Source organism: Natator depressus, chromosome 1 (genome assembly GCF_965152275.1).
Source record: "Natator depressus isolate rNatDep1 chromosome 1, rNatDep2.hap1, whole genome shotgun sequence".
NCBI lineage: Eukaryota > Metazoa > Chordata > Testudines > Cheloniidae > Natator > Natator depressus.
The window spans coordinates 215,451,970-215,594,483 of record NC_134234.1 but is presented as its reverse complement, the minus strand read 5'-3'; the positions used below and the strand labels follow the sequence as shown (position 1 = coordinate 215,594,483).

The following is a 142,514-nucleotide window of genomic DNA, read 5'->3' as shown; positions in this document are numbered from 1 at the left end:
CCCCAGGACCTGATTCAGGGATGTAATGGCCTCTACAGGGACCAGCAAGCTCTGCATTGATTCCAGAATCGACCGGGCTCCCCTCCAGCCAGCTCCCAGCTGTAGTTCCAGGGCTACAACACACAGGCCCCAGAAACCAGCCTAGGAACCTCTCCCCCTGCTGCGCAACCAGTGGCTATTGACTCTACTTCCTCCTCTACCCCCAGGTTCAGGCAATGGAGTCTCTGGAGCTGTCACTGTTAATCACTCTGCTCTCTTCATGGACACATGTTGACACCCAGGGAGTAACTTCAGATTTCCTGTCTGGACTCCCCACTGGCTCTGTTTCCCAGCCTGAGTCGGGGAGTTCTCAGGCTCTTTCACTCCCGAGGAATCTCTGACACTCTTCACTCATGAAAACACCAAGATTCCTTCAGACTAAGCGAAAAACTGGGCAGAGGGAGAGGGAAAGAGCTGTGGTTTAAGTGTTTGCAGAACGCTGGGAGGGTCTCTCTCATTTCAGTGGTGCTTTTCTGCTGTTAGAGTGAATCCATTGTCTTATTGTGATTTTGCTAATTTATAATAAACCAGTTTTAAATAATCTGGGAGTGTTTCTTATACAGTTCCTGAGCTATAATTAGGTCCAACCCTCATAACCTCTCCTCATCACAAACAATTAAAATCCCCTTTCCCTCCCAAAACCCACGAATGGGCCAATATCAGTTGTGTGGGTTTACCAGAAGTGCTGGTGTCACAATGCTAGCCCCTCTCCCAGCCCCTCCCTATGGCAGGGTTCAGCCATAACTGGGGCAGGGGAGCATCTTTCACAGTGACTCTTCTTTAATTCCCAAAGATTTGCTGATCATAATAATCCTGCCAAGGGCGGTGGGAGCAAACTTGCTTCACTGAGGCCCTGAACCACAAACTTCACAGGAGCAGCATCAGTTGGGCTGGTGGCAGAGGTTGTGAACCAAAGAGACTGCCCATGGAGGGGCTTTCTCTAATCAAGTCCTGCAGCTAGCATGGTGCTCATGCCCCTGCAGGCAGGGTTTGGCCAGGGCATGTCTGTAAAAAGAAAGGGCCTGTTGGACCTGAACTTCACACCAGTCAGTGATCTCATTATCTGCTAACGTGATCAGGCTTCCCCTCTCCCAGGAACAGAAATTCTGCCTAGTCACATGCAAGGGAAGCTGCCCTGGTACAGAAAGATATTTCTGATCATTACCTGTGTCTTAAAAGAAACTAAACTTTGTTATTTACATTCAATGGCTATTGCCGTGGGAAAAAAATCAGCATTGATGAGGATTATACTAATCACATCACTTCCTCTACTAATGCGTATCCCTGGTTTTCTCATGGATTCTAATGGGAGCTGTGTTCCCTAATCCCCAACCTTTATCCTCACAACAGTGGGATGGCAAGCTCTGACCCAGGAGAGACTGTACAGCCATAGTGAATCTATTTTAATTGCCTGCCCTACCTGTGTCCCAAAACTTGAAACATCCTCATTGATGTAATACACAGGCCTTTAAAACAAACATTTCAATATTTACAATATTCTGCCTCGTCAAAGCCAAAGGCAGCGATCTCACAAAATAATCCCCACCGGGACCACTAAGGAAATAACCCAACAAGGAACGCCTTTGCGTGTAATAGCCACCCCAGATGCAGCTGGCCAAGCCTGAGGAATTCCTGAGGGGACTGGAGAGAGCAGTTTTGAACACATTAGATCAGGGTGCATAGTGCCACAGATATCTCGCTCAGTGATATGAAAAGATCACAGCCCTGAGAGATGTAGTTAAGCTAATCTAAACCCCAGGCCAGGTCTACAGTACAGACTTGTATTGGTATCACTACAAATAAACACCCCTGAGGGAAGAAGGTCTACTCACCTAACCCCCAGTGTGGACAGTGCTATGTCAAACAGGAGAGTTTCTCCTGCCGACACAGCTGCTGCCTCTCAGGGAGTTGGATTAATGATGCCGATGGGAGAAGCTTTGCGGTCGACCTAGTAGTGTCTTCACTAAAGCGCTACAGCCATGCAGCTGCTCCTCTGTAGCACTGTACATGAAGACAAGCCCCCAGGGCCGACAGTGCTAGGTGAATGGAAGAATTCCACCATTGACCTAGCTACTGCCTCGCGGAGTGGTGGATTTTCTATAACAATGGAAGAACGCTTCCATCACGGCAGTGTCTACGCTACAGCGGTGCAACTGTGCTGCTCTAGTGTTTCTAGTGTAGACATAGCCTCAGGCATTGACAGAGGGATATCTGGGCCAAATGAGAGTGAGTGCCCAGTGTTGTGACCCGGTGTGTGGAGTCGCAGGGCCATTCATGCTTGGAGCAGGGAGACAGGCCCAGCCCCATGGGATAGAAGTTGCTGCTGTGGGGTGAGTGTGCGTGACTTGCTATCTGCCCCTGGCCTCTCTTCTGCACCAGGCTGTGAGAAGAGTGCGATTGCCTGGGTCCCTGCAGCTATTCTAGAATCTTGTTGGGACTCACTATTTGGGAAGCGCTGGCCTTGAGCCAGGCAGCAAAGTGCATTCTCAGAGGCAGAAACTTTGGTGCTGAGGGAACTTTTACCCTGAAAATGTATGTGCTGAATGAGTTCAGACACCTACAGTGGTTGGCAGATGTTTGCTGCATTATAGTGGAGCTAAAGCTGGGTCTTAGGTGGCTAAATACCTTTGTGAATCTAGCCCAGATGCCCCATCACAAGCCCATGTCACTGGTCTTCCCAGCAGTGTCCCATGGATGGGGCCATCCTGCTTTCAGTGATTTCCCTTATTCCTGTTACACCTCCAGGAATGGAGCCTTGTAAACGGCACTAGAAAGCTTCTGGGCCAGATTGTGTCAATCTGATGTAAGTGCATTGGTTTCAAAGGTGCGGCTCCAGATTTATAGCACAAGAACACAGACCCGAACTTAGCCTGTGTCTCTCTATCGGCAGCCTCAGGCAGGTGGCTCAGCATCAGGCCAGCCAGCAGGTTTCCCTCATTCCCAGGGGAGCTAGAAATTCAAGCTGTGAACTATGTAAACTTCCACTGTCCAAAGGCTGCTGGGCCTCCAGAGATGCTGCAGCAGGACAGTCCAGCTCAGAGTGATCCTGTTAAACAGGGTTTACTTCCATCGACACTAGGTTACCCTCAATTGGATTCATTATAATTTGAGCAGCATTTGTGAACTGTGGCCACTGCGGTCAGCAGGGGCTTTTCTTGCAGCCACAGGCTCCTGGCCAGTGATTGGTGGAGGAGGGGAGGGAAGCAGCGACTCTCCCCAGGGGCCACCAGCAGGGTTTGGGTCCTGCCCCCCTCTGGAGCCAGAAATGCTGGAGGAGCAGGCAGTCGGTGTGAGTTCCCCACCTTCCTGGGGCTGGTGGAGCACGGGCTCCTGGCTTCAGGCCTGGGGTGGCAGGTTGTGGGCAGCAGGCTCCAGCCATGGGGCAGCAGGCTTTGGTCCCTAGTCAAAAAGCTTCAATCCGGACTGGCTGGGCCCCACTGCCTCCCCCAGCCCATTGCCCTTGGCCCTACTGCCTCCTCCAGCCCCTCCCGCCCAACCATCACCCTGGCCCCTGCTGTCTCGCTACCCACCTCCCCATCCAGAGCTTAATTTGTCCTACAACTTGCCAGAGCTTTGTAAATTTGCTGTGAAAAGTGATATTTGTATGTTTGTTAATATCACTTTTCATAGCAGCAGACTTGCTAGCAAGCTGGGAGGCAGTGAAAAGTGATATTAACAAACATACAAACATCATTTTTCATAGCAGCAGACTTACTAGCTAGCAAGTCTACAAAAAGCAACCAAAAAAGCAAAAGCAAGAACAACAAAAGACAAGAATATGCAAAACCCCTTATTTTTGTGTCTATTCTGTTTGGGTCCAGTAAAGAATAGAGACAACTGTACATTATTTGTATTATTGAGTTTTCAACCCCCCCACCCCAAAAAAGCTGTACATAAATAAATTACAATGATTTGGACGTGTATCTGTGCATATTGATTTGTTTTTCCGAAAGTTAATTAAGTATTTTAGGAAGAATTGTCACAGCAGTCACCCACAAGAGTCGGTGGCTGCACTCTGAGGCCACCAAAAGAATTGTTGTGAGCACCCCTGAATTAGAGTCCCATGTTAGAGGGCTTCATGTTTTGTGTCCCTATGGGATCAGATTGTAAACTCTCTGGGGCTGGGACTGTCTCATTTTCTGTTTGGTCAGATCCCAGCACTACAGAGCCTAAGCCCGTAGGCATCTACTGTAATATAAATGGTTCATAGTAAAGCAATGATTTAAGCAGCTAATTCCTTTCAGGTTTACACACAGCATCTGGCAGTCTGGTTCTGGCAGTGTAACACTGAGCTGGGGGAAGAAGGTATTTTTCTCACTCCCGGGCAGCAGAAATCATGCTGTGGGCTGAAGCTGGGGCGCGCGCGCGGGGGGGGGGGATCTATGTCGAAGGAGGACTATATTAGAGTTCCCCTAGGTACAGTGCAGCGCTTGGTTCCCGTTGCATGGGAGGAGATACTGACTGGACACAGGGAGGGGGAGAATGGCCAGTATGAAGGGTAGCACCAGAGTAGAGCGGCTTCTCCAGATTCCTCTGCAGCACATAGCTACCCTGTGCCCTGTCCGAACTGATATTCTACGATCCTTTCCACTTGTTGAACTTCTGCACCTAACTCCCTGTCTCCCACTGCACCTTCCTTCCTCGGCCAGTCTGTGGGTATTTCCCGTGCTTCTGGGGGCAGGGCAGGACGAGCATGGGCCCCGCTAATGCCTGAGGCAGGTTGTGTGTGAGTTCCCCCCCAGACAGAGAAAGAAGCAGAGACCGGAGGTGTTTGGCAAAGCACGTTCCCCGCTGTCTCTCTGTGTCTGACCCACAGGAATGGGCCGCGCTGTCTGCGCCGCGTCAGGACCATGGAGAGAGGCTCAGGGGGATGTGTCTTCTATGTGGGATGCAAAGACCGCCCCTGGCTCCTAGCTCGCTGTTAGGGAAATACAGGGCAGAAGCTGGGAACCCACACGGGGACTAATTGGAGTGTATCATGGTGACGGCTTCCTTCTCTCACTAAGATCCACGCCCTTCTTTTTTGCTCTAACCACAATATCCCACTGCATCCAAATGACCAGAGCCAGGTATCCCACCAGGCCCCAGCCTCCGCGAACCTGACACGGAATTTGGAATGTGAAGCAGGCACGAGGGAAGCAGGTGAGCGTGGAGCATATGTCTGCAGGATCAGGGAGGGCTTGTGTTTGTGAGTCTAGCACACGTCTGGGGTGGGGGACACATTTATAGAGCAGACAGTCCTCTACCTCTGCCTATACCGCCATAAGGACTTGGCTGCAACGTGGTTCTAGCTGAAGCCAAATTTCACGCAGGCTGTGGCTGGTCTGGCTCTGATCCCAGTGCAGAAAGGACCTTAATCCCACCTTCCTTCTCACCCGTGGGGGCTTCAACTGCTATCCTTGAAAGTTTATCTCTGGGGGAGAAAGTCAAAGCCCCTCTCCCCCAGCCCAGAACAGGGAGACCCACCAGGAGGCAAGAAGGCGGCAGCACTTAGATCATGGAAAAGGCATTGGGAATGGGCAGGAAGAGATATTAGAGAGACCCTTCAATGGTTCAGAACTTCTGCTCCAAGCCCCAGTGATGCTGCCTCTGTGAAGTTTTTGATTCAGGGCCTTAGAAAAGGAGCCTAGCTCAGATGGCCCTCAGATGGCGTTATTATGATCAGTAAATGTCTGGAGATTATACACCTGAGTCACTATGACAGACTCTCAAAAATACACCCTCTCCCCCCATTCTCACAGAACCCAACCTTAGCCAGTGGCTAGGAGATTGGATAGGTTCATGACACTGCAGTCTTCGGAAACCCACACAAATGATATTGTCCTTTCTGGGGGTAGCAGGAGTGTGAATTTTAATTTTTCATGGTGATTAGCAGTTCTGGAAGTTGGATCTGTTTACAGCTCAGGAATAGAACCAGAACCACTCCCTGATTATTTAAAACTGTTTTACTGGAAAATAACAAAACCAAATTAACATAATGGGTTCATTGTCACACCAGGAAAATATCACTGAAGAAATGCACACATGCACAGCATTGTACAAACTCTGAAACCACATCTCTGTCCCTCTCCCTCTGTCCAGATCTCATCTTCCAGTCTGAAAAAGTCTTGGTGGTCTCACTAGTGAAGAGTGTCAGATATTCCTCGGGAGTGGAGGAGCCTGAGAACTCCATGACTCAGACTGGGAAACAGCCAGTGGGGAGTCCAGACAAAGGGGCTGAAGTTATTCCCTATGTGTCACCAGGGCTGGCTATCCCCATGGTTGGGCCCCCACTGCGAATTCCCTTGGGAATCCATACAGAATGAAGAGAGCAGAGAGTCACCGGCATTGATCAACTGTGACAGCTCCAGAGACTCCATGGACTGAATCTGAGAGAAGTGGAGGAAGCTGGAGTTGATGGTCACAGGGTGCACAGCAGTGGGAGAGGTTCCTATGCTGGTCTGTGGGGCCCATGTGTTGTAGGCTTGGAAATCTGTAGGCGTGGAAGGGGACTGGAGGGGAGGCAGGTTAATTCTGGAGTCAAAGGCAGAGCTTTCTGGTCCCTGCAGAGCCCATTGCATCCCTGGATCAGGTCCTGGGGATCCAGGAAGTGCTGGCCAATGAAACAGGGAGAATGGATCATTGCAGGAGTGTGCACAGCACTGGGTCTGTAGGGAAGAGAAAGCAGAACATTTAATCACAACCCAGAGAGCCCAGAGCCCTGCACTGATCCCCAGGGCTCAGCTCTCTTCACTGCTAGCAGCACTAATAGCCATGTCTTGGATATTTCTGTAGGCTCTCCTGTCCCAGAGGATCCCAAGGGGACTTACAGGTGGTGAATCTACTTGCACCTGGGATGCTTTGAGGGGAGAAATCTGACTCTTCAACGGGTTCCAATGGCCCATAAACCAGCCCCCAACAAACCTGACGGGGCAGGAAGGGAACAGCCCAGAGGGAGATCAGTGTAATGCTAAGAACTCAGCAGGTTCCCAGCACTTCACAGGCCAGGCCCCAACTCCTGGTGCTCAGTGTAGCTGCACTGTACTCACTGGAGTTGCCCGGCTTTACACACGCTGGGGATCTGGCCCTGTGTCACTGAAGTGCTGGCCAGATACCAGTGAATAACCCTTGTGGAAAAGGCCCAGAGTGCCTGTGTGTCTGTTGGCAGGTGTGAGTGGGTGTCTGCTCCTTGGGGTGTCTCGCTGTCTGAGTGTCTCTGTGGATGAGTGGATGTGTGGGTGGGGGACACTCAACGTGTGTCTGAGGGGGTGATTGGGAGTGTGTTTGTGTCTGTGTGTAGCTCTCAAGCGCTCACCTGCAGGGTACAGAGGCTGCTCCCAGGTGTCCCATCTCCAGTGTAAAGTCTCCGGTGCTTCCCTCTTCTATTCTGGAACCAAATCCGGATCTGGAATTGGAGAGAAGAAGGTCTGAAGGAGCTGCTGGCAGAGAAGGAACCTCAGGGACCCCTCGATTTCTGTTCCTTTTATCCTCCCTCCTGCCCTCCTCCTGAGAGGCTTTGAAATAACCTGTTCCCCTCCCCAGGCCTTGAGAAGAAGGGAGGAGTCCTGTGTCCAGCAGCAGATCTCTGTGGCCCTGAATGAAGAGTGGGAGGCAGGGACAGAGGGAAGGATCCTTCACTGCCTTCCGGTTGGATGAAAGATTCTCACACGCCCCTCCCCCCCCCCCCGAACAGACCCTTTCCCCTGCTCCTTCCAGGTCACAGAAACTGTCCTCCCAGCCCCAGTACCTCCAGACCCACTGTCAGCACCTTTCTGAGTGACAGAGACCTCAGCACCACTCTGCTCCCCCAACCCTCTGCTATGGCTCCCTATGGTGCCCTGGCTGTAGAAACCACAGAACGCAAATTGTCCCTTAAGCAGAGAGAGGAGAAACCAGAGACCCAGAGTGAGGGGCTGGACGTACCTGTTGGTAGGTGAGTCCCGTCATCCCCGACAGCATTTCGGCCTCAGGCAGGTTGGGATATTTCTCTCGATGGAAGAAGGACTCCAGGATGTGCAGCTGATTCCTGCTGTACAAGTTCCTCTTCCTCTTCTTCCTCTCTTGCCCTCCCCACTGACTGTGGGGGGGATCCCTGCTGGGGGCAGCAGCTACCACATGGGGCCCAGCAGCAATGGACGGGACCCGGGGCAAAGCCATGCATCCCTCTCTGGAGTCGATCCCTGCTGTAAATCCAAAGGGAGAAGAGAGCAGAAGGGTCAGAGGAAGGTGCAAACCCCAGGGAGGCAGAGGCACTGCCTCGGGGGCTTGAAGAGGCTGAGAGAGCTCGGGGTGAAGGGGGATGGAGCTGAGCTCTCATTCCAGGCTGGGGGTCAGGAATCGTTCCCTCCCAGTGGGCATCTATGCGACGGAGGAACAGAGTCCCTGGGGGAAGTGGTGGCAGCCCCATTGTCCAGTCAGCTGGAGGGAGGACAGGGCAAAGCCCTGCAGAACAGACTGAGCCTCAGCCCCGCAGAGCGATGCTGCCAGAACTGCCCTGAGCCAGGCCCGGTGCATTGGCCCCCAGCTCCCCTCCTGACAACCAGCCCCTGGAGAGCTCACCTGAACCAGGCCGGCCTGGTCCCGCTCTCGCCACCAGCTCACCCGTGGAGCCAGCAGGCCCCGCGCAGAGGGGCTGGCCGCCCCCGCCCCCGCTGTTGCCGTCGAGATGTGCTGGGTGGAGCGCGAGTGGGATGAGTTCCCACAGCTCTGGGGTCATGGCTGCAAAGGCTTCCTGCAGCTCCGGGGCAGAGTCCATGTTCCCTCTCGGGCTCCCCGCTGCTCTCTGCTTCCCCGCTTCGCAGGCCTCTTATACCCGGCGCTCAGGCCATTGTGCTCTTCACCGGGGAGGGGCCAAGGGGCCCCATCAAAGCTCCAGTTCAAAGGGCTTCTCCAAGGGGCCCTGGCCCCTGGCTGGGAGGCTGAGTCACCCCAGCCCAGCGGGGAGCCATCCCAGGGAAGAGGCGGGGCAGCCGCTCGCCAAGCCCCGGCCCGGGTCCCTCCCGGGGGCTGGGAGTTCAGGGGGTTGGAGGCCGCAAAGGGGGGTCCCCGGCTCCAGTTCCCACCCCCCACTTCTCAGCCCTTCATTCTTCATCGTTTCAGGGCTGAGAAGAGCCGTGGGCAGGGAGCCCCGGGGGCCCAGGGCCACCGCGCGCGGCTGCGGCGCCAGGGGGCTCCAATCGCAGGCTCCGGCCGCGCTGGTGACCCGAGCACACGCGGCGGGTCCGGCCTCCCCCGGGCGCGCACGGAGCCGGCGGGCGGGCGTCGGGCTACGTCGCCCGCTCTTGGGATGCGCCCGAGCCTGCCGGCGCCCCTCAGCACCGCGGCCGGGGCTGCGCGCGGGAGGGTCCCTGGGCCAGGCCACGGGGAGGTCCCCAGAGCGCAGCTCGGCCCGCGTCGCCCGGGCACCGCGGCTCCGGGTCGGGACCTGGTGGGTCTCGCCAGGCGGCGGAGCCTCTGCCCCCCCGCGCTGCGCACCGGGCCCCCCGGCCTGGCAGGGCCCCCGCCCCGGTGTCCCTGCGGGCCAGGCTCTCCCCGCACCCCTAGGCAACCACCCCCATCCCTTCATCTCACCGCCAGAGGCCACTGTCCCGTACTCAGGTCTGGGTCTGTTACCTACACCCCCGAGAATGCTGGCTGGCTGGGGGCACGCGGAGAGCAGTGCATTCAAATACCGATTACCACGGATTTTGAACATGTGTCCAGAGGCGGCTGTCCTGCCATGCTGGGGATGGTCAGAGCTCAGGGAATGCAGCTCCCATTTGATTCCAGGAGAACACCAGGGCTACCGTGCAGGAAGGGAACTTAATGCAATCCTCATTTCAGCAATGGATACACCTTCGCAATATCCATTACATTTGACATTACGTAGGAAATAAATGCATTAAACGACGTCTTTATTTTTCTGTACAGTTCAGTGTTATGAACCCAAGATCCCTTCTCTAGCAATGCAGCTTCCCTTTCATTCCACTGGCCGTTATTCCTGGACAGAAGGACAATCACATTAGCAGCTAAATGAATCACCCGTTCAATGTCCGTTACAGGTTTTGTTGAACTGGGCCTGGGCATGAACTGATCATTGATCCAATCACACACAGGCCTGAGCACATTCCAGTGGAAGCTATTTTTACACCTAAAGACCCCCCACCTTACTAGGAAGGTATTTAGGTTGTCGAATGAAGTACTGGAAATTTACTAAATGGAGGACTTGTGGTTGACTGTGCAACCTTAATTTAGTTCCTTTGGGCATATACATTATGATACAGTCTTTGTTTGATCCCACCATTTTTTCCACACTGGGACCCACAAGTAAATTTATTAAACATAGACCAGGCTTTCTGTTTGTTAAGATCACACAGTTCAACATTACTTACTAGATACCTCAGTGCACTGGGTGGACGGTGCTCAGGCAATTAGTCAACAGTGCAATATTTCTTGTGAGCCACATAATCCAATGTGTGCCCGCAAATCTTATTCAGCCTAATATCGGAATATCCGAGCCTTACGGATATTAAGGGTAGGTCTACCCTATGAAATTACTCCGATTTTACAGAAGTCAATTTTTGGGAACAGATTGTATAAAGTCGAGTGCATGCGTCCACACTAAGCACATTAACTCGGTGGTGTGCGTCCACAGTACCGTGGCAAGCATCGACATTCCAAGCGGTGAACTGTGAGTAGCTATCCCACAGTTCCCGCTGCCCATGGGAATTCTGGGCTGAGCTCCCAATGCCTGATGGGGCCAAAAATTAGTCACAGGTGGTTATGGGTAAATGTCATCAGTCAACCCTCCCTCCGTGAAAGCAACGGCAGACAATCATTTCACACCCTTTTCCCTGGATTGCCTGAGCAGACGCCATAGCACGGTAAACATGGAGCCCGTTCAGCTCACCACAGCAGTTATGACTATTGTAAACACCTCACGCATTATCATGCAGTTTATGCAGAACCAGAACCTGAAAAACCAGGCGAGGAGGTGACAGCAGCATGGTGACAAGAGTGATGTGGACATGGGCACAGATTTCTCTAAAATAATTTGGAGAATTGTCCCCAGCAATTTGGAGATCATGGTGTTAATGGGGCAGGCTCATACCGTGGCATGCCGATTCTGGGCCCGGGAAACAAGCACAGACTGGTGGGACCACATAGTGTTGCAGGTTTGGGATGATTCCCAGTGGCTCTGAAACTTTTGCATGTGTAAGGGCAACTTCATGGAACTTTGTGACTTGCTTTCTTCTGCCCTGAAGCGCAAGAATACCAAGATGAGAACAGCCCTTACAGTTGAGAACCGAGTGGCAATAGCCCTGTGGAACCTTGCAATGCCAGACAGCTACTGGTCAGTCGGTAATCAATTTGGAGTGGGCAAATCTACTGTGGCAGTTGCTGTGATGCAAGTAGCCAATGCAATCATTGAGCTGCTGCTATCAAAGGTAGTGACTCAGGGAAATGTGCAGGTCATAGTGGATGGCTTTGCTGCAATGAGATTCCCTAACTGTGGTGAGGCTATAGAAGGAATGCATATTCCTATCCTGGGACCAGACCAACAGGGCAACTGATATATAAACCGCAAGGGGCACTTGTCAATGGTGCTGCAAGCACTGGTGGATCACAAGGGACGTTTCACCAACATCAACGTGGGATGGCCGGGAAAGGTTCATGACGCTCGTGTCTTCAGGAACTCTGGTCTGTTTAAATGGCTGCAGGAAGGGATTTACTTCCCAGACCAGAAAATAACTGTTGGGGATGTTGAAATGCCAATAGTTATCCTTAGGGACCCAGCCTACCCCTTAATGCCCTGGCTCATGAAGCCATACACAGGCACCCTGGACAGTAGTAAGGAGCTGTTCAATTATCGGCTGAGCAACTGCAGAATGGTGGAAGAGTGTGCATTTGGACATTTAAAAGCATGCTGGTGCAGTTTACTGACTTGCTCAGACCTCAGCGAAACCAATATTCCCATTGTTATTACTGCTTGCTGTGTGCTCCACAATCTCTGTGAGAGTAAGGGGGAGACGTTTATGGCGGGGTGGGAGGTTGAGGCAAATCGCCTGGTGGCTGAATATGCAAAGCCAGACACCAGGGCGATTAGAAGAGCACAGCAGGAAGCGCTGCGCATCAGAGAAGCTTTGAACACCAGTTTCATGACTGGCCAGGGTACTGTGTGACACTTCTGTTTGTTTCTCCTTGATGAAAACCCACCCACTTGGTTGACTCTAATTCCCTGTAAGCCACCCGCTCTCCCCCCTTCTATCACAGCTTGCTTGCAAGGAAATAAATTCACTATCATTTAAAAAACATGTATTCTTTATTAATTGATAATAAAAATAGGGAGATAACTCACAATGTAGCCCAGGTGGGGTGTGGGAGGAGGGTAGGAGGGAAGGAAAAGGCCACTTCAAAACTTGTTGAATGCCAGCCTTCTGTTGCTTGGGCTGTCCACTGGGGTGGAGTGGTTGGGTCCCCGAAACTCCCCCCCCCACGTTCTTGGGCGTCTGGGTGAGGAGGCTATGGCACTTGGGGAGGAGGGAGAGTGGTTAAACAGGGGCTGCAGCAGCGGTCTGTGATCCTGCTGCTGTTCCTGAACCTCCATCAGACGCCGGAGCATGTCCATTTGATCCGGCAGTAGCGCCAGCGTTGCCTCATGCCTCCTCTGCCAACACCTCTCATCTCGATCGTCCCTCCTGTCCTCACGTTCATTGGCCACTTTCCTGTACTGTGCTACTGTGTCCCTCCACACATTCTGCTGAGCTCTGTCCGTGTCGGATGACTGCATTAGCTCAGAGAACATTTCATAACGTGTTCATTTTTTTTGCTGCCTTATCTGAGATAGCCTTTGGGATGGAGGAGGGAGGCTTGAAACATTTGCAGCTGCTGGAGGAAAAAAAGGGTGTGAAGTATTTAAAAAGATACATTTTACAGAACAATGGCTATACTCTTTCACGGTGAACAACACTATTCACATTACATAGCACGTGTGATTTTGGTACAAGGTCGCATTTTGCATCTTATATTGAGCGCCTGCGGCTTTGGTGTTAGAGATCACACACGCAGGGCCGGGCAACAGAATTCGGCTTGCAGGTGGCCATGGTAAGCCATAGTCTTTCAGCTTCTGCAACCTTCATAACAGCAGCATCCTCCTTTCCCATATCAAGCAAAGCACGCTGACTTGGCCATTTAGTGCTGCGGTTTTCGTGTTAACGTGCAGCAGTAGAAACCAAACTAACTCCCCCGCATCCAATTCTCTGGGATGATTGTTTTACCCCTTCCCCCACTCCATGGCTGGTATCAGGGAAGATCCCTGCTAGCCAAACGCGAACAGCTTAGTGCCAATGGCCCCCCCGCCACCGCTTGGCTGACTGTGGGGAGGATTTCTTTTCAGACACAGGCAAACAGCCCAGTAGGAACGGCCACCTCTGAATGTCCCCTTAATTAAATTCCTGTATTTCAACCAGGTTACTATGAATGATATAAGGATAACACAGAGAGATAAAGAATGGATGTTGCTTGAATGCCAGCAAACACCGGGACCATGCGCTGCCAGGCTTTCTCATGTAATGATACCAGATTACTTGCTACTAGTATGGCGTGGTAAAGCATCCTACCATGGAGAACGGGATAAGGCTGCTCTCCCCAGAAACCTTCTGCAAAGGCTTTTAGAGTACCTCCAGGACAGCTTCATGGAGATGTCCCTGGAGGATTTCCGCTCCATCCCCAGACACGTTAACAGACTTTTCCAGCAGCTGTACTGGCCACGAATGCATCCCAAGTCCTCAGGGCAAATTAATCATTAAAAAATGTTTGCTTTTAAAACATGTATTATATTTAAAAAGGTACACTCACCAGAAGTCCCTTCTCTGGCTTGGTTGGGTTGGGAGGGTATTTCAGTCAGGGTGATAAAAAGATCCTGGCTGTCGGGGAGAATGGTGTGCTGTGTGCTCTCCCCAAGCTCGTCCTCCTCCTCCTCATCTTCCCCTCCGCAAAATCCTCAGGCATGGTGGAGGGTACCCCATCCTTGGAGTCCATGGACAGGGGTGGGGTAGTGGTGATGGCCCCCCCAGAATTGCATGCAGCTCAGTGTAGAAGCGGTATGCCTGGGGCTCTGTCCCAGAGCGGCCGTTTGAGTCTTTGGTTTTCTGGTATGCTTGTCTGAGCTCCTTAAGTTTCACGTGGCACTGTGTCACGTCCCTGCTGTAGCTTCTGATCCTCATGGCCTCAGAGATTTTTTGAAATGTTTTGGCATTTTGTCTTTTGGAACGTAGTTCTGAAAACATGGATTCGTCTCCTCATACAGCAATCAGATCCAGTACCTCCCATTCAGTCCATGCTGGAGCTCTTTTTCAATTCTGGGACTGCATGGTTACCTGTGCTGATGAGCTCTGCATGGTCACCTGTGCTGATAAGCTCACCTGGCCAAACAGGAAAGGAGATTCAAAAGTTCCCGGGGCTTTTCCTGTACACCTGGCCAGTGCATCTGAGTTCAGAGTGCTGTCCAGAGCGGTCACAATGGTGCACTGTGGGATAGCTCCCTGTCATAAATATAAAGGGAAGGGTAAACCCCTTTAAAATCCCTCCTGGCCAGAGGAAAAATCCTCTCACCTGTAAAGGGTTAAGAAGCTAAAGGTAACCTCACTGGCACCTGACCAAAATGACCAATGAGGAGACAAGATACTTTCAAAAGCTGGGGGAGGGAGAAACACAAAGGGTCTGTGTCTGTCTGTGTGATGCTTTTGCCGGGGACAGAACAGGAACGGAGTCTTAGAATTTAGTAAGTAATCTAGCTAGGTATGTGTTAGATTATGATTTCTTTAAATGGCTGAGAAATAGCTGTGCTGAATAGAATGAATATTTCTGTCTGTGTGTCTTTTTTGTAACTTAAGGTTTTGCCTAGAGGGATTCTCTATGTTCTGAATCTAATTACCCTGTAAGGTATTCTGATTTTACCATCCTGATTTTACAGAGGTGATTCTTTTTTTTACTTCTATTAAAAGTCTTCTTGTAAGGAAACTGAATGCTTTTTCATTGTTCTAAGATCCAAGGGTTTGGGTCTGTGGTCACCTATGCAAATTAGTGAGGATTTTTACCAAACCTTCCCCAGGAACTGGGGTGCAAGGGTTAGGAGGATTTTGGGAGGAAAGACGTTTCCAAACTATGTTTTTTCAGGAACCCAGATAAAGTTTGGTGGTGGCAGTGGAAGTCCAAGGGCAAAGGGTAAAATAGTTTGTACCTTGGGGAAGTTTTAATGTAAGCTGGTAAAAGTAAGCTTAGGAGGTTTTCATGCAGGTCCCCACATCTGTACCCTAGAGTTCAGAGTGGGGAAGGAACTTTGACACTCCCGGAGGCCAATACTGTCAAATTGTGTCCACACTAACCCTAATTCGAAATGGCGATGTTGATTTCAGGGCTAATCCCCTCATCGGGGAGGAGTACAGAAATCGATTTTAAGAGCCCTTTATGTCGACAAAAATGGCTTTATTGTGTGGACCGGTGCAGGGTTAATTTGAGTTAAGGCTGCTAAATTCAACATAAACTCGTAGTGTAGACCAGGCCTGAGAGATTTACCCTCACAACTCCCCTATGAGCAACAGTGTATCATTATTCCATTTTATAGATGGGAACAGAGGCAAAGGGAGGCCAGAATTTGTAAATGTCTCTCCTAATATTAAGAGCCTAACCCGAAACACCTACAGCCTGTTTTTTCGGAATACTTGGCATCTGATATCACTTTTTACACCAAAGCAGTGTACAGACACGAACTAATTAATCCTGGAGAGATGCGGGGCCAATATTACCATCCCTATTTTATAGGTGAGGAGACTGAAGCAGAAAGTGACTTGCGCCAGGCCACACAGTGAATCAGTAATGGCACCAGGTTTAGAACTCATTCCTCTGGGCTACCTGCCCTGCCACAGGCCCTGGGCATCCACAACTTGCTCTGAGTTCAGGTCAGCGCCTCTGAAAATCAGGCATCTGCACAGGCTCCATGGACACCTGTGGAATGAAGCAACTGCACAATGGACCAAGGGAAAGGGAGCTGAGGATGTCTTTGGGAATGGATGGGAATGCCGTATGAGAAGGACGCACTGTGATTAAGGCACAAATCTGAATCCTGGTTCAGCGACTGTCACTCTATGAAACCTTGGGTCACGTCATTGCTTCACTTCGCCATCTGTAAAACCAGGGTCATGGCACCTTCCTCTGCAAAGCACTGTGCGATCTGCAGGTGAAATAAGCAATAGAGAGTTTGCACAAAACCTAAGAGAAAAATTCTATCTTGGACCTGGAAGCTCCTGACTAATTTTCAGCCCCATTGACCTTTATTTGTCTGTTTTGTTGGGTAGTGATACTAGGGTGCATATTGAGAACTGGGTTGCACCTTAACTATGGAACTACTGTCCCCCCTTCAGTTTAAGGATTCAATTCAGTGAGGTGCTGAGCCCCCTAAACTTGCATTGTAGTTAACTTCGGGGGTGGGTTTCATGATTCATGGACACCCCCACAACACCTCAATAGCATTTTTTATCTGATCTCCCACACTCACTCTTTTCCCCCAACCCACCCACAGCTCCCCACATATCTAGCTATCTATTAACAGTTTGCCCAGTCAGACCTAAAAACTATTCAACTGAAAATCTGGCCCCATTAAGGTGTCTCAAGTTGGGTACACAAATTATGAGGTTCATAATATCACTAGTAAGTTTCTAACCTTAGGCCATATTGTTTGTAGTGTTGAGGTCACACAGTTAAAAGGAGTTCAGACACCACAATGATACGGGATAAAACCATGGACAGAGAGGCAGAAAATCAATGTAGGCAATGGAAAACTTCTGGCTCCTTCAGCAATAGCTCAGTGATATAAATTAAAATGTGTTTCCTGTTCTTTATGTTGTTTGGTACATTTCTCTTTATTATGTGGTTAAATATAAATCAAAACAGCCCAGCATTTATTTACTTAGATAAGAAAAATTGGGAGAAAAAGGAAAACCTCTTCTGTGCATAAATCTGAATAGTCATAACCAGCTTTGGTGCCACCCTCTTTTTGACTGAAGACATTTATTTTAGTCATTAAGGCTGGGATTTTCTAAACCACTGAAGAGACTTGGCAGAGCAAGTCCTATTGACTGTCTATGAGCCTCTTTTTCCTAAGTAACTTGAACCTTTCAAAAATCTCATCCTGAAGCTATCAGATATGACTCTGCTCCTGATTCTGGTCTAATAAATGAACAAAGTGTAAATGAATCCCCATTGAAGTTTCTCTGGAGTTTGTACAGATCTCTTTTAGAGCACCATCTGTGGAGTAAGGCTGAGCCTTTACAGCTGTCTCATTTTTCAGAAGAGAAATGCACTCTGTTGACTCTGCACTATGTATTCACCTATAGCCGGGGCTGCTACTCTGGGGCTGTACCTGGGAGCCTGATAATTTTGCCCCGAAACTGACATAGCAAAATCTTCAAACAATTTTTAAAAAGTCAAAAAACAAACAAACCAACAAATTCCTGTTTGAGGATCAGCAGATGGAGAATATCAAAAGGAGCAAATTGCACAGAGTGTTTAGTGTCTCTGCAACATTGGATTCTCTCTGATTCTGCCAAATTTAAACTTCCATTAAAAATGAAATGTAGATTTTTTCACTTTAGAAACAGCTGTGTATTGCAGGGTTTATTCAGCCTTGCAGAAACTGTCTCTGGCTGAAAATAGGAGCAGGAAAGGTGATAACTTGTCTCACATTCACCTTAATGCCGTGTTAACTCTGCCTCCTAATTAATTTCAGTAAGATGAGAAATCCAGTCCTAACCCCCTCCACCAGCACAGTTATATCAAGAAAAGGGTGAGTTCAAAACTGACTGTTCAGATATAAGCAGTGTAGTTGCAGCTGTGTTGGTCCTAGGATATTAGTGAGACAAGGTGCATGAGACCTAAAGAGCTCTGTGTGGATCAAAAGCTTGTCTCTCTCATCAACAGAAGTTGGTCCAATAAAAGCTATTACCTCACCCACCTTGTCTCTATATATTCACACAAGGTTTTCTGGCATTTTTTAACTTTCAAGCACCTGTACACTGCATATTTTTTCTTCATTTCAGTACAGCTCCTACTAAATGCAAACTTTTTGGGGAGGTGAAGTGAAGAAGTCCAAGGTATAACACTCCATCCTTCCAAAATGCAGGTGAAAATGAAAGGGAAATCGAGACTGTTTTTACCATACGAGTGAACCAAAAAGACTATTGCAATAACTGGAAAAAAAGTACAGAGACACTTTAGCAGGGTCAAGAACAATTACCAGGAACTTATAGTGGAGGGGAAGGTATGTTATCAGTGGTGAATGGACAGTTTTGTGGGGGTGGTGTCTTTCTTATCAATGTGTATCTTTAGATCTTGGACAAATCACTTAATCCCTCCATTTACCCTCCACACAACTGGAATAACTTTTATTTCACTATATTCTTTGTCTATTTAGTTTGTAAGCTCTCTGGGGAACAGACTGCCTCTTATTTTGGGTATGTACATTTCCCAGCCCAATGGGGCCCTGATCTCCATCGGTGCTACTGCAATACAACTAGTAATGATAATGGAAATCTCTTGTCTCCTTATTTCAAAGGACTGTCTCATGCTTATTTGCTGGTAACACAGCCCCATGCTGATTGTATATGAGCTATTGGAGGCAATTGTGGTGGGTCTGCTAATACCAACGCCAGACTGCCCCTTCTTTTCCTCTGCAGAAAGACCACTGAGCTGCACAACCTGAAAATGAGCCTCAACAGGTGGATAAGCCACCAAATTCCATCTGTGGGAGGCCAGTAGATGGACCAGCATATGAAACAAGGATACCGGAGCATGTTTGAGGAGATGAACTGTCATAATTCCTCTTTAGGTAGATATAAATGAATTAAAACTTGAGAATGAAATAAATTTTGGTGTTAAAGTTCATATTGTTAGTTTCAATGTTTTGGACTCATGTAGCTTAAAAATTACCGATTGCCAAAAGAAAAAATATCATACATAGTGGGAATGTTTGGAGTTACATGGTTATTTTGTTAATTAAAAAAAAGCAGCATTATCTCTCATAACTAACTCCTTGTGTGCTGAGGTTATCATGGTATGGGGAAGCCTTTAGCATAGCTTCGAGAAATATGACACTGCCTTTTGTCCTATGTCTCCAAATATTCCCTACAACTGAAATTGGGGGTTAACATGGAGAATGGGGAAGGCATTTTGCTAGTCCAGGAACATTTAAGATGTGCCAGGAAAGATCTACAACTAAGGAACAGCTGCTTTGTCAAACACCAGGATACCTGTGAAACTGCTCAGCCAGTTCAGTACCACACTGGCATTGCGGAGATGACAACATATTTCGGTTTGCCGTGTCACAGAGGAGTGACAGCAGGACCTTTTTGTACATCATCATCACATTGCATAGCTGTCAGGAACAGTATGAGCTATGTTCTGTCTCAGCATCATAGCGCTGGCATCCCAGAGTGTAATCCTGCCATGTTTTGACACAGCCCTGTTGCACTACCATGACAGTGACCCAACACCCCATTGTGCTATTACAGCAACACTGTGCTGACATCACACAGACATGCAATCACCTTGACATCAATGCAGTAGCTGGTTACACCACTCTAGTGCTGACATTAAGTAGAGGACTAGCACCATGATCTGTGCGGAGTCATTGCACTGACATCTGACAGAGGTGTGACCCACTTGTCACAATTCAGGGCAATGGCACCTGTGTTTCCCTCTATGGCCAGTAAGAGCACCTGCTCCGGCACCTCAACCATCACCTCTCTTGGGTGGGGACCCGTATCTCTCTCCTTCCTGACCACAGCTTTTCCAGGCTGCACAGCTCCCAGCCTACACTGTGACCTTCTCAGAAAATTCAGGGCTGCCTAATCTGGTCTGCTTTACTTTTATCCCCAGAGATGGTAAACAGTGTAATTACCACAGTTAAGCTACCACACAGCTATTTCTAAGCAAGCACATGTATTCCTAAGGTAAAAGCATCACAGAGAAAACATTTTAAAACAACAGAAGAACCTAAACACATACTAAGAACCTTACCAGAGATCACCCTCAACTCCAACAAGGGCTGTGGCCAGTGAACAGTCCTCCAAACCCCACCCAGGCTTTTCCTGGTGGCCACAAGTTCATAACAGCTTTTGCTCAGAAACAGCATTTCCATAAGTAAATTAGTTACTCCTTTAAAGTTTGTCTTTGAACTGATCTCATGTAACAGGTGCAAAGCAGACAAAAGGTCCCCTCTCAGGGCAAAGCTTTGAAGGCTGAGTCCTTAAGTGCTAGTTGCAATCCCCTCCTCCCCAGTACTCCCTAGGCATTCCTCTTCACACATAATTTCCCAAAAGATCAGTTGCATCTGCTACATTGTTCAGCATCATCTTTTGAAGCCCACAGTACTTCCCAGAGAATGCATTAATTCTGTCTTCCTCCTAAAGAAGTTCCAGCCAATCTCACAATAATACATGACTATTTGCCTTTTATTATACATTGAACTCCTAACATGCGGAAACTTTATTCAGTAAGGTTTAATTTAATTCAATAAGGTTTGTCTAGGACAGGGATTCTCAACCTTTTTCTTTCTGAGTCCCCCCCGCCAACATGCTATAAAAATTCCAGGGTCCAGCAGGGGTGGGGGACAGCTCAGGGCTCCAGGCTTCAGCCACCAGTGAGCGGGAGGTTTGGGACTTTAGCCCTGCAGGATGCTGGAGTTCAGGGCTCTGGGCTTCTGCCACCAGGTGGGGTGGGGTGGGGGTCTCAGGCACAGGTGTAGTTTGACTTCTATTGTGGGGGGCAGGGCCCAGTGGGGTTCAGGCCAGTTCTGCATGGCAGAGCCCCAGGAGGGAGTGCCACCTCCAGCCCCGACTCACCTCAGCAGGCCACCCAGCCTCTCTGAGTTGGGGGGAGTGCAACCAAAATTATAACTCAGTTCAAAAAGTTTGAAAATCACTCAGGGTGCAGGCAGGGGGGTAGCTAGGGGCTGTGTGCAGGCAGGGGGTAGCTCAGCATGCAGGCAAGAGGTAGCTAGGGGTTGTGTGTGGGCAGGAGTTAGCTCAGGGTGCAGGCAGGAAGTAGCTAGTAGCTGTGTGTGGGCAGGAGGTAGCTCAGGTGCAGGGACAGGGATAGCTTGGGGTTGTGTGCCAAGGGAGGCTCCCCCCTGTGGTATTTGCTCCCTGAGGGCTTTGTTGGGCTCAGAACCGGGTCCTCCCACCCACACAACTCTTACTGGCTGTGTGAGCAGTGAAAGGGGTACTCCTGGGGGAATTCTGTACCACTTGCATGTGCACATAATTAATGAGCAGTGTATATTTTAAATTTTTTATGCAGAAAAAAGCTGCTGAAAATTTGCTGCAGTTCCACCTTTTGCCCACCAGATGGTGCTGTGGCAATAGAACACAGCAACAGCTCTCCGCAGAAAATAATATCTGCAGTTCCACCTTTGGCCCACTAGAGGGCGCTGTGATGAGCGAACACAGCAGCCTCTCCCAGCCATCTAGGAAAGAGGAAAAGCCTGCAGAGCCTTCTTCACAGCGCCTATTGGGCCAGGTCAGGAGACAGGGGCTATGGGGAGACAGCCAGCCTGGGGCTACTGGGGGGGGGGTCAGACAGAGGCTCATAAGGGATAGTGGGGGAGGACAGACTGGGGAAGGGGCTGAATGGGAGTGGAGTTGCAGAGCCACAAGGGGGAGGGAGGCTCAGGGCCACATGGTTATGGCGGAGTGGCTTAGTGGGGGCACAGAGACACACGGGGATAGGGAGTGGGTGCAGGGCCACATAGGGACAGGGGATGGCTGAGTGGAGTCACAGAGACACATGGGGATGGGGTGGATGCAGGGCCACATGGGAGAGGGTGTCTGAGTGTGTGACAGATTTAAGTTACCAATTTGCCTGGGGCTTTAGGTGATCAGGCTGAGGTCACAGGATCTTTAGGGGAGGAGATGAAGGAGCACACCAAGTGACTAAGTTTTAAAGCTTTATTAATAAAATAACAGTGGTGAGTGCTGGATTCTCTCCACGTCACGCAAAGGAAGGAAGAAAGTGTTAGTGCCCGATCCCTCAGCCGCTTTCATACTCACATACTCACAACCCAAGGCTGGCCAAGTCCAGGTGTAACGTAAGAAGAATAGGGGGAAGGATGGATGAGAATTTTGTCCTGTGCACAGGCCGTCCAGGGTTCGCTGTTGATCTCCGACTTGCTTTGGCTATTGGGAGGATTTTTAAGTCCTGGGTTCTTCTGGGGGCATTTCGTTCAGGGACCTTTGTTTCCCATGCTCTTTGTACCAGTTTAAACCAGCTTTTCGCGGCTTCCTCAGCTTTCCCAAAACACACTGGCTTCAGGGACACAAGATTGTTGTTTTCCCCACTTGCTGACCTTCGCCGTTTTACTAGGTTTTGCGGCCTCTGCAGTTCTGTTCAGCTTAATTCTCCTTTCTCATGGCTAGTTGGGGTTGGAATCCAAGCTTTCATCTCTCTTGGCATCAGAGAGTCTGCTTGTGTGCATTGGCCTTGGGTGGCTGGAGCCAGCTTCTTATCTTTGGACCTAGATGGATCGTCGAGTTAACCCTTTTCTTTCTCCCTTCCTCCCTCTGTGGCCTCTTGCAACCTGCAAAGGAATCTTTCACTCCACACTCACACCTTCAACCCCTCCCAAAATCCTTTCCCATGCATACGCATATATAGGCGTTAGCGACATACGATGCTGGTGCTTACCCAGGGAACCCCATGGGGGCAATTTTACTGTGACTGTGTCAAGTGGAGGTGGAGGGACACATATAGACAGGAGGTGTAAGGACCACATGGCAATGGGGGAATGGGGGTGAAGGAACATGTGGACGCAGGGGGCAAGGACACATGGGATTCAGGGACACATGGGAGCAGGAGCAGGTGTGCCTGACTGAATGGGAGAGGCTAGGGGTCAGCCAAGGTCTGCATCGGGGAAGCTCCCTAACAGTCTCTCTCTGTGGCCCCGAAAAGCCTGTTCCATACTTTTCCCACCCATACCCAACAACCCTCCAAGTTCACACCCAGGCTCCTTCTCAGCAATTACTTCCCTCTCCCTCAGCTCCTACGTTATTCCTGACTCCCCCAAACCTTTGCACTGCTTCTGCAGGGTGAGGGAAATGTGGTTCTGTATTGTAGTTTAAATGAATTATTACTCCGAGTTCTGTATTAAAATGCCTAGTAAGGAATCTATTTGTCAAAAAACATTTCCTGAATCTTTTTTGTTGTCTGTATTGTTACAGACATACTTGCTGACAGATATTTTGAAATAAATGACCAAAAATAATTGAAACAGGTGTGATTATATTGTGTTATTTTGACAAACAAAATATGCAGGAATTTGCAGAATTTTAAAATATTGTGCACAAAATTTTTAATTTTTTGTTGCAGAATTCCCCCAGGAGTAAAGGGGGCTGGGAGCTGAGGAGCAGCTGCAGCCACAGCCCAGGGCACCACAAGCAGCAGCAGGAGATGGGGGAGCACTGCAGCCACCCACTCCACGGTACCAGCTAGAGCAGCAGCAGCCCTGCATTACCTGGCTCCAGCTTCCTGCCTCTGACCTGGCCAGCTGATTGGGTGGGAACAAAGGAGGGGTGTGTGGAGCTTCCTCTGGGACCAGCCTGCTCTAGTTAAGGCACTGCAGTTTGGGGGAGCAATGCCCCCACTGCACCTCTCCAACTCCGCCCATGGGCTAGGGACTTCTGCCCTGTGGGGCTCGGGGCTTGCGGACCCCCTGAAACTGGCTTGTGGCCCCTCCACAGGCCTGTGGACCCCCGGTTGAGAACCACTGCTCTAAGATATTGCTGGAAATTGCCACAACTGTCAGATCTCCCCCTTAAAGAAGTGGATTTTACTAGGGTGCTGGACAGGGTTATTTCCTGAGTAGCAGCTTTCCCATTATCTTTTATAATTTCATATTTCAGCCATGTGTATAATAAACTTTCTGCAAGCCAGCCAGCCTACACTCGTTAAAAATCCACCCAGAGTTGTTTGTCAACCATCCTGTGTAATTTCTCTCCTTGGAACCCCTGTGGCTGAGCTTTCCCATGCCCCTGTTTATCCTTGTTATCCCAGAACATTTGGGTGTAAACTTACAACCTGGTTCTCCCACTCCCACCTCCCATTCAGTTTCTAGGGAGTGTGTGTGGTGTCCCTTTGTTTCCCAACAGGTCAGCTGCCCCAACAATGGGTGGAGGTTCCCCAACCCCCTGGGAATATTACAAGCAGCCATTCTGTGGACCGAAGGGTGAAATATATCAGGGTTGCCACCCCGTGAATCAGCTCTCAACCCTGCACTGCACTTAACACCAGAGTTGGGCAAACCTCCCCCATAGCCACATTCCTTTCTCTGCCCCATCTCCTCCAAAATACTTATGTTTAATCCCAAAAGGTTTGACCAGAATATTGCAGGACATTGCCATAACTGTCACTCCACTGTCTCTCCGTTCCATGCCCTCCCACAGAGTGATTCTGGGCTGTGGTTGGAAACTCCCCTCAACTCAGTCCTTTCCATGGGTTGAGGTACCTAACTCTACCCCACCACTCCCCCACTCCAGGCCTGAGCTCCAGTTGCCTTCTGGTCCTGGTACAGCCTCTGGAGGGTAGAGAGAGCCTGGCTGGGAGGTGTCAGGGCTTCATGTTGTGCTGGCATCAGCAGGAGGAGCCAGCTGGCCTAGGATCCAAGACCAGCCTGCAGATTCCACCACTTTCTAGGAGCCAGTGAGCCTAAGAATGGTTGGCACAGATAGCAGGGTAGGGGGGAGGAATTTAGTCAGGGGGAAGGAAGGAGCCAGGGCCCACTGGGGAGAGAGTGCCACTGGAAGTAGACAGCTGGGGGACTTTGGGAAGGATTGGGGGTGGGGGGGACTTGGAGTGCTTAGGTAATTTTTGATTCAGCCTTTTAACTTTCCCCACAAATCCTTTGAGGTTATTTCATCATAAGTTACAGATTTGTGGGGGAAGGAGGAAAGTAGGCACCTGAGCAGCATGTGACCAGAGGAGGTCCCAGGGCATGTGTCCCTGCCTTGGGGAGCAGAAATCCTGATTCTAATGGCTCGGACCTGATCCTTGGGGATGCACCTGCTCTCTCCAGCTCGTGTCTGCTACAGAGTCAGATTCCATGTTCTGCCACTAGTGGGGGCTGTGCTCAAACTTCAGGAGAGAAAACACAGAGCTCGGATATCCCCCATTGACCCTTCCACTCCCAAAGGACAAGCGACATGGCCAGTGTGACCCCTGATTTCTGCTGTTTAATCCACCCAGTTCCCAGCTTCCCACCGTGTCTTATCTCCACTCCCTCCTATGGACACTACCCAATTCTCACTCCCCCCACCACTTGCAGCCTTCTGCAAAAAGTGCTCTAACTACAGCTCCATCAACACAATAAAAAGTTAAAGTCAGAAGTGGCTAGTACCTGAGATGCTGAGACCACAAAAATGGTAGCAACTCGTCCTTTGCTTTTTTCTGATTTGTTGGGGACACAAAGAAAGGGCTGGGCCAGCCCAAATGGATGAAATGAGAACAGACTCCAGAACTGTCCCTCCCTCCCATCCCAAAAACTGACACGCCTTTACCCGCCCCCTTGGGAACTCATGCTGCATTGACCCACCTAAGAATATGAACCCTGATTTTCTCACAAAACATGTGACATTTCAAGAGGGCCTAGGCTACCCTTTCTTCATCACCTGGCACCCCTGACCTCCACCCACTAATGGGCCAACTTGGAGTTCGTTTGGACTCTCAACAGCTTAATAGATCTATAAAATATCAACAAACTCCCTTGAAGCCTTTGAATAAAAGACCCCTATGCTCACCAGTGCTCATTGCTTCCCTGTGCTGGATTCAAGGTCAAGGAATTGGGTACAAAACTACAGTCATGTTTAAAAGCCAGTCCATACTGTAAAATGCCCTCTAGGCAAAGCCACGGCTGATAGCAAAGACCTGACTATTTGCTAAGGGGCCGTTTTCACACTGTGCTCTGGGGGCAGGATGTGCATAGCCCCCCTGCCCATGAATATTCATAATACAGGCTTGTAAACCACCATTATAGCTGCGATCCCCCATCTCCCACTCCAAGGTATCCAGCCCCAATGTAGCCCACCTCTCCAATAAAGGAGAACTGATCAATTCCCACCCCCTCCTTCCAAGCATATCATGCCACAAGTCCCTCTTCCAGCTGGAGAATGTACTCGGTGCTCACTCCCCACACAGCTAAGACATAAGCCAGCGTGACCCCTTCTCTGCAGCAGAAACTATCCAGTTTCCATGCCCACTGCACACGCTCCATGGAGCTGGAACACAGAAAGCTGAGAAGCTGCCTAGGCCCATATGCTGCTAGCCTGTGTACTACAATGATGCCTGCCGAAGTAATCACTGACTGGTGTGGGAAAGTGTCCTAACATGAAGGAAAAAATAAGGCTGCCACACCTAGGAACCTCCGGGAGAGGACTGCACAGTGCCTCCGTGAAAGTGTCATCCAGATCTCTCAGGATTCAAGGGACATCCCTGTGTACATGAACAAACTGCTCCGCCTCCCCCCCCGCCCCCGCTTTGCCTAACTCTTCAGGGGAATGAAAAGCAGATAATGTTCCCTCTCTTTGTTGTACCACTCCCTCTTCTTGTATGAGCAAATTAATGCAAAGTTTAAAGCTGCCCTGTTAAGATAGGGGTACCATCGCTATAATGGGGAATACATTTACACGCTTATCTGAAGATCCTTCCGCTGCATCGGGCTCACCCATGCTCAACTGCCGGGACTGACTAGACCACGGGGGAGTCTCAAACAGGTCCTGGCTTGTCGCATAGATGGACCCTCATCGCATGTTCCACATCTTCCCCCTTTTTGTCTTCCCTCTCATCCTTGTCTTCGCTGTTCAGGCTGGGTGCCTGTGGGCTTAGGCACCTCAGAAGAATCCATGGTGGTGATGGGGTCTCTGCCGATGATGGCATGCAGCTCTTTGTTAAAGCAGCAGGTTTGTGGCATTGACTGATGGCCTCCCTAGCCTTCTGATATGCCTGCCACAGTTCTTCTGCTTTCATGTGGCACTGCTGCTGGTCCCTGCCAGACCCCTTCTCCGGCATCCCCCGAGCTATCTGCTTGTAGATGTTGATGTTTCTATGGCTGGTCCATAGCTGTGCTTTCACAGTCTCTTCTCCCCACAGGCCCAGCAGATCCAATATCTCCTGTCTTCTCCAAGCTATGTCTGAAGCATGTAGCCATCATGGTCAGCTGGGTGACTGCACTCAACAATGGAGAACTGCTAGGTATGCCAACCAAGCTGGGCAATCAGGAAAAGACTTTTCAAAAATTTGTGGGGCATTAAAAGGAAGGGGGGCCTTGCAGTCTATATGACCCCTAGGCAGTGGAGTTCATAATTGTGACCACAGTGGGGCATTGTGAGATAGCTGCTGGAGGACTGTTAGGGTCAATATAGGTAATAGAGAAATAAAAGGAGGACTTGTGGCACCTTAGAGACTAACAAATTTATTTGAGCATAAGCTTTTGTGAGCTACAGCTCAAATAAATTTGTTTGTCTCTAAGGTGCCACAAGTACTCCTTTTCTTTTTGCGGATACACATTAACAAGGCTGCTACTCTGAAACCTGTCATAGGTAATACAGTATCAACATACACTTGTGCTGTGTTGACCTCAGTATATTACTTCTGACGGCATTCTGTGCCAAAATATTAAAAATTCTGCATACAATATTTTAAAATTCTGCAAATTTTATTTGTCAAATAAATGAGGAGGCTCCAGCGTGGCACTGGGGAGCACAGGCTACTTGTTGCACATACATGGGAGATCACTGTGTAGCTCCTCCCCCGGGACACAGACTCAGCAGTGAGGCTTCATCCAACCCTGACACAGCACTTGGGCCTGCCCCAGAAACACCACAGAGCCCTGCCCCTCTGTGCCAGGTGCACCAGGTATGGGCAGCCAGGCTCAGCAAGGCAGGATCCAAGTGTGGAGGGGCTTAATGTGGGGAGATCTAGGTGTGGGTTGAGAGGGTTCTGTGTGGGGCAGTGTGGGAGCAGGTGGCTCAGTGGGGGATCCAGGTGTGGAGGGGATCTGGATGCACAGGGTCAAGATTGTTGGAGGATTCTGGGTGCAGTAGTAATGGGACTCTGCAGGAGGGTCCAAGTGAAGGTGGTTGGGGCTCAGCGGGGAGGGGGGTCTAGGTGTGTGGCAGATAGAGCTCAGAATGGGGGTTTGAGTGTGGGGGGCTCAGTGGGGGGTCCAGATGCTGGGGGAGTGGAGTGGAGATCCAGGTGCAGCTGGTTGGGGCTTGGTAGGGTGGGGATCTGGGTGTGGGTGGCTCCTTGGGGTGGTGCAGGGGGAGTGGGGCTCATTGGGGGGGTTCTGGGTACAGGGGGTGAGGCTTGGCAGGAGAGTCTGGGGCATGAGGGGATCTGGATGCACAGGAGTTGGGTGGATGGGGGAGCAGCTCCCTGTGCAGCGATCCCTCACCCTGCAGATGAGGAGCGATGGGTGCAGGAAGCGTGGGGGAGTTTGCAGAGCTTCCTACAGCTGGGGGAGAAATCTGGGGGTGGGTCTGACATGGCCCTGGATGCCGTGCAGGGGAAGAGAAAGTCTGATCCTCCCCAGCTCTGCTGGGACTAGCAGCTGCGCCCAGCACAGGGTAGGAGCCACCAGCCAGGTCTTCCCCAGTCCCACCTCCTGCCACACAGTGATTTACCTCTCTGACAGCTGCCCTGGGCACTCAAAACATACTGCTGGGGAGGGTCGCATGACTGCTCTTGTGGCTTCCCTTTGCTTCCCAATCAGAAAGTCATAAATCCTGCACATGGGCAATGGCACAGAATTCCCCCAGGAGTACTATATAGACCCTGTCTCACTGCAGGGAGGTGATGTTACTGCATTGACCTCACTACATCCACCATGCTTCAATGCTGTTTGGGATGGTGGTGTTACTATGTCGGCATAACAGGGCACTTACATGAGCAGGAGGCAAATTTAATTGTAAACACGTGCACATGTAACCCATGCCCGCTTGGTGGGTGCTCTGTCCCCCTCTAGAGGCACCTAGACCACTTAGAGATTAATCAGAGTGTTGCAGCCTTGGTTAAGATCCACGTGACTTTTAGCTCATGCAGTAGAGGCTCTTGCATTTAGCTCCAGAGGTCTCAGGTTTGATCCTGACCACCACCAACTGGGGTCTGTCGACGTCACAGACAGCGAGGTTGATGCAAGGCAGCTTGTGTCGAACTAACTTTGTAGTGTAGACCAGGCCTATAGTATAAGATTCCAGGATTGTCACTCTGTGTATATGTCATTCTGAACCCCAGACGGTCTGTTGAATCAGCTTGAAGTGAGAGAAACAGCTACAAGCATGGCTGAGAGCTCTTTTTGTTCAGAATATTGCCAGGTTCAACCATTACTGGGATTCATGATCTGTTACTGCCCCATGTTTAAATTCTCACTCTTCCACAGAAGCCCCTGAACAACATTTCTCCCGTCCCAGTGCTTACACTCTCCTGTTACTTCTTCCCTCTTTTTGCTCCTTACAGGGGGAGGATCAGCTCTGAGGAATCCCAGAGCTTCATCAACACCTGGCCCGTTTTCACTGTGCATGAACCACTGAGGCAGCCAAAGCCCCCGGGAGTGCCAGATGGGGAATGAGCAATGGAAAGAGAGGAGGAATCGGCATCAGTACAGCCAGTTACAGCTGCACATTCTGGTTTTCTCCTTTAACAGCCAGATGCACCCAGACTACGGTGTGATCACTGTGCAGGCCCAGGTCCTGGCCCCCCCTGAGAAGCAGGTAAAACCAGCCTCTCATGATAGGGAGTCTCTCTCCCCTCTCTGTTTTCCCTAGTCAGGGCAAACACTGAGGCTGTAGCAGTTCCTTTTAGGAAGGTCTTGGAGAGGGAAACGGGGACAGGGGAGTTTCCAGTTCAGGGGAGGGTGTCTCTTGAGCTAGAAAGGTCGCTTTCTGGCTAAGCTGGAGGGATGTCTGGGGTGGGAAGAATCTCCCATTACCTTTCTTATTTTTTAATAACTTTCACAGCTTACTTTCTGGTGTTTACATCTCTCCCAAAACTCAGCATAAAATATGACACTGTCCCTATTGGGAAGGGATGAAGTGAGAGTAATTGGGAGAGGGAAGCAGAAATAGAGGCAGAGCCTTCTTAAGTTCCCTCCTCCATCAGCATCTCCTTCCTCCCTTTCCTTCTGCCCTTCAAGGTGAGAATGTCATTCCACAATGAGCGGAAGCAGCATAGGAAATGCTGTCATGGAGACGGAGCCCCTGGGAGCGGCTTCTATATCAGGATGGTGATTCTGCAGGCTCTAGCCCCTGAGACTCGCCAGCCCTGGCTCCCATGTGGAGACCCGAAGGGAAAGACTCCCTCCTCAAGTACACACTGTGATAAACTCAGGATAGATGGCTGCAAGGGGATTGGGGGCTAGAAAACAGTCCCAGAAGGTTAAAAGGCCCTCCTCCCCATCAACTGAGGAGGGGTCACTACAGGTCAATCAGGTTCACCTGAGAAGAGGGTTACCAGAGATCAATTAGGATCAGCTGATTCCAACTACAGGCTCCCTGAGACCTTTTTAAACCCTCCCCTGTTGGGAGAAGAGGGAGAGAGAGAAGGAGTCAAGCTGCCAGTAGGCAAGGAGCAGCAAGACAACAAGTCTCACCAGGAGAGGAGGCTTCATTCCCTCCCATAAGGGAGAAAAACAAGCCCGAAAGACCAGCGGAGAGAAGGACAGACTGCCCCTGTGCAGCCCAGAGGGACTGTTTTACCCCAAGCCTGTCCGTCTCACCAAGGCTAAAAGCTGCTGAGTCTGGTGAGACCAAGAAGGTGCCTTGCCACATGTGGTGTCAGGGATGCGATCGTCTGAGTGAGACTTCATGGCGAACCATCTCAGGGCATCTCCCCAACAAGAAGGAAAAAAAAAATGGAGGATGTAGTGAAGGCGTTGGTACAGGCCACCGCGGCCCAACAAGAGGCTACCAGGGTTCAGATGGCTGCCCAGCAGGAGTCAGTGCGAATAAAGCAGGAGACAAATCAATTACTGATGAGCCAGGTGGCCCAGGATTGAGCCACTCTGCATGAGGTTGGGAACCAGCTAAAGGCCCTGACCACTCTGATGCATGGCTCACATAGGACCCGGCCCCTGCGGGCCAGCAGCTACTTACAGAAGATGACGATGGAGGATGACAGAGGCGTATCTCCTCGCATTCAAGAGAACGGCCCTGCGGGAAGCCTGGCCCCAAGACCAGTGGGCCAGTATCCTAGCTCTTTTTCTGTGTGGGGAGCCCAGAAGGCGTATTTTGACATGACAACAGAAGCAGCTACAGATTACCCCCAGCTGAAGGCGGAGATCCTGGCAAGGTCTGGCTTGATGACAGCTAAAAGGGCCCAGCGATTCCATGAGTGGAAATACAGGTACAGCAAAGTGCCCAGGTCCCAGATGTTTGACCTGATCCACCTAGCTCGGAAGTGGCTGTGCCCCCGAGACCCATGGCCTGGAGAAAATTGTGGAAATCATAGTTTTGGACAGGTACATGAGAGGGCTACCACCAGACATACGAGGATGGGTCAGTCAGAATGATCCCTCCTCCTATGATGAGCTGGTTGCCCTTGTAGAGAGACACCTAGCAGCCCAAGAACTTTCTCGGACCACCGGGGAAGGAAGGCACCAGAATAGGAGGCAAGTCTCTGCGCTGAGGGCCCAAGTTGCCTTAGCCCCAGGCAGAACTATGGAGGGGAGGAAGGAGGCTGAAGAGCAGCTGGAGATCGTGGAGGGACTTGGGGACTGGGGGAGAAAGACTGGGGGAGAAGACCCAAAAGCCCGAAAAGTAGGGGGCTGCCCTGAGCATGGTACAGATGTTATGCATGTGGGGAAATAGGGCATATAGCTGTCCAATGCCCAAACCTAGAAAAGCCCATGCAATGTGACCTGGGAGATCTAGGACCACCACAGGACCTAATAAATCTAGTAGGGGTTGCGATGGTCCCTCACAGGCATACTAGACCAGTTAAAATGAATGGCATAGAGACCACCGCATTAGTGGACTCTGGAAGTGTGGTCACGCTGGTCTCGGGGAAAGCTGGTCGGGCAAGACCAACTATCCCGGACCAAACGCACAGGAATATCCTGTGTACATGGGGATGTCAATTACTACCCAACCATCAAGGTAAAAATAGAAGTCCTGGGAAACCCCGCTAAGGTGATGGTGGGGGTGGTCCCAAATCTTCCATATCCAGTCCTCATAGGATGAGACTTCCCAGGGTTTGGCAGCCTACTCCCCGGAGAGGAGTCAGAAGAAGGAAATAATCCTGAGAGCAATGGGATGGCCCCGATAGTTAGCAACCCCTCAGTCTTCCATTAATTTGCCCAGGATTTGTTCTTTCCCCTTGGGAAGCCCAGGAAGACTCGGTGAGAAAGGAGGGCAGATGAGAGGAGGGGAAAGAGAATCTTGGCCCAGAACCAGAAGCCTACACTTCCAGGGGAAAGTGTTGGCGCAGCTGACAAGGGGACTATGCAGGGGGTCGACAAACCAACAGCTGGACCCAGTTGTTCGGGGACCCCCCCCGAGAGTTTGGGCAAATTGGACCTTCACTGGAAAATTTTGGGCAGGATCAGGCTAATGATCCAATATATAACAATATTCGCGAAGTAGTAGTTGAGGTGAATGTGGTCCCTGTGGAAGGCAGAGCCAAGGGCCCAGGGCCATATTATATGATAAATAGGGATCTGCTACACAGAGTAGTCCAGGTCCAAGATGAAGTCGTGGAACAGCTCTTAGTACCACAGAAGCATCAGAAGGGCGTGATGGATCTAGCCCACAGCCATCTGTTGGGGGCATCTAGGGGTAGATAAAACCCTTGATCGAATTCTACAGAGGTTTTTTTGGCCGGGAATTTATGTGACGGTCCAATGATATTGTGCCTCCTGTCCTGAATAACAATTACATGGCCCCCGACCACACATAAGGGCCCCTTTGGTACCTCTGCCGACTATTGAAGTCCCATTTGAGCAAATAGCTATGGACCTAGTAGGCCCACTGGAGACCACAGCCCGGGGCCATCAGCACATATTGGTTGTGCTAGATTATGCCACTAGATACCCTGAGGCCGTACCCCTACAAAACACCATGTCCAAGACCATAACTAAGGAATTAATCCACATTTTTTCTAGATTAAGGATACCCAAAGAAATCCTGATGGATCAAGGAACCCCCTCTTTGTCTAAATTAATGAAGAATTTGTGTGTAATGCTCCACATATGGACCATAAGAACATCAGTCTATCATCTGCAGACCAATTGCCTCACTGAAGGCTTTAACAGAACATTACAGAACATGATACAGAAGGTAGTGAGCCGGGATGGGAAGAACTGGGATGCCCTGCTGCCATACCTAATGTTTGTTATAAGGGGAGGTTCCTCAGACTTCAACTGGGTTTCCCCCATTCGAGCTGTTATATGGTCACCACCCCCGTGGCAGACTGGACATTGCCAAAGAGGGTTGGGAACAACAGCTGAACCCAGGGAGAAATATCATCGAGCATGTGTTGCAGATGAAAGACAGGATAGCTCAAGTCGCCCCCATAGTGTGGGAACACATAAAGAGGGCGCAAGGGGCCCAACAGACATATTACAATCGCCGAGCGATGATCCAAAAATTCCAGGTGGGAGATCGGGTAATGGTGCTTGTACCCACAGAGGAGAGCAAGCTCCTAGCCAGGTGGCAGGGGCCATACAAAATAATAGAAGCCATTGGAGAGGTCGACTATAAGGTCCAACAGCCTGGCTGCTGGAAGCTGGAACAGAGCTATCATATAAACCTGTTGAAACCTTGGCAAGACAGAAGCTCATGTGTTCACTCTAGGGTCACCCCCCCCCCCGAAAGCAACCGGTACAGCCAAATGGGAATATCCCCGGAATTGACCCCGTCCAACGAACTGAAATGATCAACATGATCAAACGCAACCAGGACGTATTCTTGGAAAAGCCAGGCAGGACTACCGAGGTTCACCATCACATCCTCACAGAGCCTGGAGTGAATGTGAATGTCAAGCCATACCGGATCCCAGAGGCGAAAAGAGAAGAGATCAAGACAGAAGTCAGGAAAATGCTGAAGTTAGGAGTCATTGAAGAGTCTCATAGCCAATGGTCCAGTCCAGTTGTCCTAGTACCTAAGCCTGATGGCAGTATGAGGTTCCGCAACGACTTCCGGAAACTGAATGAAGTATCCCAATTTGATGTGTACCCTATACCCCAGATAGATGAGATAATTGACTTGATTGGGAAAAGCACGATTTTTGTCCAGTCTTGACCTGACCAAAGGTTATTGGCAAATCCCCCCCAATAAAGAGAAGTCGGCCTTTTCAACACCAGAGGGACTGTATCAGTACACTGTTCTCCCTTTTGGTTTACATGGGGCTCCCGCAACTTCCCAAGGACCCATGGACAAGCTGTTGTGTCCACATGGCAAGTATGCGGCTGCCTATCTCGATGATGTCATTATACATAGCCCAGACTGGGAGATGCACTTGGAAAAGTGGAAGCAGTCCTGGACACCCTGAGGAAGGTGGGGCTAACTGCAAATCCCTCCAAATATGCGATTGGGCTAGCAGAAGCCAAATACCTCAGGTATATCGTGGGGAGGGGCGTGGTGAAGCCCCAATTGAACAAGTTAGAGGCAATACAGAATTGGCCCTGACCAGTCCAGAAGAAACAGGTCAGAGAATTCCTGGGACTAATTGGATGCTATAGGCAGTTCATCCCCCCCACTTTGCCACCAGCGCATGACCGTTAACAGACCTAACAAAAGCCCAGAGTAAGATGGACCAGCGCGGCCGAGGAGGCTTTTGCAGATCTGCGGACCGCACTCTGCACCGACCCAGTGCTGGTAGCCCCAGATTTTGAGAAGTTTATCTTACAAACCGATGCCTCCGAGGTTGGGTTCGAAGCGGTCCTTTTGCAAATGGTCAGAGAAGAACACCACCCAGTACTGTTCCTCAGTAGGAAATGCCTGCCCAGAGAACGTAAATATTCTGTAGTAGAGAAGGAATGCCTGGTGGTAAAGTGGGCCGTAGAAAGCCTATGCTGCTACCTACTCGGATGGAGATTTACCCTCATCACAGATCACACCCCTCTGAAGTGGATGCACCAAAACAAAGAAAGAAAAGCAAGAGCACCAAGGTGGTTACTGTCGCTAAAGAATGGCAACATTGATGGCCTGTCAAGGGCGCACTGTTTGCCGACCCAAGTAGTCCAACCCCGTAATGTTGAGCGGGGGTGGGTAGGGTGGTGGGGATATGTGATAAACTCAGGATAGATGGCTGCAAGGGGGGCGGGGGGCAGAAAACAGTCCCAGAAGGTTAAAAGGCCCTCCTCCCTATCAACTGAGGAGGGGTGACTACAGGTCAATCAGGCTCACCTGAGAAGAGTGTTACCAGAGATCAATTAGGATCAGCTGATTCCAATTAGGCACTCCCTGAGACCTTTTTAAACCCTCCCCTGTTGGGAGAAGAGGGAGAGAGAGAAGGAGTCAAGCTGCCAGTAGGCAAGGAGCAGCAAGACAACAAGTCTCACCAGGAGGGGAGGCTGCATTCCCTCCCATAAGAGAGAGAAACAGGCCCAAAAGACCTGCTGAGAGGACAGACAGACTGCCCCTGTGCAGCCCAGAAGGACTGTTTTACCCCAAGCCCGTCTCACCAAGGCTAAAAGCTGCTGAGTCTGGTGAGACCAAGAAGGTGCCTTGCCACAATACATATAACTTGTTAGCTGCTGTCTGTATAAATGCATGTGGAGAGAGAGCATCAATCTGGCTGAGATGGGAAAGAGAGACATCACTGAGATTTCATAGGGAGATGGGCTTCAATGGAAGTTAGGAGGAGCAAACAGAATCCCCACACAGATGTTTGTAGGGTCTCTGTCCACCAGTATAGAGACCAAGATTTGTGTGGTACCCAAACTAACATGTCTAGAGGCTGTACTGATGCCAGCCCCTTTGCAGTTTCCGAAGATGGAGCCTGGCTGCTGAACTACATAAGTGCATGAGGCCACATGCCCTAGAAGCTTGAGGATATGACCAGCATCATCTGGAATCTTAGCTGTGGCAGGAAGGCTTTAGCTTCCGTGGAGTCCAAGAGAGCTCCTAGAAACTCTCTCCTTTGTACAGATGACAGGATTGACCTCTCTGTGTTGAAGAGCAACTCAAATGTGTCCAAGGTGGACTGGATGACTGACACGCTAGACAACACCTGAGGCACAGACCTTCTCACCAACCAGTCACCATGGAAAGGAAACACTTGAACTCCTGACTTCCTCAGGAATGCTGCCATCACTGCTACATGCTTTGTGAACGCATGTGGGGCTGCAGGCAGTCCCCAAGCAAAGGGTAGGGTCACAGGGTAAGAGGCTTCATGCTGCTGTGTGTCTAATGTCCTGGATTGCCTTAATCCAGAAGGGGAGCTTGGAGAGTGCCTAGGGGAGGGGGGCTGAATTCCTACCAACCCAGGAGGAGAGGGCCTTCCTCCAGCTGTAGTTTAGTATAGATTACCCTTTTATCTAAAAGTTGAGAGATCTTCCTGCTCTCTCCAGTCATTACCAGCAGGCTCTCCACTCTGGGAGAATTCTGAAGGCTAGTGAAGTTTAATTACCAAGTAGAAATTCAAGTTTCCCATTCCTTCAACCATTCTACAGATATTTTTCACATTTTCTGGGCTTCCATCTCTTAGGAGAATATCAGCAACCTCTATCTTTATATTAATTTCCTTTGATTAACTATACCCCCCACCCAGGGGAAGAGCAGATTCATAGAAGCCAGTGGGCAGTGGTTGTGAAGGTGTACTGAAGCAGAACAGTGTGGCATGGACTCTGCCACTCAATTATATCAAGAGCACAGTGATCACGGTACTGTTAGATTAGAGGGGAAGGGTGATCTTGTGGTTAAGGCACAGGACTGAGAGTCAGAAGATCTTGGATCAGTTTCTGGCTCTGCCACAGACTTTCTCTGTGACCGTGGACAAGTCACTTAGACACTTCAACGAGAGTTAGGTACCTACATAGCTTTGAGGATCTCAGTCTGAATCTCTCCGTGTCTCAGGTTCTCATCTGTAAAATGGGGAAAATAAAACTTCTTCCTCCAATTATTGCCGGCCTTGTCTACATGAACTGTAAACACTTTGTAGCAGAGGCTGTTTTTTCTAACTACGTGTACATCAGCTAACACAATGGGGCCCCATTCTCAATTGTGGCTTCTAAATGTGATATAAGTAATAACAAACAAAAACACCAGATTTAACACCTAAAAGGGCGATCCTCCTACGGGAACACTCTTAAAACTTTTTTTTTTTTTGCTATTTAGTCAGATAAACAAACCATAAATGTACATCATACAACTCTAATCTGACATACCATGAAATTATGTCAGAATACATTTATTAAGCCATATCAGTATTATCCATTTGCATGTGGGAGTCAGGAAAGAAAAGGCTTCCTGAAAAGGGCATAACTTTTTCTCAGTGTAATGGCAGAGACACCATTTTTAAAAATCCAGTCTATGGTATATAATGACCTGGGAATAAACAGCCATAAAAATAAGCACGAATCTCATTATATAAAAACAGATAGCTGGCTGAATTTAGCCAGGCACAATTTCCATTGGAGAAATACACACTGGAGTAGTAGCTGCATATGAGAGGAATGAATGTGATGCACGCACTTGTCTTCATGTTCAGCACTACAGCAGTGCAGCTCTGCCGCTACAGCGCCTTAGTGAAGATGCTCCTATGCCGATGGGAGAACTTCTCCCGTTGGCAGAGTTAATCCATCTCCCTGAGAGGCGATAACTATGTCAGGTGGAGAAGCCCTCCCATTGACATAGCACTGTCTACCTGGGGGATTAGGTAGGCATAACCAGGTTGCTCGTGGGTGTGGATTTTTCAAGCCCACAAGCGACAAAGTCATACTGATATAAGTCTGTAGGGCAGACCTGGCCTTAGCTGGCCTCTCTTGTACTACCAAGACCTGATCCAAAGCCCACTGGAATCAGTGAGAGTCTCTCTATTGATTTCAATGGGTTTTGGATCAGCCCCCTGGAGAGCATCTTGCCAGGCTAAAGAGGTCATTTTAGTCAAAATGCTGCCTAACTAAATTTTTCCTCTTCCCAAACCCAATTCATACCCTGCCCAATAACTTACATTTCACAAATTTCTTCTCCAATTTCCTCTCTTGACTTCTTCACTCTTCTCAGAATTCATGTGCAAAAGGCTTAAAGGATACCACCTTCACAAAACTGATATCACAACTGGTATTTGTTCATACCTAACTTTCCACTGATGAGGGCAATAAAATGGGGGCAGGCAAGAACCATGACATGATGTTTGCAGCGTTTCACCCCTTTTCAAAAACATAACCCAAGTTGAAAATTATTATACACCCCAGCAAAGTTAAAGCGATTCCACAAATTCAGGCTTCTGGAAACATCAAGAAATATTACTTAAAAACAAAAACAAAAAAATCTAGTCAGCAGGGTTTGCTGTCACTGGAACATCTGTGACCAACTCGATCTGCCTTTTCAAGATCCATATTAAACCTTTTAGGGCCCAGTCCAAGGCCTGTTGAGCTCAATGGAAGTCTTGCTGTTGACTTCAATGTGATGTTGGACTGTGCCCACAGCACGCTTCTACTTTGAAAAGTCTCTATGCAAAAATGGCATCTTCTTGCCCCACACATCTACTCCCTGCTGGTGTTCAGAGACAGCTGCTGACTTGAATAACTCAGATAAGTTTTTACTGCTCTTTATTTGTCTTAGCACTGCAGGGCAGCGAACTGAATCTGTGGGAGTTAGCTGGATTCTCTTCTGGTTTGTGCATCAACAGAATTGTAAATGAAGTCCCAGTTGCAAAACTAAATTCTGTCCTCAGATACCCCTTTGAACAAAATGAGCAGATTGCACAAGCATAACTGAACGCAGAATTTGGACCACAGAATTTTTATTGCCAATGACAATGATGATGTACAAACCAGAAAGAACCCCAGATTCACTCTCATATACCACACTGACTTTGCAGGGCTAACAGTTAGAATAACCATCTTTTAACTTGTAAACGGAGCAAATTTGATCTCAGATCACTGAAAGACAATGAACACGGAACCTCACAATACCATTTTTTACAGAGTCACTTTTCAGAGCAGAATCAGATTTGAAATAAAAACCTCAACTGACATTTTCACTTATGCCCCTCCCAACCCTGGGGGAATGCCAAACGCACCTCAGCAACACCTCTCAACACAGTATGCAGAGACTCTCGGGAGGCCAACCCCTGCCACACAGAACAACTGCAAGGAAGTTGGAGTAGGGAAATGGAATGGGCTTGTGGGTGGGATGGGGACAGGATGGGTAGCCTCCTGACACTCTTCCAGGACAGCCTGGTAAGGGAATGGCCACTGGTGAAGCCCCTTCACATTATTCAGGAGCTCCTCCATCGGACCGGGGAGATGTCGATGGCTTTGGGAGTGGATGGGCTGAGTGTATTTCTCAGATTCTCTATAACCATAACTTCCTCTCCTCCAGCGCACATCACTATACACACACAGGTAGAGGGAAGCTGACGGAGAGGAGCGTTCCAGCCTCCTATGGTTTCAATCTCTGATGAAGCCTCTGAAGTTTCACCAGAGACGATTTTTGGATGACGCTCTTGTCACTGTTAGGTCTCTCCCTCGGGTGGGCTTTCAGGTGCTCCACCAGGTCCAACTGCTCGCTGAAGACCTTGTCGCAGTCGGTACATTTGTAGGCCCCCTCCTCCTTGTGGTTTCTCTGGTGCACAGAGCGCTGTGAGATGTGCATTAGGCTCGTCTCGCTGTGGGGCCAAGGGGAGGGCCTCTCCCCTGGGTGGGTTCTCAGGTGCTTGGCCAAGTTCGACTGCTCACTGAAGCTCTTGCCACAGTGCGGACAGATGTATGGCCTCTCGCCGGTGTGGGTTCTGCAGTGGGTGTTGAGATTGGAGAGCTGGCTGAAGTGTTTCCCGCAGTGGGGACAGGGATAGGGTCTCTCACCCGTGTGGGTCCGGTGGTGCTTCCTCAAACTCGACTGGTCGCCAAAGCTCTTCCCACAGTCGGTGCAGACATAGGGCCTCTCTCCCGAATGGGTCCTCAGGTGGGTGGTGACGTTGGAGAGCTGGCTGAAGCGCTTCTCACAGCCAGGGCATTTGTAAGGTCTCTCCCCTGTGTGGGTCCGCTGGTGCGTAGTGAGGTGGGATCTATGGATGAAGCTCTTCTCGCAGCGGGGGCAGGGGTAGGGTCTCTCCCCCGTGTGGGTTCTCTGGTGCTTGGCGAAAGTCGATTGGTCGCTGAAGCTCTTCTGGCAGTCAGGACACACATAGGGCCTCTCCCCAGTGTGGGTCCTCAAGTGGGTGGTGAGATTAGACTGGTCACCAAAGCTCTTCTCACACTGGGGGCAGATGAAAGGCCTCTCCCCTGTGTGGGTCCTCAGGTGGGTGGTGAGACTGCTCAGGTTACTGAAGCGCCTCTCACACTCAGGGCAGCTGTAGGGCCTTTCCCCTGTGTGGGTTCTCTGGTGTCTAGTGAGGTTTGAGAGGTGGCTGAAGTGTTTCCCGCACTCAGGGCAGGAGAAGGGCCTTTCCCCCGTGTGGGTTCTCCGGTGTACAGTGAGATGGGAAAGCCGACTGAAGCTCCTCTCACACTCAGCACAGGGGAAGGGTTTCTCGGCTCCATGGACTCTTGCGTGTGCCGAGAGCTCCTGCTTTTGCCTGAAGCTTTTCCCACAGGCACTACATTTATACATTTTCTTTCCTGTGTGAATGCTGCTCTTGTGGCTATTCAGGTCTCTCTGCCCCTCAAAGCTTTCCTCACACACAGAATATGTGCACGGTCCCTCACTTGTCTCCGACCTCTCTGGCACATGGGGCTTGCACAGTTCCCTGAAAGTCCTTTCATGTTTCCTTGCGGTACCTCCCTCATCCCTGGCTGTGTTTCTCCTCTGCTTTTGTGACTTGTGCTGCCCTTTGCAGGTAGTTTCCTGGTCAGGTCTCTGGGAAACTCTCTCTTTTGATTTCCCCAATAACATTCCCAGCAGCTTCAGGTTCTCACGACCTTCTTTGTGATGCTTCTCAGTTCTGCTCAGGATCCCACCACCTGCAGGGAGGAGAAGAAAATCTAGATGTGACCTCCTGTGCTGCTAGTAGAAGGAAACCACTAACCATTCCCAGCAGTACAGTGTGACTGAGGCAGTCCTTCATCTCTCCCAGGATGTTAGCTCAGAAAGCACTTACTCTAGCTGGCACATTATGCAAGTGGCTCCATGTTCCAGGGCTGCTGGTGGTGCTAGAATGGGTGAAACTGCAAAGGGAGAATGAAATATTTCACCATAAACATTGCTGAGAGAAGAAAAAGGAAAATGCTCAATTTTTCGAGTGTCCACTAACTTTGGGTGTCCAACTTGAGACTCCTGGGGCCTGATTTTCCAGAAGCCAATTGGAGCTGTGGGGACTCAGCACTTCTGAGCATCAAGCCTCATCTGCTTGGGTTTTCAATCCCCATTGCAGTGTTTGGGAATAGCAGAGTTTTGTTCGGAAAGAAAAACTAAAATTAACTCTCAGGATCTACATAGAGAAAGCGCAGAACCTCATTCTCTACATGCTCCTGGGGAAGTCTAGAGCCATCAGAAAAGGCTTTGCTTTCCAGACTGGGATCCCAGTCATCTCAAGTGGAACTTCACTGAAAAAGGAGAGCTCAGTCTCATTTCAACTCCAAAATCTTCACTGATTGTCTAAAAATCTCTGATTGTCTCTTAGTCTCACAGCTTGGTGTCATATGGGATCTTGGAAGTACTACTGGTGAAGGGGAACTTGTGGGTATTGAGGTAAAGGTTTCATATCAGCAATAATTGAACACGGTCTTTAACACAGCACTTTTTAAAGTGTGACTACACCTACGGAGAAGAATTCAATGCGTACACGGCGAGTAAGAAGCACCATGAACGTTAGCACTCACTGATTAGTGTTTATGCTGAACGGGGAAGAGTGTCTCAGGATCACGCAATAAGAAGGCAGCCTGGTTTCTTAGCAATGGGAAAGAAACAGTGTTGAAGGCCTAAACATTATAATGCATCATATAACTATTTAAATTGCATTGACTGAATTAGCAAAGCTATTGGAACCTACTACTACATAGTTCATGTCATACTTTTCCAGTTATGCTGCCATCCCTGATGGAAGTCTTTTGTACAAAGGGAATATGTTGCATGACAATGCATGATGTGATACTGGTGGGAGTAGCTACATGATCTTAGATTCCACTTCTGCATCAGTGGGAACTGATTGCAAGGGAAAGCTGTCTGTCTTCAAATTATCTGTGCCTGGCTGCTTCTTCTGGCAACATTCTTTTGGGGAGTTTCCCTCCATGCAGCATGCTCTTAGGGAAGAGCTGTGTTGCCTTATATCCTACATGGATAACTCTACCTAGGGAGAGACAACCATGGGACCCTCTCAGTGTGATGTTATTTGAATAGTTCAGTATTTCAACACAAAAACTGGATAAAAGGAGGAAATGCCTGCCCTAAAACAAATGTTAGAGGCTCGGAAAGATGAATATTAAGGCTCCATTCTGCAAATGAAATAATCACAAAAGCAGAAAGTTTGAGCCAAATCCTCTGCTGGCATAATGCTAACAAAATCAATGGAGTTGCACCTATGACTCACTAGGGGTAAGGAAGACTGTGATTTCAGAGAGAGAGGCAGAAGCTTGTCAGGCATTGGCCAAGACACAGTGAATCCTATAAAGGAAATCCAGTTCTGCAGCTTAGAAAGGGTCTCCATCTTGTCACTTCATTTGAGGAAGCTTGGATTATTACTGCTCGCCTGGGGAGGGGCTTTCAGGAATAGCTCCATCCACTGAGTCCTGAAGATCCACAACCCACAGCTCTGACTCTCTTGGTTCTACTGAAGATATCAGTTTTGGTTTGGGACTTTTATAGCCTGTTTGTGGGAAATGAGATTGGGAGACATTATGTTCCGTTGTTGGTCCCTGAGAGCGTGTTACAAAAGTATGTAAATGGTTTTATACCAGTACCCTTTGCTGGAGCAGACGCGTACTCTTAATAAATCCAAATGTGCTAATGGAGGCCCTGAGGCCAGGGAAAGGAAGATGGTCCAGTAGAAGGGCACAAGCCTAGGACTTGGGAGACCTGGGTTCCTGTGTAACCTGGTGCAAGGCACTTAGCCTCTCTGTGCCTTGGTTCCCCTGCTGTACAATGGGGATAATAGCCCTGCCCTGCCTCATGGAATGTCATGAGACTACATACAGTAAAGATTGTGAGGAGCTCAGATACTACATTATTGGAGGGGCATATAAATACTAAAGAGAGACAGAAAATCCAGATAGTTCAGAGATTATGCAGCTCGGAATAAAAGAAATAAAACTTACATTTACCCAGTGAAGACAACCTGGTATAGTCTTCTCTCTCAGGCATTGATACAACTCCTTCTGCCATTCCTCTAAAATATCCCTCTCCTCACAGAAGAAACAGACAAGACATCACCAGACTTCAGCAGGATCTGAAATCACAAGCATTATAAACTCAGCATCTTTTGCTTCAGTCCCATCCTGACACCTGAAGCCCAAAGTCTGAGCTGGAGAATTGGTCTCTGTGGGAGTAATTCACAGTGATAACCCAAGGACCGCACAGCAGGTATATTGTAGGGGATTTATCTATCCCCTGGATATTTCATCTGTGATGTGGGTAAATTCAGAGTCCTGTGGGACTATGCCCTTCTGTTCCCATGTAGATTTCAGGCAGTGAAATCAGAAGGGCCCTAGATATGCCAGATGAATGAGGAAATAGGCTCTTTTCCCCCCCTTTCACTTTCTGATTCTCCATTTCTCCACTAGCTTCTATCTTCTTCTGGGTGCAATTCATGGTGGTGGTTTTTTATCCGTAGAGATCTACACTGTTTGGAACCTACCTACCTTAGTGGCTGTCTTTCTCTGTCCATGTCCCACTACTACTGCTCAGATCATCTAGAGTACTTTTGCTCTCACTTTGCTTTTGTTACACTTCCATTCCTGGAGACAGGAAACAGCATGTTTTAGGATGAAGATTCACAGCTACAGAAATGCTCCTCTTCAGTGTCAGACCACAGCTTGACTGTACTGACCTTCAGAACACAGTACAAGACACTTCTTCTTGGCCAAATGTTTCCTCGACTATGGGCCATTAGCAGGTGGGTGATTGGATGTTTTTCTAAAAGATGTGCTCAAACAGGAATTATTTCAGGGAAGTTCTATGGCCTGTGTTATACAGGAGGTCAAACTAGATGATGACAATGGTCCCAGCTGGCCTTAATATCTATGAATCATTAATAGTTGGCTGGGTCCATACAAGGAAAAGGGCTGTTTATGCTGCATACTGTGGACAGACTGATGCACAGACCAATTTTCAACAGTATAACCATGCATACATTTACCAACTATGCATACCAACAGAGTATTTGCCTGTTGAAATACTGTTTTGCATGCACAGTTGTTAGCTGAATGAGGCTCTCCATTTTATACATGGTTGTGGGCTTCTCTCGTTTTGAAAATCAGGCCCTTAAATGTCAGAATGCATTTAATCTATGCTCTTAAAAATCCTCCAGCTACCGTTAGGGACACTTTCTGCTGTAGCTCACGAAAGCTTATGCTCAAATAAATTGGTTAGTCTCTAAGGTGCCACTAGTACGCCTTTTCTTTTTGCGAAAACAGACTAACACGGCTGCTACTCTGAAACCTTTCCCACCCTTGTCTCCCATGATTCAGGTCTTTCCCTGGCTTGGGAAGCCGCTGGGCACTAGCATTTCCTGTCAGTTCAGCATGAGGAATTCTGCTCAGGACCAGGTCAGGTCTGTCCCGACTCTGCAGATGAAAGAGCAGAGATGTGGAGGAGAGGAAAAAAATGCAGAGAACAGGGCAGATGGAGACCCCAGAAAGAGCAGGAGACGCTGTAAGAGAAGGCCTGGATCCTGGCGGGGCCACACACCAGCTCTGCCACTGGAGAGTCACTCACTGGGACACGGCCCCTGCCGATGAGCGACCACACGGTGTGTCGGGGCCCAGCCCCGCTGCCCCCCTCTGCCCGCTGGGTGACATTTACCCTCCACCCTTCCCAGAGCGCAGACCCCCTCCCCCCCGAGCTGACGGGGCTGCACCGCCCGCCCCACGCCGCTGCCCTGGGTCAGGCTCGCGCACACCTGCGCTGGGCGAGGGGCCCCCTGAGCCGGCGGCCTCGCCTCGCTGCTGCCCCGGCGCTCTCCGGGGTGGGGACGCTCCTGGCCTCAACCGCACACGCGGGGCGGCCCCTGCCCCGGTGGCTTAACGGGGCCCCCGCAGGGCTGCAGCCGCCCTGAGCGGGCTAGTCCCCTGTCCCTTGCCTGTGCCAGCCCCGCTTCAGGCTGCGGCTCCGGTGTGTCCCGCGGGCGGTGCCCGCTGCCTCCAGCCCCGCCGGCTGCCCCAGGCGCTCCCCGCTCCGGCGGCCGGGCGCGCAGCCAGCGAGCTCGGCGGGGCACGGGCGGCCCAGCCGCTGCGGACGCCAGGTTTCCGCGGGACCCACCGCCCGGGCACAGGAAGCCGAGGAAGCACCTCTCCCGGCCAGGCCTCTGGAGCAGCGCCGGGGTGTTAACCCTCCACGCGCCAGGCGCTTCCCGGTGTCGTTCCGCTCTCGCCTCCCTGCCCCCGCCTAAAGGGGCCGCTCTCTGCGCCCTAGCTGGCGCCACGCCGTGAATCCCCACCCTGGCTTTGTCACACTGGAGGATAAAGGGGTTAGCAGAGGGGCTCTGGAAACAGCCTTGAACTCTCTAGAAACGGGTGCCCAGAGCCCAGGTGACGTTGATGGTGATTGTTCGCTTGAGAGACCCCCCAAGGGGGCATGGCACACCTGAAAAGTCTAAAGAGCTGTTTACCTGGGTGCTAGCTTTTTGCTACTTTTATGTCTAAATCTTAGGCTTCTTCATGGCCTGCTATAGGCAGGAATACTCATCTGTGGTCTGTTCCGCTGAGTAATATTGGTATTATTCATTTATAGTATGGCACAGCCCAAAGGCCTCAGTCAGGATTAGAGCTGCAGTTGTGCTGGGGGATGAAGACGGTTCCTATTGCAGGGAGTTTCCAGTCCAAAAGATCCTCAGCAGTGACAAAGAACATGAAGAGTAATGTGTATTTATTTAGTTCGTTCCATTCTAGAGCTGTGATGTTTGTCAGGGTGATTTTAGTGCCAGGGCTTGTCTACACTTAAAACATGACAGTGACACCACTGTAGCTGTGCTGCTGTACTGCTTCAGTGTAGACACTACCTGTGCCAGCATGAGAGGTTCTCCAGTGGGCATAAGTAATTTATCTCCCCAAAAGACAGTAGCTAGGTTGATGGAAGAATTTTTTCATTGACCTAGTGCTGTCTATACAGGGACTTAGTTTAGCGTAAGTACCCGCTTCAGCAATGGAGTTATGCCAACCTCATTTTCTAGTGTAGACCAGGCCACACACTTGGAAGCGCTGTTGTATCTGCAGAATGTAATCTTTTTCAATTAAACCAAAATGTTTATGCTTCTAGCCCTTGCAGAGAAAATCTTCAAAATGTGAATTGTTGCTGTGGTGCCTTTGGGCTGGTCTACAATGAAAACTTACATTGGCATAAGAACATGAGAACAGCCATACTGGGTCAGACCAAAGGTCCATCTAGCCCACTATCCTGTCTGCCTAAAGGGAATGAATAGAATAGGTAATCATCAAGTAATAAGTGATAATGTGATAAGTAAAAAATCCACACCCCTGAGATGTAGCTATGCCAACCTAGTCATTGGGGTAGAAAGCGGTAGGTCGATGGAAGAATTTTTCGGTTGATACCACCTCAGGTAGGTGGATTAACAACAGTGATGGGAGAACCCCTCCCGTGGATGTAGATAGTGTCTACACGGAAGTGCTACAGTGAAGCAGCTGCAGTGCTGCAGCTGTGTGATTGTAGCATTTTAAGTGTAGACATCAGGTTGCAGAGAGACGAGCTAAACAATAGCTCTGAGAGACTGATGAACTGCTCTATTCATGCAAAGAGGAAATGAACTAGGGAGCTTAATGATAATTTAAATGTTAACATTACATTTGTTCTTGCTGATTATTTGAGCAGAAACATCCAGCTAACTTGCTTCTCCAAGTGTGGCTGGCTATTGCAGAAGTAAGAGATGGAATAGACCTACTGTATTCAGACTGTGGTGTGCATTTGCAGCTCACAGTTTGCTCCCTGCTTCCAGAGTTCCTTGGAGGGGAGTCAACAAAAACTTAGGACAGGAAGAGAGTAGAAAACCAGTGTAGTGTGTGTGCTAGACAGGCTAAGCAGATCTATTTCTAAGCCATTGCAGAGTCAGGACGGAGAAGGAACAAGTCTGTTAGGACCACCTGAGCAAGCTTTAAAAGCAAGGCTTGCAGCCAGGACCAGCTCTAGGCACCAGCAAAGCAAGCATGTGCTTAGGGCAGCACATTTCCAGGGGCGGCATTCCGGCCATCCTTTTTTTCCCCCTGGTCCCGCTCAGTCAACCAGTGAGCCCCTGCGTGGGGCGGGGTGGCGGGCTCAGCGCAGGGGTCCTGGCCCGGGGGCGGTCTCTGCCCTGGCCCCCTGCTGCCGGGGGAGTGGCGTGATGTGGTTCCTCCCCCCTTGCCCGCCCCTGCTGCACGTGTCACAAGCAGTGGAGGAGCTGGAGCCGAGCAGAGAGGAGCCCGGGATCAGGGTAGGACCCAGGGCCAGTAAGGGAGCTGCTCCCCTGGGCAGCTCGGCGCTGGGCGGGCACCCCTGGTCCGCCCCCCCCCCCCCCGTGGCTGACCTGACCCCCAGCTGCTCTGTCGGTTACTGTCCCTTCTGCGGGGGTGGGGCCGGGTCTGAGATCGGGCTGGGGGCCCATGGGCGGGATGTACAGCCCTGAGCACCTCACTCCAAACACTGCTATAGCATTACGCATTCTTTTAACATTACCAGTATCAGTGGCTTCTGGTGAGCACAGTTTCTCAAAACTGAAATTACTAAAAAATTATTTGAGGTCCACCATGTCTCAAAATTGTTTGTCAGGACTTGCATTAATTTCAGTTGAAAGTACCATTGCAAAAAAATTAGATTTCACTGAATTATCAAAAGACTATGCAAGTATAAAAACCAAAAAAATTCAGTTCATATAAATTCTTTTAATTTAGGAGAAACTGGGCTCACCGGAAGACACTAACATTTTTCATTACAGTGTATAGTTGAACCCAAATGGTTTGTAATTGTAATTTTGTTAAAATTAAATGAATATACTAGTAGGAAATTGTTTTATTTCACTAACTATAAATTCTCTGTTTTCATTTTTTAAAAATTTTAAACAGTCAAACCCCCCCCCCCAAACAAAACAAAAAACATTGCAAAGTGCAAACATGTGTAAAAGCCCCCCCAGAAAGGGGGGCGGCCAAAAATTCTTTTGCTTGGGGCAGCAAAGAACCTAGAGCCGGCCCTGCCTGCAGCTTACTGTACTTGGTTCTGAAATGACTGGGAAGCCAGTGGAGGTATTTGGGCATGGTTCTGGTGGAAAGGCTCTATTTGTAAAGATTGAGTTTACTTCCTCACGAGCTCAGCGGGGCTGTTTGGAGAGATCACATAATAAAACCGTTATCGTCTAGGCAGCTCCAGTGTAATAAAGGAAACGGGAAGGGAAGGAATTCCCTAAGAAGCCCTGTGGGTGATGCATACCAAGAGTGCAGAGATCTGAGAATGTTTTGGAGAAAACGGGTAAGATGAGAGAAGATCATTATCTAAAGTCCGGGGAGTTGGAGGTTAAAACCACAGAGCTTCTTAACCCACCCTGCCCTAGAGAGGATCAGCACAGTCAGAGAGGGAGGAGTACTTAATAAAGATGGGACTTTCCTGTTCCCAGCCAAATATCCCTCCCAGCGCGGTGTGTCCGAAGGGACAGGATCTGCATCTCCAGTGTAAACAACACCCCTCCACTGACATGCAAAGAGCATGAATCCCCCGGGAGCAGCTGGGAGCGGTAAGTCGGGGCAGGGGCGTCTGTATTGGGGCAGGATCACAGCAGAGAAATAGCTTCCGGGGAGGAGGCAAGAAAACAGCGCAGAAACCAGGAATTGCTGCCCGTGGGAGCGCAAGGGAGTTGAAGCATGAACTGTGTGGCTGGAAAGAGATCAGATAGCAAGCATCAGGGGACAAAACCAGCATCTGGGGGTCGGTGCAGCTGCAGCCCAGCAAGGTCCCCGCTGCACCAGCCCCTTCAGGGGCAGCACATAAAAGGATCTGCCTAGTTTAGTTTAAAAAGGGGCATGGAATAAAGTCACTCAAGAGCCAACAGGGAGGTTCATTGGGATTTCCCTCAGGGAATATTTTATTATTGCTACTTTGTCCCAAGAGCATAGCCAATATTTGGGGCTTTGAAGGGTTGTTTCTCTTAGGAGGAGAAATAGATTATATGAATCAGCTATAGCCTCTGATACACTCCTGTTTAGTTACAAAGAATGTACACAAAGTCCTGGTTCCCTGCACATAGTAGGAACAAACAATAGCAGCCAATGTCCTTGCTCGGTTTTCAAGCCTGCTTTTCCAGCGAGTCCTGTGCCCCAGAGAGCTCTGTTTCTCTGCTCCTTCTCAGAGGCACTCTCACAATGGGTATTGGCTTTGGCACACACATAGCTTGTCAAAAGCAGTCCTCTAAGAACATAAGAATGGCCCTACTGGGTCAGACCAAGGGTCCGTCTAGCCTAGTATCTTGTCTTCTGACAGTGGCCAGTGCCAGGTGCCCCAGAGGGAATGAACAGAACAGGTAATCGTCAAGTGATCCATCCCCTGTCACCCATTCCCAGCTTCTGGCAAACAGAGGCTAGGGACACCATTCCTACCTACCCTGGCTATTAGCCATTGATGGATCTATCCTCCATGAATTTATTTAGTTCTTTTTGAACCCTGTTATGGTCTTGGCCTTCACAGCATCCTCTGGCAAGGAGTTCCAAAGGTTGACTGTGCATTGTGTGATTAAATACTTCCTTTTATTTATTTCAAACCTGCTGCCTATTAATTTCATTTGGTGACCCCTAGTTCTTGTGTTATGAGAAGTTGTAAACAACACTTCCTTATCTACTTTCTCTACACCAATCATGATTTTATAGACCTTAATCAAATCTCCCCTTAGCCATCTCTTTTCCAAGCTGAAAAGTCCCAGTCTGATTAATCTCTCCTCATATGGAAGCTGTTCTATACCCCTAATCATTTTTGTCGCCCTTTTCTGAACCTTTTCCAGCTCCAATATATCTTTTTTTAGATGGGGCTTCCACATCTGCACACACTATTCAAGATGTGGGCGTACCATGGATTTATATAGAGGCAACATGATATGGAGGCACTGGGTCGTGGTGGCTCTGACCAGCATCACCAACCTGTCCGTTAAAGTCCTGTCAGCGGTGCTGCTGAGCTAAGGCAGGATAGTTCCTACCTGTTCTAACACCGTGCTGCACCCCAGAAGTGGCCAACAGCAGGTCCGGCTCCTAGGCGGGGGGGGGGAGGGGGGGCACGGGGCTGTGTGTGCTGCCCCTACCCCGAGCACTGGCTCTGCACTCCCATTGGCCATGAACCAGCCAATGGGAGCTGAGGGGATCGGTGCCTGCGGGCGACAGCCACACGGAGCTGCTTGCGTGCCTCCGCCTAGGAGCTGGACTTGCTGCTGGCTGCTTCTAGGGCGCAGAGCGGTCCGCAGTGCCAGGACAGGCAGGAAACCTGCCTTAGCACCCCGCTGTGCCACTGACCGGGAGCTGCCTGAGGTAAGCCCGCACCCCAACCCGTGCCCCAATCCCCTGCCCCAGCCCTGAGCCCCCCCCAAACCCAGAGCCCCCTCCTGAACCCCAAACCCCTCATCCCTGGCCCCACCCCAGAGTCTGCACCCAGATCCCTGACCCCCTCCCACACCCCAACCCCCTGCCCCAGCCCAGAGCTCCCTTCCACGCCCTGAACCTCTCATTCCCAGACCCACCCCGCAGCCCTCACCCCCGCACCCCAACCCTCTGCCCCAGCCCTGAGCCCCTCCCACACCCCAAACCCCTCATCCCCAGCTCCGTTGGGTCATGGGTATTAACAATTTTCTTCAGCTGGGTTGCCAGAAAAAAAGTTTGAAAACCACCGCTCTAGATCCTGCATTTGCAATCAGCCCAAGGGAAATCCCTCCGACTACACAGTTTAACCCTGTTCAAGCTTTGCCATGCAACAGATTACCTTGGGAAATAACTGGAGGCAATAGAAGCTATCTCACTCCATGAAAGGGCTTATTTGCTTCTTTCCTTTAGCCCTGAAGAAGGGTAATTACCCACCTATTGATTTTAATCAGGTCTGTGATTGATCCGTGGATCAAAGACAGCTGGATGGTAGCCATTAACACCTCCCAGTATAACACTTAAATCTAGCACTCCCCACTGGATCCCCCACATGTTCAATTCATTATCCAGGGAAGCATATTATTATATTTTTAAGGTCAGGCTTGACAAAGCCCTGGCTGGGATGATTTAGTTGGAGATTGGTCCTGCTTTGAGCAGGGGGTTGGACTAGATGACCTCCTGAGGTCCCTTCCAACCCTGATATTCTATGATTCTGTGATTTAGTGACTGTGACCAGTATGTTTCTCTTGTTCTCTTTGGGCCAGTTCCTGGGTCCGTCTGCACAGTGGGCAATGGAGGAGTGTGTGAGCAAAAGTGGTTTAAAGTTCACCTTTGCACTCCCTGGATCCTGCTTCTGCCTCTGTGCAGGGCCCTCTCCTCCAGCAAAGAAAAGGGCCTGGGTTTAAAATCCTCACATTTTATTTGTAACCTGTATTCAAGCATTTAGTAATTCAGTTGCCCACCTGTTTTATTTCCCTGGATGCAGGGTTGCCGGTCCCCCAGACTGCTGCAATCTCTTAGATGGAACAAGGGAAAGAGCCATGTGTCCCCGATCTGCATGCCTCCATAGACAGGGAGCTCCCAAGGGGTGCCTATCCGGGTGAGGAATAAGTCAAAGCAACCCAGGAACCGTCAGTGGGTGAAATAAAAATGCTGGCATTTCAGCGAAGCTGTTGTGAGTTCGCCCGTTTCTGTCTTGTCGCATCCTATAGACCTGGTCAGGAATCTTCCATCAACATGGTTTTTCAACAAAAAATGCAGTTTGCACAAAATCAACATTTTCCAAGGGAAATTTTGATTTTGCAAATATCAATTTTTTACCAGACAAATCAAAATAAGATACTTCGTTTTGTGCTGGGTCAATCCAAATATAAACATTTGAGTTTGTTTACCAGGGTGCTAGCTTTTTGCTACTTTTATGTCTAAATCTTAAGCTTCTTCGTGGCCAGTTGTAGGCAGGAATACTCATCTGTGATCTGTTCTGCTGATTAATATTGTTATTATTCATTTATAGTATGGCACAGCCCAAAGGCCTCAATCAGGATTAGAGCTGCAGTTGTGCTGGGGGATGAAGACGGTCCCTGTTGCAGGGAGTTTCCAGTCCAAAGGATCCTCATCTGTGACAAAGAGCATGAACAATAATGTGCATTTATTTAGTCCATTCCATCCTAGAGCTGTGATGTTTGTCAGGGTGATTTTAGTGATAGGGCTTGTCTACACTTAAAAACATGACAGTGGCACCACTATAGTTGTGCTGCTGTAGTGCTTCAGTGTAGACATTACCTGTGCCAGTATGAGAGGTTCTCCTGTGGGCATAGGTCGTGCATCTCTCCCTGAGAAACAGTGAATCAAACTGTTGTGTTGCGGGCCACTTTAACATTAATCTGTGTTCTCCTGAGCTGCTGCAGTGCTTTATGGAAGTTGTAGTTCAGGTGTCTCATGCCACCATTCTCTTCTGTGGACCAGGCTCCCTGGCTGGACTGCATCTCCCATGATGCACCACAGTCTCCCCTCTGGTAGAACCACTGGAGTGCATCATGACTGCACGTCAATTTTCATGATGCATTGCAGTCATGAAACGTGTAGGCCAGCCAGGAATCCTGTCCCATAGAGGAGAATGGGTTATGCTACATGGGGGTGAACTACAACGCATCTGAAGTGCCACAGCAGCTCAAGCAGACACAGTTCAATGTGGAAGCGAGCTGAAAGGAAACATTTCCATTTGGTTCAACAAACCAAACCAAAACATGTTGATTCAGAACTGTCAAAATGTTTCAGTGAAAAATATAAAAAAGAAATGTTTAGACATTTTGGAACTGAAATTTTTTGGAACTTTTTGTTCTGCAAAAAATTTCAATATTTCTGCTTTTTCTTCCAGTTTGGGACAAATATCAAAAGATCTTGATTTCCTGCGGGGTGGAATTTTTGTTTTTCTATCAGACCTAATCTCAGTATTGTAGTCAGCAGTTAAAGCAGAGGCTCTCAACCAGGGGCATGCATACCCCTGGGGGTACGCAGAGGTCTTTTAGGGTGTACATCAACTCATCTGGATATTAACAGGCTACATAAAAAGCACTAGCAAACTCAATACAAACTAAAATTTCATACAGACAATGACTTGTTTATACTGCTCTATACACTATACACTGAAAAGTAAGTACAATATTTACATTCCAATTTATTTTATAATTATGTGGTAAAAATGAGAAGGTAAGCAATTTTTCAGTAATTGTGTGCTGTGACACTTTTGTATTTTTAGGTCTGATTTTGTAAGCAAGCAGTTTTTAAGTGAGGTGAAACATAGGGATACAGAAAACAAATCAGACTCCTGAAAGTCTGGAAAGGTTGAGAGCCACTGTGTTAGAGCAACTGGAAAGCAGATGCCAATTATGGTTTAACATCAGTCCTGACAGTCTGCCAGCATTCCCTCGCCTAACCAGTGTACTGTAGCAGAAACTTTCCTGTTTGCAAGTGTTGTATTGAGTTCTGAAGGTGATAAGGGCCATAGTTATTACTTTCTTCTATGGCAGTGAGTTCCATAGTGTGGGGCCAGCTTCTGGGAATGTTCTGGGGAAAGGTGTGACAGAGTGGGATATGTCTGTACCCAGTTGTGAGCTCCATTTTGTGTTTCAACGTCCATCTTGGATTGTAACCTCCATTGTGACCTTCACTTAATAGTAGAACCTCCAATTTGAATTAGAACATCCATTTTGTATTAGGGTTTGACACCTAGTTCAATGACAGTGGCTTTGTCTACACTTAAAACTTATGCTAGCAAAGCTGTCAGTCAGCGGTGTGAAAATACCACACACCCTAGCTGACATTGCTAGGCTGACAAAACTGCCAGTATAAACAAAGCTGTGTTATCAGAAGAGGGCTTCTGTCACTATAGCTAACATCGTTCAGGGAGATGGTGTTCCTACACTGGCAGAAAATCTCCTTCTGTCACCATATGCTGCATCTACACTAGGGGCTGGCATAGGCTGTGTAATGTAGACATAATCTATGGCTGAGAAGCCACCATAGAGCAATCATGGGCCATCGACTTTAGTTGTCTCTCAACTACTGGCCCACTGCGAGGGGATAGTGGACTCTCCACAGCAGCCTGACTCGGGGCAAGAGGCTGGAATTTCCCAGTTGGAGCACATGGGCAAAAAGAGTCAGAGGCTGTATTTAAGAGGGGAGGGCTTCTCTGAGCAAGCGGACCAACCACCGCCACATATCAGAAGCCTCTTGGCTAGAGAGTGAGGACAAGGCAGGAGGGTCTGCCTAGCCTGAAACACTGACCAGACCCTGGACTTGTGGGGTGAGATCAGAGTAAGAGAGTGAGGTGGAAGCATTTCAGGACTGTTTGTTATTTTGCGAAGATCTATAACTCTCCAGTGCTCTCTTAAGAGTAAAAGTGGCTGTGGTTAACAAGTGCCTTGGCTAAACCTGTAAGGGGGTTAACGGAGCAGCTCAGTGCCCACACCCAGATAAGGCTCTGAGGGCACATGTCAGGCTTGGTCGACACCTAAAAATTAGGTTGACAAAGCAACATCACTCAGGGCTGTGAAACATGTTGTGTCCTGTGCAACATAGCTAGGTCAACTTAACCCCACTGTAGAAGCAGCTAGACAGAAGACTTATTCGTCATCCTAGCCACTGCCTTTTGGAGAGGTGGATTACCTACACTGACAGGAAAAGTCTTACAGTCAATGTAGGAAGCAACTACACTATGGCAGTACAGTGGCAAAGCTGCAGTGCTATAGCTGTACCATTCCAGTGCTGACACACTCGAAGCAGCTAAGGGCTTGGCCTGGTTTGGGGTTTAAGACAGCTGCCTGCAGAGCCCCATATCCCTTGGAAGGATGGCAGACACGGCAGCTGGGACTGGTGATTAGTCACTACCCAGACCCGGGGGTTTAGAAGCATGTGGGATCCAGCGGTTGGGTCCGTTCATAACAGACTGGTGTCAGTCCAGAGAGAGGGATTGGTCCAGGTTGTGATAAAAAGCTCAGGTGATTTTTTTTTCTCCTGTTTTATGATCTTATCAAAGGGTCTAATTCAGCACCCATTGATGTGATTGGAAAGACTGCTTTTGATTTTGATGGGCTTAGGATCAGGCTGTAAAGTTTTCAGATTTGTGACAAACTCTTTGCGATTCCCTTGGCTGAGGCACCCTTTCCCTCAGACACAGGGATGAATCATGTCTCGATTCTCTGTTTATTCCAGCAGGTGATGGGATCATGAGTGAAAACGAGGAGGAGAATCCACAGCAGGAGGGTCTTCAGATAGAGGAACCAAGTGTAGCATCATCAGAAAAATCCAAAGGGAAAGATTCCCAGAGCCCTGACTGGGAAGATGACTATGAGGATGAGTGGGGGACAGAAAATCAGGAGAGAAACCTTCCAGGAAAGAAATGGGGTGAATCTCCTCCCCGAGAGAGAGATTTCAGGAAATTCAAAGACATTATTGCCCAGCAGAGGCCTCACACTGGAGAGAAACCTCATAAATGTCCCGACTGTGGGAAGAGCTTTAGTCGGAGATCAAACCTCATTCAGCACCAGAGGACCCACACAGGCCAGAGACCTTACAAGTGCCCCGAATGTGGGAAAACCTTCAGCCTGCGCTCGACACTTACAAGACATCAGCGAACTCATCTGCAGGAGAAGCCCTATAAATGCACTGAGTGCGGGAAGAGCTTCCGCCAGAGCTCAGACCTGATCACCCACCAGCGAGTGCACACAGGAGAGACACCTTACCGGTGTGCTGTGTGCGGGAAGAGCTTTGGGCGGAGCTCCAACCTGAGCCAACACCAGACCACGCACATGGGGGACAGACCCTATCAATGTGTTGACTGCCTGAAGAGCTTCCGGAGCAGTTCCGCCCTGGTGCAGCACCGGAGGAGCCACACGGGGGAGAAACCCTATCAGTGCTCTGAATGCAGGAGCTGCTTCCTGCAGAGCTCGGACCTGATCAAACACCAGAGGATCCACACTGGGGAGAGGCCCTACCAGTGCCCCGCCTGTGGGAAATGCTTCAGCCAGAGCTCCTCACTCACTGAGCACCAGAGGACACACACTGGGGAGCGACCTTACCATTGCACCGAGTGCGGGAAACGTTTTTGCCAGAGCTCCACACTCATCCAGCACCAGAGGATCCATACGGGGGAGAAGCCCTACAGATGCACCGAGTGCGGGAAAAACTTCTGCCGGAGCTCCAACCTGAATCAGCATCTGACAATCCACATGATAAAGAAACCTCATCGGTGCACTGACTGTGGGAGGGGCTTCAGTCAGCTCACTAACCTTACTATACACCAGAGAATCCACTCTGGACAGACACCCTAGGACGGTGGTTCTCAAACTTTTGTATTGGTGACCCCTTTCAGCAAGTGTCTGAGTGCGACCCCCCCCCCCTTATAAATTAAAAACATGTTTTAAGTATTTAACGCTATTATAAATGCTGGAGGTGAAGCGGGGTTTGGGGGTGGAGGCTGACAGCTCACGACCCCCCATGTAATAATCTTGCGACCCCCTGAGTGGTTATGACCCCCAGTTTGAGAATTCCTGCCCTAGGAGCTATGGGGACAGCTTCATGGACCTACCAGCACCAGAAAATACACTCCACACAGAAAGCATTGCTGGCTGTCTCCCTCCTGGATAGTGGCCTACTCCAGGAGGTTCAATTCAGGGAGGGATTAGGGATATCTTCCTCCACCTTTAAGAGCTTTATCAGCTGGACAATCTTGCAGAGAAGGATCTGATCTGTTCTGTTGCTTTTGCTCCATGCACTGCAGAGTGAAACCAATCAGGATCATGCCAGTTTCATTCTGCTGCTGGGGTACACTTTGTTATACAGTTGGGTTCTGCAGAGAGGGCTAGGTGGAAGAAAATGACAGGGAGGGTCAGAGACACACAGAAGCAAGTGGGAAGGTAATGTTGCTCAGGGCTGTTTCCAGAGACTAACTTTATCCTTGACGCAGCTCTCATGTAATATATACTATACCTTCTAGGGCAGATGTTGATAGATACATGCAGGCAGGGTATATTGGCTCCACATGTGCAGAACTACTACAAAGCAGTGTCTTACTGTAGCTTTCTCACATGCTATGGAGTGGACATTGACACACCAAGACGGCCACAGCCTGGGTTGGGAGAACACAGTATCTAGTGCCTGGATCCCTTGGGGAGAAGACTATGCCCTGGTCTACACTAGGAGTTGAGGTCGAATTTAGCAGCGTTAAATCGATTTAACCCTGCACCCGTCCACACGGTGAAGCCCTTTTTTTCGACTTAAAGGGCTCTTAAAATCGATTTCCTTACTCCACCCCCGACAAGGGGATTAGTGCTGAAATCGGCCTTGCTGGGTCGAATTTGGGGTATTGTGGATGCAGTTAGATGGTATTGACCTCCGGGAGCTATCCCAGAGTGCTCCATTGTGACCGCTCTGGACAGCACTCTCAACTCAGATGCACTGGCCAGGTAGACAAGAAAAGGCCTGCGAACTTTTGAATTTCAATTTCCTGTTTGGCCAGCGTGGCAAGCTGCAGGTGAGTGCAGAGCTCATCAGCAGAGGTGACCATGCAGAGTTCATCAGCAGAGGTGACCATGATGGAGTCCCAGAATCGCAAAAGAGCTCCAGCATGGACCGAACGGGAGGTATGGGATCTGATTGCTGTATGGGGAGAGGAATCCGTGCTATCAGAACTCCGTTCCAGTTTTCGAAATGCCAAAACATTTGTCAAAATCTCCCAGGGCATGAAGGACAGAGGCCTTAACAGGGACCCGAAGCAATGCCGTGTGAAACTTAAGGAGCTGAGGCAAGCCTACCAGAAAACCAGAGAGGCAAATGGCCGCTCCGGGTCAGAGCCCAAAACATGCCGCTTCTATGATGAGCTGCATGCCATTTTAGGGGGTTCAGCCACCAATACCCCAACCGTGTTGTTTGACTCCTTCAATGGAGATGGAGGCAACACGGAATCAGGTTTTGGGGACGAGGAAGATAGCTCACAGCAAGCAAGCGGAGAGACCAGTTTTCCCGACAGCCAGGAACTGTTTCTCACCCTGGACCTGGAGCCAGTACCCCCCGAAGTACCCAAGGCTGCCTCCCGGACCCGCCAGGCGGAGAAGGGACCTCTGGTGAGTGTACCTTTTAAAATACTATACATGGTTTAAAAGCAAGCATGTTTAATGATTAATTTGCCCTGGCATTCGCGGCTCTCCTGGATGTACTCCCAAAGCCTTTGCAAAAGGTTTCTGGGGAGGGCAGCCTTATTCCGTCCACCATGGTAGGACACTTTACCACACCAGGCCAGTAGCATGTACTTGGAAATCATTGTAGAACAAAGCATTGCAGTGTATGTTTGCTGGCATTCAAACAACATCCGTTCTTTATCTCTCTGTGTTATCCTCAGGAGAGTGATATCATTCATGGTCACCTGGTTGAAATAGGGTGCTTTTCTTAAGGGGACATTCAGAGGTGCCCGTTCCTGCTCGGCTGTTTGCCTGTGGCTGAACAGAAATGTTCCCTGCTGTTACCCACGGGGAGGGGTGATGGGCTAGCCACGTGGTGGGGGGAGGCAAAATGCGACCTTGGAACGAAAGCACATGTGCTATGTATTTAATGTTAACAGCAAGGTTTACCATGAAAGAGTGTATCCATTGTTCTATAAAATGTGTCTTTTTAAATATCACTGTTCCTTTGTTTCTCTCCACCAGCTGCATGTGTTTCAAGGATCGCAGGATCTTCTCCTTCCCAGAGGCTAGTGAAGATTAGTAGGCGAAAAAAACGCACTCGTGATGAAATGTTCTCTGACCTCATGCTGTCCTCCCACACTGACAGAGCACAGACGAATGCATGGAGGAAGACAATGTCAGAGAGCAGGAAAGCACAAAATGACCGGGAGGAGAGGTGGCGGGCTGAGGAGAGTAAGTGGCAGATTGAAGAGAGGGCTGAAGCTGAAAATTGGCGGCAGCATGATGAGAGGAGGCAGGATTCAATGCTGAGGCTGCTGGAGGATCAAACTAATACGCTCCAGTGTATGGTTGAGCTGCAGGAAAGGCAGCAGGAGCACAGACCGCCGCTACAGCCCCTGTGTAACCAACAGCCTTCCTCCCCAATTTCCATAGCCTCCTCACCCAGACGTCCAAGAACGCGGTGGGGGGGGCCTCCAGCCACCTAGTCACTCCACCCCAGAGGATTGCCCAAGCAACAGAAGGCTGGCATTCAATAAGTTTTAAACTTTTAAAGTGCAGTGTGGCCTTGTTCTTCCCTCCTCCACCACCTCTCCCGGTGCTTCCCTCATCCACCACCCCTCCCGGGCTACCTTGGCAGTTATCCCCCTATTTGTGTGATGAATTAATAAAGAATGCATGAATGTGAAGCAACAATGACTTTATTGCCTCTGCAAGCGGTGATCAAAGGGAGGAGGGGAGGGTGGTTAGCGTACAGGGAAGTAGAGTGAACCAAGGGGCGGGGGGTTTCATCAAGGAGAAACAAACAGAACTTTCACACGGTAGCCTGGCCAGTCATGAAACTGGTTTTCAAAGCTTCTCTGATGCGCCCTGCGCCCTCCTGTGCTCTTCTAACTGGTGTCTGGCTGCGCGTAACCAGAGGCCAGGCAATTTGCCTCAACCTCCCACCCCGCCATAAATGTCTCCCCCTTACTCTCACAGATATTGTGGAGCACACAGCAAGCAGTAATAACAATGGGAATGTTGGTTTTGCTGAGGTCTAAGCGAGTCAGTAAACTGTGCCAGCACGCTTTTAAACGTCCAAATGCACATTCTACCACCATTCTGCACTTGCTCAGCCTGTAGTTGAACAGCTCCTGACTACTGTCCAGGCTGCCTGTGTATGGCTTCATGAGCCATGGCATTAAGGAGTAGGCTGGGTCCCCAAGGATAACTATAGGCATTTCAACATCCCCAGTGGTTATTTTCTGGTCTGGGAATAAAGTCCCTTCCTACAGCTTTTGAAACAGACCAGAGTTCCTGAAGATGCGAGCGTCATGTACCTTTCCTGGCCATCCCACGTTGATGTTGGTGAAACGTCCCTTGTGATCCACCAGTGCTTGCAGCACTATTAAAAAGTACCCTTTGCAGTTTATGTACTCGCCGGCTTTGTGCTCCGGTGCCAAGATAGGGATATGGGTTCCATCTATGGCCCCACCACAGTTAGGGAATCCCATTGCAGCAAAGCCATCCACTATGACCTGCACATTTCCCAGCGTCACTACCCTTGATATCAGCAGATCTTTGATTGCGTGGGCTACTTGCATCACAGCAGCCCCCACAGTAGATTTGCCCACTCCAAATTGATTCCCAACTGACCGGTAGCTGTCTGGCGTTGTAAGCTTCCACAGGGCTATCGCCACTCGCTTCTCAACTGTGAGGGCTGCTCTCATCTCGGTATTCATGCACTTCAGGGCAGGGGAAAGCAAGTCACAAAGTTCCATGAAAGTGCCCTTACGCATGTGAAAGTTTCGCAGCCACTGGGAATTGTCCCAGACCTGCAACACTATGCGGTCCCACCAGTCTGTGCTTGTTTCCCGGGCCCAGAATCTGCGTTCCATGGCATGAACCTGCCCCATTAGCACCATGATGCCCACATTGCCAGGGCCCATGCTTTCAGAGAAATCTGTGTCCATGTCCTCATCACTCTCGTCACCGCGCTGATGTCACGTACTCGCCGGTTTCGCTTTGCCAGGTTCTGGTTCTGCATATACTGCTGGATAATGCGTGTGGTGTTTAATGTGCTCCTGATTGCCAAAGTGATCTGAGTGGGCTCCATGCTTGCCGTGGTATGGCGTCTGCACAGAAAAAAGGCATGTAACGATTGTCTGCCGTTGCTCTGATGGAGGGAGGGGCGACTGACGACATGGCTTACAGGGTTGGCTTACAGGGAATTAAAATCAACAAAGGGGGTGACTTTACATCAAGGAGAAAGAAAAACAACTGTCACACAGAATGGCCCCCTCAAGGATTGAACTCAAAACCCTGGGCTTAGCAGGCCAATGCTCAACCCACTAAGCTATCCCTCCCTCTTGTATTTCAGGCAGGACTTCATGGAGGGAGGGAGGAGCAAATGTATACAAAACAAATCTGGTCTATTTCTTGTTTTGATCCACTCCATCTATCTTTTACATCTTTGGCTGGCAGCAGACGGTGCAGTAGGGCTGCAAGCCATCCACATCTCCTGGCTGCCCGGCAGAAGATGGTGCAATAGGGCTGCTAGCCATCCACATCTCCTGCCTGCTCACCATAAGATGGTACAATAGGACTGCCGGCAGGATTACAGAGAATGACCTGGTCGAGTCACTCCTAATTTAGTCCCTGCACCCATATCTGCCCAGGTGCTCCTGACCAACCTTACCGTGGCGGCCAGGAGCACCTCGGACATGATGAGGATGGTTTTCAGGCCTATTGTACCGTCTGCTGCCACAAGGCAATGGGTTGCTGCTGCTGTGTAGCAATGCAGTACCACGTCTGCCAGCACCCAGGAGACATACGGTGACAGTGAGCTGAGCGGGCTCCATGCTTGCCGTGGTATGGCGTCTGCACAGATAACTCAGGAAAAAAGGCGCGAAACGATTGTCTGCCGTTGCTTTCACAGAGGGAGGGAGGGAGGGAGGGCCTGATGACATGTACCCAGAACCACCCGCGACAAAGTTTTTTGCCCCATCAGGCATTGGGATCTCAACCCAGAATTCCAATGGGCAGCGGAGACTGCGGGAACTGTGGGATAGCTACCCACAGTGCAACACTCTGGAAGTCGACGCTAGCCTCGGTACTGTGGAAGCACTCTGCCGAGTTAATGCACTTAATGCACTTAGAGCATTTTGTGTGGGGGGACAAACAATCGACTATAAAAAAACGATTTCTAAAAACCGACTTCTATAAATTCTACCTAATTTTGTAGTGTAGACATACCCTGAAACACTGCAGTGTTCACATGAAGTACAGGCCACTAGTGAGGTAATGGGATTGTGTTAAGTCCATAAACTGGGGCTGTTGTCAGGTATCTAATTCTATACAAGACATGCCTTCCAAGAAGAGGCCAGAAAGTCCTCAGGTACTCAGCAGAATATGAGGGGCTGTTGTGGCCACTGCATGCGATCCAAACTCTAAATACACGGTCTTCCCCCTCCCACACCCAGTCTTCCTGATAGTAACAAATATGCATTCAGCAATGCTAATGAGCAGCAGTGGTGGATTAAGATATATTGGGGCCCTGGGCACAAAGAATGTTTGGGCTCCCCACACACACCCCTGCCATGGGGCCACGCCCCCTGCTCCTCCCCTTCATCCTGCCCCCCCCCCCCCAAGGCCCCACTCCCTGGCCTGGCCAGAAGCCGAGCCATGGTAAGAGCTCCCCAGGGAGAATCCACAGCAGGAGGGTCACTGTGGGCAGCCCTGGACCCTCCACCTACCCTGGGTGGTACACCCTGGGGGACAGGGACATGGGCTGGGGGCTGCTCTCGGGCCCCCTGGCCTCCTGCCCAAGGCAAGTGCAGGGTCCGGGGCTCCCCACAGCTGCATGGGCTCCCTGGGCAGCTCTTACCACAGTCTAGGACAGTGGTCCCCAAACTGTGGAACATGCCCCAGTGCCTCCGCTCAGGCCCCACCCCAGCCCTGCCCCCAGATCCAGCTGTGGCTCTGTTCCCAGCTGCACCCCCACTCACAGCCCCCGACTGCAGGCCCCAGCCCCTCTCCTGGCCCTGGCTGTGGGGGGGGAGGGCATGGAGCAGGTAAGGGGGGCCTAACTGTAAAAATTTGGAGACCCCAGGCCTACAGTGACTATACGTCCCCTTTTGGCCCCAGACACCCTGACATTTTTGGCAAAATGGGGCATTTCTCCCATTTGCTTTTGTCAACTGATCACCAGCTGGCAAGAGCAAATGGTACAAATGCCCAGTTTTGCCACACAGGAGCTTGTGGGTGTGTGAGAGGTGGGGCTCGAGGCGGTGAGTGATGGGGTTTGGGAGGGGTCTGAGCAGTGGGGCTCGGGCCAACCCTGCATGGGGGAGGAAGGGAGGAGGGCCGGCTCTGCGTCGGGGGAAAGGGGCTTGGGTGAGCTCCATGCTGTGTGGGGGAAGGAGAAAGGGAGAAGAGGCTCATAGCAGCTCCACGCTGCACGGGGGGAGGCCCTTGGGGGCTTTGGTCCAGTGCCATGCGGTGGCCCTCAGTCCAGCGCTGCATGGGGCAGTGAGCGGGGGCCTCAGTCAAGTGCCACGCTGCACCAGGTGGGGGGAGTCCTTGGTCTGGCCTGGGGGGCTCCCAGGGCTCCTGGGGGGCTCCCAGGCCAGCTCAGCGTGGGGCTTCGGCTTGCAGCGCTCAGCCAGCTGTGCCTGGGGGTGGGGGGAATTGCTCACCACCCTTCCCAGGCTTCCCGCTGGGCTGGACATGGGGCCTCAGGGGGAAGAGGAGGAGCGGGGAGGGGGAGAGAGGAGGAGCAGAGGGTGGGGCTAGAGTTCCAGCTGCTGCAAATTGACCGGGGCCCCTGGCCATGGGTAGAGTGATACACCCCCAGCCCTGCCCCTGTCTGCGTTTCCTGTCTGGGGGCATGCGCGTCACTTGAACACACAAGCGTGACCAGGGACAGCTGCCCGCCCCAGTGGGTAGGGATGGGGGCGGTACAGTCGTGCTGGAGGAGCTGTCGGTGCGGGACGCTGGTTCCTGGGAACAGCGGCCACACGTTCTGCTCCTTTCGCTGCTGCGGTTCCTGGAAGAGCCCTGCAGTTCCACGGATACCGATTTATATCCATGGATATCCGCATCCATGGATATAGATTTTTGTCCGTGCAGGGCTCTACTGACAGGCACTCTCCAAAGCACCCTGTACAGGCTCAAGTTGAGAAAACAAAGTAGCAACAATGGCAGAGCTAGACCATGTGCCACTGAAAAACTTTGTAGTAAAAGACATTGTGCAGCAATACCCAGGGAATCCCGGTGTAATGATCTGCTACTAATGCCCTTCACATGGACAAAAAAGGATTATATGGCCTGATTCTCCACTGCTGTGTACCTTGTGTCATCATGTTTAGAGTGGGTGTAAAATGTTACCATTCTGACTTGGCTGGGTTTTACACTCAGCACAGGGTTAAGTGGTTACACAAGGTACAAAATCAGGTCCATAGTTTCCCTGGTAGACTGGGGGACATGGTACATTATTATTTAGAAAGCTATAAAAAGGGGAGGCAGAGGCAGTCTTGACACTATTGGACGCTATTAGAAATGGAGCCAGTGGTGACACTGAGCAGAGATGCTGTAGACCACAACCCAGAGTGTGTGCAGCCTGGGTGTGTCTGCACAAAGATGTGTGCTTAGTAAATCCTAACCGTGTAGCCACATTTGGTGCAGCTGTAATTCATGGTAAACTGACAATAGGAGGGGGCTATAGAGTTTGTCACATTTCTAAATGCTTGTTTGTTACTGTTTAAGATAAATAGAATCTTAATATTATTAATTGAAGTCTGGAGATCCTGCACTGGCATCAGCATTCCCTCAGAGCTTGCTGATCCTGAGAACATTGAAAAGTATAAAGCAACTCATTTATATGGTTCCATGTTGTTGGTTTTGTACGTAATTGCTTGTACCTAGTACAATCTGCACATGTTTGCACCTCTGTACTTAACTATGAAGGTAGATTCCTCTTTTCAAAACTACACTTGATTGTTTATGTTACATACTGTTCTTTACAACATTTAAAGTTATGCAATAAAGTAAAATCATTGTTTCCCATGGGTTACATTATTCTTTTTATTGCAAAACTGCAATAGGTGTTTAGCAATGGGAAGTTTCTCCAGGGCCTCTAATCTGTTTCTATATTACACACAAAAAAAATACATTAAAAGAACATTATTAAGATTGCAACGTAAAGCACTCAAAACGTAAGAAATGCCAGAATTAAGGTTGCCCGTGCAATTTTAATTCAGCCCCCTTGTGTGTATGAATTATGAGACCATTTTAAATTATACTCTCATATACAATTTTTTTCCACAGGACTTCTGCCTCATTCAGTGCACAGGATGGACGGTACTCACTTTTCCCAGTCTACTCCTTCCGCCTTCCCCCTCACTGTGCTAGATCCAACTCTTATCCCCTCTGCTTTTGAATTAGACAGCTTCCTCCTCTTTGCTGGCTGAGTGTCAACAGGAGGGTCGTTGAGAGCACAAGAAAGACAGGCTCCCAGCTCTTAGTTCTGGTGCCTGGCCCCTTCCCAACTGGGAGCAGCCATTACAAAGAAAATCCATTTATGTCCTGTAGCCCTGGGCTGGAAGGCACACGCTCAGTTGCTCTCTGGCAGTGGTTCCCAAACTGGAGTTCATGAACCCCTGGGGGTTTGTGACATGTTACAGGGGATTCTCAGGAAAAAATTCCCTAACGGCAGACCTGTCCCTAGGGACCCCGGGCAGCCTGGAGCCAGCAGCCCGGAGCCCCTGGACTTCCAAGAGCTAAGCAGATCAAAGCAAGCATATCTATCACACTGAGGAGATTTAAACTTCAAGACTCCTTATAAGAAATGGAAAGGGAGGTGGGGATTGGTCCTGCTTTGAGCAGGGGGCTGGACTAGATGACCTCCCGAGGTCCCTTCCAACCCTGATATTCTATGATTCTATGATATTTTTTGCTGTTTTTAAAATTAAATAGGCAGCTAGTTTTGTTTTTAAAATTATTATGAAGAACAAGTTTAAGCTTTGTTGTAACGTGTGTTGTTTGCCTGGACTGCTCAAGACCTGAATGCTTGTGTAGGAGGAACTTTTTGAGTTGGCTTCTTAAATACCTTCATGCTGGTTCAAATCTGATGAAATATAGGAGCCTTGTCTTATAACAGGCTTATTCAAAGTGATACAAGCTACAAAAGTGAGAGCTTGGAAGAGTGTTGCCATTTTCCTAATGTAATAAAAATACTGTAATGATAAATAATAATTAATAATAAATAGTGTGTAATAAGCATGTCATAAAAACAAATTTTATATTTCCAAGATCACTGCTTTTATAATTTGTACTCAGGTAAAGGAGAAAATCCCTGGAAATAGTCATTTTTAGGAGGGGGTTCACGAGCCTTGACATTTTAGTGAAAGGGGTTCACAGGTTGTTAAAATTTGGGAACCACTGCTCTATGGGGATGGCACATGTGCAGTCCCATCATGCAGGAGCTGTGAGGGGATGGCGCATGCTCAGAAAGGATGGAATCTCTGGAGATTTTAGCTGTTAAACTCTAGGATATTTCTACTGACCATATGTGAACTGCAATTTTTCAAAGGCTTTTAACTTGGTCAAATTTGGACAGATTTTCATGAGGACAACAGGCACATCTAGGGTTGCCAGCTTTCTAACTGCAGAAAACCAAACACCCTTCCCTGAGACCCCACCCCTTCCCTGAAGCCCTGCTCCTTGCTCACTCCATCCCTCCCCCCTTTGTCACTCACTTTCCCACACCCTCACTCACTTGCTCATTTTCACCATGCTGGGTCAGGGGGTTGGGGTGCAGGAGGGGGTAAGAGCTCCAGCTGGGGGTGTGGGCTCTGAGGTGGGGCCGGGGATGAGGGGCTTGGGCTGCAGGAGAGGGCTCCAGGCAGGAGGGTGGGGCCAGGCTGAGAACCAGAGCAGCCTGGCTGTTGGTTCCCCAGTAGAAGTTATAGGAGACCAGCTGAAGTATTGTAATGTAATCTACTGGAATTCTGACGAGGACTGGAATTGTGTGCCCTCCCATTAGCTCCAGTAGGGGGCAGAGGTCACACACTCCTTGTTCTGATCCTTTCCCTACTTCCCATCCCACATATACATTACACAGACTGAATTCATCCTTGAAGCTAAGTGGGGGATGGTAAATAGTTTCTTTTCTAGGAGGTACTCACAGTACAGTTGTATTACATGGATTCTTGTGTACATAGTGCCACTGGTCTTCCACAGCCTGATCCATGAGACTGATATAGTAGTCGTTCAGTGTACCCAGTGAGATGTTTCTTACTCACTGTGAAATGAAATCCTGGATAACTGCCTCCCCCCAATCTCAATCAGATTTATTCACAGAAGAGACTTGAGAAGGCAAGAGTCTGAGTAGAGTGTGTATGTGAGGTGGGGGTCCTTGTGGGGGAGAGATGGGTCAAGAAAGCCCAAGACTGAAGGAATGTGAAGAATTAATTCCCCCTCTCACTGAAGAGAGCAGATATGTGGGGCATGTGGATTCCCTCTGGGACTGGGCACTGAATTCCCGGGGATGCCTTCGATGCTGCAGCCTACCTGTTCCATCTTGGTATTGATCACTACCAGACGGGAGCCCATCCCTGTGCAGTTCTTCTTGCTGTTACCCCAGGTCTTAGTATCATTAGGGAAGTAGTAGTAGCTGGACTGAAAGCATTTCCAGCCTATCAGACAACGTGTCCAGACTCACCCTGTGGTGGTGGGAGGGGAAACCAGGGAGAACATGACTGTCTAATGAGTCTAGACAATCTTTAGTCTCTTTAATTTTGAAATAGCACCCAGCTCCTTACTGATGTTTTCCACAGGAATCATTTTGCCCACCATGAAAATACAACTGCCCCCAGGGTGAGATACAGCACCATGTACTGAACCACCTACAACTCTTCCTGCCCCACTTGGGTGTACTGGGATATCTCCCACCCAGTTATGACAAGGCCTGACCTGGTTAGCTTGTCAGACCAGACTTGGTCACCTTCCACCCAAGAACATTCCCTCCCAAAGTGATGTCTACCCCAATTGGGATTAGTGTCTGCATTGGAACCCAGGCCCCAGAGCAATGGGAGTCATGGAGGTGGCACATGTACTATGTGGTTGAGGTCTATTTTTCAGTAGGTCTGACCTATCCCATCTGGTCTCTTCCTTGAGATACTGGTGCAGGTTCTCAGGCTCTTCAGGGAGCTGAGCATAGCTTTGCTACATCTTATTGTCCCAGTTCCAGGTAGCTGGAGAAACCAAGAGCGTATGAGCGGAGTCAAAGGAATGCAATCTGGGGAGAGAAAGATGTCTGAACTGTTGTATTGAAGCAGTCTATTTCAGTCTAGTTCCATATCCCACTTCCCTAACACATCAGATCAGACCTTTGGTCTCTCTAGTCCAGTATCCGGCCCATCATAGGCGCCAACTCCGTGGGTGCTCTGGGGCTGGAGCACCTATGGAAAAAAAATAGTGGGTGCTCAGCACCCACTGGCAGCCCCGTGGATCAGCTCCATCTCCCCCTCCCCCCAGCGCCGCCCAGCTGCCAGTGGGCCCTGCTGATCAGCTTCTCCCCCTCCCTCCCAGCACCTCCTGCCCGCCGTGATCAGCTGTTCAGTGACATACAGGAGGCATGGGGTGGGGGGAAGAAGAGGAGGAGCAGGGGCAGGAAGAGGCAGTGGAGGGGGCAGAATGGGGTGGGAAGAGGTAGGGTGGGGGCGGAACGGCAGTCAAGCACCCCCTTGGGAACTCAGGAGGTTGGTGCCTCTGCAGCCCATGCAGTAATGTGCTGTGGAGTGCAATGGGCTCATCATTCACAATGATCCCTGAAGTCAGGGGCTCCACATGATGTGACTGTACATGCAGGGGAGTTTTGGTTCATGGCATAGAGGGTGGCAAGATAGAGTGGTAACATATGGCCAATCTGGTGAGGATCATACCTGAAGTGCGCATGCACTCAGCGAGCCTGCTGTCAATGGCACTGGCCAAGCTGGTCAACGGCCCCATCAGGATGCCTCAGTCTGTGGGGAGCTACAAAACATGGAATAAAATATGTTTGTTTATAAAACTCACCAGGATGCTAGTACAGACCCCAATATAAGATTTTTGTCATTTTCAGGGGCACCTGTTGCCAGGGCCACTGTAGACCAAATGGATTCCTAAGCTAGGAGCATCTTCAGCACCCCCTCTCCATTTGTTAAACTTGTGAATACCTTATTTTTTATTGCATTTGTAGCCCATTTCATGACTTTGATGCATGATTTGCATGCATGATTTATCCCTGTCATATAAGATGATACATTTGCATGCTAGGATCCGTAAATCTATATTTATCCATGTCATATGTAAGCAAATAAAACAAATAATTTCCTCTAAGCTTATAGAAACTTTTTAATTTTAAGAGTAACTGAAATGTACTAACATCAAGAAATTGAACTGTGCACCAACATTGGGTGGATCAGTGTTAAATAGTGTTACAGTAGGTGACAGCCTTAGAATGTTAACTGCAGTCCTTTAGCTTTTCGCTTCCTATACGGAGCTCCTGAAGGCTTCTTTGGGGGACATTTCTTATTTTCTACAGGGGAAAACAGACAGTATGAGGGAGAGCAAAAGTCTGTGTTCCATAGTCTTAGAAAGCATCAAACATTGCGTGTTAAGAATGGCAAAAGAAGTACTAGTATTTATTTTATATTGCTGCATAGATAGGGGTTTGATAGATATCTCTGGTGTCTCATTAAATATGTCTTTTATTAGTCACCACTTACACTCTTCAAGTCTTAAAACACTAGTACATGTTCATAATTACACAGTAAAATAAGATGCACAATATTGCAGCTGAGCTCTCACTTCGTTCTTAGATCAAGAATTTTCTCTCTCAGAGGGGACCTATTAACAGTCTTCATATATGTTAAGGGCTGTTATAAAGAGGACAGAGATCAATTGTTTTCCATGTCCACTGAGGGCAGGACAAGAAGTAATGGGCTTAATCTGCAACAAGGGAGATTTAGGTTAGATATTAGGAAAACTTTCTAAGTATAAGGGTAGTTGTGCTATGGAATAGGCTTCCAATGGAGATTGTGGAATCCCCATTACTGAAGGTTTTCAAAAACAGGTTGGACAAACACTCAGTCATCCCCCTTCCCCCTGTAACTCTGCACTCCCTCCCTCTTGGCCTACCTGGTCTAGATTTATTTGGTCCTGATTCAGACCAGGGGGCTGGATTTACTCACTTCCCAAGTTCCCTTCCAGTTCTATACTTTTATGACTCTGTGATCACTGCTCTTTACTGCACTAGCAACATTTAGCTTTAGCTTTAACGGGGGCAAGTGTTATCACTAGCTCTCTCTTTCCTTCACACAGACACACCTTGTATCAATCTATGTCACTATGTGGAGAAATATGGTCTCCAATCCAGGCAATACTCACACGGAAGTCTTGTTATATTGAGTCAGATCTACCCAGCACCACTGGTCTTCCTCCTTCTGATCGGTCAGACTAATATAGTAATAATTCCTTTTAAATACTGCATTAGTTCTCTGGGTATAGTTGAAAATGAAGTCCTGTATTTAAACAACAACAAAATCTCAACCAAATATAGTGACTGACCAGACTGTAGGAGGCAGGAGTCTTTTGTAGGGTGTAACAGTAAGGATGAGTGGGTTGGGTGGAGGGTGTTGGGAAGGGAGATGATTTATAGAAGTCCAGTATTTAATTGACTTGGATGCTGAATTCACCTCCTACCCCTAGGATCAAGAGTGGATGGGCCCTCCAGATCCGGACACTGAATTACCAGTGAAATCTGACCCATGGCGAGTTATCTACTCAGCTTCTGTATAGATCACAACCAGATGGGAGCCCATCTCTGTGCAGTTCTTCTCACTGTCAGCCTAGGTAATTTTATCACTAGAGAAGTAGTAGCAGATGGTTTGAAAGGGCTTCCAGCCCATGGGCAGCATACCCAGCCTCACTCTCTGAGGGACAGAGTAAAGTTGGGAGGAAATGAAAGCAGGGAAAACTCATTTATATAATGTTTCTCCTGGGGGAATTCTGCATAAAAAAAATAAAAAATCTGCACAAAAAGTTAAAAATTCTGCACACAATATTTTAAAATTTTGAAAAATTCCGCATATTTTATTTGTCAAAATAATACAATATAATCACACTAGTTTCAATTATTTTGGTAATTTATTTCAAAATACCTGTCAGCAAGTATATCTGTAACAATACAGACAACAAAAAAGATTCAGGAAATGTTTTTTTGACAAATAGATTCCTTACTAGGCATATTAATACAGAACTCTGAGTAAAAATTAATCTAAACTACAATACAGAACCATATTTCCCACATCCCTCTGAAGCAGTGCAAAGGTTTGGGGGAGCCAGTGTATTGGAGGAGCTGAGGAAGAAGGAAATAATTGCTGGGAAGGAGCCTGGGTATGAACGGAAGGGTTGTTGGGTATGGGTGGGAAAAGTATGGAATAGGTTTTTTGGGGGGGCAGGGAGTGATTATTAGGGATCATCCCCCATGCAGACCCTGGCTGACCCCTAGCCTCTCTGATTCAGTCAGGCACATCTGCTTCTGTCCCCATGTGTGCCTACACCCCCATGTGTCCTTGCACCCCTTGTCCACATGTGTCTCTCCACTCCCACTCAGACACCCACTCCCCCATCCCCACGTGGCCCTGCACCCCCTTCTCGTGTCCCCATGTGTCTCTGTGCTCCCATTCAGCCATCCCCCTTCCCCCTATAGCTCTGCACCCCCTTCCCCTCTGCCCATGTGGCCCTGCGCCTCCACTCCCATTCAGCCCTTGCCCCAGTCTGTCCTCTCCCACTAGCCCTTATGAGCCCCCAGAAGGGAAAGTAAGCTGGTAAGGTCCGGTATGGAGTACCAGTAAAAAAAGATGCAGTAGTGTACCGGCAAGTAAGTGGAGTATTCAGTACTGGCTCACTTTCACCTCTTTTGGCTGCAGAACAAAAAGTTCAAACTCAAAGCTAATAAAAGCTTGGAAAGGGAAAACTCACTGTCACATTTGTTTGTTGTTTCTCTCCCTCTCCTCCTCCAGCCAGGCTGCCGATGTGGCTAGGCTCCCCGTTCCCCCAACCCTCCCACTCAGCAGGGGCTGCAGGGGCTCCCCTCTAGCTTGTAGCAGGGAGCAGAGGGACTGGCTCAGGGAGAAGCTTCCCCAGGTAGCCTGCTCCCTCCATAAAAACAGTTTAAATTTAGCTGTTCATTCCGCAGTCTGAACCGCGGGATTCGGGGCTATTTCTGGCATCCTTGTTAATTTCACTCAGGGTTCTTGCTGGGAGCAGGGGAGTGGGGGTTGTGTGAGACCAAGGCAGGGGCAGAATACAGTAGCCATTTGGCTGCACAGCTTAAATCCAGAGCTAATAAAAGCCAGTGGAAGGGGAAAACTCACTGTCACATTGGTTTCTCTCCTCCCTCCTCCTCCAGCCAGGCTGCCAACAGGGCTAGGCTCAGTGCTTCCCCGAACCCCTGCACTCAGCAGGGGCTCCCCTCTAGCTTGGAGCAGGAAGCAGAGGGACTGGCTGAGGGAGAAGCCTTCCCAGCTAGCCTGCTGCCTGCATAAGAACAGTTTAAATTTGCTGCTCCCTCCCTGGTTCAGACTGGGATTCGGGGCTATTTCTGGCATCCTTGTTAATTTCATTCACAGTTGTTGGGGGATGGGGGTGTGTGGAAGGTGAGACCAAGGCAGGGGCAGAATACAATAGGCATTTTACTGCACAGCCCCAGAGCTAAGAAAAGCCAGTGGAAGGGGAAAACTCACTGTCACATTGGTTTCTCTCCTCTCTCCTCCTCCAGCCAGGCTGCCCGACACGGCTAGCCTCCCCGTTCCCCCGACCTCCCCCACACCTCAGCAGGGGCTGCAGTGGCTCTCCTCTAGCTTGTAGCAGGGAGCAGGGGGACTGGCTGAGGGAGAAGCCTCCCCAGGATGTCTGCTGTCTGCATAAGAACAGTTTAAATTTAGCTGTTCACTCAGTGGTCTGAAAACTGGATATTCAGGGAAATTATTGTGCCTCCTTTGAAAGAAATAGTAGTTTTCATTCCACCCTCTTTATATATTGAATTAAACACCTGAAATGTCCTTAGGACATAGGGGCTCAGATCTTTTTTTTGTTTTGTGGGTGTCGGTGTCCTGCACAGTGCGGAGGCTGAAATTGACAAAACTTTCTCTAAGTATCTAAATGTGCTTCTGCTGGTATAGCTATTTTTGTACAGGAAGGGGAAGGGGAATAAGTGATACTGGTATAAGGCACCTTAATAACAGTATCATTGCAATAATTTCCCTGAATATCCAGTTTTCCCCTCCAGACCCTTTGTGGTTTTGTCTATGGGGCTATTTGCTTTCCCTGTGAATTTAGTTGTTTTACCAAAATTGCTTTGCCCAAAATAAACCCCGATCATCAGAACACATCTTCCCACCATGTTCTCCATGTTTGTTTTTTTTAAACAGTAACAATTCAAAGAGGATCTGCAAGCAGTTTGGACATTACAACCATGATCCTCTGCTGTGGAGGGAATGGGATAGATTTGAACTTGGAAATGGTTCCTGATTTTGATTGTATTTTTTGCGTATTATATTATTGAAGATCGCCTCATCCAGGGGGCAGAAAAGAACTGCCCAGGCTTTGGTACCCCCTGCCCCCAACAACCGTGAGTGAAATTAACAAGGAAGCCAGAAATAGCCCCCAATTCCATGGTTCAGAGGAAGAGTGAACAGCTAAACTGTTCTTATGCAGACAGCAGGCATCCTGGGGAGGCATCTCCCTCAGCCAGTCCCCCTGCTCCCTGCTCCAAGCTAGAGGGGAGCCGCGGCAGCCCCTCCTGAATGCGGGGGTTCGGGGAAACACTGAGCCTAGCCCTGTTGGCAGCCTGGCTGGAGGAGGAGGGAGGAGAGAAACCAATGTGACAGTGAGTTTTCCCCTTCCACTGGCTTTTATTAGCTCTGGATTTAAGCTGTGCAGTCAAATGGCTATTGTATTCTGCCCCTGCCTTGGTCTCACACAACGCCCCCTCCCCTGCTCCCAGCAAGAACCCTGAGTGAAATTAACAAGGATGCCAGAAATAGCCCCGAATCCCGCGGTTCAGACCGTGGAGTGAACAGCTAAATTTAAACTGTTCTTATGCAGGCAGCAGGATACCTGGGGAGGCTTCTCCCTGAGCCAGTCCCTCTGCTTCCTGCTACAAGCTAGAGGGGAGGCCCTGCATCCCCTGCTGAGTGCGGGGTCGGGGGAATGCGGAGCCTAGCCACATCGGCAGCCTGGCTGGAGGAGGAGGAGGAGGGAGGACAAGGAGAAAAATGTGACAATGAGTTTTCAGGCTTATTCCAATGGTAAAGTTTTATTACAGACAGTACTGGTAGTAGTAATAGTAGCTTTATTTTCTATATCTAAGTCATGCCATGGGAGGGATCCATGAAGTATGTAGGAGAGGTGGGTTGCTTGTGTTTGGACTGTAGGGGTAAGAAATGTAACTTACTTCCACTGATGGCCCCACCCCCTCCCGGGGGTGGGAGAGTGGGACCCGTACCAGTAAGAACTATATTTTACTTTCACCCCTTGAGCCCCTGTCTGACCCCCCACCAGCCGCATGCTGTCTGTCTCCCCACAGCCCCTGTCTCCTGACCTGGCCCAACAGGTGGTGTGAAGAAGGCAGGCTCTTTCTCTTCCCTGTCATAGCTGGGGCTGGCCATGAGCAGCTGCTGTGTTCTATTGCACAGTGCCCTCTGGTGGGCAAAAAGCAGAACTTTGGAAGTTATTTTCTGCTGGGAGCTACTGCTCTGTTCTAGTGCCACAGTGCCCTCTGGTGGGCAAAAGGCAGAACTGCAGCAACTTTTCAGCAGAAGCTATTTTCTGCAAAAAATTAAAAGTATGCACGGCCTATGAAATTTGCGTGCATGCAGTGGGACAGAATTCCCCCAGGAGTAACCTGTCTAGCCTCTTTCATCTTCAATGCTCCCAACATCTTTGCAGGTTTCAGAGTGGTAGCCATGTTAGTCTGTATCAGCAAAAAGAATGAAGAGTACTTGTGGCACCTTAGAGACTAACAAATGTATTTGAGCATAAGGTTTCGTGGGCTAAAACCCACTTCATCGGATGTATGCAGTGGAAAATACAGTAGGAAGATATATATATATACACAAAGAACATGAAAAAATGGGTATTGTCATACCCACTATAATGAGAGCGATCAGTTAAGGTGAGCTATTATCAGCAGGAAAAAAAAACAAAAACCTTTTGTAGTGATAATCAGGATGTCTCATTTCCAACAGTTGACAAGAAGGTGTGAGTAACAGTAGGGGAAAAATAAGCAAGGGGAAATTGTTTTACTTAGTGTAATGACCCATTCTCTCCCAGTCTTTATTCAAGCCTAATTTAATGCTGTCCAGTTTGCAAATTAATTCCAATTCTTCCGCTGAATTATAAATTTGTTAGTCTCTAAGGTGCCACAAGTATTCCTCGTTCTTTTAAAAATCTTTACAGACTCTGTATGCAGAAACTGTGTCCCTTCTTCTTCTTTTTCCTTTATGCCACTTTTCCTGGTGAGGGTCATGGTGGCAGCATGGAGAGTAGGGAGGACTAGACCTCCCTTTCCTCCGCAACAGGTTCCAGCTCCTCCTTGGGGATTACCAAGTGTTCTCAGGCCAGCTGGGAGATATAATCCCTCCAGCATGTCCTGGGTCGGCCTCAGGGCCTCCGCCCAGTAGAGTTCCAAAGGAATAACAGAATTAGAGCTGGTGAAAAACATTCAGTTTTTCAAAATGTGGATGACATTTTTTTGTAAAAATGTTTCAATTTTTTTTTACTGGTTTTAACCATCTCATAAGTGATTGATGCTGATTAAAAATTCAAAAGTTCATTAAAATTTTTGTGTGAAGATGTTTCTACATTTTTTGACCAGATGTAAACAAAGCTGAAGCACTAACCAGAGGGAGAGAGGGAGATTGGATCCACCAGATCAGAACAGACTCTTATTCCAGCATATTCCCTGGTGTCTGAGTCTCTGGCTGTAGATAACAGATTTCTTGGTGTGTTTGGGGTGGTTACTGGATCTATGAAGGTAGGTGTAGTGATCTGTGGGTTTCTTGTATATTGCTGTCTGTAGGGTTCCATTGCTGAAGCTGATCATGGTGTCACCAATTCACCAATAGCTGATATATGGACTTTGAAGTTTCTATATGTATCTGATTGCTTTACCATTTAACAACTCTCTTCTTGTTCTTTTGTTTTCTTTGTAATAAACCTATAGTTTTAGACACTAAAACTGGCTGGAAGCATGGTATTTTGGGTAAGATCTAATCTAATATTGACCTGGCAATGTGGCTGGCCCTTTAGGGTTCAGAAGAACATTTTGTATAGTGAGCAGAGTTTTTTAAATAACTTCTCACTGTACTTCTCACTGGACCTAGGTGATGACTGGGAGCCAGAGAACTGGAATGCAGTAAGAGGGCTGTGTGATTTCTTTATTTAGCTTGTTGATAACCAGTGTGATGGAATACAAGTAAAGTTTGTGACTGGTTGGTGAGTTTAACTGTTTACCATCAGTTTTGGGAGTATCTTTTCTCCCTTTTGCAGCCTGCCCTGACCTTGGCATTTTCAGTGAGGGCTACCCCAGGCACCACGGGTCACACCAGGGAAGGTAGTTTCCAGCCAGATTAGTTGCTGTTGGTTTTATTTCAAGCCTTCTTAACAAAAACAGGATCACAGCCTCAATCCTCCACGTCTATACAGGTTACTGTGATATCCCCCAGGGTAGAATCTGGACAGTTGAACAGCTGTGTCCTCTCAACCCTCCAACCTGGGGTGCCTTTCATGCTGCTTTGCTATGAGAACAACCACTCCTGGCCTGTTCACACACAGCCTTTGGTGTGCAAAATCACTCCCAGCTGAATTATATGAGTACTCTAGAAAGCCCCTCCTGAATTACACTGACAAGTGACCAGCAAATTCCCGGTCTCCAGACTTATTCCCAAAAATGTGCATCTTGTACTGCCCAGTTCTTTCCTTCTGTGCAGTACAAGCTCATAGAAAATCCGTCATTTCATTAATAGAAAATGATATGCACAAATCTTTGTTATCTCAAATGGAGGTTTCCAAACACTTCAATTCAAATACACAGTGGTTTAGATAAAACAATAAAACAAGTTTATTACCTAAAAAAAGAAAGATAGATTTAAGTGATTACAAATAATGAGGTATAAAAGTCAGAATTGGTTACAAAGAAATAAAAGGTAAAACACAAACTACTACCTAACTTAACAAGCTAAAATGAATGAAAAGCAAAGGTTTTTCTTACCAAATGCTTTTACTGGCTGAACTCCTTCAGTCAGGACCTCTGCCCCAGTTCACTGATGCTTCCTTTGTCTTTCAAATGCTGTTGATGCTGTGAGTAAAGATGAGGGGGGAGAGGTGATTTGGGTCCTCTATTCCCCCTTCATAAAGCATTTCTCTTCTTTGAGAATCATCTCCAGCTGGGGTTCAGGTGACAGCAAGTCTGTTTTAGATGTGGACCCCCAGTTGGACCCCAAAATGTAAATTTCTCACTCGCATCCTTCTTCCTGCCAAAGAATGTCTGCTCAACCCAGTAATTATCCACTTGATTATGTTGACACCTGGCTGAGGTGGTGGCTAACCCCTTGTCCCTGAGGAACTGGTTTGGGTTGCTTTTCTAAACTTGGAGCGTGTCTCAGCAATTTCATACAGTAAAATCTTATAATTTTACATACAATGTTTCTACACACATTTTACCAGGACAATAATGTTCAATAGATTATGAAGTTTACATGCTACCTCTAAAGGCATACCTGGTACAAAATTTATCACAGTCTTGTAAAAGTGGTGAACATAAGGGACAGCACTAGGTGAAACACATACAAAGAGAACTTTATACAGAGCATCTGACATTCTGCCTCAAAACCCAACAACAATGAGATCTAGACCTGTGGTCTCCTCAGAGGAAGTAGTGGAAGTGCCATTGCTCCTGCCATTCAGTACTAGGATTAGACAAAGATGTGGAGAATGCACGACCAGCAACAATCCAGCACTAGCTCCTGGGCAGTGGGAAAGAACTGGGCTTATAGATCCTTTCCATTTCTAGGAGATTTGGTCTAGGATCAGTCTCTTGATTGAAAACCTGTCCTTTCTCTGGGGCAGTGATTCCAAGAGTTGTTCTGCCCTCGTGCAGGGAAAGCCCCTGGTGGGCCGGGCCGGTTTGTTTACCTGCCGCGTCCGCAGGTTCGGCCGATCGCGGCTCCCAGTGGCCGTGGTTCACTGCTCCAGGCCAATGGGAGCTGCTGGAAGTGGCGGCCAGTACGTCCCTCGGCCCGTGCCGCTTCCAGCAGCTCCCATTGGTCGGGAGCAGCGAACCGCGGCCACTGGGAGCCGCGATCGGCCGAACCTGCGGACGCGGCAGGTAAACAAACCGGCCCGGCCCACCAGGGGCTTTCCCTGCACAAGCGGCAGAACAAGTTAGGGAACCACTGTTCTGGGGTATAAATTGTTCTGCTCCATCACAAAAGAAGTTAAATCTGGAAGAGGGATAATGAACTGGTTGGCCTTCTAAACAGTCCCAGCTGGAAGCACAGACACATGTTTCCAGTGAGGTTGGAACAACAAAGAGCTCTGAGATTTGGACCTTTACTCCTGCATCTTTTTCCTGAAAGCTGAATCTCTTGTTAAACCCAGCAGTCACCAGAGCAACATGGACATGATGAAACACTCTCCCATTCACAGCACACACATTCTTGGGGGCTGATGTGTTGGGCCCAAGGGAAGTTATTACATTTACCAACATTGGCTGAATTAATACAGTGAATAGCAACTCTCCCTTCAACACTTTAAGGCAAATCCTCTGGCTCTCCCGTTCTCAACCCACCTTCTCCACTGGACTCGTTGGGTGATGTCACAGGGAGTTTTATGACATCATAAACAGAGCTTGGCTGAAGTCTGGTGTTTTTCTACTTTAGTCATTTTCAGAAGTTTATATATTTTTTTCAAAATATTTTTTTTGTGGTGAGTTCATGCCACTGAGCACGGTAACTTCCACCCCCACCTTCCTGCATATTATACAGCCCCAGACTCACAGTGATACAAACCCTCCAATCTGATCTCTCTGTGAGCTGCCCATGGTGAGGGATGGGCTCGCTCTCTGATTTCACATCCATGAGGGGTTTTTTCATCAAATATTTGTTGCCACAGTTTCACAAATTCGATGAGATGGTATGATACAAGGGAAGTTATTCCAATTCATGTTCTCCTTTTGGGATGTATCTACAGCAACACATTTCTCCACACTGAGATTGTTTGGTTCCCCAGGTATCCAGAACCTGTAAGACGGAGAAGTTGATGTGTCAGACGTCAGACATATCATTATGAGTGACCCAGGGGAAAGAGTTGTAACTGGTGAGGATGGAAGAGTGGTGGAAATGATAACCTATGAATCCTCCAGAGAGATTCCCCTTCCTCCCTAAAATGGATTTGTAGCTTCTCATCATGATGCCCTAAGAAACTTTCCCTTTGCTGGACCAGAAACATTTAGCTCCAGTAGGTGACAGAGATCTCTCTCTGAGACACACACATAACCACTATACTGTATGTGAATCTGTTGGACAGTCTTTATCCCAAAAGGTACTCACACTGCTGTCTTGTTATATGGAGTCAGATCCAGCCAGTGCCACTGGCCTTTCTTCTGTTGAGCCAGACCAATATAGTAATTCTCCACTTTGATTCCAATAACTGTTCTTTTTACATAATTGGAAATGAAATCCTGGATAAAAAAATCAATTTAAATTTCACTAGATTCAGTTACTGAGCAGACAGTAGCAGCCAGGCAGGAATCTCTGGGGACTGTGAGTCTGGTGCTGGAGGTGTTGATGGCTAAGGAAGCCCATGACTGAGTGACCATGGAGCCAGAACTACTCACTCAAACTCAAGAGCCGGTGTGTGTGTGTGTGTGAAGGTCTCCTCTAGGGCTGGGCACTGAATTCCCAATAGAGTCCGACCCCCAGCAAAGATACCTGCTCAGTTCCCGTGTTGATTACGACCAGGTGGGAGCCCATCCCTGTGCAGTTCCTCTCACTGTCATCCCAGTTCATGATGTCTTTAGAGAAGTAGTAGCAGCTGGCCTGAAAGGGCTCCCAGCCCAAGGGGCAGCACGTCCAGACTCGCCCTGTGAGGGAAGAGAAATCCAAGGAGAAGGAATCATAATAATTAGAGATGGAAAATCCCTACTAGCGACATCTTTGCCATTGTCTATGGACAATGTTGAATTGTTCCCTCCAGTTTATTCTGAAGGAGTTGATGTATTGTTAGAAGACATTAGCTAACATGGTCAGTAAGCCCAATGTGGACAAGGCAAGGTAGACTAACATGTTAGCTGACATGTTCTAACCACATACCTTTAAATGCTCAACTGGACAAAGCCAAAAATGACTCAGTTAATACAGTTTCCACCCCTTCGCTTGGGAAGACATCCATAGTCTAATGGATATGGGAATGTTAGTGTTAGAGAATATTTCCTCAACCTGAATTGCTCTTCTTTTTCTCCCATTATACCTCCTTTCTCTGACCATTCTCAATTAACCCCTCCCCATCCTACTTGTTCACACCTTGTCTGTGCTTGAAGAACATTGCTATTTCTCTCCTTAGCCTTCACTTAGCCCCTCTGTACAGACTTCATTTTCTCCTCAGGGGTGAATCCCTGCAGCCCATTGTCACTGTTTTCTGTCAGTCCAGACCTGGGTGTGAATCAGGCCACTAGCCCAGAACGCTGACACAGGGGTGATTTCCTTTCTCTTTCGGTGTCACTGACCTTTCCCTTCATCTCTCCCCACGACACAATGCCACTCTGCAGAACCCTGAGGCAGGGCCTTGTGCATTTCACAGCTTGGATTTCCCATGAGGAAAGTGACTGGTAAAGGAGAGAAAAAAAGAGAATGGATACAATATTTCCCTCCTCTTGCTCCCACATACAACCTGATTTCTTCTCCATCTCCTGGCCAAGAACTGTCACAGTATGGTTGCTCCTACATGGGTTTGCTTTATTTTCATACATACCCAAACAATCTCCCATAGGAGGAGAATAGGGTAGCTCAGCTTCCTTCATCTGGGAGAGTGGGCGGGGGGGGGGCATTCCTTCAGCGGGAGAGCCGGGGGCTAGAATGCAACATTCTTTAAACTTAAAAGCCAAACCACCCCATTGATATAAACAAAACAACACCAAAAGGAACCAGCTGCAGGAGTAAAAAGAGAATGCAGGCAGAGGTCCAGCAACAGAGTGGGGGCTACTCAGTTTATTGCACCCAATGCTGCATGTATGATTACCTGCCCTGTGGGCAGATGGCGTATGTGAGCATTCGGTGCAAGGAGCTCTTGGCCCTCAGAGACTGTGTACAGGCTTTGGAGACCAGAGTGGCTGAACTGGAGGAGCTGAGGGAGACAGAGAGGTACATAGATAAGACTTTCCAGGACACAATAGAATGGTTCCCCCTGCAGTCTGACAACTTCTGTGCTGTTGAGGAGGATGAAGGTCCCAGGGAAGGAGAGCATCTAATTGGAGAAGAGGGAAACAATCCCATAGTTGGGACCCTCCTTCCAGTTGATGTTGTGGTATCCTCTCCCACTGAGGATACCTCTCCGGGGGAGGGAACTCCAGCTATTAGAAAGAGGCAGGTATTAGTAATAGGCAATTCAATCATTAGAAGCATAGATAGTTGGGTTTTCCATGACCGGGAGAACTGCATGGTGACTTTCTTGCCTGGTGTGAAGGTTGCGGATCTCTCGAGACATCTAGATAGACTTATATGTAGTGCTGGGGAGGAGCCAGTGGTTGTGGTATATGTAGGTACCAATGACATAGGGAAGAATAGGAGAGAGGTCCTGGAAGCCAAATTTTGGCTGCTAGGTAAGAGATTGAAGTCCAGGACCTCCATGGTAGCATTCTCTGAGATGCTCCCAGTTCCACACGCAGGGCCAGTTAGACAGGAAGAACTGCAGAATCTCAATGCATGGATGAGATGATGGTATAGGGAGGAGGGGTTTAGATTTATTAGGAACTGGGGAAACTTTTGGGAAAGGGGGAGCCTATACAGGAAGGATGGGCTCCACTAAAACAAAATGGAACCAGATTCCTGGCACTTAACATTAAAAAGGTCGTTGAGCAGTTTTTAAACTAAGAGCTGGGGGAAAGCCGACTGGTGTGGAGGAGCATGTGGTTCAGACATCCCTTGGGAAGGATCTATTAATAGAGAATCTCTATGTCCTAGTGAGGACGAGAGGATGGAAAATGATAAAATACAGGCAGGGTCTGATCAGAAACAGTCAAATGAAAAAAAGTCCCATTCAGTTACATCATGTAATGGCAGACAGCTAAAAGGAGACAAGTTTTTAAAGTGCTTGTATACCAATGCTAGAAGTCTAAATAATAAAATGGGTGAACTAGAGTGCCTCATATTAAATGAGCATATTGTTATAATAGGCATCACAGAAACTTGGTGGAATGAGGATAATCAATGGGATACAGTAATACCAGGGTACAAAATATATCGGAAGGACAGAATAGGTCGTGCTGGTGGGGGATTGGCATATGTGAAAGAAAGCGTAGAATCAAATGAAGTAAAAATTGTAAATGAATCAAACTGTACCACAGAATCTCTATGGATAGAAATTCCCTGCTCTAATAATAAGAATATAGCAGTAGGGATATATCACCACCTGACCAGGATGGTGATAGTGACCGTGAAATGCTCAGGGAGATTAGAGCGGCTATTAAAATAAAAATCTCAATAATAATAATAGTAATAATAATAATAGGGGATTTCAATTATCACCATGTTGACTGGGTACATGTCACCTCAGGATGGGATGCAGAGATAAAGTTTCTTGACACCTTAAATGGCTGCTTCTTGGAGCAGCTGGTCCTGGAATCCACCAGAAAAGAGGCAATTCTTGATTTAGTCCTACGTGGAGCATAGGATCTGGTCCAAGAGGTGAATATAGCTGGACCGCTAGGTAATAGTGACCATAATATAATTAAATTTAATATCCCTGTGACAGGAAAAACACCACAGCGGCCCAACACTGTAGCATTTAATTTCAGAAAGGGGAACTACACAAAAATGAGGAGGTTAGTTAAACAGAAATTAAAGGGTGCAGTGCCAAAAGTGAAATCTCTGCAAGCTGCCTGGAAACTTTTTAAAGACACCATAATAGAGGCTCAATTTAAATGTATACCCCAAATTAAAATCATAGTAAGAGAACAAAAAAAGAGCCACTGTGGCTAAACAACAAAGTAAAAGAAGCAGTGAGAGGCAAAAAGGCATCCTTTAAAAAGTGGAAGCTAAATCCTCGTGAGGAAAATAGAAAGGAGCATAAACACTGGAAAATGAAGTGTAAAAATACAATTAGGAAAGTCAGAAAAGAATTTGAGGAACAGTTAGCCAAAGACTCAAAAAATAATAGCAAATTTTTTTAAAAGTACATCAGAAGCAGGAAGCCTGTTAAACAACCATTGGGGCCACTGGACGATCGAGCACTCAAGGAGCACTCAAGGACGATAAGGCCATTGCAGAGAAACTAAATGAATTCTTTGCATCAGTCTTTATGACTGAGGATGTGAGGGAGATTTCCAAACCTGAGCCATTCTTTTTAGATGACAGATCTGAGAAACTGTCCCAGATTGAGGTATCATTAGAGGAGGTTTTGGAACAAATTGATAAATTAAACAGCAATAAGTCACCAGGACCAGATGATATTCACCCAAGAAGTTCTGAAGAACCTCAAATGTGAAATTGCAGAACTACTAACTGTAGCCTGTAACCTATCATTTAAATCAGCTTCCGTACCAGATGACTGGAGGATAGTTAATGTGATGCCAATTTTTAAAAAGAGCTCCAGAGGTGATCCCGGCAATTACAGGCCTGTAAAGCTGATTTCAGTATCAGGCAAACTGGTTGAAACTATAATGAAGAACAATATTGTCAGACATATAGATGAACATAATTTGTTGAGGAAGAGTCAACATGGTTTTAGTAAAGGGAAATCATGCCTCACCAATCTATTAGAATTCTCTGAGGGGGTAAACAAGCTTGTGGACCAAGGGAATCCAGTGGATATAGTGTACTTAGATTTTCAGAAAGCCTTTGACAAGGTCCCTCACCAAAGGCTCTTAAACAATGTAAGCTGACATGGGATAAGAGGGAAGGTGCTCTCATGGATTGGTAACTGGTTAAAAGATAGGAAACAAAGAGTAGGTATAAATGGTCAGTTTTCAGAATGGAAAGAGGTAAATAGTGGTGTCCCCCAGGGGTCTGTTCTGGGACCAGTCCTATTTAACATATTCATAAATGCTCTGGAAAAAAGGGGTAAACAGTGAGGTGGCAAAATTTGCAGATGACACAAAATTACTAAAGTTAGTTAAGACCCAGGCAGACTGCAAAGAGCTACAAAAGGATCTCTCATTCTCATTACTGGGTGACTGGGCAACAAAATGGCAGATGAAATTTAATGTTGATAAATGCAAAGTAATGCACATTGGAAAGCATAATTCCAACTATACATATAAAACAATGGGGTCTAAATTACCTGTTTACCTAAATTACCTGTTACCACTCAAGAAAAAGATCTTGGAGTCATGGATAGTTCTCTGAAAACATGCACTCAATGTGCAGTGGCAGTCAAAAAAGTGAACAGAATGCTGGGAATAATTAAGAAAGTGATGGATAATAGGACAGAAAATATCATGTTGCCTCTATATAAATCCATGGTATGCCCACATCTTGAACACTGTGTGCAGATGTGGTTGCCCCATCTAAAAAAAGATATATTGGAATTGGAAAAGGTTCAGAAAAGGGCAACAAAAATGGTTAGAGGTATGGAACAGCTTCCGTACGAGGAGAGATTAATAAGACTGGGACTTTTCATCTTGGAAAAGAGACAGCTAAGGAGAGATATGATTGAGGTCTATAAAATCATGATTGGTGTAGAGAAAGTAGATAAGGAAGTGTTGTTTACTCCTTCTCATAACACAAGAACTAGGGGGTCACCAAATGAAGTTAATAGGCAGCAGGTTTAAAACAAATAAAAGAAAGTATTTCTTCACATGACGCACAGTCAACCTGTGTCAGAGGATGTTGTGAAGGCCAAGACCATAACAGGGTTCAAAAAGAACTAAATACATTCATGGAGTACAGGTCCATCAATGGCTATTAGCCAGGGTGGGTAGGAATGGTGTCCCTAACCTCTCTTTGCCAGAAGCTGGGAATGAGCGACAGGAGATGGATCACTTGATGATCACCTGATCTGTTCATTTCCTCTGGGGCACCTGGCACTGACCGCTGTCGGAAGACAGGATACTGGGCTAGATGGACCTTTAGTCTGACCCAGTAGGGCGATTCTTATGCTCTTATGTTCTCTGCTGGCAGTGGTAAACAGTTCTACTGACTGACTGGTGCAAGACAATCTTGGTCAACAAGGCAAACAAGAGCAGTGTCTGACCCACATGGGGCGCGTCGATGTGGGTGTGGCCAGGAAACAGCTCATTAACATCGTCATGCCTTGCTGAGCAGTAGCAGGTGTTGGGGCCTTCAGTGTTGTTGAATCTGGGTATTTTCTTAGCCTATTTACAGGTGTACACTACTTCCAGGAAATCACCTCTTCCAGAGCTCCCAGGCCAAACACCAACATCATGTCCCAGGAAGCAGCTCTGCCCCAGGAATTGAGTCTAGGTGCACAGATTAAGGAAGAGAGAAAACTCTTGCTATTTGCCATGGTGCCCCCAAAAGAACCTGCATCCCAGAACTAACCTTGGTACAGATCCCATCAGTCCCACAAGCGCGGGAAGGCAGAGCATACTGGAGGTGAACCACTGGCTATGAGACCGGTGTGAAGCTGAAACTTTGGGTGTTGTGAAACGTTGGACACATTCCAAGGAGAGAAGGGGCTGTACGAACAGGATGGGCTGCATCTCACAGGCGGTGGAGGGGCTAATCTTCTGGGTTGGAGACTAGCTGGGGTAGCCAGGAGGATGTAAAACTAACAACACATGGGGGAGGTTTCTGAGGGGGTGAACACAGTACAAATGTTTAAACGTCTAACTTAAAGTCAAGGTGTTGGGAACTTCTTCAACGGAGGAGGCAAAAAATGTGAAGAGAAGTGTTTTTTTCAATTGCATATGTACCAGTGCCAGGAGCCTGGGTTATGTACAAGAGGATCTGGAAAATCTCACTGATGAGAAGAAATTTGATATAATTGGCACTACTGAAACCTGATGGGAGGCTTCACATGACTGGAATGTTAAAACTACTAGTTATCACCTGTTTAGAAGGATCAAGTGGGTAAGAAAGATGGCGGGTGGCTGTGACACTCACAGCGTCCCAATGCCAGAGGGCAAGGGGCTCACTGGTAACAGGTAATAAGTTTCAGCTGGCCTGAGCAGTTCAGTGTACCCCAGTTCACTGATGTCATAATCTGTGTCTAATAGGTGTCACATAATATGTCATTGGAAAACTAATAATTCACTGATCATTAATTGTCTTGGGTGATGTAAGTATATGGTATGTATTAAACGTTATGAATAGATAGGCTGGAATTATATCTAAAATGTATATAAACCAGGCATGTAAGAGGGATTTAGTAAACAGGTCTGCCCTAGACAAAGGAATGTGTTTGCTTCTCTGACCAGCCTGGTCATCAGGCAGAGACAATGAAGGTCTATTTTCATATTAGGTAAACAAAGCTATCAAGCTAACAAGCAGGGAAGAGAAACTTTATCTGAGCTATAAAGACAAGGGGCCTGAACCTCAAATGATAAGCAATGTATCAGCTGATTGGGTATAATATTACTGTATTATGAAAGTCTATTGATTGAGATATTTTATGAAAGCCTATGACACACTAGTGATTAATATCAATGTGCAATGTCTGTATTAGCAGAACATAAGGGATTATGAATACTCTTTGATTTCATGCTTTAAAGTGTGTGTCCAAACAAAGGAAGAAACAGGTCTCTCCCAGACAAGATGGAATGTCACAGTTATCTACCTGTCCCCAATGAAAATAAGCAAAGTGTGACCCAAAATAATGGAATACCCACTTACACAGAAAATTAGCGGGGGAATGGGAAGTCCACAAGAAGAGAAGAACAGCAAAAGGTCTTCCTGCCTCTTGAAACAAGGTTGTTGAACTTTGGAAGATATAAACCAGGACAGAAATTATCTTTGGCATTGATCACTGGACAGATACAAGGGCCTGGGGCTCGTGAAAGCCAAGAAAGGTGGATCCTTCAACCAAGGCGGGGTGGGTTTGAAGTCTCTGGGAACTGAATATAGGTGAGATAACTGCTTAGGTAAAGATTGTACCTTGCTATATTAAGTTTTAGATTTTTAGATATGTGTTTTCATTTTTATTCATTTGGGATCTTTTCTAACTTTATTCCTTTTGCTTAGCATCACTTAACCTATGTCTTATTGTGAATACATTTGTTTTGTTTTTATTATAAACCAACTCAGTGCTGTGTTTGAGGGGAAGGTGTATTTATCCCAGTTAAGTTAATAAGCTGTAATGTACCTTTGTCTCTTTCAATGATCAGACAAACCTTATTATTTTCCTGAGTTATCCAAGAGAGAGCTGGACACTTCAGGGCACACAGGATCAGGAAAAATTTGGGATGGGGGCGTGTTAGAGTCACCCTGCAAGTAGTAACCAAGGCTGGTAGAAGTTGGAGGGGGGCTATGGGGCTGTAGAAAGGCTGCTGGAGTCAGAGCTGCTGAACCAGGGATGGCTGAACACAGACACTCAGGGTGATCTGCATACTTGCAGGCTGGCTGTGAGTATCCTAGGTTGTGAGCTACAGCTGCAAAGCATTGAAAGGCACCCAGGGTTGCAGGACAAGTGCTGACACAACCCACCACTGGTTTGGACTGAACCCTAGAATCTGACAGTGGTACTGTACATTAAAGATACCATTACCTGCTTTTGAGTTATTAATAACTCAAAACCACAAGATCGTCAATGTATATGGATCAATGTGATAACTAACAAAACCCAGGAGGAGGTACGGAGTCAGTTACAGACCAGCAAATCAAACTAGGGAACAGGATGAATTGCTTCTTCCTGTAAATTTGTGGAAAGAAAAATTGTGTTGTTATGGGGGGAATTCAATTTGGAAGCCAGTAGTAAACCTCATTAGAGTTTCTAAAAATGATAGATGATCATTTTCTAACAAAAAAGGTATTGCACCAAACACATTTTGGACCGCACCATGAACAGCTAAAGATGAATTATCACTGAACTGGAAATTGGTGGTTGTCTAGGGACCAGTGATCATGCCCCAGTTACATTCCTTGTGGGCAAACCTAAGACAGTCCCAACCAGTTATGCGTGTATGTGTGTGTGTGTACACACACACTTTCTGCTTCAAAAGACCTAATTTCCCAAACCTGAGGAAGATTCTGAGTGAAATTGTTTGGGAGGAAAAACAAAGACAGAAAATTGTGAATGCAAATTGGGAGTTCTTTAAGGAGAATTTATTAGATGGCCAAAAACCCATGATTCAGAAATTGTGACAGAGAACTACTTTGCTTAAAAGCCCATTCCAGTTAAGAGGTCAAGTGAAAGCAGGAATTAGAATAAAATATGTATATAAAACCAATGGAGAAAGGGGAAGTAGATAGAAATCAGTATAAATTAGAAGTTATGGCATATAGAAAAATGTTAAGGGAAGTTAAAGACATCAGGGAAAAATCCATGGCTGACAAGGCTTAGGACAATAAGAAATGTTTTTTAAGTATATCAGGAACAAAAGAATTCCTAAGAACGGTATAGGCCCATTACTATGTGTAGATGGTAAAATTGTTAATAATTCTCCAGAAAAGGCAGAAATATTCAATAAATATTTTGGTTCTGCATTGGAAAGAAGCAGGATGATGCATTCGTATCACATGAATATTATGTACTTTCCAGATCATTAGTAACTAAGGAGAATGTTAAACAACAGCTACTAGGGATTAACATTTTTAAATTAGTAGGCCCAGACAACATGCACCAAAACGTCCTAAAAGAGGTGGCTGAGGAGTTCTCTGGCCCACTGGTGTTAATTTTTAGTAAATCTTGGAATTCCAAGGAAATTCCAGAAGACTGGAAGAGTGCTGTTGTGCAATTCAATTCAATGCAAAAAGGGCAAGTGATATCATCTGGGTAACTGTGGGCCAGTTAGCCTGACATAGATCCCAGAAAAAATATTAGAAATATTGATATGGGCATCACCCAATAAAGAATTAAGGAAAATAATAGAATTAATGCCAATGAACGTGGCTTTGTGGAAAGTAGGTCTTGTCAAACACATCTGATTTTATTTTTGATTAGATAAGTTTGGCAGATAAAAGAAACTGTGTAGATATATTTAGAGTTTTGCAAAGCTTTTTAGCACCACATGACATATTAATGAAACAACTAGCACTGTACTACATCAATAAAGCACATGTTAAATGAATTAAGAACTGGCAGACCTCAAAAAGAAGTTGTCAGTGGGGAATTACCATTGAGGGGGGTGTTTCTAGTGGGGTTCAACAGGGAACAGGACTAGACCTGAAGCTAGTCAACATTTTCATCAATGATCTGGAAGTAAATATGAAAGAACTGGTGATAAAATTTGCAGGTGACACAAGGATTGGCTGACTGGTAAACAATGATAGGGCCACACAACAACCGAACACACAGAGAGACCAGATTGAAGGCAGAAAGGTACAACTCATCACACTGCACCGCAGATTGGCTCTTTTGCAGAGCGCCACAAAGGACCTAGATCACATGGCTTCCCCAGCCTGCAAATGGGTCCAGGCAGGGCCATCCCAAGGGGGGTGCGGGGCCTGGGACAAATCAGCCTGTATTGGCCCCCCTTAACATTTTTTCTACAGGTTAAATCTGGTGTGGGGAGGGAATACCAGTGCTGGGGGGCGAGGGACAATCGGGAGTCAAAGGATAGCACTTGTGCTAGGGGTAAGGGGGCCCCCTGTGCTGAGGGGTCCCGGAAAAGGGAGAGGTCTGGGGCAGAAGGGCAATGGATGGGGTCAGCCTGGCGCTGGCGTGTTCCAGCGGAGCTAGGATGCTGGCGGCTGGTGCGGCGGTGGGCAAGCAAGAAAAAGAAATAAAACGCATGCTTCCTGCCGGTGAGTGCAGGCCCAACCCCCACTGCTGGCGCCAGGCCCCCTGCTAACCCTCCTGGGCTGGCCCGGCCCCCCGAACCCCTAATCCCATCCCCCGGGCTGGCCTAGTGCCCCCCGCACAACACATGCACAATGAAGATCGGAGCCCCCCAAAGCACGGGGCTCAGAGCTGCTGCCCCGATTCGCCATACCCAGGGGACGGCTCTGGGTCCAGGAAATCCCATATAACTTAAAATGATGGCTTGTAATTTTAACACAGTTTCCAATATGCCACATATACAGAATTGGCAAGACCAATTCAGGGATATTGCATCCAGTTCTTTTGTCCCACATTTTATAAAGGATGTTGATCAATTGAAGAGGTTGCAGAGGGCAGCCATAAAAATTATTCAAAAGTGCAAAAATAGCTTTACAGAGACACTTTAGGAGCTCAATCTGTTTAGCTTATCAAAAAGAAGATCAAGAGGTGACTTGATTATACTGTCTAAGTATCGTCGCAGAAAGAAAATACCAGGTACTAAAGGGCTCTTTAACTTAGTGGAGAAATGCAGAACAAGAACCAGTGACTGTAAATTAAAGCTGAGCAAATTTAAGTTGGAAATAAGGCACCGTTTTTAAGAGAGGGTGATTAACCATTGGCACAAACAACCAAGGAAAGAGGTGGATTCTCCATCTCGTGATGTCATCAAATCAAGACTGGATGCTTTCCTGGGAGATAGGATTTAGTCAAACTCAAGTCATTCGTCTCAATACCAGGATGACTGAGTGAAATTCAATGGCCTGTGATATTCAGAAAGTCAGACTAGTTGATCCGTTCTGGCCTTAAACTCTATGAAAATCATTTCTTCAAAAGCTGAACAATGATTACATGACAAAAAAAGAACTTGTAAAACTGTGAATAACAGCACCATCTGGTGACTCCTGCCATAACAATCCTGCAATATTAATCCCAGGATGCACCTCTTTGGATAAAGAGAACATATAAATTTGCTCTGACTTTTATAGAGGAGTATATCAACCAGGCTATCCTTAAATCCCCAACACTCAGGGAACTGGAAGGAGCATGTAGCGCAGAGGTGGCAAACTACAGCCCACGAGCCACATCCGGCCTGCAGGACCCTCCTGCCCGGCCCCTGAGCTCCTGGCCCTGGAGGCTACCCCCTGGCCCCTCCCCCGCTGTCCCCCATCCTCTGCAGCCTTAGCGCACCGCGCCGCTGTCGCAATGCTCTGGGCGGCCGGGCAATGCAGTTGCAGAGCTGCGGCCTGACCTGGTGTTTTGGGCAGCACAGCTGTAGCGTTGCCAGCCACTGGTGCTCCAGGCAGAGCGGTAAGGGGGCAGGGAGCAGGGGGGTTTGGATAGAGGGCAGGGGAGTTCGGGGTGGTGGTCAGGGGGGCGGGGGTGTGGATAGAGCTTGGGACGGTCAGAGGGTGAGGAACAGGGGGGTTGGATGGGGCAGAGGTCCCGGGGGCAGTCAGGAAGGAGACGGGGGTTGGATGGGGCAGCAATGGGCAGTCAGGGGTGGGGAGGACCGGGGGCAGTCAGGGGATAGGGAGCAGGTGGTGGTGGATGGGGCAGGAGTCCCATGGGTGTCGGATAGGAGGCGGGGGCCGGGCCACGCCTCGCTGTTTGGGGAGACACAGCCTCCCCTAACCAGCCCTCCATACAATTTTGGAAACCCAATGTGGCCCAGGCCAAAAAGTTTGCCCGCCCCCGATGTAGAGGGTGGAGCAGCTTTATAAATACCTTGAGTGATCTCATGAAGCAGCAGCAGCAGCTGAGTGGTTAGAGTAGAAATTTCTCATGCTTAGCTATAATGTGATGTTAGGTTGGAATTAGCTGAGCTGCGCTGGTGTTAGGTAAGCAGAAAAAATATACAACCCATTTTTGAAAAAAAGTTGAGGCTTTTGTACTCAGGTAACTTGAAATTGGGCTAGCTGAACTCTACACAGATGTATGATGATATCCTCTGATGTGTTGAGCACTGTCTATTCCGATTGAACTAGGAACTGAAGGGGTCCAGTACCTTGCAGGGGGTAAATAATGACGTCCTCAGTGACAACAGATGTCCTGGATATGTTTCAAGAAATTTGGTTCATGAGTAAAAAAAGTTATAAGAGATCAGAAATTACAGCTGGGAACTAATGCCCTGGATGCAAAAGGCTCTGTATACCAGTTCTCCTGAACCAGCTTGGTCCCCTGAAGCGGAGCCAAATTGGAACCAGTGTCCTAGAGCTGAAAAGCTCTGTATCCCATCCCCCAATTCTCATGGCTGAGCTGATCCCCAAAAGTTGGGGCTCAATTAAAACTCATGGCCTAGAGAAGAAAGTCTCAGAACCCCATTCACTGATCCCTTAAACCATCCACTCTCCATGACAGGGAGCTGAATTAGAACTCATATGGCTCTGTTTATTGTTCTCTCATCCTGCTGAGCCATCTCAATCTCCATCAGGGCTAGTTAATATCCCTGATCCTCTGGACATATACCCCTACACCATCTCACCTACAGCCCATTGCAAATCCACTCCCTCATTCCCCTTTGCCAGCTCAGGAAGGATTGGTCCCTACAGTGTATTCTTCCGGGCTTTTTCCAGGCCCAAATGTTTGGACTCCCACCCAAATCTCCCCTTGAGATTTTTCTTCAGTGTAATAGACCCCTCACTGTTAGGGAGTATTTCCTGACTGTCTAGCAGGGTGTTTCCCTCTTTGCTCAGTTTTATCCACCTTATTCACAGAAAGCTGGGTACTTTTCTTTTGCCTTCTGGTTTCAGAGCATTTAGGAAACGCTCTGGTCACATTCAAACTTTTCTCCACAACCATGAGTGCTAGAGACTTCCTTTTTGTTTTTAATGAGAGCTGGGATTGTCTCCAAGAGGTGGTACTTTAAGTAAAAAAAAAAATCAAATGTTGTGAGGCTCACGATAAAGTCGTGAGAGTTGGTTATTGAGTGGGGGGAAGCTTTGGATTGACTAGGTTGTCTCTTAGTTCTTGTCTAATGAGGCACCAACCACTGCTTTAAAGTGCAGGACAGCCAACCCCAAGTGCTCAAACATCATGAATCAGAATGCTTCCCCCCCAGATGATGACATTTTATAACATAATAAATTATGGGATCTTATGATTTGCCTTGTGGGCTTTGCTCCTTTCAGGGTCATGTTTTTGAGTTTTTTTCTGAAACCAGGAGGGCTAAAAACTTATTTTTTAAATGAGTGCTATGCTATGATCCTGCATAATCACATGACTCCAGGATCTGGGGCTTTAAGAAAAACAGCAAATATTGTGAGATTTGTGATAAATAATGAGAGTTGGCAACACTGAGTAATCCCCGGGCTCAACAGACCTGGCAACACTAACAACAACTTGTTTCCCTCCCGTCAATTTCTTCTGGAAGGAAGCTCCAGCTCTTTACTGACTGTATCTACAGTAGATGCTTCCCCAATCACAGAAAATCAGCTGCCTCTGGGGTGAAATGTGGCAGCTGTTTAATGACACAAAGAGTAGGTCAGGACAGCAGAGAACAAGTGAAAACCCAAATGGACCTGCCGGGGGGATTCCAGGAGGCAGTGTATAGCTGCCTGAGGTGGGATTTGACATGGACACCAGATTAAAGGCTGCTATTGATGTGCAATACGTTGCCCGCTCTTTAATTTCCACAAGGGAGCAGCATTTTTTACATATTACACAAAAGGTGTCACTTTCAGCAGCCCCTGGCACTTGAGGGTCAGACAGGGAGGGAGGTGTATCCTCCTGAGTGACCCACACCATACCCTGCAGACCATGACCTACAGCACCCCTGTGCCCAGCTCCCGGTAGTGTATGAGAGCCTGGCCTGGCTGCACTGGCTCCTCAGTCCATGCTGCTGTGTCTGAGACAGCAGGAGGGAAAGGCCCAATAACAGCGACAGAAAAATAATGAAACCTCCCCCCCCCCACACACAGCTGCCTTTCCTCTGGAGCCTGGGGGGGCCTTCAGTCTCCTGCCAAGACTGTAAAGGTTCCCACCGCCAGCAGGGGTGAGCGAAGGCAGCGGGAGATCCAGTGACCGCACACAAATGATAATGGGCTTCATCACACTTGCGACAGAAACCACCGAGAAACACAGGCGTGCTGCGAGGAGTGGTGCTGGTTACTCAGGAGGGGAAACTTTTCTCTCTGTGTCAATAGGCAGAGTGTGGGATGGGGCAATGGATTAACTGTAGAGGAACAGACTATTGTTCCATCTAGCCCTGCATCAGGCTTCTTGCAGAGATTGGTGTTAGATGCCTCAAATAAAAATAATATATCTCCATATCTAGCTACCTGTCCCACTTTGAGGTTGGAGGAAAGGGGGGACGGTTCTTTCTGGCCCCTACTGAGATCATTTATCCCCTAATGCCTGAGGGTTTTTTACCTTTCTCTTTATTATGCTGCCCTTTTTATATCCAGCAATGGCACCAGACTTGGCTGATTCCCTGCAGCAGGCAGTTCCACAGCTTGAGTTTGCAAGCCTTTCATTTTACTGATTCTAAATTTACCAGCCACTATCTTACTCGAGATCCTTTTTGTTTTTGTAAGATGGGAAAAAGGAAAGAAGCAGGGAGGACAGACCCCAAAGAGAGCAATAAAATCCCTTCTTGTTTATACATTTACTTTTTCTTTCCAATGCAGCCAAATAAACAGAATTCAAAACCCACCCATGCAGCCGGAGATGACACAGGCCTTCAGGACAAGAACACAAACAAGAATGACCCAGGGGCTCAGCCAGCGGCAGAGTTTCCTCTCTTCTGTGGGGCCTGAAATACATAAGGTAAGAGCAGGAATCACACACCCTTCCCAAAGATAAAATTGCAGGAGAGCCCCTGTTTTCCTGATTCCGACACAGTGTCCTGAGACAGATGTGAGGAATTTTCCGAGAATTACACCTGGACCCAGAAGCCTGCAATTAAAAGTGGCTCAGTTACAGGAGCTGGGATTAGTGCAGGGTCCCCCAACTCTTCTCTTTCTCTTTTTTCTCTCTACCCACAAGACTTGTCTCTCCTCTTCTTTCCCCTTTATTCCTTCTCTCGTCCATTGCTTGGTCCCCCACACCTCCTTTTCTCCCCATAACATCTCCCCATATATATCTCTCCTTCTATCTCCCCAGCCACTCCTCCTTTCTCTCATTGCATTCTCTTCCTCCACCTCTGCCCACCTCTCCCTGTTTATCCCATCTTTCTACCTCCATCTTCTCTACTTCCCTTTTGTTTATCCTCTGTACTCCCTTCTCTCTCCTCCCCCCATCCACCTTTCCTTACTGTTTAGGGATCTGTCTACACTTTGAGCTAGGGGTGTGATTCCCAGCTTTAGGATACATACCTGTGTTAGCTTTGATCAAACTAGTGTGCTAGAAGTAGACTGTAGCCATGGTGGCATGTGCAGCAGGAGGGCCTGATGACATACCTAGCATATCTAATGAACACTCACTTATGGCAGCTACCCCCACTTGCTGCTTGCACTGCTCCAGGTAATCTATTTTTAGGACACTAGCTCAAACAAAGCTAGTGTGGGTATGTCTCCTTGAGCTAGGACTCACACCCCTAGCTCAAAGTGTAGATATTCCCTCCTATGTGTATGTCTACATCGCAAATGGAGATGTGATTGCAGCGTGCAGAAGGCATACCTGTGCTAGCTTTAATCTAGCTGGGGCAGGTAACAGTGGTAGTGAGGACTGGGTGGTGTAGGCTTCAGCACAGGCTAGCCATCCCAGTACAAGCCCACTGGGGACCCTGGGTGGGTACTTGCACTGCTAGCCTCTGCTGGGGTCCATGCCGCTGAATCTCTGCTGCAATTGTCCACACAGGCATGTCTACATGCGCTACAATCACCCCTTCATTTGCGGTGTGTATGTAACATATGTCTCTCTCTTCCTGGACTGTTACTCACAGGTCAGTGCTCTAAGTTGCCCAAAGGAATGAAAGTCCAGCTCAGCCTGTTATATAGAATTGTTTATAAAAGTCAGTCAAAGTTGGAGACAAATACAAATGGTAAAAATTGGGTTGTTTACAGTGAAAAAATCATGACCAGTCTTCAAAGCATCTAGTAAGGTCGGAGGTTGGCATTGTAATGAGCAGTAAGAGTGTAGAAATGGGAGGAAATGTTTATGGTTGAAATCATCCAAATGTGTTTCAACTGGTTCATTTAATGGGATGAGGTTGACACCCCTTCTTGGACATTGTTTCTGTGCGATCATTGAAATGGACAGAAGGTGATTGCTTTTCTCTCATAATTTCATTATCCCTTCCCCAATTCCTTTGGGCCATTCTCCAGCCCTGTTACTTCCTGGTTCCATTCTCTTTGTCCCTCTATCTCGTCCTTTCCAGCCATTGTTCCCCCAGTTCTGTATGGTCTTTCCCCAGAACTTCTCTCCTCTATCACTCCCTCTCCATTGCCTTCCCAAATCCTTATTTCAATCCATCCCGCCTTACAAAGTCAGATGAAATCCCCATTCTCACCTGCAGTTCCTGGGCTGGATTTCCCTGTTGGGCTCATGGCCTCTCCCAGAACCTCACTGTCCCCACCGGTGACTCCAGGGAATACACGCAGCCACCAGCATAGGGGACCGTTCTACTGAAGAACAAATTGTATTCTGAGCTGGTCAAACACAAATGAGGAGCCTTAATGATGTCTGATGAGATGGCAAGGCTGAGAGCCAGAGCCTGGAGATAAATACCCCACAGAAGGTAGTGGAGGGAAGGGGAAGTTTTCAACCGGTCTTGTGATGGCTCATTTCAAACCAGAAGTAGATAATTATGAGACATAAAAGCAACTCCACCCTAGTCCCCCTCCCCCCCCAAATATATACATAAAAAAGTGAAGAAAATGAGGATGGAAAAGAGGAACTATCCCCCATTCCTGAAATAGTTTATTTTGAAAATATTCATGCAGTTTTGCAACATGTAACATTAACCTTTTATCTGCTAGGTTTGCCCTGTGTCTGTGGGGTGGGAAGGGGAATCTTTAGCCTGTCGGATCTCACACGCTACGGATTAAGCCAGTTTAAAGCCAACACAGGCCTAATGTTTGCTATAAGGGAGGTTCCCCAGATTTAAGCTGATTAAGCCAGTTTGATACTGCCTGCTTTTCTAGGGTTTGTCCCCTATCCAGTACTCAGACAAAACCAGATGTGGCTTTGTCGGGAATCAGACACACAAGGTCGTGCCGGCAGGGATGAGGCAGCGTGCTTTTAAAAATGGAGCTCCCCTGTGAGGTGAGACCTCGCTTTCACCGTGAAGGGGAAGGCGTATGCTGTTCCTGGAAGTACTGGCATGTGTTCTGTGAATGTGTGACAGGCCACCCTACTCTGCCATGGTACATTTTTTGTTTTTCATTATCAGCTTTCTTTAATCCTTTTACATCATGTTCATTTTTAACATCTTTTTCTACAAAATTAGGCAGTCTAGTTTTTAGTTTTCTCTTAAACAGAATGTCTGCGGGAGACAATTAGGGTGACCAGATAGCAAGGGTGAAAAATCAGGACGAGGGTGGGGTTGGGGGGGATAATAGGCACCTATATAAGGAAAAGCCCCAAATATTGGGACTGTCCCTATAAAATTGGGACATCTGGTCACCCTGGAGACAATCCATGTTTCAAGGGTGCTGCCCTATAGTTAAGCAAGCCTAAGTCAGGATTTGAATTAGATTCGTTTGTTTTTTTTAGTAGCTTCTCTATAATTTTTACACCATTCTCCACTAGACCATTTGGCTGTGGGTATCTAGGACTTGCTGAAATATGCCAGAACCCGTAATTTCTCACAAATTTTTTTGAATTCATATCCTGCAAATTGTGGACCATTGTCTGACATTACCATTGAAGGAATATCATACCTAACAAATATTGATTTATGCGTGTTATTACATGCTTTGCTATGGTGTTGTCCAGTAAAGTAATCTCTGGAAAGCGTGAGTAATAGTTTAAAATCACAACATAATCTTTACCTGCATATCTGAATAAATCAATACCAACTTTATACCAAGCCTCTAAAGCTTCCTGAGGTACCAGCATAGGTTCTTTCACAGGCTTAGGCTGTAACTTTTGATGTTTCACATTTCATAACTGCTTTTTTCACCCATTTGAGGCCAACACAGCTCTGGCCCTTCTTTTGTATTTTTTATTTCCTAAATATCCTTCATGAATTCTAATAAGCTTGTCAGGCTGTAATATTTTGGGAACAGTTATTCAGTTGCTTCTAAACAAAATACCATCAATCACTGAAAGTTCTTCTTTGAAGTGAAAATATGGACTAGGTATATGGTGTCCAGGCCAACCTACTGTTATAGCTTTTATCACTCTTGGCAAGGTCTCATCATGTACTTTGGCTGCTGCAAACACAGTCCACATTTTGTCAGAGATAGGGTAGTTTTTCTTTATAGCAGGGGTGGCCAACCTGTGGCTCTGGAGCTGCATGCGGCTCTTCAGAAGTTAATATGTGGTGCCTTGCATAGGCACCGACTCCGGGGCTGGAGTTACAGGCGCCAACTTCCCAATGTGCTGTGAGGGTGGGGTGCTCACTGCTCAACCCTGACTCTGCCACAGGCCCTGCCCCTACTTCACCCCTTCCCCCAAAACCCCCACTCCTTCCTGCCCCCTTCCATGAGCCTGCCATGCCCTCGCTCCTCCCCCTCCCTCCAGAGCCTCCTGCTTGCTGCAGGAGGCATGGGGAAAGAGGGGGAGGTGCTGATCAGCAGGGCTGCTGGCAGGCAGTGGGGAGCTGATGGAGGGTGCTGACGTATTACTGTGGCTCTTTGGCAATGTACACAGGTAAATTCTGGCTCCTTCTCGGGGCAGGTTGGCCACCTTTGGTTTATAAGGTTCACATGCATATATCAGATTCAGAGTCATTTCCTGCTACAGTATTGTCAAAAGCTCTAGACCAGTGGTTCCCAAACTTTAACAGCCCGCGAACCTCTTTCACTAAATTGTGCAATCTCGTGAATCCCCTCCTAAAAATGAATATTTCCAGGGATTTAAGTTTAAATTTCCTCCGCACTCTGCGGGGCTCCTGCTGCTGGACCCTGTTGACCGCCCCGGTCTACTGAGCTCCACTGAGCTCGGGCTGCAGGTCCCGCTGACCGCCAGGGCTTGGGCTGCCAGCCCTGCGCGGAGCGCTGGGGTTCGGGCTGCCGGCTCCCCCACTGACGGGGGCAGGGCTCGGGCTGCCAGCCTCAACTGCCCGGCCCCGCTCTCCCTGGGGCTCGGGCTGTCTGCCCTGCCACCGGGTCCTACCTGCTGCCTCCAAAGCCCGGGGGCCTCTGTCCGCCAGGAGTGAAATTTTTCTGGCGAACCCCCTATAATGTTCTGCGAACCCCCAGGGGTTTGCGAACCCCAGTTTGGGAACCACTGCTCTAGACAGAGTATCCACTAAATCCCATCCTGCTTTATATTCTATTTGCAATTCAGATAACTGTAGCTGAGAAAAGCAGTCTCTATACTCTGGGAGGAGTGTCAGCCAGTCCCTTCATCGAAGGGGAGTTGTCAAAATCCTGCGGATGCATCCAATGTGGAGAAACATTTAGCGCCAGCCATTTCTCCAAATATGTGTTCCCTAGTGGGCATGGGAAAAAGTGCTCTTTTAACATACTTGTTAATTTTTTTCGGGTTCGTTTTTCTTTTCTACAATTACTAATGAACGAACCCATTCTGTGTCTCCTTTACTGTCTTGATTACCTCTAGTGCCATTAATCTGTTTAGCTCCTCTTTTGAGTTTTTTTCTCAGAGCTAGAAGAACATTCCTAGGGGAATGTATGATGGAACAACTAGGCTCTGTCAATTCAGTTTGTTATTCTGCTGGCAGTTTTCCAATGCCCTTAAAGACATCCTAAAACTGCTCCCCAATACCTGAGTCCCCTTGCCCCTCTAATGAGTATATTTTCTCTGAACGAACCCTAGTGTTGGGTGTGTTTTCAAGGCCAGTATGGGTACATTTTTTCCTGGCACAATTACAAAATTTATTATTTTTCAATCTTATTTTTAACGTTCCCTCTAATTCACATGTGCCCACAAGTAGAAATGAGCTCTCCACTGTAAGGCCTTCACTTTACCTGTCTATTAGCAATGTACCCAGTCTTTTTTTAGACCCTTAAAATATATTCCGTTACCACATTTGCTTGAGCACCAGCGTCTCGTTTAAAAGTCAAAAAAGTTCCGTTCATTGCCAAGGTAACTGCCCGATCATTTGGTGCAGCTGCTTCATTCAAAGCTCTTCTTCTGTGCTGCTAGCACTGTTCTCCTCATGTTACATAGCGTGTGTACTTTGATTCTTTTGGTGCATCTGCTACTGCTAATTGCACACTCTTTCAAAATTATTGAATTTCGTGCACTTGTTGCAATGTTGTCCAAATGCAGGACATTGCTGAAATTTCCTTCCACACCTTGTGTAATTCTTTATGTTGTCCTCAACAAATTCCTTTTTTGCAAACTCACTTTTTTTTTTTTACAGGCTTTGTTGAACATTTCTGCTTTCCCTTTGCCCTGAGGGTTTGTGATTCTGTCCATCAAAGCAGTATCTTGTTTTCCCTCCAAAAGTGTCAATCTGTTCTGGGTAACCTCTGCTGTTTAGCATCTTCTAAATGCCTAATCCAGGTTCAAATCTGGGTCTTCCAGTGTCTTTTTCTAATCTTTGGTTCTCGAATTCCCGTCGTTAGTTGATCTTGGATTAGTGAATCTGTGAGCTGATCATAATTAAATGTTTGGCTCAACAGCTTGAGATCCACCATGAATTCTTCAAACAACAATCCTTCTCTCTGAGCTCTCATTAAATTTATATCGTTCAAAAATTTCATTTGTCTTGGGTGTGCAGTACTCTTCAAACTTCATGCATCTTATAGCATGCTTGTGCTGCCTGACTTAACTGTACATAATTAGAAATATCTAGTGTTTTGACCCCACGATAATTTTTTTAAAAAAATAGCTCCCTTCTGTTTATCTTCTTTTTCAATAAAGCCACTCACTTGTATGTACAGGCTGAATCTGTGCTGAAATCCCTTCCACTTATCTGCTGTATTGCCAGAGAACTTCAGCTCCAGCGGAACTCTCAGCTGCTCCATTTTCCTTACCCCTTTTGTCCTGCAGTCTCTTCTCCAGTCACTCTCTGACCACTCCTGTTACCGTGTAGTGTTTGTGGGCGCCGTGTAGGAGACTCAGGACTGTAGGAAGATCAGAATATATCATTTATTATAGATTCAGCTCAGCAACTCAGAGTCTGGTGTTACAGTTTAGAAGGTGGCCTCAGAAGTGCTCACAGCTCCCCCTAATGTATCTGTACAGCTAAACTGGGCACAGCCCTAAAGGGGGCAAACCTTCACAGGGATATGTCCAAGGTAAATGCAGGATCTCACAGGAAATGACATTAATGATTGAGTGCAGGGAAGGCCTCCGCTGAGTCAACCCCTGAATATCCCAGGAGGGTACTAGGGGAGCTGTACTGCTGGATGCAGCCCTGTTCTACTGCTCCCCCTACATTTCCCCTTGTTGTTTTTCTCCTCTCATCCCTCTGTAAATAAATATCTCCCTGTATTATATCCATTGTACTTTTCCTGTGGGTGGGTGTGTTCACTCTGGGGGCTTGGAACAGGTGCCCCTGGGGTGGAAGGAATTTTTCCTGCTGCATTCCTGTGCGCGCCATCTCTTGGCCAGAGCTGCCTGCAGAGCAGACTCCATCTTGGCCACGAGGGCGCTAAAGTTACAGATACAATACAGCTGAGTCCTGTCTCTTTCCTACAGTGAGGGCACCACAGGTATCAGGGAAGTGTCAGAGGAAGGAGGGGAATGGGTCACACACTGAGTGGGACAGAGAGGGGAGCACTCACTGAGGGACTAGCTGCTCCAGGTCCCAGTAAGAAGCACTGGAGGAACATAGGAGCATGGAGACTAAGGGAGGGGACTAGCAGTAGCCATACTCCTTGCTGGAGAGAGGTTAATGTGCTGGAGTGCTAACACCAGATGAAGGTCCCTTGAGGGGTGTGATGTTATCTGATTAAAATATGACCATGTAGATCCACTGTGATATAATTGCAACAAAACTTATACAAAGTATGTCAAGTAATGTGTCTATGGAAAAGTTATTGTTTGCTGAATATGATTATCCTATTTGTATGCATGTATCATGTTTGTATCTGAAGTTATGAATATTGACTATGTGTCTGTATTTCAAATGTGTTTGCTCATGTGGTAACACCTACCAGGTATTTAGCCAGCACATTGTAAAGGGACTATTCAAGTTGAATGGTCCATCAAGAAACACTTAACTCACAATGGGCCATGGAAGACGCCTATCTACACGTAATGGGCTTCCTGAGGACATTCTAACTAGAGTACGGGTAATGGCCTCTGCTTTGACTCAGCGGAGCATGCCAGGACATGTGATGAGACCACGTGACACTAAACTCCATCTTGTTACCTGTATTTTTCCACAAGCTGTGCAGAGGAACAATGGGTTTCCCTTCACATGGCAGAAGCTATAAAAGGCCCTGAAAGCATTTCCATTTTTTCCTGCTCAAACCTCTAGACTATGAACTTATACTTTTGGGAACATTCTAACCAAAGGACTGAGGCCCTTCCAATGATTTGGAAACAACCAGAGACTTAACAAGACAGAAGTTTATTCCATCACTGCTATGAGCCTGATCCAAGAACCTTGGAATTACTGTATGTATTTGGTTCCTTTAACCACTTTTAACTCTCACCTTTCTTTCTTTCTTTCTTTCTTTCTTTCTTTCTTTCTTTCTTTCTTTCTTTCTTTCTTTCTTTCTTTCTTTCTTTCTTTCTTTCTTTTTGTAAATAAACCTTTAGATTTTAGATACTAAAAGATTGGCAACAGCATGATTTTTGGTTAGATCTGAGTTATATATTGACCTGGCTGTGTGGCTGGTCCTTTGGGATCAGAAGAACCGTTTGGTTGATGAAAATTGGTTTTAAATAACCACTCATCATTAAGTTTAGTGTTGGTGGTGGTGATACAAGGACTGGAATACCTAAGCAGACTGCTTTTCTGACTTCTTGTTAGCTAGCGTGGTAAAACAGAAGTTTTCTTTTGTTGCTCGTTTGGTATATTTTATGGGAGAATAACCACCAGTTTTGGGGTGTGTCTGCTCTATTTCTCAGCAGTTTGTCCTGAATTTGGTATTCTCAGTTGTGACCCACTGAGGCACGGTGACAACGGGCTGTCATTATTACAGTGGTTTAGATCTAGAGAGACCCAATCTGTTTTCATTGTCCACTCTGAAATCTTGAGTACCCCCACCAGCAGCAGCAGGCAGGGCAATGTACAGTCAGTAGCAAGGCTCCTGGTAGCGCACTCTGCTGGGAAAGAGTATATGTTTTTCCTTAAATACACAGTGAGTGAACAGATAACTATTAGGGCTGGTCAAACAAATAGTTTTGACAGAAAATTTGGGTTTTTGACAAAACAAAAATTCTCTCATGGCACTGTTCTCATTTTCTGAAGAAAAAAACCCATTTTCCTAGTTGTAGCATAGTGCCAAATACAGTAGAACCTCAGAGTTACAAACATCAGAATTACAAACTGACCTATCAACCACACACCTCATTTGGAACCAGAAGTATGCAATCAGTAGTAAAGTAGTAAAGTTTCAAAGCTGTATTAAATCAATGTTCAGTTGTAAATTTTTGAAAGAACAGCCATAACGTTTTGTTCAGAGTTACGAACATTTCAGAGTTATGAACAACCTCCATTCCCGATGTGTTTGTAACTCTGAGGTTCCACTGTAGCTTGGAGTGTATAGTTGTGTCTGTGTATGAACTTTGTAGGGGAGACCAAGCGGCCTTCTCCTCTGGGAGACTTTTAAATCCCTGACTCCACTCCCTTCCGGTTTATTCCAATGGGAAAATAGTGATTGTTCAGGCAGGGATTTATTTTTCTGTCTATCACTGTGGCCGTATCTGAGTGGCTGGCTTGGCAGTTGCCAAAGAGAAAGTGAAACTCCTTCATCAAAGGCAGGGAAATCACTCCAATCTTCCCTTCATTCTGGTGCTGACATTTGAATGTGCAGTTTCTGAGAGCTCCCTCCAGAACATAGAATCATAGAATTCATAGAATCATAGAATATCAGGGTTGGAAGGGACCCCAGAAGGTCATCTAGTCCAACCCCCTGCTCGAAGCAGGACCAATTCCCAGTTAAATCATCCCAGCCAGGGCTTTGTCAAGCCTGACCTTAAAAACCTCTAAGGAAGGAGATTCTACCACCTCCCTAGGTAACGCATTCCAGTGTTTCACCACCCTCTTAGTGAAAAAGTTTTTCCTAATATCCAATCTAAACCTCCCCCATTGCAACTTGAGACCATTACTCCTCGTTCTGTCATCTGCTACCATTGAGAACAGTCTAGAGCCATCCTCTTTGGAACCCCCTTTCAGGTAGTTGAAAGCAGCTATCAAATCCCGCCTCATTCTTCTCTTCTGCAGACTAAACAATCCCAGCTCCCTCAGCCTCTCCTCATAAGTCATGTGCTCTAGACCCCTAATCATTTTTGTTGCCCTTCGCTGGACTCTCTCCAATTTATCCACATCCTTCTTGTAGTGTGGGGCCCAAAACTGGACACAGTACTCCAGATGAGGCCTCACCAGTGTCGAATAGAGGGGAACGATCACATCCCTCGATCTGCTCGCTATGCCCCTACTTATACATCCCAAAATGCCATTGGCCTTCTTGGCAACAAGGGCACACTGTTGACTCATATCCAGCTTCTCGTCCACTGTCACCCCTAGGTCCTTTTCCGCAGAACTGCTGCCTAGCCATTCGGTCCCTAGTCTGTAGCGGTGCATTGGATTCTTCCATCCTAAGTGCAGGACCCTGCACTTATCCTTATTGAACCTCATCAGATTTCTTTTGGCCCAATCCTCCAATTTGTCTAGGTCCTTCTGTATCCTATCCCTCCCCTCCAGCGTATCTACCACTCCTCCCAGTTTAGTATCATCTGCAAATTTGCTGAGAGTGCAATCCACACCATCCTCCAGATCATTTATGAAGATATTGAACAAAACCGGCCCCAGGACCGACCCCTGGGGCACTCCACTTGACACCGGCTGCCAACTAGACATGGAGCCATTGATCACTACCCGTTGAGCCCGACAATCTAGCCAGCTTTCTACCCACCTTATAGTGCATTCATCTAGCCCATACTTCCTTAACTTGCTGACAAGAATACTGTGGGAGACCGTGTCAAAAGCTTTGCTAAAGTCAAGAAACAATACATCCACTGCTTTCCCTTCATCCACAGAACCAGTAATCTCATCATAAAAGGCGATTAGATTAGTCAGGCATGACCTTCCCTTGGTGAATCCATGCTGACTGTTCCTGATCACTTTCCTCTCATGTAAGTGCTTCAGGATTGATTCTTTGAGGACCTGCTCCATGATTTTTCCAGGGACTGAGGTGAGGCTGACTGGCCTGTAGTTCCCAGGATCCTCCTTCTTCCCTTTTTTAAAGATTGGCACTACATTAGCCTTTTTCCAGTCATCCGGGACTTCCCCCGTTCGCCACGAGTTTTCAAAGATAATGGCCAAGGGCTCTGCAATCACAGCCGCCAATTCCTTCAGCACTCTCGGATGTAACTCGTCCGGCCCCATGGACTTGTGCACGTCCAGCTTTTCTAAATAGTCCCTAACCACCTCTATCTCCACAGAGGGCTGGCCATCTCTTCCCCATTCTGTGATGCCCAGCGCAGCAGTCTGGGAGCTGACCTTGTTAGTGAAAACAGAGGCAAAAAAAGCATTGAGTACATTAGCTTTTTCCACATCCTCTGTCACTAGGTTGCCTCCCTCATTCAGTAAGGGGCCCACACTTTCCTTGGCTTTCTTCTTGTTGCCAACATACCTGAAGAAACCCTTCTTGTTACTCTTGACATCTCTTGCTAGCTGCAGCTCCAGGTGCGATTTGGCCCTCCTTATATCTTTCCTACATGCCCGAGCAATATTTTTATACTCTTCCCTGGTCATATGTCCAACCTTCCACTTCTTGTAAGCTTCTTTTTTATGTTTAAGATCCTCTAGGATTTCACCATTAAGCCAAGCTGGTCGCTTGCCATGTTTACTATTCTTTCGACTCATCGGGATGGTTTGTCCCTGTAACCTCAACAGGGATTCCTTGAAATACAGCCAGCTCTCCTGGACTCCCTTCCCCTTCATGATAGTCCCCCAGGGGATCCTACCCATCCGTTCCCTGAGGGAGTCGAAGTCTGCTTTCCTGAAGTCCAGGGTCTGTATCCTGCTGCTTACCTTTCTTCCCTGCGTCAGGATCCTGAACTCAACCAACTCATGGTCACTGCCTCCCAGATTCCCATCCACTTTTGCTTCCCCCACTAATTCTACCCGGTTTGTGAGCAGCAGGTCAAGAAAAGCGCCCCCCCTAGTTGGCTCCCCTAGCACTTGCGCCAGAAAATTGTCCCCTACGCTTTCCAAAAACTTCCTGGATTGTCTATGCACCGCTGTATTGCTCTCCCAGCAGATATCAGGAAAATTAAAGTCACCCATGAGAATCAGGGCATGCGATCTAGTAGCTTCCGTGAGTTGCCGGAAGAAAGCCTCATCCACCTCATCCCCCTGGTCCGGTGGTCTATAGCAGACTCCCACCACTACATCACTCTTGTTGCACACACTTCTAAACTTAATCCAGAGACACTCAGGTTTTTCCACAGTTTCGTACCGGAGCTCTGAGCAGTCATACTGCTCCCTTACATACAGTGCTACTCCCCCACCTTTTCTGCCCTGCCTGTCCTTCCTGAACAGTTTATAACCATCCATGACTGTACTCCAGTCATGTGAGTTATCCCACCAAGTCTCTGTTATTCCAATCACGTCATAGTTCCTTGACATCACCAGGACCTCCAGTTCTCCCTGCTTGTTTCCAAGGCTTTGTGCATTTGTATATAAGCACTTGAGATAACCTGTTGATCGCCCCTCATTCCCAGTATGAGGCAGGAGCCCTCCCCTCACAGACATTCCTGCCTGTGCTTCCTCCCGGTATCCCGCTTTCCCACTTACCTCAGGGCTTTGGTCTCCTTCCCCCGGTGAACCTAGTTTAAAGCCCTCCTCACTAGGTTAGCCAGCCTGCTGGCAAAGATGCTCTTCCCTCTCTTCGTAAGATGGAGCCCGTCTCTGCCCAGCACTCCTCCTTCATGGAACACCATCCCATGGTCAAAGAATCCAAAGCCTTCTCTCCGACACCACCTGCGTAGCCATTCGTTGACTTCCACGATTCGACGGTCCCTACCCAGGCCTTTTCCTTCCACGGGGAGGATGGACGAGAAGACCACTTGCGCCTCCAACTCCTTTATCCTTCTTCCCAGAGCCACGTAGTCCACAGTGATCATCCTATTTAGGAGTTTCCAAGCTTCTTGAGGATGTTGGAGGTTTTCTTTGAGTGCACCGTGGCTATCTGGACAGACATCTTAAACTCACCCCTATTAGTCTTTGACCGTCCATTGGAGCAGTTGCCCTCACGATGCTGATGTTGTTTAGTTAATACCTCCTTCTTCCCATGTTCCTGTGGCTCTGTAAATTTACAGCGTTACACCCAAGGTTGTTAATAGCAATAACCCTAGAAATTGCCGTTTATCCACTGCTTGGGTACTGCAGAAAGCTCTTTTGCATTAACATTTTCTCAGGGCCAAATGGAAACCAATGTGCTAGAGGGGAAAGGCTCCATAGCCCTGCCCTGATTCCACTGAGCCAGTCCGTGCCCCTGATCTGGGGCTGAACAGAAACCAGTGCCACAAAAGTTCAAAGTTCCACAGCACAGTCCGCAAATCCCTTGAGCACCATTTCCCTAAATAGCTTGTTATTTACCTTTGGCCTCTGCAGGTGGTGGTGTGTTCTTGAACTTCATCTCAGTGTAGACAATCTCTGCTGCCATTCAGAGACTGTGTGGCTGACACCCATTCTTTATATATTCATATTTATCACATTTAAAACTGATCTTTTAATTCCCTAGAGCCAGAGTACAACACTGGCCACTTTCTGAGTCCTTCCCATCAGAAGTGTCTGCCACCCCTTCTCCTACCTGCAAGAAGAGGAGAGATCGGGTGTGGAAAGCACTTAATATGAGCTGAGGAGCATTTGGAGACAGAGCTACACCCCTTGATACAGCTCACCCTCATCATCCAGATCCCCCTCCCCAGATTCCGCTGTGAGGCTGCACCCAATCCTGATGTAGCACAAGGGCCAGGCCTGCCCCAGAAACACTCCAGGGAGCTGCCTCTCCATGCCAGGTGCACCAGGTGTGGGCAGGCAGGATCCAAGTGTGGAGGGGCTTAGTGTGGGGGATCTGGATATGGGTCAAGAGGGTTCTGTGTGCTGCGAGCAGCTGAGTGGGGTGTCCAGGGAGGATCTGGATGCACAGGGGCTTGTTGGGGGGTTCTGGGTAGGGGCAATGGGATTCTTCAGGGTGATCCAGGTGAACATGTCTGGGGCTCAGCAGGGGGGGTCTGGGTGTGGGGGGCTCAGCAGTTGCTGGGGGAGTGGGGTGGGGGTCTGGGTGCAGCTGGTTGGGGCTCAAAGGGATGGGGGTCTATCTATGGGGAGCTTGTTGGGGTGGGGGTTCAAGTGGGGGGCTCAGCGGATGGATGGTATGGGTGCAGGGGTGGGGTTCCAGATGCAGAGGGGTGGGGCATGGCAAGAGGGTAGGGCTTGGCAGGGAGTCTGGGTTCAGGGGGGTCCAGATGTAGAGGGTGAGTCTCAGAAGGGTGGGGGTTCGGGTGCAGGGGACTTGGTGGGGGGGGTTTGGGTGTAGGGGGTGAGGCTCGGCAGGAGGATCTGGGTATGCGGGGGGTCTGAAGGCATGGGGGTTGGGCAGATGGGGGAGCAGCTCCCTGTACAGTGATCCTTCCCCCCATGGCTGAGGAGCAATGGGTGAAGAAAGTGGTGGGGGGCGTGGAGCTTGTGTTCACCCGGAAAACCAGGCTGAGGTTTTCTTCTCATAGGTTTCTTTAAAATAACAGAAACTTACTAGCTAAGGGTGAAGTTACATCCCACACCCCAGTAAAAATACACACTCATCTCCCTCTCTAGTTTTCTTTGTGCACCTTACCTTGTTTCTTTTTCTGTTTCTCCTTCACTTGCTCTCTTTGAGTGGTTCCGTGGTTATTTCTCTATCTGCCTGCCACAGCCTCTTCTACTTTATGCTTTGCTGACAATGTGTATCAACAGTGAGTTCAATTTACCCAGTGCTGAGCGTAACTTAACCTCAAGTGCAGCCAAAGCCAAGCTATGTCAACACTAGTTGAGACACTATGATTAAACCCTGGCTCCCAGACAAGGGGCAAGATGTGAACTAGCAGATCTTGTCCATTCCCAGGACCTTCTGTCTAGGCTCAATCTCTCAGGCCTTGTATACACAGGAAAGTTTTACCAGTTATACCAGTATAGATAAACTGGAGCTGGGCAGGAAATGTCTTTTCCACCCAAAACGTGTTTTTGAGATTGACTTTTTTCCCCATCTTGAATCAGAACAAAGAGTCAAACTCTGAAAATTTTTTGCAAACAAATACAAAAAGAAAAGAAAAGTTAAGATCAGGTGAATGGAAACATTTTGTTTTGATAATTTTGAAACATTTTAGTGTGATTGACCTTTTTCTTTTCTTTCTTTATTTTTTGTTTTGTTTTTACTAGAGCTGTCAAGCGATTAAAAAAAATTAATCATGATTAATCACATGATTAAAAAATGTGATTAATCGTGCGATTAATCACACTGTTAAACAATAATGGAATACCATTTATTTAAATATTTTTGGATGTTTTCTATGTTTTCAAATATATTGATTTCAATTACAACACAGAACACAAAGTGTACAGTACTCAATTTATACTTATTTTTTATTACAAATATTTGTGCTATAAAAAACAAAAGAAATAGCATTTTTCAGTTCACCTCATACAAGTACTGTAATACAATCCCTTTATCATGAAAGTTGAACTTATAAATATAGAATTATGTACAAAAAAACTGCATTCAAAAATAAAACTATGTAAAACTTTAGAGCCTACAAGTCCACTCAGTCCTACTTCTTGGTCAGTCAGTCACAGACAAACAAGTTTGTTTACATTTGCAGGAGATAATGCTGCCTGCTTCTTGTTTACAATGTCACCTGAAAGTGAGAACAGGAGTTCACATGGCACTGTTGTAGCTGGCGTCACAAGATATTTACGTGCCAGATATGTTAAAGATTCATATGACCCTTCATGCTTCAACTACCATTCCAGAAGACATGCGTCCATGCTGATGACAGTTCTGCTTGATAATGATCCAAAGCAGTGCAGACCGACTCATGTTCATTTTCATCATCTGAGTCAGATGCCACCAACAGAAGATTCATTTTCTTTTTTGGTGGCTTGGGTTTTGTAGTTTCTGCACTGGAGTGTTGTTTTTTTAAGACTTCTGAAAACATGCTTCACACCTCATTCCGCTCAGATTTTGAAGGGCACTTCAGATTCTTAAACCTTGGGTTGAGTGCTGTAGCTATCTTTAGAAGTCTCATATTGGTACCTTCTTTGCGGTTTGTCAAATCTGTAGTGAAAGTGTTCCTAAAATGAACATGTGCTGAGTCATCATCCGAGACTGCTATAACATGAAATATATGCAGAATGCGGGTAAAACAGAGCAGGAGACATACAATTCTCCCCCAAGGAGATCAGACACAAAATACTTAATGGATTATTTTTTTAACAAGCGGCATCAGCATGGAAGCATGTCCTCTGGAATGGTGGCTGAAGCATGAAGGGGCCTATGAATGTTTAGCATATCTGGCACGTAAATACCTTGCAATGCTGCTACAAAAGTGCCATGCGAACACCTGTTCTCACTTTCAGGTGACATTGTAAATAAGAAGCCAGCAGCATTATTTCCTGTAAATATAAACAAACTTGTTTTTCTTAGTGATTGGCTGAACAAGAAGTAGGACTGAGTGGACTTGTAGGCTCTAGAGTTTTACATTGTTTTGTTTCTGAGTGCAGTTATGTAACAACAGAAAAATCTACATTTGTAAGTTGCACTTTTACGATAAAGAGATTGCATTATGGTACTTGTATGAGGTGAACTGAAAAATAGTATTTCTTTTGTTTATCATTTTTACAGTGCAACTATTTGTAATAAAAAAAATAATATAAAGTGAGCACTGTACACTTTGTATTCTGTGTTGTTATTGAAATCAATACATTTGAAAATGTAGAAAAACATCCAAAATATTTAATAAATTTCAATTGGTGTTCTGTTGTTTAACTGTGTGATTAAAACTGCGATTAATCACGATTAATTTTTTTGAGTTAATCGTGTGAGTTAACTGTGATTAATCGACAGCCCTAGTTTTTACTACAACTTAACTAAAATTTCATAAAGAAAATTGTTTCAAACTGGAAAACAAATTTTTCATTTAGAAAAATCACATTTTGAATCAGGAGATTTGTCAAAATCAAACCTTTCTCACAAACAGTTTCAGTTTGGACAAATTGGCATTTTCGGACAAAAAAAATGTTTAATTAGAAAATTCCTGACTAGCTTGAAGTAAAATTGCTATAGCTGTACTGGTACAGCTCCCCAAGTGGGCACATGTTCCAGGTTAAGAGTGGTGGTGGTGGTGGTGATGGTGGTTGTTGTTTTTTGGTTTTGGATAAACACCTGTCAAAGTGACATAATCTAAATCAGAAAAAGGCCCTCTTAAACCAGAATAAAGATGTCCCCTCAGGGCGTTATAAGTGCATTTACTGTGCATAAATGCATATAAATGCATATAAGTGCATTCCCATATAGTCAAGCCCTCAGCTGAAAATCTTCCAACTCTTTCTGCACCTCCTCACGGCAGAGCATTTGAGTCTCTAACAAAAGGGCTGATTCTTTTTCCTCTTTTTTTCTGGTAAGAATGTATTTAAACTGTTGAAGTAAATCAGTGACCATAACTGTAGCAGTTTGTGGTTTTTATGGAGGTCTTAACTGCTCTTCTGCTCACACGCCACTTTTGAATATTTATTGCAGATCATAATTATTAGGAATAATAGACATTCACTGTACTGCTTAGGCCTCATCTACACTGCGAGTACAACCAGGTTAGAGGGCCCAGCTAAGCAGGAAAATTTCCCAGCACAGTTTAAGCAGTTGGTTTTAATTGTGGCCTTGTCTCCATGAGAAAACTGCACTGATTTAATTAAATGGGTTCAGAGACTGATTGAGTTAAATTGGGGCAACCTCTTTGGTGTGGACACTCCTATTTCTGTATTACACTGTCACATATTGATTTAGCTTTAGGGGATTCCGTACTGACTTCAATTTTGTTGATACACGATACTAGTGATAAACCACAATAAAAGCCTCTGCACAAGGGGGTTACCCCAATTTAATTAAACCAGTACCTAAACCCAGTTAGTTAAGTTGGTGCAGTTCCATGCGGAGACAAGCCCCGAGTCCCTGGAGTGATGCAAAAGCTTTGGACTATTTAGCATTGCTCAGGGACATGAGCAAAGCCTCTTCTCTACTGCAGTGATGGAACAGAGTTGTAATTGAGTTAGGGGGAAACAGGTTGGACCTGGTTATATCTGTAGTATGGACAGGGCCTTATGCCTGGGTTTAAATGTCCCTGCTGTGGAACAGAGGCTGTGCTGTGCTGTGGAACAGAGGCTGCTGTGCTATGCAGAAAATGTAAGTTATTAACTTGACCAGCATTGGGAGGGTTAATAGGAGGCCTCTTTTTCCCAGTGCAAACCCACTGGCCCTGCCCTTTCCAGCCTGCCTCCTGCACAAGACTTCTGGGAGCTTTAGTGACACTCCAGCTTTTTTCCACTTTAAATACTTTTAGCAGTTTATATTTTTTCCAGAATTGATCTTTTCAATGTAAGTTTGGGCCCCAACAGCCCCTCCCTGCCACCATAATTACAGCTCACAGCCCAGCGTGATTCATCCTCTCCCATCAAATCTTTCTGTGAGCTGACCCTAGAGAGAGAAGGGCTCAGTCTCCAGCCTCATATCCAGGATGGGGTTTCTTTCCTCAAAGTCTTGTGGATGCAGTTTCACAATTTTAATCAACTTTTACAAAATACAGGCCATTTGTGACAGTCTCTACCCTTATGTTCAGGATTATGATAAATTTTGTGCAAAGTATGCCTTGTGAGGTTATCATTTGAAAACTCATAATCTGCTGAACATTATTGTCTTGTTAAACTATATGTGGCAATATTGTATATAAAGTTATAAGATTCTACTGATGGTGTTACTGAGACATATTGCAATTCTGGGGGACAGCCACAGACCAGTTCCTCAGAGACAAAAAGTCTAGCGAATGCCTTGTCCAGGTGTAAATGAAATCAAATGGACAATCATCTAGTTAAGCGGCCACTCCTCGGCAGGAGAGAGGGAGTGGGAGAAGAAATTTACATTTTGACACAGGAACAGCTTGAGGTTCTGTCCAAACAGACTTTCTGTTTCCTAAGCCTCAGCTGAAGATGATTCTTGTGCAAGAGAAGAGCTATAAGAAAGGGGAAGAGATGTCCCAAGTTACTTCTTCCTTTCTCTGTGCTCATGGCATCAACATCACCTGAAGGACAAGGAAAATAACACTGGACTGGGGGAGGGATCCTGGCTGAAAGAAATCCAGCCAGTAAGACTGCTAAAGCATGTGGTGAGAGAAACATTTTGCTTTGAATTCATTTAGGCTTCTTAAATTAGCTATTAGTTGCGTTTACTTTTATTTTCTTGTAACCAAATCTGACTTTTTGTCTCATTACTTGTAATCACTTAAAATCTATCTTTATGTATCTTATAAATGTGTTTTATTGTTTTATCTAAACCAGTGTGTTTGGATTAAAGTGTTTGGGAAACTCTATTTGAGATAAAAGGATTTGTGCATATAATTTCCTATTAATAAAATGACAGACTTTATATGAGATTGTGTTGTCCAGGAGAGAGCTGGGCAGTACAAGTCACACATTTCTGGGGTCAAGTCTGGGACTGGGAGTTTGCTGGTGTCCTCCTGCAATGTAATTCCGGAGTGGCTGGCTATAGGACTCATACAATACAGCTGAAAGTAATTTACATGCTGGAGGCTATGTGTGAGCAGACCAGGAGTGGTTGCTCTCACAGCAAAGCAGTGTAAAAGGCACCCCAGGTTGGAGAATTGAGAGGACACAGCTGTTCAAGAGTCCAGATTGTACCGTGGGTAATGTTATGTCTTTTCCCCAGTTTCTGTTTCCATGTGCATACATGACAGTACTATCCTCATTGTTGTGTTTATTGTGTCTCCAGAACCCAGAAGAGAGAGAAGCTCATGTGTTTGAGACGCATCGCTAAGAGTGTGGTGGGGGGAGAGAGGCTGAGCTAGTGAGGATGCAACAAGAAGGAGAAATACAGCACTTGGATCAGTATAGCCTCTGACCATGTTCCCTGTGTAAATTTTCTCAGTAGTGGGTATAGCTCTCTCTCTCTCTCAGACACCCCCCATTACATTATATATTATTATTACTACTATTATGATTAATCATGGCACTAAGTGGAGGATTTTAAATAGTCTCCTCAAGCTGCAGTCTCTTTATACAGAGTCTGATTCAGTGCCACTGGGCTTCCATCTCCCAAGCAGTCAGAATGATACCACAACTATTTTCTTGGCTGCTTGTAACTGTTCCGTTTACCTGAGTGAAAATAAAATGGTGGAAAAATAAAATAATATCAGATGCAGTCACTGAACAGACAGTAGGAGCCTGGGGTCCTATAGGTGGTGTGATGGAGCTGGCTGTGATGGGCAAAGAAGCCCAGGATTGAATGGTCACAGAGCCTGAATAAGCTGCTCATCTTCAGATGAGTAAGGCATCTGGCATCTGGGGGTGGGAAGAGGGGAATGGAAACATCCTCTCCAAGGCTGTACTCTGAGTACCCAGAAGAGTCCATCCCTGGCTAGTGACCTGATCAACTGCTGTCCTGATCACCACCAGGATGGGAGCCCATCCCTGTGTCATTCTTCTCACTGTCATCACAGGTCAAGGTGTCATTACAGAAGTAGTAGCTGCTGGGTGAAAAGGCTCCTGGCCCTGGGGCAGCATGTCCCAACCTGCCATGTGAGGAAGAGAGGAATGAATCACATACATTAGAAGTAGAAAGGACTTGTTAGGTGACATCCAATACAGTTCCTGGGGCTAGTGCAGGATGGTTATATGCAGTCCATCTTCATTTTACACATATCCCATATGATGGGCCTTCCTCTACTTCTCAGACTAACAGATGCCTTCAATCTTCAGTGACCTGAAACTCAAAAGAGAGAGTTATACAGAACGTGGAAACTAGGGCAAATTACAAAGGATGAATATAAACAAACAACACAAGCATGCAGGGACAAAATTAAAGAGGCCAAGGCACAGAATGAGATTAAACTAGCTGCAGACATAAAGGGTACAAGAAAACATTCTAAGCATTAGAAGCAAGAGGAAAGCGAAGGATAGAGTAGGCCCATTACCCACTGAGGAGGGAAAGACAACAGAAAATACAATAATGATCAAAGCATTAACTGCCTTTTTTGTTTCAGTTTTTGCCAAAAAGGTCAGCAATGATCTGACAACTAACATAGTGAACATCAGTGTAAATGGGGTAGGGTATGAGGCTAAACTAGGGAAAGAACAAGTTAAAAAGTACTAGACAAGTTAGATGTCTTCAAGTCAGCAGGGCCTGATGAAATGCATCCTAGAATACTTAAAGACTTGGCTGAAGAGATCTCTGAGCCATTAGTGATTATCTTTGAAAACTTTTGAAGGATTGGGGAGACCCCAGAGGACTGGAAAATGGCAAATATAATGGCATCTATAAAAAGGGGAATAAGGACAACCCAGGGAATTATAGACCAGTCAGTTTAACTTCAGTTCCCGAAAAGATAATGGAGCAAATAATCAATTTGTAAGCACCTAGAAGATAAGGTGATAAAGAGTCGGCATGGATTTGTTCAGAAAAAATCATGTCAAACCAGCCTAATATCCTTTTTTGACAGGGTAACAAGCCTTTTGGATAGTGGACAAGCAGTAGTTGTGATATATCTCAACTTTAAGAAGGCTTTTGATACTGTTTCACAGGACCTTCTCATAAACAAACTAGAAAAATACAGCCTTGATGAACCTACTATAAGATGGATGCATAACTTGTTGCAAAACCATAATCAGACAGTAGTTATCAATGGTTCACAGTCAAGCTATAAAGGCATATAAAGTGGGGTCCCACAGGGATCTGTCCTGGGTCTGGTTCTATTCAATATCTTCATCAGTGATTTGGATAATGGCATAGAAAGTACACTTAGAGAGTTTGCGAATGATACCAAGCTGGGAGGAGCAAGTGCTTTGGGGACAGAATTAAAGTTCAAAATGACCTTGAAAAACTGAAGAAATGGTCTGTAATAAATAAGATCAAATTCAATAGGAGAAATGCAAAGTACTACACTCAGGAAGGAATAAACAGTTGCACACAGACATAAAATGGGAAATGACTGCCTAGGAAAGAGTACTGCATAGAAGGATCTGGGGGTTATAATGGACCACAAACTAAATATAAGTTAAACATATAAGACTGTTGCAAAAAAGGGAACATCATTCTGGGATGTTTTAGCAGAAGTGTTGTAAGCAAGACATGAAGAGTAATTCTTCCACTCTAGTCTGTACTGATAAGACCTCAGCTGGAGTATTGTGTCCAGTTCTGGGCACCCCACTTTGAGAAAGATGTGGACAAATTGGACAAAGTTCAGAGGAGAGCAACAAAAATGATTAAAGGTCTAGAACAGGGGTTCTCAAACTGGGGGTCGTGACCCTGCAGGGGGTTGCGAGGTTATTACGTGGGGGTCATGAGCTGTCAGCCTCCACCCCCAAACCTCACTTTGCCTCCAGCATAATAGTGCTTAATATAAAAAAATGTGGTTTTAATTTATAAAGGGGGTCGCACTCAGAGGCTTGCTATGTGAAAGGGCTCACCAATACAAACGTTTGAGAACCACTAGAAAACATGACTTATGAGGAAAGATTGAAATAATTAGGTTTGTTTGGTCTGGAGAGAAGACTGAGGGAACACATGATAACAGTCGTCACTACTGTATGTGAAAGGTTGTTATAAAGTGGAGGGTGATAAATTGTTCTCCTTACGCATTGAGGACAGGACAAGAAGTACTGGGCTTAAATTGCAGCAAGAGAGATTTAGGTTAGACATTAGGAAAAGCTTCCTAGCTGCCACAGTATTTAAGCACTGGAACAAATTGCCTAGGCTAGGCGGGTTGTGGAATCTCTGTCACTGGAAGTTTTAAAGATTAGGGCAGACAAACACCAGATGATGATCTAGATAATACTTAGTTCTGCCTTAGTGCAGGGGAGTGAACTAGATGACCTCTCAAGTTCCCTTCAAGTCCTACATTTCTATGATGAATCAGGTGATGATTCATCACCTCCAGACTGAGTTTTTTTTCTACTACTTCTTCTTCCTCTTTATACTAAAATTTCCCCCCTGAAACCTTTCCCAATCAATTCCTTCCCCACTTTGGTGCTTTTCCCCTCTATGTACTTGTAGACGGTTAATGCACAATAACCAATTCTGTGCTCAACTACACCCCTCCTACTTCTGTGCTTGCTCCAGCAGCCTCTCCCTTAGTGTCTCCTCCTCCACTTTCTCCCCTTCTAACCATTTCATTCATGGATCCATCACTGGTCTCATTCTCTTCTCAATCTACACTCTACCCCATAGATGACCTCATCAAGCCAAATGGCTTCACATGTTGTCTTTGCTATGTTGGTTCAAAAAATATACCCTCCATTCAATTCCACCTCTCTCCATTTGACCCAGAGCTCCCCCAGTGAAACCTTCTTCTGCTCCCTTCTGTATCATTGACAACTATTTCACCATCCTCTCAGTCACTTAGGCTTGCAACCTTTGGGTCATATTTGACCCCTCTCTCTCTCTCTCTTCTTTATCCTCACATCCAGGTGCCTGCCCAACACTGCCAGTCCTTTCCTCCCTCTCTCTCCATCCCTACTGCCAATTCTTCAGCCCATGCCTTGGTCATCTCTCTCTAATCTTGACTGTTGCACCTTCCCCTCTGTAACATCTCCAGGTTTCATATTATGTCCTCAAATCCATCCAGCTTGCTGCTGCCATTTCATCTCCTGATCCCTCCCCACCTGAGTCTCTTCATTGGCTTTTGTTCTTCTTCTGTGTCAGATTCAAAACACGCACCACACCTTCAAGGCCCTTCAGAGCTTTGACCCATCTCATCTATAGTTGCCTCCTACTCCTGTGTTCACCCATTTCAGCTTATCTCATCACTCTTCTGTCCTTCCACAAGCAACTCTGCACCTTTTCTCACTATGCCCTTGATACCTGGAATATCCTCCTCGACCACGTGCTCCTGCCTCAAATCACTCCTGAAAACTCATTCCTTTCAGTCAGTCTTCCACCATTGCCCTCTCTCCTGACTGTCTCTAATTTGTGATATTATGGTGGGGCAGTAATGAAGCCATAGTCGAGGTTGCATCAGAAATTTGTGTTTAATGGGAAAAGAATAGGAATATCTGCTAGATATTTTACTATACAAAAAAACTGGAACACACAAAATAGAGCGTAGCAGGGCTTTTAATTTTCTATCTAAATGGAATCTGTAAGAGACTAACTGAATTTAACAATATTTTCGATATAGAAATAGGTGTGTTTTGTTATTGGAGCCCTAGTGTCTCACTTTTGCAAGAGTACACATGAAAGAATCTAGAATAAACTTCCCATAGAGATACCCTTCCCGTGTCTATAGTTTATGCAAATACCATTTATATATTTTTCATTTTGGAATTTCAGAGAAAAATATTTTTTGTTTCATAACTGATGTGTGCTCTGCCAATTTGGAAGCACTGCAGTAAAGATATGACAATGTGTATTAGCCAGCAACCTATGTTGCTAGACATATCTATCTATATATGTATATCTATACATGGAAGAAGATTCATCATATGCCAGTGACACTGTAGATTCTAATGTGAACATTGACTTCAGCATTGCTAATCTGGAAGTGCCACATTAATTGAGGAGGACACTCTTTACCACATATTGCCCTACTATGTCTTTCATGTGTGACAACACATTTGCCAAGTTGCAGTGACTGCATTTAATTGAATGTCAACATTTCTCCATAGTTGACCACTCACTGCAGCCACTGTGTTCTTGAGTATGTTGGCATTGTTCTTTGTAAGGCAATGTATTTACTTTTTATTTTTGATGTCCAGTTTACACAGCTGCTTTTAAAAATAGGAAAATTCACACAGAAAAATGTTTGTTTTTTGTTAATTATGATTGTACTGTTTTACTTTAATAACAATTTCTTCACATAGTGAAAAGCTAGAAAATAAACACTTTCAGGTCAACAACCGTACTTCTGTTTCTCTACTGACACCAACAGAAAACTTTACAACTCTTACCAATTCCTATCCTCCTTCCACCGCACATTGTTCACACCCGTGGCTTCATAAACTACCAGTCAGCCTTAACTCCAACATGCATATAAGAAAGATGCATATGTTAAATGTGCTTTTAACATATGCCTTTGCATTGAGATTTTCTTTGACGAAAAGAGAATATTTAACCGGTGTGTCCTTCTTGTACAAACTATCATACCCCCTGAACTCTGACATACACGCATGGGAGAGTTTTTTCCCCTACCTACTGAATCCGAAGAGAACTGTATCTTACTAGGATGAATTGAACTTTGAAAAAAAAGTCTCGTTAAAACAGTAACTCTTGGAATATTTTTTTCACATTTCTTTCTATATAATCTGACTTGGTCTAATGCCCAAAATATAACTATGTTGTATAAAATCTATTTTGGAGGTTCATCAGCTGTAAGGTTTTGATGACTGCACTTGGCAACAAGGTATGTGAGCAATTTACATATCGATACAAAACATAGCTTTGTTTAGTGACAGTTAAGGCTGCATCAAGACACACCCCACCCATCATCTTAGAACCTCAAAAGCATGGAAATAAGTTAACAGCAAGGTTTCCTGCATTTCTTTCCTCTTTCATGTTGTCTGTAACATACTCCAGTACTCCATAAGGCTTTTGCTTCCATCGCAAACAGATACTGAAAGCAATACATACCCCAGCTTCATCAAACTTGCATCCAACACAAAACCTTAACAGTGATCACAGCAACATTAAGGCAGAATAACTTCCCAAATGCATGAACTGTCCAAAAGTCAGAAGGGCTGATCTGTTGATACATGAAGGTTTGAGGTTACTGTTAAAGTTTAATGACACATTTTATTTTATTTTATTTTGGGCCTTAGAGGAAATCAGATTATCACCACAGACTTAGATGAAATTTTTAGGCCCGTAGGGTGAAATGATGGTTTTACTAAACTGAATGGCAAGATTCTTATTGACTTCAATAGGCCCTGGATTTCACCCTTATTGTTTCTGTGGGAACATTCTTAAAAGAAGGAGCTACACTTTTAAGTTATTGCTCTTTTTGGAGATCTCAGCAAAAAGAAAACACTTTTAACATCTATCTTCCTCTTGTGTATAGAGTTGGGCAAAGTATTTCGAATGAAATTTTTTCACCAAAAAAAAAAAAAAAAAAAAATGCAGATTTGGGCCAACCAAAACATTTAGTGAATTTGTGTCAAATCCACCAGATTGTTTTGGTCAAAAAGAAAACAAATTCTGAAAAAAATGAAACTTTTCATTACATTATTTTCCAAATGGAAGAGTTTGATTTTTCAAATAAAAACAACTTTTTGTTTTCAATTTTACTTCAATTTTATTTTAGACATGTTTAAAAAAACCTCAAACACAAAATAAAAGGTATCATTTTCGGTCAATTGAATTGTTTTATACAACTTTCCTTGTATGTGTGTTGGAGTTAAAGCTGTATAAATTACAAGAATTAGATGTTAAAAAATAATTTTTTTAGAGAGGATAAAAAAGAAAAAGCAAATAAATAAATTAAAAAAAAGAGAGAGATGAATTTTCAGCCCTAGGGAAATGCCAATATGTTGACATTTCTTTTTATCCTGACTCAGGATGAATAGTCAAAATATTGAAACTTTGAGGAACAAAAGTTCTGAAATATTTTGATTCAGAAATACCAAACATTTCATTTTGACATTTTCAATTGAAACTGTTTTTTCACAGATTTCAAGGCCAGAAGGGACTTTTGTGATCATCTAGTCCGGCCTCTTGTATCACACTGTCCATAGAACTTCCCCAAACATATGTCCTTTAGAGAAACATCCAATCTTCATTTAAAAATGGTCAGTAATGGGGAATCCACCAGAACCCTTGGTAAATTGTTCCACTGGTTAATTATCCCCACTGTTAAAAATATATGCCTTATTTACACTCTGAGTTTGTCTAGTTTCATCTTCCAGCCTTGTTATACTTTTTTCTGCTAGATTGTAGAGCCCATTATTAAATGTTTGTTCCTCATGAAGATACTTATAGACTGTAACCAAGTCATTCCTTAACCTGCTCATTGTTAAGCTAAATAGGTTGAGCTCCTTGAGTCCGTCACTATAAGGCATGTTTTCCAATTCTTTAATCATTCTCTTGGCTCTTCTCTGAATCCCTTCAATTTATCAACATCTTTGTTGACACCGGAACTGGACACAGTATTTCAGCAACAGTCTCACCAGTGCTAAATATGGAGGTAAAATCACTTCTCTACTCCTATTCAAGAGTCCCCTGTTTATGCACCCCAGGATTGCATTAGCTTTTTTGGCCACAGTGTTGTACTGAGAGCACATGTTCAAATCTTTTTCAGAGTCACTGAATCCTAGGATAGAGTCCCCCATTCTTTGTTCCTAGATGTATACATGTACATTTAGCCTTATTGAAACACATATTATTTGCTTGTGCCCAGTTTACCAAGCAATCCAGATTGCTCTGAATCAGTGACTTGTCCTCTTCATTATTTATCACTCCCCCCAATTTTTGTGTCATCTGCAAACTTGATCGGTGATGATTTTATGTTTTCTTCCAGGTCATTAATAAAATTTTTAAATAGCATAGCACCAAGAACTGATCCTGCAGGATCCCACTGGAAAAACACCTGTTCAATGATCCCTTTTTGAGACCTATCATTTAGCCAGTTTTTAATTAATTTAATATGTGCCATATTAATTATATTGTTCAAGTTTATTAATCAAAATGTCATGCAGTACCAAGTTAAATGCCTCCCAAATGTATGTATATTACATCAACGGTATTACCTTTATCACCTAAACTTATAATCTCACAAGAAGTAATATCTAGTTTGACAGGATCTATTTTCCATAAACTCATGTTGCTTGGCATTAACTTTATAATCCACCTTTCATAGGCTCTGACTCCGTGGGTGCTCTGAGGCTGGAGCACCCATGGGAAAACAACAGTGGGTGCTCAGCACTCACCAGCAGCCCCGCCGATCAGCTCCTCCCCCTCCCTCCCAGCACCTCCTGCCCATTGCAGATCAGCTGTATAGCAGTGTGCAGGAGGTGCTGGGGGGAGGGGGCGGGAAGAGGTGGGGTGCGGTCTTGGGGAAAGAGGTGGAGTGGGGGCGGGGCCTGTGGCAGAGCTGGAATCGAGCACCCCTGGGAAAATTAGGAAGTCAGTGCCTATGCCACCTTTAGTTCCGTATTAATCACTTCCTCTATCAGCTGCTCCATTATTTTGCCTGGAATTGAAGTCGGACTGACAGGCATATAATTAGACAGGTTATCCCATTTACACTTTTAAAATATTGGCACAACATTAGCTTTCTTCCAGTCTTCTGAAACTTCCCTGGCATTTCACTGACTTATTGAAAGTCATCATTAACGGTCCAGCAAGTTTCTCTGCCAACTCTTCTAAGACTCTTGGATGCAAGTTATCTGGATCTGCTGATTTTACAATGTCCAATTTTAGTAGCTGCTGTTTAACATTCACCTGAGATATTAGTGGAATGGAAAGAGTTATCATAGGATATGGCTGCATCATCTGTTTTCCCTCAAAATACAGAACAGAAATGTTCAATAAACAGTCTGTTCTGCATTATTTTGATAACTACCATTTCCATCTAGTAAAGGTACAATACCATTGTTAGGATTCCCAATATATTTAAACTGCTTATAGTCCTTAACTCTGCTGGCCATAAATTTCTCCTTGTGCCCCTTTGCTTCTGTTATCAATTTTCTATAATTCCTAGAGTTAGAAGTGTTAGTGATTCCGGCCTATAGATTTGCCTGAGATAGAATTTTGGGTCTAGTTTGCCAGTTTGATTTTTTGATACACTTACATCCTTACTAATATGTGTGAACAACAATACTGTGTGTTGCTTCTGCCCAGCCAGATGGGTTTGTTAATATAATGAGAAAGATAAGGGATAGAGCAAAAGTGTTACTGGGTATGGTGGGAGTATAATATATGAGCCCACACTTGAAGACTGCCTTGACTCCTATCTCAAGGCAAGGTCAAGCAACCAGTCGGGAGAGGCAAGGGGGATGGGAGGGGAAGGTATAAGAAACACTCAGGCCAAAGAAATACCTGTCCCCAACCAAAACACAACCTCATTCCTTACCCCTCCCATGGGATACAAAAAAGGTGGGATGAAGCCCCCAGATGCACAACCCCCTAAAGTGGAACATGACCATAAATTGGAAGAGGTGGAACCAAGGGTGTGAACTACAGGTATATTTATGCCTGCTAAGGGGGGGGGGCGGGGGGAAAGACACTGGGGGGTCAGAGCTATGGATATGCTTGCTTGAAACTAACCCCAATAAACATCGCATTGCCTGCACTTCGGACTTCCCATCTTCTGCTTTCTGTCTGCATGACAAGAACCAGGGGCGGCGGGGGGGGTGGGGGGGTGGGGTGAGGGTGGTGAAGGGAAAGACCCCTAACACCTAGTTTCTGATATATATATATATATATATATATATATATATATATATATATATATATATTCATTACTTGCAACTTCCACTTTCTTTTGTTTGTTTTATATTATTTTTTATAGCTGCCTTCACTTCCCCTCCAAACCAGGTAAATATTTTAACCAATATGACTTTCTTCCTCAAGTGTAGTATTGTGGCTTTTCAGGCATCTAATAAAGTGTTGTTAAACAATTCCCAATTTTCAGTCACATTTTCCTGATTAAGTTCTTCCTCCCTGTGCATTTGGCTCATAATTGCTTTGTGAAATTGGTTCTTTTAGCACCATATATATATATATATATATATATATATATATATATATATATTACTGGTTTTGACTTTATTCTGTTTGCATATTATGAATCTGATCAAGTCATGATCATTTGTATCTAAATTACCATTAATCTTTAATGCTGTGATCAATTCTTCATCAGTCAAGAAAATTTTTTTTATATAGAATTCCCTCATAGTGGATGCAAAACTGTTTGAGTTAGGAAATTGTCATCTATAATATTTAGATATTCCAAGACTTAGTCTTGGCAGCATGAGACCTCTGTCTCTGTCCTTGAGCATATGTCACTCAAGTTGAAGTCTACCTGATCATGCAGCTTCTTCCGCGCCCCCTACAGAGAGAGCTGCTTAAAGAGATGGTTACAGGATGACCTGTGTTCGTCACCAGCTGGGAGCAATTAACCACTCAGACTTCAAATAGCAGAGCTGATCATTGCAGTATTTAACAAGGCACCAGCAAACAGAAAACTAAATGTTTAGCCGTTGCTCAAATCAAAACCTTTTGATTTTCCCGATGGAAAATTCTCCCCAAATAGACTATCCTTACTATCTGAGAGAGAACAGCACCCCCTACTGAGCCTCCAGCACCACTCCCTCCAGCTCTCGCTGTGTTACTGCCTGTTCACCCATCCACGTCAGGCAGGGCTCAACTGGCTGGTTTGTGTGATCTCACTTGATTACCAGCCCCACCCAAGGTGAGGATCTCTTCAGTCTACACAGGAGTTTAAATCAGAGTCCAGGTCCCAGAAAGGAAGGGAATTGCACGTGGTGGGGAGTCATTTCTGCCCACTTTCATTCATACTGACCTGTCCCTGCCTGACCCTCTGAGACACAAGTTTTTTCCTTCAGATACCAGAGCAGACAAGACAGTTTCTCTTGCTCTTCGTGCCGTGTCCTAGTGTCCCAACGCCAGGTGACTACAGACACGGAGAGAAAGAAAACCAGAATTATAGCACTAGCCAGTGGGAGAGGGGGACCGGATCTGGAGGGTGAGAACAGACTCTTGGTCTGTCTCTTGCGAAGTGCCCCACAGGAAGGCGCATCCTCACATCTTGTGCCTCATTGTGCAGTATAATCCCAGACTAGAGGAAAGGGGGATTCTACCCGGACCTTCGCAGTGACCAGATCATGCCCTGAAACAGGCCGCTTAGTACCTCTATCCATGCTAGCAGCAGCACCAATGTTGCTGCTCCACATAAATGTATCCCGTTCCTCTTTAAACCCTGGTATTGTATCTGACTCAATGACCCCCTGCAGCAGTGAGTTCCACCGGCTGTCAACATACCATGTGAATGTGCATTTCCCTTTCCTGGTTCTGAATATACCAGCCACTCATTTCACTGGGAACCTCTTTATTTTTGTAAGTTAGGGCTGAGGGAAAAAGCAGGACAAATCCTTTCATAACACCCTCCACAGGGGGAGGGACCAATCCCCCAGAGAGCCATACAATCCCTGCTTATTGCATTTTATTTGCTGTTCTTTCCAATCCAGCTGAATAAGCAGCAGCCAGAACCCACCGAGGATGCTGGAGATGAAACAGGCACTGAGGATCAGGATGGAGATCACAGGAACGACCCAGGTGCTCAGCCAGGGGCAGCCTCCCTTCTTCTCTGCAGGGGCTGAAATACACCAGGGAGCAATCACACAGACCAGAGCCAAAGGAGCAGGAGGGTCTGTTTCTAGCACAGTGCCTGGAGGCACTTGCTAGGTTTTCCTCTTGTGTGCTCACAGGAGCCATCTCTTCTTCTCCCCCATTACTCTTTTGTCTTTCCTTTTCTTCTACCTCTCTCCTCTTCTCTCTCCTCACTGTCTGTTCCTTCACTGCTTTTATTCCAGTTCTTCTTTTTCCAAATTTCATTCTTGCTCCCCTTCTTTGCTTTGGCTTTTCTCTCCTCACTCCCCTGCCAATTTCCCTCCCATCTCACCCCCAGTTCTTGTCCCTCTCTCCTTCCCTTCCCTCTCGGCACCTCTATCTCATGCTCTCTCTCCTTGGATCACCCATTTCTGTAAGGCTCTTCTATTGTTCTGACTTCTCCATCGGTCTTTGGCCATTCCCTTTTCCAGCCGTCATTACCACCATCCATCCCCCAGCAGAGCAGAGATAAAATCCCCCTTGTCACCTGTAGTTCCGGGGCTGGTTTCCCCTATTGGGCTCATGGCCTCTCCCAGACCAGTGACTTCAGGTTTCACATGTAGTCACCAGCACGGGGATGCTGAGCTGAGGAGGAGGTGGCCAGACACAAACAGGGAGCATATAAATTCTCTGCTGGGACTGGCAAGCAGCAGTGGAGTTTGAGGAACCCCACTGAGTGGGCACAAGGGGAAGCTGAGGGTTTGCTGCCTCTTGCATTACTTCTTATCACATGGGAAAAATATTGAGAGATGAGAAAAAAGGGGAAACTAAAATGAGCCAAAAATAAACCTCAAAGGCATAGAGAGAAGGAGTTAGTGTAGAGTAGCTGGTGCACTGTAAAGTCACACTGTAGCTTGGTATGCATTAACTTCTCCATGTGGACAACGTCTAAATGTGTCTGGACTGCTGGAGTGTATTGAAGAATGACTATTATACACCTGGTAGTGGGACCTCGTAGGCTGCTGAGCCAACAGTCTCCTCCTGCTGGCCATGAATCTCTGTGTGGAGCCCTGAATTGGAATACAAGGAGGACCACAGGGCAGGACTGAGGGGCATTGGCAGAGCTGGGGCCCAGGCTATGGGAGGATGAGCGAGAGCCGTGCTCCCCAATATGAATGAGGGAGACTGGTTAAGATTTCATCCCGGAACATTGGGGAACTTGAACTTTGCAGAAGGTTGAGCTTGGTGCCCAGGAGTAAACCAGCTTAGGTTCTGTTATGTGACTTTATTAAGATACAGTAAAGACATAAATAGATATAGCCACAAAGTGTCCATACATGAAAAGTAACTTCACAGTATTAAGAGAAAAAAGGAGAGAACCATCTACACAGCATCAGACATTCATCCTCTAAATCCATTAACAGGATGGACACCCCTTCAAGGCAAGTGGTGGAAACTGTATTGCTCAATGACAGGATTCAGAGTAGCAGCCGTGTTAGTCTGTATCCGCAAAAAGAAAAGGAGGACTTGTGACACCTTAGAGATTAACAAATTTATTAGAGGATAAGCTTTCGTGAGCTGTTTAAACTGTTGACAAGAATCAGTGACCATAATTCTTACAGTTTGGGGTTTTTAAAAGAGGTTTTACAGCCCTTCTGCTCACACAGCAGTTATGAGTATCAGACAATAATAAATATTATAATAGCTATTCACTGTACTGCTTAGGCTTTGTCTACACTGCAAGTACAGCCAGATTAGAGGGCCCAGATAAAACAGGAATGTCTCCCAACAGTGTCAGCAGGGCTCGATCTTGTTGATTTCAATTGTGGGCTTGTCTCCATGAGAAAACAGCACCAGTTTAACTAAATGAGATTAGACTCTTGTAGGCATGTGTGTGTGCATGGCCATCCCTCATTGTCAATCTCCCAGGGAGGCCACATATCTTTTCCATCACACACCTAGAACAGCAGTCTGTAAAAGGGGGAAGTTAACTGTCTCTAGGGCTCAAATCCTTAGACAGTAGAGAGTACTGAATAGTCTATAAGCCTAGGCCCTGAGGCAGGGAAGGGCACCAAACAGATTGGAGATTCAGACATGAGGCCAGGCAGAGCAGTAAATAGTCTATGAGCTCAGGCAGGGCAGGGCACCAAATAGTCTAGGGCCTCAGGAGGGTTTCTCTGACCCATGTGGTGGGGCAGAGCATCAGACAGTCTATTGCCTGATGCACTGGCTCAGGCAGACAGCAGACAAACACAGGCCTCTTGGCCTATGGTGGGGAGGCTGCCACCCCCAGGGTGGGGTTGGAGAGGGACCCAGGCCCACCCAACTCCACCAGCCCCAACAGTGGCAGCATGTTCCACTACTGGGTCAGCAGGGATCCAGCCGCAGCACGCTGACCTTGGTTCAGGCAGCAACACGCCAGACTGGAGTCAGCTGTTCCTGGGTCACTTCTTCTCCTCCCCTCCGGGTGTACCTGAGGCCCAGGGTCAACCTTCATCTCCTCAGTGCTGGCTGGGTCTGGCAGCTCAGAAGAGTCCTCAGGACAGCAGATCTCTGCTCCTGACCCAGCAGCAAGGTGAAAGCACCTGTCTCCCTCAGCAGCTCCAGCCCAGCTGGATGACAGGGCCTGCCTTTTATACTTCCTGTTCCGGTGTCACCCCTCTGCTTCCAGTGTGGTGGGTGTGGCCTTCCTGGTTCCACCCACCAGCACAGGTTTTTGGCCGTCCTTTGCTGTCAATCTCCGAGGGAGGCCATGTCTCTTTCCTACAACATTGACTGGGTTAAACTGGTGCAACCCCCTCCTTGTGAACACTCTTATTTCTGTATAAAGGAGCCCTACAGTAATTTAGGTTAGGTGATTTCTCACTGACTTGATATAAAGCATCAGTCCTAAACCTAAAAGCCTCCACACAGGGGGGTTGCACCAATGGAACTAAACTGTTTGTAAACCTATGTAGTTAAGTCAGCCCAATTCCATGTGTAGACAAGCCCTTGTCCCTGAGTGACGTTAAAGCATTGGACCATTCAAGGGTTTTAGCATTGCTCAGGGACATGGACAAAGCCCCATCTCAGTTACAAGGGGGAATTGAGTTGTAGCAGAGTCAAGGGGAAAAAAGGTCAGACCAAGTTAATTTTGCAGCATGGACAGGACCTTATTCTTGGTAAGTTGTTACCTTGACCAGGACTGGGAAGGTTAATATGAACAGGAAACCCCCTTTCAGCATTTCCCAGGGCAAACCCACTGGTCCTGCCTTTCCCAGCCCGCCTCCTCCACCATCTCCTGGGAGCTTCAATGACATCGCAGGCAGAGCTCATTGCACTTTGGCTTTTTCCAGTTAGATATTTTCAGCAGTTTTCAGATTTTTCCAAAATTGATCTAGTGAGTGAGTTTGGGCCCCAGCATCACCAGCGCCGCTGGTGGTGAAGACTGAAGCAGAACCCCATGGAGAGGTGTGGCAATTGGCTGTCGACCCGAGCAGCAGAGCATGTAAGATGCTCCCCATACCTCCCTCCACTTCCACCCAGGCTGGGAGGTAAACTCTGCAGATGAACTTCTGAACTCTGCGGGGGCTGCACTGACCCAGGACAGAAACTGTGGGGGGGGGGGTGACTGTTGGGTTGCTGGACTTAAGACCCTGAGGGGAAAAGGACACTGCCAAACTTACTTGGGGGTGGGTCTTTTGCTCATGGTTGTTGTTATTAATCCTGTTTGTGGTGTTTCCCCAACATAATGCTGCATTGTTTCCCTCCTTTATTAAAAGGCTTTTGCTACACTCAGACTCTGTGCTTGCGCGAGGGGAAGTATTGCCTCTTCGAGGCACCCAGGGGTGTGGTATGTAATTGTCCAAGGTCCCTGGGGGGGGGCTCGAGCCGGTTTTGCATTGTGTTGTTGAAACAGAACCCCTAGATTCTGAACCCGGCCCTTGCTGCTGCCAACTCTGACGGGCAGAAGGGTTACATAAGTTGTTACCTTGACCAACACTGGGAGGGCTAATATGAACAGGAAACCTCCTTTCAAGATTTCCCAGGGCAAACCCACTGGTCCTGCCTTTCCCAGCCTGCCTCCTCCACCAGTCTCCTGGGAGCTTCAATGATATCACAGGCAGAGATCATTGCACTTTGGCTTTTTCCACTTTAGATATTTTCATCAGTTTTCAGATTTTTCCAAAATTGATCTAGTGCAGTGGTTCCCAGACTTGTTCCACCGCTTGTGCAGGGAAAGCCCCTGGTGGGCCGGGCCGGTTTGTTTACCTGCTACGTCCGCTGGTTCGGCCGATCGCGGCTCCCAGTGGCCGCGGTTCGCTGTTCCAGGCCAATGGGAGCTGCTGAAAGCGGCGCGAGCCAAGGGATGTACTGGCCCCCACTGAACCTGCGGACGTGGCAGGTAAACAAACTGGCCCGGCCCGCCAGGGGCTTTCCCTGCACAAGCGGCGGAACAAGTCTGGGAACCACTAGTTCCATCTAGTGAGAGAGTTTGGGCCCCAACATCATCCTCCACCACCTAAGCCCAATGTCATGATAGCCCAGGGCTGATCAAAACCATCCCACCAGATCTCTCTGGGAGCTGACCCAAGCAAGAGATAGGGGGACTCTCCAGTCTCACACCCAGGATGGGGGTTCTTCCTCAAAATCTAAGTGCTGCAGTCTCACAGATTCGATGAAATGTATTGGAACAAAGGACGTTATTCCAATTCCTGTTACCATATGCATTTTGTTTTGCCGACACATACATGACAACACAGTTCTCATTGGCGTGATGACTGGGTTCCCCAGGTCTCCAGAACCTGTAAAAGAGAGAAGCTCGTGTGTTAGAGATGCATCATTATAAACATTGCAGGGAAAAGAGTTGTAGCTGGTGATGATAAGAGGAGAAGGAGAATTGCAACACTTGAATCAGCCACAAACACTCCTCTTCTTCAGTACACTGTTCTCTAAAATTCATTCAAAGCCTCTATCCATGTTCCCTTTGTAAATCTTCTCTCTATTAGACCAGATATAGTTCGTTCCAGTCGTGGGTAAGGTGCTCTCACACACACACACACACACACACACACACACACACACACACACACACACACACACACACACACTACTTTGTATACTAACCCTGGAACTATGTGGAGGGTGGCAAGTGTTCTCCATCCCAGGAAATACTCACGCTGTAATATTGTTATATGGAGTCCCATCCACCCAGCGCCACTGTCTTTTCTTCTCCTGATCAGTCAGACCAATACAGTAATTCCTTTGTTGGTGGCCTGTAACTGTTCCATTTACCTGAGTGAAGATGAAATCCTGGATTAAAATAAAATAAAATCTCCACCAGGTGCAGTCCCTGGGCAGACAGTAGGAGACGGGGGTCCCTGTAGGGTGTGGTGGTGCTGGATGTGATGGATGAGGAAGCCCAGGACTGAATGAACACAGAGCCCAAACATCCTCTTCAGGGCTACACTCTGAGTGCCCAGAGGAGCCTGAGTCTCAGCAAGTTACCTGCTCAGCTCTTGTGTTGATCACCACCAGGTGGCAGCCCATCTCTGTGCAGTTCCTCTCACTGTCATCCCAGGTCATCAAGTCTTTTGAGAAGTAGTAGCAGCTGGCCTGAAAGGGCTCCCAGCCCTTGGGGCAGCACATCCATACTTGCTCTGTGAGGGGAGAGAAGAATGAAACATGGAAAATAAAAATGGAAAGGACTTGGTAGGTGACACCCAGTTCAGGCCCCAGGGCCAGTACAGGGCAGTTCCATCCAGTCCATCTTCATTCCACACATATCTCGAGCAATGGGGACTAACAGAGGCCTTCATGGTGAGGAAATGATTCACGACCAGCAGCCTGAATTATTTTTTCTCCTACTTGGTCTTTTTTATACCTAATTCTTCCCCCTAAATCCCTCCTGGTCAGTTCTTTCCCTCATTGTGCTTGCCCCCTGGAGGCACTGGTAGACCATTAACACACACTAACTAGTTCTGTGCTGGACTGTTTCCCTTCCTGCTTATGTGCTTGCTGTGGCAGCCTCTCCCTTAGTGTCTCCTCCTTCACCTTCTCCCCCTCTGTCCTTTTCCTTCAGAGTTCCTCACTCTTCTCACTCCACACCCCACCCCTAGATGACCTCATCCACTTCAATGGCTTCATGTGTTGTCTCTGCTATGATGTTTTCTCTCACCCTTACGAACCATTCATTCCCACCTCTCTCCATTCGACTCATGAGCTCCCCTAGAGAAAACCTCCTCTGCTCCCGTCTATATCATAAATAACAATTTCAGTATCCCCCACTTAGACCTGTAATCTTTGTATATACAGTATTTAACTCCTCTGTCTCTCCCTCCTTTATCCCCAAATCCATCCTGCTGCTCAACACTGCCAGTCCTTTTCTCTCTCCATTGCTACAGCCAAATCCTCAGTCCAAACTGTGGCCATCTCTCTGTAATCTTGACTGCTGCACCTACCCCTCTCTGGCCTCCCCAGGTTTCATACTGTGTCCCTTATATATAATATTGCTGCCATTTCATCTCCCTATCCTTTCCCACTTGAGTCTCCACATTGGCTTTGTTATTCTGCTGGGTCAGATTCAAACCCCTCACCCACACCTTCAGGGGCCTTCACAACTCTGCCCCTATCTCCATCTCATCTATAGTCGCTTTCTACTCCTACATTCAGCCACTTCAGCTTATCTCATCACTCTCCTGGTCTTCTTCCACAAATAGCTCTGCACCTTTTGTCGCTGTGTCCTCGAAACCTAGACTATCCTACTTGACCTCCATGGGCTCCTGCCGCAAATCACTCCTCAAAACTCATTCCTTTTAGTCAGTCTTCCACCGTTGCTCTCTCTTCCGACAGCCTCTAATTTGTCATGTTATGGTGGAGTGGTAATAAAGCCATAGTTAAGGATGCACCAGAGATTTGTGTCTAATGGAGAATAATGGGGACCCTGCTGATTCTAATGTCAACACCGACTTCAACATTACCAATTTGAAAGTGCCCATTTAAACTATGAGGCCATCCTTTACTACGTATTGCCATATGTCTTTTATGTGTGACAGCAAATTTGCGAAGCTGCAGTGGCTTCATTTAATCGAACTTGACATTTCACCACGTAAGAACACTCACTGCAGTCACTGTGTTCTTCACTACATTGGCATTGTTATTTGCAACGTTCTGCTTTATTTGCTTTTTTAGTTTTCATGTCCAGTTTAAACAGTTTCTTTTAAAACTAGGAAAATTCACACAGAAAAATCTTTCTTTAATGTTAATTATTGTTGCTCTGTTCCACTTCAAGAACATTTTCCTCAAAGGCTGAAAATCTACAGCACAAACAGTTCAGGTCAACAACCACACTTCTGTTTCTCTACTGACACCAAGAGAAAACTTTGCTACTCTTACCTATTACTGTCCTCCTTCCACAACACATTGGTCACACCAACAGCTTAAAAAACTGTCATTTAAGCCTTAACTCCGACATACACACAAGAAAAACACATAAGTTCCACAGATTCATAGACTTTAAGGCCATTAGATCATCTACTCTGACCTCCTGCCTCCTGTATGTCACAGGCCCTAGAATTTCATCATTACTCCTGTATCGAGCAAGACGAATTGTGTTTGACTTCTTAAGAGCTCAACTTTTAATTAATTGAGAGGCAAAACTATACATTTTGAATGGACAAGCTGTACCTCTACCGCCAATGAGGACATGATCCCTACTGCAACCTCTTGCCTTCTTCACAAGATCTTGTTTGGCCACTATTACTCACATTGAGTTGCCTAGTAGACAGAACCCTGGACTGGAGTTCTAGGTTCTGTTCCCAGTTCTGCCACTGGCCTTCTGGGAGACCCTGTGTAAAACCCTTGCCTCAGTTTCCCCATTTACAATTTGAGGACAATGATACTGCCCACCTTCACAAAGTGCTTTGAAACCTACTGATAAAAAAGGACTATACAAGAGCTAGGCAGAAGTGGTGGTACCTTATTCCACAGGAAAGCTGACTGAAGTGAATGGGACTATTTCTGAAGTAAGGTACAACTGGCTATGAATAAAGGGGCAGACCTGGCCCTCTGTCTGACTGTCAGCTGGACTGCTCTGTTGATAAACGAACGTATAAGGTCACTGTTTACTGACTCACTTTATCTCATAGTTTGGGCATTAGAGCAGACCAGATTGTAGTCACAGACTTAGAAAATAAAATATTTAAACACTTAGCATGAAATCCTGGTTCCAATAAAGTCAGTGGCAAAACTCATATTGACTTCAATAGGGTCATGATTTCACCCTGATTATTTTTATGGAGATATATGTTTAAAGTCTAACTCCTTTTAAGATATGGTTCTCTTGTGGGATTTCTTAGGGAAAAAAGAAAACATTTTTAACTTCTGTCTCCCTCTTGTAAGTAGAGATGGGTGAAAGTTTTTGAATGCAACTTTCGTTCACCAAAAAATGAAGATTTGGGTCAAAGGAAACATTTTGAGAATTTGCGTCAAATTAACTTCTTGTTTTAAATTTTACATCAGTTTTCTTTTAAGAAATCTTTAAAAACTCAAAACCAAAATGAAATGTTTCATTTCTGGTCAATCAAAGTTTTTTTTGACCCAAGATGAATTTCTTTCAACTTTTTTGATGTGCTTAGTAAATCAAAAACTCAGTTATTCACGCAGCTCTCCTTGTATTTAAGTTTGAGCTAAGGCTGTGTAAATTACAAAAAGGAGACATTTGTTAAGTTATTCTTTAAAGTGGAGCAAAAATGAGAATTACTGTCCCAAAGGAAAAAACAATATTTTGACATTTGTATTCATCCTCAGTCGGGATGAAAAGTTGAAATATTGAAACTTTAAGGAACAAAACGTTCTGAAAAAATTTGACTCAGAAATACCAAACATTTCATTTTGACAGTTTCAATTGAAACTAAATGTTTACCCATTCCCCAAACCAAAACCTTTAATTTTGATTTTCCCAGATAGAAAAGTCTCCCAAAATAGACCTTCATTACAGTCTCAGCAAAAACAGCACCCGCTACTGAGCCTCCAACACCACTCCCTCCAGCTCTCGCTGTGTTAGTGCCTGTTTACCCATCCACGTAAGGCAGGGCTCAACTGGCTGGTTTGTGTGATCTCACTTGATTACCAGCCCCACCCAAGGTGAGGATCTCTTCAGTCTACACAGGAGTTTAAATCAGAGTCCAAGTCCCAGAAAGAGAGGGAATTGCACGTGGTGGGGAGTCATTTCTGCCCACTTTCATTCATACTGACCTGTCCCTGCCTGACCCTCTGAGACACAAGTTTTTTCCTTCAGATACCGGAGCAGACAAGACAGTTTCTCTTGCTCTTCATGCCGTGTCCTAGTGTCCCAACGCCAGGTGACTACAGACACGGAGAGGAAGAAAACCAGAATTATAGCACTAGCCAGTGGGAGAGGGGGACCGGATCTGGAGGGTGAGAACAGACTCTTGGTCTGTCTCTTGCGAAGTGCCCCACAGGAAGGCGCATCCTCACATCTTGTGCCTCATTGTGCAGTATAATCCCAGACTGGAGGAAAGGGGGATTCTACCCGACCTTCGCAGTGATCAGATCATGCCCTGAAACAGGTCAGCTAGTACCTCTATCCATGCTAGCAGCAGCACCAATGTTGCTGCTCCACATAAATGTATCCCGTTCCTCTTTAAACCCTGGTATTGTATCTGACTCAATGACCCCCTGCAGCAGTGAGTTCCACCGGCTGTCAACATACCATGTGAATGTGCATTTCCCTTTCCTGGTTCTGAATATACCAGCCACTCATTTCACTGGGAACCTCTTTATTTTTGTAAGTTAGGGCTGAGGGAAAAAGCAGGACAAATCCTTTCATAACACCCTCCACAGGGGGAGGGACCAATCCCCCAGAGAGCCATACAATCCCTGCTTATTGCATCTTATTTGCTGTTCTTTCCAATCCAGCTGAATAAGCAGCAGCCAGAACCCACCGAGGATGCTGGAGATGAAACAGGCACTGAGGATCAGGATGGAGATCACAGGAACGACCCAGGTGCTCAGCCAGGGGCAGCCTCCCCTCTTCTCTGCAAGGGCTGAAATACACCAGGGAGCAATCACACAGACCAGAGCCAAAGGAGCAGGAGGGTCTGTTTCTAGCACAGTGCCTGGAGGCACTTGCTAGGTTTTCCTCTTGTGTGCTCACAGGAGCCATCTCTTCTTCTCCCCCATTACTCTTTTGTCTTTCCTTTTCTTCTACCTCTCTCCTCTTCTCTCTCCTCACTGTCTGTTCCTTCACTGCTTCTATTCCATTTCTTCCTTTTCCAAATTTCATTCTTGCTCCCCTTCTTTGCTTTGGCTTTTCTCTCCTCACTCCCCTGCCAATTTCCCTCCCATCTCACCCCCAGTTCTTGTCCCTCTCTCCTTCCCTTCCCTCTCGGCACCTCTATCTCATGCTCTCTCTCCTTGGATCACCCATTTCTGTAAGGCTCTTCTATTGTTCTGACTTCTCCATCGGTCTTTGGCCATTCCCTTTTCCAGCCGTCATTACCACCATCCATCCCCCAGCAGAGCAGAGATAAAATCCCCCTTGTCACCTGTAGTTCCAGGGCTGGTTTCCCCTGTTGGGCTCATGGCCTCTCCCAGAATTTGATCTCCCAGTCAGTGACTTCGGGTTTCACATGTAATCACGACCACAGGAATTAGGTGTTTTTGGAGGTGGCCAGACACAAACAGGGAGCATATAAATTCTCTGCTGGGACTGGCAAGCAGCAGTGGAGTTTGAGGAACCCCACTGAGTGGGTGGAAAGGGAAGCTGAGGGTTTGCTGCCTTCTTATCAGGGGGAAAAATACTGAGAGAGGAACATGAAGTGAAACTAAAATGAGCCAAACATGGACCTCACAAAGGTATAGAGAGAAGTAACCTCCCTCCTCTGCACCCCACAGAACCTCATGGTCCCCCCTGCCCCAAAGTCAGTGGGACCCGCCCTGCGCGGATCTCCTCAGTGGCTGCGGCAAGCCATCTCTTACTCAATTTTCCGCTAGACCCCACCTATAGCTCTCTAGTCCAGGATTGGCTTTTGAGACGCGGATAGTGACACACATCCTCTCCTATGGGTCCTTTAGGGTTTCCCCGGGGTAGATAATGCCACCCTGGGCTCTATTGCTCACCCTACCCCTTATGCCCTGAAACGAGAATCCTTCTTGATGGGTGTCCCCTGAGCAGGCACTGGCAGTGAAAGCACTGGCATCTTGACTCCCACGGCGCTGCCGTACTGGGTTGGGTGGTGCTTGGAGGAGATGAGGGTGAGATGCAGGGGACCCAGGACCCAAGGAAGACATAGGGCCTCCAACTGGGTGGCCTAGACATCCATCCGATCCCATGTGGGGCTCCTGAGAGCTGGAGTTCAGCCCCACAACCTCTTTTGAGGACTGGGGGGAACAAGCCCCCCTAGCTGAAGGAACAGTTAGGGAGGGAGCCCTGAATGAAACACAGCCCCCTTAGATGTCCCAGGAGTAAGTCTTTGCGCAATAGCTTAATACACTTTAAAAGTGCATCAAGCCAAACTTCCCGAGGGCACTCTTGGTGCACAGTAAGAGTGTCCACACAGGGAGTTAGTGCAGAGTAGCTAGTGCACTTTAAAGTCACACTATAGCTTAGTGCGCACTAACTTCCCCATGTGGACAAGGTGTAAATGTGTCAGGGATGCTGGAGGTGCCTGGCGTGTACTGAAGAATGATTATGAAACAGCGGGTAGTGGGATCACCTAGGGTGCTGTACCAACAGTCTCCTCCTACTGGCCATGAACGGGACTGCCCTGCTTACCTCCCTCAACTGCTGAATCCACTTGCTCCCCTCCTGTACCCTGGGAGAGTTACATGTGACTCAGCCAGTTTAGACCTTTGAATTCCATCTGGAATGAGGAACTGGTTCCTACTCCCCCTCAGTGCTCCAGCATGACTGATCAGGGAGCCCATGCCTCCTTATATCGGATGTCTGTAGGGTGGCCATATTTTCCCAAAGGGAAAACGGGACACTGCAAAGGGCTCGTTTAAGGCCCCGCTCTCCTCCAGTTTGCTCTTGCCAACTGATGATCAGTTGGCAAAAGCAAAGGACAAATGCCCAATTTTGCCAAAAAATTCAGGACGCCCAGGACAGGGCTTAAAAAAGGCACTGTCCAAGCCAAAACAGGACGTATGGCCACCCTAGGTGTCCCTTATACAGTATGAGTGTTACTTAGGAGGTATGAGCATTTCCTAGGTCTTTTTAGTTGGTGCATCATTTGAGACAGTGGTTGGCTCTGAATACAGAGGGTCTGTTTGCAATAAACCCTTACACTATGTATCTAATCCATCCATCTACCATCCTTAAATCCTATGAGACTGAAAGAAATAGGAGCCCTGTGTGTAGCCCTGGGAGTAGGTGCCAGGGGATGGATCACTTGATGATTACCTGTTCTGTTCATTCCCTCTGGGGCACCTGGCATTGGCCACTGTCAGAAGACAAGATACTGGGCTATGGACCTTTGGCTTGACCCAGTATGGCCGTTCTTATGATAGGATGAAGCTGTGTAGGAAGCCTTTGGTTGAAACAGCAGATTCTGCTGCAGGGCAGGACTGAGGGGCATTGGCAAAGCTGTGTGGGGAGCCCAGGTCATGGGAGGACAAGCAAGGGCCATGCTGCACAGCACAAATGAGGGAGACTGAGTAAGATTTCATCCCAGCACATTGGGGAACTCGAACTTTGCATGAGGTCGAGCTTGGTGCCCAGGAATCAACCAGCTTAGGTTCGGTGTATTAAGATGTGACTTTATTAAGATAAAGATGTCAATAGATACAGCCTCAAAGTCACCATGTATGAAAGGAAACTTTATAGTATTCAGAGAAAAAAAGTTAAGGCCCCACCAGGAGAGAACCATCTACACAGCATCAGACATTCGTCCTCTAAATCCATTAACAGGACTGAGACCTCTTCAAAGGAAGTGGTGGAAACCCCATTGCGCAAGTCATTCAAAGCAGGATGAGATAAGGAAGTGGAGAATGTGCTGCAGGAACCAACCCTGCCCTGTCTCCCCGGTGAGATGAGAACTAGGGGTATGTCTACACTACGAAATTAGGCCAAATTTATAGAAGTCGGTTTTTTAGAAATCGGTTTTATATAATCGAGTGTGTGTGTCCCCACAGAAAATGCTCTAAGTGCATTAAGTGCATTAACTCGGCGGAGTGCTTCCACAGTACCGAGGCAGCGTTGACTTCCGGAGTGTTGCACTGTGGGTAGCTATCCCACAGTTCCCGCAGTCTCCGCTGCCCATTGGAATTCTGGGTTGAGATCCCAATGCCTGATGGGGCTAAAACATTGTCGCGGGTGGTTCTGGGTACATATCGTCAGGCCCCCATTCCCTCCCTCCCTCTGTGAAAGCAAGGGCAGACAATCGTTTCGCGCCTTTTTTCCTGAGTTACCTGTGCAGACGCCATACCACGGCAAGCATGGAGCCCGCTCAGGTAACCGTCACCGTATGTCTCCTGGGTGCTGGCAGACGCGGTACTGCATTGCTACACAGTAGCAGCAACCCATTGCCTTGTGGTAGCAGACGGTGCAATACGACTGGTAGCCGTCATCGTCATGTCCGAGGTGCTCCTGGCCACGTCGGCCAGGAGCGCCTGAGCAGACATGGGCGCAGGGACTAAATTAAGAGTGACTTGACCAGGTCATTCTCTTTAGTCCTGCAGTCAGTCCTATTGAACCATCTTATGGTGAGCAGGCAGGCGATACGGATTGCTAGCAGTCGTACTGTACCATCTTCTGCCAGGCAAGCAAGAGTTGAGGATGGCTAGCAGTCCTACTGCACCGTCTTCTGCCGAGCAGCCATGAGATGTGGATGGCATGCAGTCCTTCTGCACCGTCTGCTGCCAGCCAAAGATGTAAAAGATAGATGGAGTGGATCAAAACAAGAAATAGACCAGATTTGTTTTGTACTCATTTGCTTCCCCCCGCCCCCGTCTAGGGGATTCATTCCTCTAGGTCACACTGCAGTCACTCACAGAGAAGGTGCAGCGAGGTAAATCTACCCATGTATCAATCAGAGGCCAGACTAACCTCCTTGTTCCAATAAGAACAATAACTTAGGTGCACCATTTCTTATTGGAACCCTCCGTGAAGTCCTGCCTGAAATACTCCTTGATGTAAAGCCACCCCCTTTCTTGATTTTAGCTCCCTGTAAGCCAACCCTCTAAGCCGTGTCGTCAGTCGCCCCTCCCTCCGTCAGAGCAACGGCAGACAATCGTTCCGCTCCTTTTTTCTGTGCGGATGCCATACCAAGGCAAGCATGGAGGCCACTCAGCTCACTTTGGCAATTAGGAGCACATTAAACACCACATGCATTATCCAGCAGTATATGCAGCACCAGAACCTGGCAGAGCGATACCGGGCGAGTAGGCGACGTCAGCGCGGTCGCGTGAGTGATCAGGACATGGACACAGATTTCTCTGAAAGCATGGGCCCTGCCAATGCATGCATCATGGTGCTAATGGGGCTGGTTCCTGCTATGGAACGCCGATTCTGGGCTCGGGAAACAAGCACAGACTGGTGGGACCGCATAGTGTTGCAGGTCTGGGACGATTCCCAGTGGCTGCGAAACTTTCGCATGCGTAAGGGCACTTTCACGGAACTTTCTGATTTGCTTTCCCCTGCCCTGAGGCACAAGAATACCAAGATGAGAGCAGCCCTCACAGTTGAGAAGCAAGTGGCAATAGCCCTGTGGAAGCTTGCAATGCCAGAAAGCTACCGGTCTGTCGGGAATCAATTTGGAGTGGGCAAATCTACTGTGGGGCTGCTGTGATGCAAGTAGCCAATGCAATCAAAGATCTGCTGATATCAAGGGTAGTGACTCTGGGAAATGTGCAGGTCATAGTGGATGGCTTTGCTGCACTGGGATTCCCTAACTGTGGTGGGGCCATAGACGGAACCCATATCCCTATCTTGGCACCGGAGGACCAAGCTGGGGAGTACATAAATCGAAAGGGGTACTTTTCAATAGTGCTGCAAGCACTGGTGGATCACAAGGGGCGTTTCACCAACATCAACATGGGATGGCCAGGAAAGGTACATGACGCTTGCATCTTCAGGAACTCTGGTCTGTTTCAAAAACTGCAGGAAGGGACTTTATTCCCAGACCAGAAAATAACCGTTGGGGATGTTGAAATGCCTATAGTTATCCTTGGGAACCCAGCCTACCCCTTAATGCCATGGCTCATGAAGCCAAACACAGGCAGCCTGGACAGTAGTCAGGAGCTGTTCAACTACTGGCTGAGCAAATGCAGAATGGTGGTAGAATGTGCATTTGGATGTTTAAAAGCACGCTGGTGCAGTTTACTGACTTGGTTAGACCTCAGCGAAACCAATATTCCCACTGTTATTACTGCTTGCTGTGCGCTCCACAATATCTGTGAGAATAAGGGGGAGACGTTTATGGCAGGCTGGGAGGTTGAGGAAAATCGTCTGGCCACTGGTTAAGCGCAGCCAGACACCAGGGCAGTTAGAAGAGCACAGGAGGGCGCGGTACGCATCAGAGAAGCTTTGAAAACCAGTTTCATGACTGGCCAGGCTACCGTGTGAAAGTTCTGTTTGTTTCTCCTTGACGAACCCCCCACCCTTGGTTCACTTTACTTCCCTGTAAGCTAACCACCTTCCCCTCCTCCCTTCGATCACCGCTTGCACAGGCAATAAAGTCATTGTTGCTTCACATTCATGCATTCTTTATTAATTCATCACACAAATAGGGGGATAACTGCCAAGGTAGCCCGGGAGGGGTGGTGGAGGGGGGAAGCACCGGGAGGGGTGGTGGAGGAGGGAAGGACAAGGCCAAACTGCACTTCAAAACTTAAGGAATGCCAGCCTTCTGTTGCTTGGGCAATCCTCTGGGGTGGAGTGGCTGGAAGCCCCCCCACTGCGCTCTTGGACGTCTGGGTGAGGAGGCTATGGAACTTGGGAAGATGGGCGGTTGGTTACACAGGGCCTGTGGCGGCGGTCTGTGCTCCTGCTACCTTTCATGCAGCTCAACCATACGCTGGAGCATATTAGTTTGATCCTCCAGCAGCCTCAGCATTAAATCTTGCCTCCTCTCATCATGCTGCCGCCACCTTTCAGCTTCAGCCTTCTCTTCAGCCCGCCACTTACTCTCTTCAGCCCGCCACCTCTCCTCCCGGTCATTTTGTGCTTTCCTGCACTCTGACATTATCTGCCTCCATGCATTTGTTTGTGCTCTGTCATTGTGGGAGGACAGCATGAGCTCAGAGAACATTTCATCGCAAGTGCATTTTTTTCGCCTTCTAATCTTTGCTAGCCTCTGGGAAGGAGAAGATCCTGCGATCCTTGAAACACATGCAGCTGGTGGAGAGAAACAAAGGAACAGTGATATTTAAAAAGACACATTTTATAGAACAATGGATACACTCTTTCATGGTAAACCTTGCTGTTAACATTACATACATAGCACTTGTGCTTTCGTTACAAGGTCGCATTTT

General features: G+C 47.2%; 5 protein-coding genes across 13 annotated transcripts; 1 reads left to right on the top strand and 4 right to left on the bottom strand.

Annotated features, from left to right (window-relative positions):
• Window positions 1-7,275: 7,275 nt before the first annotated feature.
• LOC141986467 (homeobox protein DLL homolog) lies at window positions 7,276-8,773 on the bottom strand. The gene is made up of 3 exons (XM_074951006.1): window positions 8,578-8,773; window positions 7,942-8,201; window positions 7,276-7,423 (listed from the first exon to the last, which is right to left on the bottom strand). The coding sequence occupies exons 1-3, from the start codon at window positions 8,771-8,773 to the stop codon at window positions 7,322-7,324; spliced, it is 558 nt and encodes a 185-aa protein (XP_074807107.1). The 3' UTR covers window positions 7,276-7,321.
• Window positions 8,774-37,455: 28,682 nt separating this feature from the next.
• Window positions 37,456-45,660, bottom strand: LOC141975171 (uncharacterized). Of its 5 annotated transcripts, none has more exons than XM_074935407.1 (3): window positions 45,612-45,660; window positions 43,451-43,581; window positions 37,456-41,161 (listed from the first exon to the last, which is right to left on the bottom strand). In XM_074935407.1, exons 2-3 carry the CDS (start codon window positions 43,515-43,517, stop codon window positions 39,642-39,644), a joined length of 1,587 nt encoding a protein of 528 aa, XP_074791508.1. In that variant the 5' UTR covers window positions 43,518-43,581; window positions 45,612-45,660; the 3' UTR covers window positions 37,456-39,641. The 5 variants fall into 5 exon arrangements, with proteins under 5 accessions (XP_074791508.1, XP_074791480.1, XP_074791487.1 ...); XM_074935379.1 differs by lacking the exon at window positions 45,612-45,660 and adding an exon at window positions 45,433-45,536; XM_074935386.1 differs by lacking the exon at window positions 45,612-45,660 and adding an exon at window positions 45,253-45,372.
• Window positions 45,661-48,558: 2,898 nt separating this feature from the next.
• Window positions 48,559-59,795, top strand: LOC141975183 (uncharacterized). 5 transcript variants are annotated; one of them, XM_074935446.1, is made up of 4 exons: window positions 48,929-49,065; window positions 51,933-52,046; window positions 55,664-58,569; window positions 59,149-59,795. In XM_074935446.1, exons 2-3 carry the CDS (start codon window positions 51,968-51,970, stop codon window positions 56,776-56,778), a joined length of 1,194 nt encoding a protein of 397 aa, XP_074791547.1. In that variant the 5' UTR covers window positions 48,929-49,065; window positions 51,933-51,967; the 3' UTR covers window positions 56,779-58,569; window positions 59,149-59,795. The 5 variants fall into 5 exon arrangements, with proteins under 5 accessions (XP_074791563.1, XP_074791556.1, XP_074791547.1 ...); XM_074935437.1 differs by having other exon boundaries at window positions 55,661-58,569; XM_074935428.1 differs by lacking the exon at window positions 48,929-49,065 and adding an exon at window positions 50,707-50,839 and having other exon boundaries at window positions 55,661-58,569.
• Window positions 59,796-79,306: 19,511 nt separating this feature from the next.
• Window positions 79,307-96,791, bottom strand: LOC141984974 (C-type lectin domain family 4 member E-like). The gene is made up of 6 exons (XM_074948593.1): window positions 96,755-96,791; window positions 94,958-95,056; window positions 80,939-81,037; window positions 80,145-80,296; window positions 79,764-79,894; window positions 79,307-79,454 (listed from the first exon to the last, which is right to left on the bottom strand). The coding sequence occupies exons 1-6, from the start codon at window positions 96,789-96,791 to the stop codon at window positions 79,307-79,309; spliced, it is 666 nt and encodes a 221-aa protein (XP_074804694.1).
• Window positions 96,792-130,665: 33,874 nt separating this feature from the next.
• On the bottom strand, window positions 130,666-136,625 carry LOC141984968 (C-type lectin domain family 6 member A-like). Its single transcript, XM_074948580.1, has 6 exons — window positions 136,589-136,625; window positions 135,986-136,087; window positions 135,276-135,386; window positions 131,529-131,674; window positions 131,200-131,333; window positions 130,666-130,825 (listed from the first exon to the last, which is right to left on the bottom strand). The coding sequence occupies exons 1-6, from the start codon at window positions 136,623-136,625 to the stop codon at window positions 130,666-130,668; spliced, it is 690 nt and encodes a 229-aa protein (XP_074804681.1).
• Window positions 136,626-142,514: the final 5,889 nt, after the last annotated feature.

Coding starts and splice junctions, on each gene's coding strand:
- LOC141986467 (XM_074951006.1), bottom strand. CDS start 8,773: ATGGACTCTGCCCCGGAGCTGCAGGAAGCCTTTGCAGCCATGACCCCA. Junction 8,202..8,577: donor ACCAGGCCGGCCTGGTTCAG/GTGAGCTCTCCA, acceptor TTGGATTTACAG/CAGGGATCGACTCCAGAGAG. Junction 7,424..7,941: donor CGGGACTCACCTACCAACAG/GTACGTCCAGCC, acceptor CTCCAATTCCAG/ATCCGGATTTGGTTCCAGAA.
- LOC141975171 (XM_074935407.1), bottom strand. CDS start 43,517: ATGGCAGAAGGAGTTGTATCAATGCCTGAGAGAGAAGACTATACCAGG. Junction 41,162..43,450: donor GTTGTCTTCACTGGGTAAAT/GTAAGTTTTATT, acceptor TCCTCCCTGCAG/GTGGTGGGATCCTGAGCAGA.
- LOC141975183 (XM_074935437.1), top strand. CDS start 51,968: ATGGAACAAGGGAAAGAGCCATGTGTCCCCGATCTGCATGCCTCCATA. Junction 52,047..55,660: donor CCCAAGGGGTGCCTATCCGG/GTGAGGAATAAG, acceptor TGTTTATTCCAG/CAGGTGATGGGATCATGAGT.
- LOC141984974 (XM_074948593.1), bottom strand. CDS start 96,791: ATGAGCCCAACAGGGAAATCCAGCCCAGGAACTGCAG. Junction 95,057..96,754: donor ATCCAGCCCAGGAACTGCAG/GTGAGAATGGGG, acceptor TATGTATTTCAG/GCCCCACAGAAGAGAGGAAA. Junction 79,455..79,763: donor CCATATAACAAGACAGCAGT/GTGAGTACCTTT, acceptor TCCGTCTTACAG/GTTCTGGATACCTGGGGAAC.
- LOC141984968 (XM_074948580.1), bottom strand. CDS start 136,625: ATGAGCCCAACAGGGGAAACCAGCCCTGGAACTACAG. Junction 131,675..135,275: donor AGAGGGTCAGGCAGGGACAG/GTCAGTATGAAT, acceptor TCACAGAGCAAG/TATGGATGTGCTGCCCCAAG. Junction 130,826..131,199: donor CCATATAACAATATTACAGC/GTGAGTATTTCC, acceptor TCTCTTTTACAG/GTTCTGGAGACCTGGGGAAC.